This window comes from Myodes glareolus, chromosome 21, assembly GCF_982192425.1.
Source record: "Myodes glareolus chromosome 21, mMyoGla1.1, whole genome shotgun sequence".
Lineage (NCBI taxonomy): Eukaryota > Metazoa > Chordata > Mammalia > Rodentia > Cricetidae > Myodes > Myodes glareolus.
In genome coordinates, this window is record NC_142046.1 from 16,363,890 (window position 1) to 16,507,474 (window position 143,585).

The 143,585-nt window shown below is 46.5% G+C and overlaps 2 protein-coding genes and 1 pseudogene across 9 annotated transcripts; 2 read left to right on the forward strand and 1 right to left on the reverse strand.

The window, feature by feature from the left end:
* Positions 1-311: 311 nt before the first annotated feature.
* Positions 312-62,133, forward strand: Ntng2 (netrin G2). Of its 4 annotated transcripts, none has more exons than XM_085681444.2 (12): positions 312-849; positions 4,931-5,060; positions 5,299-5,993; positions 27,725-28,368; positions 48,798-48,970; positions 51,340-51,366; positions 52,228-52,365; positions 55,550-55,624; positions 57,320-57,421; positions 59,020-59,187; positions 60,469-60,603; positions 61,176-62,133. In XM_085681444.2, the coding sequence occupies exons 3-12, from the start codon at positions 5,781-5,783 to the stop codon at positions 61,406-61,408; spliced, it is 1,908 nt and encodes a 635-aa protein (XP_085537570.2). In that variant the 5' UTR covers positions 312-849; positions 4,931-5,060; positions 5,299-5,780; the 3' UTR covers positions 61,409-62,133. The 4 variants fall into 4 exon arrangements, with proteins under 4 accessions (XP_085537570.2, XP_085537572.1, XP_085537571.2 ...); XM_085681445.2 differs by lacking the exon at positions 312-849 and adding an exon at positions 856-1,333; XM_048431900.3 differs by lacking the exon at positions 312-849 and adding an exon at positions 2,262-2,456.
* A 4,888-nt stretch (positions 62,134-67,021) lies between these two features.
* On the forward strand, positions 67,022-67,703 carry LOC146890495 (large ribosomal subunit protein mL66 pseudogene; annotated as a pseudogene).
* A 3,007-nt stretch (positions 67,704-70,710) lies between these two features.
* Setx (senataxin) lies at positions 70,711-132,535 on the reverse strand. Of its 5 annotated transcripts, none has more exons than XM_048431893.3 (28): positions 132,382-132,535; positions 128,984-129,109; positions 128,305-128,453; positions 125,242-125,425; positions 121,079-121,289; positions 117,719-117,828; positions 115,444-115,663; positions 114,488-114,607; positions 109,849-110,020; positions 109,641-109,728; positions 105,242-109,288; positions 103,912-104,011; positions 100,634-100,807; positions 97,925-98,157; positions 96,681-96,848; positions 95,752-95,908; positions 92,941-93,042; positions 92,652-92,767; positions 91,454-91,525; positions 87,163-87,312; positions 85,571-85,678; positions 83,843-84,030; positions 82,961-83,053; positions 81,343-81,507; positions 80,721-80,885; positions 78,130-78,228; positions 76,171-76,258; positions 70,711-73,723 (listed from the first exon to the last, which is right to left on the reverse strand). In XM_048431893.3, exons 3-28 carry the CDS (start codon positions 128,430-128,432, stop codon positions 73,031-73,033), a joined length of 8,151 nt encoding a protein of 2,716 aa, XP_048287850.3. In that variant the 5' UTR covers positions 128,433-128,453; positions 128,984-129,109; positions 132,382-132,535; the 3' UTR covers positions 70,711-73,030. The 5 variants fall into 5 exon arrangements, with proteins under 5 accessions (XP_048287850.3, XP_087755922.1, XP_048287848.3 ...); XM_087899796.1 differs by lacking the exon at positions 132,382-132,535 and adding an exon at positions 130,754-130,873; XM_048431891.3 differs by lacking the exon at positions 132,382-132,535 and adding an exon at positions 129,682-129,877.
* Between the last annotated feature and the right edge of the window lie 11,050 nt (positions 132,536-143,585).

The following is a 143,585-nucleotide window of genomic DNA, read 5'->3' on the forward strand; positions in this document are numbered from 1 at the left end:
CTCCAGGGGGCTGAAGAGAGCACAGGGCTGCCCTAGCGCTGCCAACTGAGTGGCCTCTGCCTGGCCTCTGCAGGAGTCCTCCCACGTGGTCCTCCCAGGCCTGCCCCAGGGAGGCAGAGAGCTCCTGAACAAGGGCCCTCTTGCCCCCCTACTCTGCGCTCCCTGCAGAGCTGGCTTGGCTTCTCCGTCAAAAGCAGGGCCCATCAGGCTGGAGGCGGCGATGTGTCAGCTGGTATTCAGGCTTTGGTTGTGCGCTCAGAGCGCTCCCCCTCCCCAGCTCCCCAAATCCACCCACCCACCCCTTTACCCACTGCTCAGGGCCTTCTGGGTGGCAGCGCTTCACACAGAGAGAAAGAGACAGAGACCGAGGAGCCAGCAACCTAGAGCCCTGGCTGTGGGGGGTGGGGTGGGGGCTGACTCACTTGGCCCCCTCCCTGGTGCCGATGGGGCAGCCCCCACACCCCTGGGCGCTAGCACGGAATCAGGTCCCACAGTTGGAAAGAAGGGAAATGCGGTTCTACTGTGCCTGACCCGAGACCGCTGAAGATGCACCCCGAGCTCAGGGACCGCTTGGTCCCGGGGCCGCCAGGAGATGTGTAGGCAGCGACCCCCAACAGCAGGCTCACTCCGGCGGCCGCCTGCTAGGGCCACCTTGGCCACAGGCCCGCCGGGACGCCCCTGCAAGCCGCGCCCCTCCCCGGGCCGAGGCTCTTCCCCGGAGCATCGCAGTATTTCCTTCCTGCACCTTTAAGAAGACCGTTGCTCCGTGGTGGGATGGTGTGTTAAAGCCACACAGAGGAAGTTACGCAGCCCGGATCAGACCGGGAGATAAAAGCCCCGATGGTGACCGTGAGTGATGGCAAGAGGATTTAGCCTCAGCATTAACTTGGAGTGGAGTGCAGGGGGGCGGTGAGGCGCCCCGCCATCTGGCCGGCGCCGCGCCAGGGGGATGCTCGGGCGCCTGGACCAGCAGCGGCGAAGCCCACCCGGGCCGGGGGCTGAGTGGGGCGAGCGTGCGGGTCCTCCCCTGGCTACCCAGGGGCCCCCAAAAGTTTTCACTTGTTAGCAGCGATCTCCCGCTCGGCTCAGGGGGCGATGCGGGCGGCGCGCTTGACCCCCTCCCCTGGCCCGCGTCTCCCGGACGGCTGCGGGCAGGCCCCCTGGCGGCCCCGGGGCTCCCCAGCCCCGATCTGACGGCGGCCACCGCAGCGGCGGCGCGGGGCAGGAGTCCCCGGCTCTTAGCCCTGCGGCTCGGAAGGCCACCCAGCGCCCGCCAGAGGGTGGCGGTCTCCGACCTCTCGGGGCTCGCTCCGGGAAGCTGCTCCGAGCCGGGGTAAGGCGAGCGGGGAGTGCCGGGGCGGCGGGCGGGGACGGAGGCGCCGCAGCTTCAACCAGGGTACTTTCATTTTGAAAAGGCTTAGGTGACGGTGCTAGTTCTCCCTGGGCCGGGGAGTCACTCCAGGCTACCCTGCCGAGGCTAGGATGCAAAGTTATTTGGTGGCGGCTGCTACTAGCAGAAGGCTGGAGCCGCGGAAGAGGGGTGTGTGCGCGCGCCCAGTGCAGCATCTTTAAGAAGTAGTGTAGCTCGTCTTCCCTCTGGGCTCCCTGCCACCCAGTCCATCTTTTTCCATCCTGTGCACCTGTGTGGGGAAGGGATGGACCGTTACAAGAACGCTTGCTTACTTGTGTTAATGAAAAGTAAATTAACCCTTCTCCGCCGCCTTTCCCCCTCCCTAATTTAAGTCGCCTCGGGGCTCTAAAAGCGCACAGAGAACTCTTGGCCAGGCAGGCTAGAAACTTCCTTTGGTGCTGTGGAGGGGGCCGGCGGGTGGAGAGGGGGCTCCATCACGGTATGAAGTCACACTCTAGAGGGAGCAGAGGCAGCGGGAAGGCGGGAGCGGGAGTCCGCCCGCTTCGGAGTAAGTTGCGGGTACCGGCTGGGGGGTAGCGGCGTCAGGGTCCTCGCGGAGCAGCAGGCGCCGGGCAAAAGAGTGCAAATAATTCCAAGGAGCTTTGTTCGGTGTCTTTTAATTAAGGGAGACGATATCAAATGAGGGGCCAGCCTGGATGCTGGCCTGGCCTTTATTAAAGGCGTGATTATTAATTGTGCCTGCGGTTTGCACCGAACTTCGGAAAAGCAAAATGCAGCGGCGGTTTGTGCTTCGTGTGCAGTGCACGCCACTGTCTACGCGCCCCAAGCTCAGCGCGGTCTCAGCCAGGCTCCTGGGTGTCTGTGGGTCGCCAGCTAGCCCCGCCCGTCCTCGGGGACTTACCCGCGGCGGCCTCAGCCACGCGTCCTAGAGCCGGGTGCTCTGCCCCGCCCCCAAGATCCCAACTTTTCGGGGCTCCCTAGCCTCTGAGAGGGCGTCAGGGAGAAACCAGAGGTCTGGAGAAAGCTCCCTTCCCAGAGCTGGGACCACCGGGATATCTGAACCCGGACGTCCACCAAGGCAGCGGTGAGCGCGGGGCAGCCCAAGGCGGGGTACGCTGAGGGTGGAGGGGAAGGTAATCGCGGGCCGTGGGGCTCCCCTTTCCTTTCCGATCCCTTCTACGGCCTCCAAAGCAAGTTTCACACACCCTTTCTACCTTTTGTCCAGCCTGGGTGAAAGAATAAACCTCCCCCAGGTCCCCAGCCCACCCCGGATCCCCAGGGACCCTGCGTCCCGCAGAGACAAGTTTCCGACAAGGAGAGCGCGCAGCCGAGACTCCGGCAGGAGCCTGTTGGCAGCCCGGGCAGCTCCGAAAGGCGCTAATTCAATAAGACAGAGAAATCTGAGTTCAGAAATCCTGATAAAATCTAATTTTCGGGTTTTAATACCCAGGCTATCAGCCCCCCTCGGTTCCTGAGGACTCTTAAAAGAAAATAAAGCGCATTGATTCCATTTGTTTCAGAGAGCTGCAGTTTCTTAATAATATCAGGTGAAGATTTATTTTCCAAGGAGAAAACGATCCGCGAGGATGCAACCTCTTACTCTCAATTTCTTCCCTGCTGGCTCCTCGCTCCTTGCTATCTACCTCGTTTTTCCGCGAACTCTTGCCTAGGTCCCCCGCCCCTTATTTTCTTTTTGGCAAAAATCTAGTGTAATTTTCGAGTGCTGGGCTCACAGTGCCCCCTCGATGCCAGCAACGCCCAAATGATTGACGGGCTGTAAACACATTTTCCCCTGGCAGATTTTGTTGTTGTTTTCCCCACCCCCATTTTCTAGGGAATGTGTGATGCTTAAGCCAACAAAACTACAAAGCAATTAATAGATTTGCGAGTTGCGCCGCTTGCTGCTCGCTGGGACTCCGGCCTCAGGGCCTCGTTGCCTCCCCACCCGGGCCCCAATCCAGCGCTGTCCCAGTCAGGAGCAGCCGCTGGCCCTGCAGATGAAGCCGGCAGCTGGGCCCGCCTTGAGAGCCGCAGCCAGGCTCCCTGGCCGTTCCTAGCCGTCAGGAGCGCCCTACCTGTTAGTGAACAGTCGGGAGCCGGCTGCTGGAAGAATTAATTAGGGGCATGCTGTTTTCTGGGCAGCTCAGAGCTTGGCTGGAAACATCCAAACCATTGCCGGGCCTGTGCTATTTTATTTTTACTACATTTTTCTCAGGATGAAAAAAAAAAAATAGACGCTTGGTCACGTTCTCCCAGAGAGTTTTCTAGCAAGAAGAGAGCCCGGGCGGGGTCTAGAGCAGGTTTCTATTTAAACGGTCGGTTGGAGGAGGTGTGAAGTGTGGTCTGGCTGGGTTCTCATTCATCTGGATTAGGAGTCCTTCATCCCAAGAGGGGGCAGGGGCGGTCTTAACCTAGATGGATGAGGCCCATTGTAGCCTGAAGCTACGGTAGTGACGGAAGGGGCTTCCCCTGAGCAAGGAGCTCTCAGCAGTCAGGCTGGACCAAAATAAATGCACCTCCTTGACATTTGGGGGCAGGAATGTGCTTGTGTCTGGGTAACAGTGTTTCGTGCTTTGAGAGCCAGCAGCCTGACTGGTCGTCCTGTCCCCAGCCGTCAGGACAGTTAACTCCTCTGGGACTTTCAGTATACAATGGCTGACAAGGGCTTCAGGTGAGGAGAGTCAGGCCACCATATGTGAGGTTTGGAGGTTTAAATGCAGCCACTCTGAGCACTATAAACAGAATAATTAATAACATAGACGTTATTTATTTATTTGCTACATCCATTGCAATAACCTTTGCCCTATTGGCAAAGATTATTTTTGGCGGGGATCTCATGCTGGCGGACTCAGACTCATCCATGATGCAGCAAACACCTGGGAATACACTAGAGTCTGAGAGTCATATGTTTCTAGATGCAGTACTCCTATTAGCTATATTTATTTTAGCTTTTAAATGATTACTGCGGGCTTAAAATAGCTGTTGCCCTCCTAAAGTGATTGCAAACTGTTGGCCTTGGTCAGAAAACTTAACACAACAAAACACTTTGATTCCCCGGGGAAACTCTAAGCATCCCAGTTTCTGGCTGTCCATTCATTTAATTCATGGTCTCACATTGTGCTGGTGCCTGGGTAGCGGACTGCTGGTGGCCCACACAGAGACCTCCCTATTGGGCTGCAGCAGTAGGGGCAATTTCCTCTGTTGGATGCTCATGGCCTGCATTAACAACCTGGACATTTTGATGGGTCCAACCTAGTGTGTTACAGCAACCATTAAACCTTGGTTGGCCCTTGAGAATGGTTTAGAAAGCTCCTGATGCTCAAGAAGGGGCACTGAACAAACACCCTCACAAATGATGAGGAGGAGCATTACCTTTTCCATAGCATGTCCGTCTTTAAACCTGTAACTCCGATATTAATTAAAAGCAAAACAGCCCAGCTTTCTCTGGAGACCTCGCTAATGCAACCTATTTTTTTTGTGTGTGTGCACGCGCGCATTTTGCTAGAGAGCTTTTGTTCTTATGTCTCTAACCCACCCTCCCCTTTTAATTTGTTGCAGGTGTTGCTGCTAATGAACCCAGTCTCTCTCTTCTCCCTTTACAATGAAAGCCTAAGCCAGAGCCCAGGTACCTGGATGGAGCTGAAGTCTCAGGAATTTCCCAATAAGTGGCCAATGGCTACTAGCCAAGGTCAGCCGCCGCCCCCGTTCGTGCCTGTCCCCACCAAAGCAGAGGCAAATGGCCTCTCCTGTTAACACCTCAGTGCCTTTTTTATTTTCTAGTCTAGTCACACAATCATTGTCACTTGCAGCCCATATGAAAAGAAATCTCTTTTATTGGTCTGAGATGCCAAGTCCAGTCCCAAAGAGGGGCCCCGTTCCCAGCTACCATGTACACCTCCTGATTTTACTTTATCTTCACCGTGCAGGCTGGAGGGCTGCTATGCAGTCGTGTTGAGCGCATCACATATTAAGGGCCCTTTAAAGACCTGGATTGATTGGAAGGACAAAAATTAAAAGCAATCTGATCCAGCCCCGTGCCAGATCCCTTCGGATTGCCTCCTTATCCCATTTCCACCCACTGTTACAATTTGAGAGTCTGCCTGATTTGATCAGCTTCACCTCCAGGGGAGGTGTAATGCCAAGGTTAAGAGGACGCCAAGTTCCAGGCAACTTTTTGATCTGCCCATCAGCAGCCTGAGAAACGCTGGCTCTGGATTTTCCGTATCGGCCATTTGGAAAACACAAGCTCCCACCGTTGGCAAACCTGCAGTGCTCAAGTCTATGATACATCCCCGCCGCTGTTGCCTGGTAGATATGGCATTTCCATGCTGAAGCCCCAAGTCCCCCCTGACCCCACCATCATCTCTCCAGTGCCCCTCTGGGCCCCACCCAGTCTGACTGCCCAGCCATGCTGCACCTGCTGGCCCTCTTCCTGCACTGCCTTCCGATGGCCTCTGGGGACTATGACATCTGCAAATCCTGGGTGACCACCGATGAGGGCCCCTCCTGGGAGTTCTATGCCTGCCAGCCCAAAGTGATGCGCCTGAAGGATTATGTCAAGGTGAAAGTGGAGCCCTCGGGCATCACGTGCGGAGACCCCCCTGAAAGGTTCTGCTCCCACGTAAGTCAGTCCTCTGATTCTCTGTTACTGAATTGAGGGGTGGGGGAATGTATGCTGAGAAAGGCCCTGGGGTAGCTGAACAGAACCAGAGGGCCTTGATTCAAGACTAGCTCTAAGTCCCACCATGGAAAGGTGCCAAAGCCAAGTTGCCCTGAGGACCCTGGGGGTTGAGTGACATTTTGTGGGTGGAAGCAGTCTTGGCCAGCTGACCCTGGCATGTTTTCCTGCCAGGGATTGCATAGTTGTCATAGTTCCCTGTCTCAAAGCCAGCCCCTCCTCCTTTGCAGGAAGTCAGCATTCAGACCAGTGATCTGGGTACTATTTGCAAGATTACACATCCCCTGCCTGGGATCCCCCTCCAGTGGTGCACCCTCCCAGCTTACACACCCCCTGCCTGGGATCCCCCTCCAGTGGTGCACCCTCCCAGCTTACACACCACCCTGCCTGGGATCCCCCTCCAGTGGTGCACCCTCCCAGCTTACACACCCTCTGCATGGGTTCCCCCCTCCAGTGGTGCACCCTCCCAGCTTACACCCCATCCTGCATGGGATCCCCCTCCAGTGGTGCACCCTCCCAGCTTACACACCCTCTGCATGGGTTCCCCCCTCCAGTGGTGCACCCTCCCAGCTTGCCCAGTCTAGTCAAGTGGAGGGCATCATGATGCCAGTTCATGCCAAGAACCGACTAAGCATTCCACAGAGGACAGTTTCTAGGAGGCCTGAAAGGAATTCTTAAAGCAAGGGTGGGGGATCAGGTTGGATAGATGCAACAAGCACCCCAGCCAGTGCTGTCCCCTGGTCAAGAGGCAGGTCACCCGAGCCCCTAGTTAGAGAAGTCTCAGTGTTGAGGCAGTGGTAGCAGGGGTGATGGTAATAGCAGAGTCTGACAAGAGCTCCAGGAACGTGGGGTTGAGAGCCAAAGCCTGCTCTTCTATAGGGTTCCCCCTGGGCTCCACCAGGCTGATTCTACCTTGGACAAAGTCAGAACATTTGAATGGCAGTGTCACTAGTGTCCCTCTGGGTTTCTGCTCTGTCAGCTGTAGAATGGGTGCATTAATAGAGTATGCTGGGGGTGGTTTTAAGGGGTCAATAGCGCAAAGGCTACGTGTCATTCAAAATCAGACTGAACACAGAGAAAGTGTCCCCGATGTCTGGTCTTTCTGGTCATACAGATAGGGAAACTGAGACAGCGGGGTTGAAGGCCCTTGGCCAAGGTCACACGGCAGAAAGCGGTGAAGCTGATGAATTAAGCTGAACCTCCAGCACAGCACACAGCAGGTCTGTCCCTGGTGGAGGCTGGGCAGAGCTGGCAGGAGGGGTTCAGTGTCCCCCCTGAAGGCGGCTGGTGCCTCTGAGTGTCCTTGGGGAAAGCTGGGTTTATTGCGCAGTCAACCTGCTGTCCCCAGCCCAGGCTCCTGAAAATGCCTAAGTCCCTTGGGGCTGCTTCAGTCACAGTGCAGAGCAGCTAGCCCAAGAAGGTAGATTCCCACTTGTCAATGGTGATAAGGCTGTCACTGTGGGTGGTGGCTGGGCCTGGGCCAGCTTGGAGAAGGGGAGGGAGGGAGGAAGGGAGGGAAGGAGGAAGAGAGAAGACAGCTCAGGGCTGGGAGCCAAGACTGGCTTGTGTGTGGACATTGTTGAGTACCAAAAGACCAAGCTGGCTTAAGATAGGCAAAGGGCCCAGGGCCCTGAAAGTCAAGGCTGAGGCCATAGTGAAGCGCATTCTGAGTCCACATCGCAGCTCCCGTGGGAACCGCTCCAACCACACATTTGCTAGGCAGAGTCTCAACATGATTTTGTCTTTTAAATATTAATCATTGCCAGGGTTGGGGGCAGTTCACAGAACAGGCTTCTACTCAAGGGCGTAAGGGCTACAGATGCCTACCAGAGGCAAGTCCGGGACTCTGTCCTGGCTGGTGATCCCTTCAGGTCTTGATGTTGGTTAAGCTCTGGGGTCTGGATGGGGAGAGGAACCAGTGTGGCTGAGAACTCGACATCTTAGTACTTGTCTGAATGACGTCACTGTCCCATGACAGGCAGATACAACTTTGACTTTGATTACAAATGTGAGACCAAGGCAAACGGAATGCCATAGGGGTAGGCAGAGAAGAGCCCTCTGAAGGTGCTGGCTTCTGCAGGGAGGTGGCCATCGTACCCAGTCTGTATGAGAAACCCATGACTGTGTTTTACTGAGGCCCTTCCTGCGCGTATCCGGGGCAGGCCACAGGCCTGTCGTTGAACCATTTTGAGGGCACCCCGAGGTAAACCCCAGTCTAATCCCTTTTTAAGGATTAGAAAGATTGCCTAAATCCTGCCAAGGTCAAGAAGCTCAGCAGGCAAGGCAGAAACTCATCTGTGGCCAGAGCACACGCTCACCCACCAGGGTGCCTGACTTCCCTCTCTGAGCCTGCTGACCTCGCAGAGCCTGGGTTTCCTTCCTGTTTCGGTAAAAAAGGATCACGTAGGTGTGTCACTGTGCTGGCAGGGAGACAGCTGGGCCAGGCGTGAGCGAGCGAGCATGTGGGAGTGCCGGAGTGTGCGATGGCCGTAATTACCTTACGTCAACCATTGTTATTACTCCCGCGGCGGCTTCCCTAGAGCTCATTGTTCCGCTCCAGCCTTGACCGCATCACAGTCTGCATTTCTCCCTCGTCTACGGGCGGGCCGCAGGTAGTAGATGGACGCATGGGGACCGTAAATGCCCTCAGCCAGAGCAGGTGTGGCTAACTAGCCACCAGAGGGCACCCCTGGTGGCAGCCAGACCACCCAGTGCCCTCTTGGTCTTCTAAGTCATGCTCTCTGGCAATCCTGCTGCTAACAGGTGCAGGCCTGCCTGAGCCAGCACCCAGACAACCAGAGCATGAACCCCGGAACACCTCGAGAGAACAAGAAGGGACAAAGGAACAGTTGCCCTTTTCAGTCCCAGGGTGTTGCCCCTGCTCTCCCAGGCTCCTGTCCTTCAGCAAGGCCACTGGAGAACTGAATTGTAAATTCCAGCCTGGTGAGGAAGGGGAGGGGAATAAAAGACAAGATAAATGAATAAATAAAAACCTATTGGCTCTAAATGCATGAGGAAAATGAATAGGGATGAGCTTTCCGCAGAGGGCAAAATTTCAATGAGAGCTGCAGGTCAGAGGCAGCCCCTGGAGGGGAGAGGAGAGGAGGGGGCCGGCAGCAAAGGGCTCTTCAGCTTTTCACAGGGTGGGCAGCCATGGCTTCTTGGACCCCTCTGCCATGAGGTAAGCACACTGGAGCCCAGATGGGCCAGTGTCAAGCGCCTCCTGCCTGCAGCCTGCACCCCTCTCTCTGCCAAAGGGACAGAACCTTAGGCCAGTGAGGAGTGAAGGAGGGGAGGCTGAGTGTGCCCAGCCTTCCTTCAGCCTCTTTACTGCAGTGAGAGCCCTGGACCCCAGCCTCAGCCTCCCTGAAGTGCAGATTCCCAGGCCCTGCCCCAGACCTGCTAACTGTAGGGCATGAAGACACGGGCAGGGTTTGACCCGTAGGGGAAGGGTTACTGTGAAGACTCTGGAGTCTTGCAATTTCCTTGAAGTCTCTACAGCTTTGAGTGTTGGTCACTGCCCAGGGAAGAAAAAGAGCAAAAGGGACCCTGGGGTCCCGAGAGAAAGGTCAGGCACTGATGTCACGCAAGTTGAACCCTTGAAAAGCAGGGTGGATTTTGCCAAGGCTGGAGTCTGTGCTTCACTCTGTGTGACTGACTTTCAGTGGCTGCTTCCAGAAAGTGGCAGAGACCTGTGTTGCTGAGACTTCCATCTTGGCGTTACTCCTCTGGACTCCATGATCTGGAATAAGCCATTCAAATTCTCTACACTAGGCAGTGGGTGTGGCTCTCCACACGGGGCTGTGGGTGTGGCTCTCTACACTGGGCTGCTGGAGGGCATAGCAGGCACAAAGCCCAAGGTCCAGTCACTAACCCTCTACAAACCAGACATGGTGGCACTTGGTAGCCGGAGACAGGAGGATCAGAAGTTCAAGGTCATTATTAACTGCATAGAAAGTTCAAGGCTAGCCTGAGCTACCTGAGAACCTCAATAACTGGGACTGGGGTGAGGGTGGGGCTGGAGGGATGGCCTGGCAGTTAAGAACACTGATTACATTTGCAGTACGCCTACATGGTGGCTCACAATCACCTGTAACTCTAGTTCCAGGGGTCTGATGCCCCTTTCTAGCCTCCACGGGCATTGCACACAGGTGGTATCCAGACATACATGCTGGCAAAATACCCATACACATAAAATACAATAACTTTTAACTAAAAAACAAACAGATGGGTTTAGTGGCACATGTTTTTAATCCCAGCACTAAGAACGCAGAGTAAACCTGTGAGTTCCAGGTCAGGCTTGTCTCTATAGTGAATTCCAGATTAGCCAGTATTAGAAAGTGAGACCCTGTCTCAAAAAAGAGGGGAGGGGGAGGCATTCTCTCTCAGTTTCTCCATAAGAGTTCGCCTTGTCCACTCCATTACCTGAAGAAGGAAGCAAGAGCTTAGTCAGAATGAGATCTGACCATTAGCCTGTAGTTAGTCTCCGACACCTGGAATTCTCCCTGTCGACATGTGTGAACATCAAATGTGTCTAACAAGTCTCCGGGAAGATGACAGTTTGCAGTCCCATGCCGTGTGACCTTCAACATGGGATGTAACCTTGTGTCCTCAGGATGGGACTAGTAGGAGAGCACAGTCAGGACATTGTCACCAGAGCAGCTCTGACTCGGGTGCTCCGCTTGTAGGGCTCTAAGCAGAGTGCCTCCCTCTCGTCTAAGGCTCATCTGATGGACAACTGGATGGATGGGTGGAGGGATGCCAGGGTCCAGGAAGGCTTCTCAAAGGAGAAGGGATGAATGCCAAGCTTTGAGAAGACCTGGGGCTCTGATCAGGACCCAGGGCAGCTGGAAGCCCTCACTTCTCCATACTCCCTATGGCTGTGGGATCAACCTCGAGTTGAAGCCAAGGGTTTGCCCAGCTCTCTGCTTAACTCAGTCATAATGTCTTGGAGTTGCCAGGACTCGTCTTTAACTATGGCCACGAGCTCTCTAGGACAAGAATAGAGTCGGGAGGGGGGGGGCGGGGGGAGATCGTCTTGTCGCACAGAGAGGTCTCCTGCTGGAGACAGAGAGGAGAGGATGGAACTGTGCTGCCACCGAATGCCAGACCCTTGGAGGTCACTGGTGCCTCTGACGTTTCTGGTAGGAAGCAGTTAGGTTCAGACACCCTGAGGAGAGCAACAGCAGCTGCAAAATAATGCAAACACAAAGGACCCGGAAGAGACATCTCCCCGGAGTCCCAGCGACTTAGAAACCCCGGGTCTACCACTTTTAGCTCGGCTTCCTTTCTGTCCATGTTCCAATTTTATTTTTATCTACTTCGTTTTGGAGACAGGGTCCCTTGAACTTGCTATGTAACTGAGGATGAACATGAATGTCTGATCCTCCCGCCTCCACCTCACAGGCGTGAGCCATCACATCCAGTTTACGCCACGCTGGGAATCAAACTCAGAGCTTTGTGCCTGCTAAGTGAGCACTCTACAAACTTAGCCAAGTCCCCAACCCCTACCCTGATTTTTAGGAATTTCCTTTTGGGTTGGGCGGTAGCGGTGTGCACTTTTGATCCCAGTACTTGGGAGGCAGAAACAGGCAGGTCTCTGTGAGTTTGAGGCCAGACTAGTCTACAAAGCAAGTTCCAGGACTAGCTCCATAGCTACTGGGAATCCCTGTTTCAAAAAAATATTTTTTCCTTTGTGGTATTATGGATTTAGGTGAGGCACGCAGTTGGTGGACAGACAGACAGATACTCAGGTACTCCTATGCTGGATTTGAGACTGACCATCTTCTAGACTCTGGAAATTGGGATAAGTCCTTGTGACTCCAAGCTCTTGCCTTCTCATCTGGAAATGGGGGTGATGCTTTCAGGCTTCCAAGGACATTTCTAGGAATGAGGTGAAGCAAGGTGTGAGAAGCAGTATCAAAGGCATGCCCAGCAAAGGGATGTTTCCATTCTAGAGCTAGTCAGAAAAGCAAACAGAACACACACAGACAGTGGGGGAAAGATGACCCAGTAGTCAACATGCATAACAAGTCTAAAGGGGCAGGAATCAGAGATGGAAAGCCTGGAAGGTTCCAGAGATTCACAGAGGGCAGGAGAGAGTGGGCAGTGGAGAGGGGCACACACTTTGCTGCTGTTCCTCGGCGAGGCCTAGGAACAGCGAGCCAGACCACGTGCTTACCTCTATACCACATGCTCGCCTCTGCACCATGTGCTCGCCTCTACGCCATGTACTCACATCTGTACCACAAGCTCACCTCTATGCCACGTGCTCACCTCTACACCATGTGCTTACTTCTGCACCATGTTCTCACATCTGCACCACGTGCTCACCTCTATACCACGTGCTCACTCTGCACCACGTGCTCACCTCTGCACCACGTGCTCACTCTATACCACGTGCTCGCCTCTGCACCACGTGTTCACCTCTATGCCACGTGCTCACCTCTACACCATGTGCTTTCTTCTGCACCATGTTCTCATATCTGCACCACATGTTCACCTCTATACCACGTGCTCACTCTGCACCACGCGCTCACTCTGCACCATGTGCTCACCTCTGCACCACGTGCTCACTCTATACCACGTGCTCACTCTGCACCACGTGCTCACTCTGTACCACATGTTCACTCTGCACCACATGCTTACCCCTGTGCCATGTGCTCACGTCTGTGTGCTCTGGTTAGTTTCTCCTAATGTGTCTTTTGGACAGGATGTTGGTTTACTCATGAGGGAGGGTCAGTGGGTGAGTGGGTAGGTATGCCATGTTTCTCTCCAGTCCGTCTGAGCTCTCCAGGCTCCCCTCTGCTCCTCTTCTCCAATCAGCCAGGACTGTTCCCACCCAGGTGCTGTTGTACAGTCAACCACTCAGGGCAAAGTGGCTGTCTGGCTGCTGCCGTCCCTCTAGCCCTGTTCACAAGTCCCTGAGACTCACCTCATCCCTAGCTAAGTTCCTGGTGGAGTCCACGCCCTGAGGGCACCGGGCACTACCCCCTAGTCCTCCATCTACCCATTCACACCCTGGATTTGCTCTCACACGGTGACACATGATAGGAGACACAGGACACACCTGGAGGCCACCTGTGCCAACTGAGGGCTGGAGCTGCTCCTAAATGGTTGCCAGGGTTAATGAGCTCACTTCCTGGCTCGCCTAGATGAGCTCTCACGAACTGCCACCTCTGTCACCAGAGGTGATCTCTCAGAGCTGGAGACAGAGCTCTCATGATAATCCCTGTGAGCGATGGTTCTTCTGCGGCAGTATCATGAGGGTGTAAGGTCGTGCTGAGGCAGGACAGGCTGGTGTGGGAACATCTACGATTGCTGAAGTCAGCACCTTTGATGATCCTTGAAGTAGGATTCTGGGAATGCACCCTTCCTTTGCAATATACTGGCCCATCTCCGCAGGAACCATACATATTGTGGCTACTACCACACTTGATGTATGTAACCTTGTCATCCTCCCCATAATATTGTCACACAGATGAGGACAGGAATGGTTAGAGAGGTGAAGACACTGACCCCAAGTTACACAGCCAAAGCCAGGACCCCCCTCAGAGCCTTACCCACTGTTTCCCCTAAGCCTTCTTCTATAGCCCTGGTCTGAATGGCAGTGTGACAGTGGGCAGCTGTAAAGAAACCTAGCTGGTAGGAAGGGGCTGAAATTGAACTCCCACTTGGAAAACCAGATCTAACCCCTGGCAGGGTTGTGTGTGTGTGTGCATGTGTGTATGTGCATGGGTGTGTGCGTGCATGCGTGTGTGTGTGCATGCGCTTGTGTGCGTGAGTGTGTGTGGAATGGTGGGGTGTGTGAGTGTGTGTGTGCGTGTGTGTGCATGAGTATGTGTGTATGTGTGTAGAATAGTGTGTGGGGGTGTGTGCGTGTGTGTGTGTGCTTGTGTGTGTGTGTGTGTGTGTGTGTGTAGAATGGCCCTTCCTGTGGAGAAGATCCAGTGTCGTTTGTCTTCTGTCTCAGGGGACCCTTCAGACCTCTCAGTACCCATTCCATCTCCCTCCTGCTGCCAAGTCATTTGTCCCCTTGACTGGAAGCACCGCCCTGGGAAATAAGTGGAAATGAACCAAGACCCTGTCCATGCCCCTACCAGGCGCACTGTCGGTTTCTAGACAAAGGTGAAGAGGAGGCTGGGAGAGGGATCCACTGGAGAGGCTGAAGTTTCTTAGAGAGGGCCCTTCCTCTGGGGGACCAAGAGGTGGTTGGCAACAGGAGGGGGAGTCAGTGGTGCTGGAGGGACAAAGTGGACCCCAATCCAGAACCTTTACCAACAACTGTGTGGCAGACACTATGTTGGGCCAGCTCCTCTGGGATAGATGGGCAACCTTTGCACCTTTCCCAAAGGAGAAAGGTAAATGGGGGGGTTCGAATGTGGACCTCTGAGTTCCCTACCCTCCTGACTTTCTGCACCCTGCTTACTGGTGGAGAACGAGGAGCAGCACCCACCCAGACACCTGGAACGACCTGAGGGATCCCAAAGGCAGAAACCAATCCGATCTCAGCAGCAAAGTCCCAGGACAGGGGCTCCTGACTTGCAGGGGCCACAAAGCCCTGTGAGAGTCTGTAGTGCTTTTCGGAACAGGATCTGGGCTTGCGTGCAAACGTTCGTGTGTACACATACAAACACAAGGTTGCAAACCCTATGGGTACTTCCCAGACAGCCCAAGTTCACCTGGCCCCTGGTGGCCAATGGGACAACCCAAGAGTCCTGTTTACAGGAGCCTTTAACCTCAGAGAAGTCAGGATGTTTCTTCTTGCCATGTTACACCCTCCATCAACAGCCACATTTACTGAATGCCTAGTGTTTACATAAGCAAGTTCAACTGAATCCATCCAGAAAACATGGCAGAATTTATATTAATACCCTATTTTAAATATAAGCAATCTCGGAATCAGAGAGCTTAAGCCTCTTGCCCAAGATCACACAGCTTCCAGTGCGCTGGGCTGCCCAGACCTTGGTGTCTACCCAGGCTACAGGGCTGTTGGGAGTCTCTGAGTATCTCAGGAGAGCGAGATGGAGGAAGCTATCATCTGTGTGTGTTCATGCATGCATGATGGCTGAGCAGAGCCCCCATCAGCCCTGGAGGAAGGAGGCTGAGGAGGAGAGATGCTATGTTTTCCCGCCCACTGCTCTTTGAGCTGAGATGGAGCCTGCTAATCCACTTATTTGATAACTCACTTGCTCCGCGTCTATTTGGAAGCATGCAATCTCCTACGCACCAGCTCCATCGAAGACGGGGTGGCTTTGCTTATTCCTCTAAACCTGGAATCTGATCTGTCTTTCTGGGGATGGAGTGGTAAAACTATACCCGCCAGTGGACAGTAATGGACCTAAAAATAGAGGGTGCAGGGAGTGGCGGGCAAGAAAGGGTGCTCCAGGCCCGACTGTCTGGCACTGGGCAATCCTGCCTGCCTACACCTGCTCACCCAGTGCTTGGGATCCTCTCAGCCTAGGGAGAGGTATGAGAATGAGAAAGGTAAGGAGACAGATTATCCCCATGATGCCACTGCCCACATCCAGATGCCCTTGCCCTTGGCACTCTGGGACTTCCTGAAGAGTCATAAGCTGTCCACTGCCCTGGGAAGTTCCAGAAGTCTGTGAAGTGGGTGTGGGTATCCTCGGGTCCTAATGGGAGAAGCATCCCCATTGTGGGGTGGGTGAGAGTGTCTGTGTTCTCCTCCTTTGGTCCCTCATCTCCTTACCCTAATGATTTGTGGGTAGCAGTGACCGGAACATGATCAGGCAAGGACCAGGAGGCAGCCCTCCTCACAGCCCCAGATGCTCTGCTCCCTGGGACTTCTCACTGCACTATGTGGGGACCCCTGGAGAGCTTGTCACAACCCCCATGCCCATGTATACCCAACCATACAACACTGGGAGAGCCCCCATCCAGGTTTGTAAAAATCTACAAATGAGCTCTACGCAGGCAAGTCTGAGAACCACTGATAGATGGAAGTTGTCCCCGAGGCTGGCCTGTATCCTTCCAGCTTTGGGCATCTGGCTTTCTTTAATTCAGAGACCAGAGCAGCGAAGAACCCCATGTCTGCTGTGGCTCTCAAAGGCCTTCCTCCTGTCTGAGTTGTAGACACTCCTGCCAGTTTTGGGGGCTGGATTCTGACTCCCAGTCTTAGAGAGTGCTTCCCAGTCTCTCATTTTTCACACTCTGGTTCCTCCTGACTCTTCCTAGGAGGCTTGCCTTCCAGGAGCTGTCCTCTGACTTCTGGTTCTTGCCTTCCCTTTGGCCTTATCTCCTATAAGCCCCAGCTAGCCCCAAGACTGGCATATATGGCACTCACCATTCCCTGTAGCACTGTGCACACCATCGTGTCTCTGTCCTTTGTCTACCCCTCCCCCTCAGGCACCCTCTGTCCCAGACATATCTCCTGCAGGACTTGGTGCTAGTAACATACATGAGATCAACCCATAGGCAATTTCCCTGGTGCCTCTACTAGGGATCCGCATGCCTGAGTTAGCAAAAGTGTGATGTTGAGCAAGTCCCTGGTCCCTGTAAAATGAGAGTGACAGCCGATGGCCTCATAGTCAGCTCAGGTCTGACCAACCGTGCCAGTCTCCCAAACCCAGCCGCTTGCCTGAGCCAGCACTGTAAAGCCTTCTTTGATTGGTGATTGGTGTATTAATTGCTTTTTTTTTTCCTGTGACAAAATAACTGACAAAAGAAGCTTATTTGGGACCACAGCTTGTGGGAACGATCCATCATGGCTGGGCCATGGCAGCAAAAGTGTGAAACGATTGCTCGGAGTCAGGACAAAGAGAGATGAATGGAGATGCTCGGTCCACTTGCTCACTCAACAGCTGGGACCAAAGTTCATGGCGTGGTGAGTGAGGAGCATGGAGCTTCCTTCTTCAGCTGAACCTCTCTGGAAGCACAGGCATGCTCAGAGGTGTGTCTCCTAGGTGATCTCAAATTCTCACAAGGCGACGATGGAAATTAACTCTCACAGCTGGTTAGTTGGATGACTAATTGGTTTGTTGATTAGCCGATGGGTCAGTTGGCTAATTGGTTGACTAGTTGGCTTATTGGTTTGTTGGTTAGCTGGTTAGTTGATTAATTGATTTGCTGGATATTTGGTTGGTTGGTTGGTTGGTTAGCTGGTTGTCTGGTTAATTAATTGGCTAGTTGGTTAGTTAGTTAGTTGTTTTGTTGCTTGGTTTGCTTCAGTTCTAGAGTAGATCTCTAAACTTAAGACCCATATCTTATCCCTTCCTTTTGTTGTAATGGACAAAGTCTGAAACTGCTTCTCCGGAGTCACGTCATTCAAATAACTGACAAGTTGCGGACAAATGACTAAAAGAATAAATCTTCACCTTCTGGCCCAGTCTCACCACTCCCACCCCCACTTGAGGCTTCACTTACAGAGCTAGGAGCTGTCCAGGTACACCTCACCTTGTGGCTTCCTACCTGTTCCTCTGCCACACCTCCGAACTCCCCCAAAGAACAGCAGAAATCCACCCGTGGCTCTTTGCAGGGACCACCCTATCTGTGTGGGGCTTGTGTCACCCCTAAGACTGTTCTGGCTGCTGAGGACCCAGAGAGGGGACCCACTGAAGAGGCGCTCGCTCTGCAAACCCAAGCACATGCATGTGCCACTCCTGTCTTCCGAGGGCACCCTGAGGAGATCACACAAGCTCGTTGTTAATCAAAGATGTCACTCTGTGTACACAAATAGGCAGCTGGGACGGAGCCAGGGAGGTGTCCTCGGGGAGGGGTGCTCATTCAGACACCTGCCACTGGGTGGAGCCTTCGGATAGAGGCACCTGCTAAGAGAGGTAGCTGAGGAGATGGTGAGCATGTGGACTTGAGTTTGATCCCCAGAACTGCCTCACGAAGATGTGCACTTATCATCCAAGTGCCTGTGATCCTGGCCATGGGAAGAAGAGCTAGGCTCACTGGCCAGACAGCTATCCTATACTATTTGACAAACTCAAGACCAATGAGAGTCTGTCTCAAACAAAATGTGGAAGGTGCCTGAAGAACGGCACTCAAAGTTGACCTCTAACCTACATATGCAAGTGTGTATGAGCGCGCGCACACACACACACACACACACACACAAACTACCACCACCACCACCACATGTACATACCCATAAACACACACAAGACATACTCACCTCCCCGCCCCCAGAGGAAGCAGAGACTGGCTAGAGGGGGCTGGAGAATAGAGAGGGAGTAGCTGTGTTGGGGAAAATGGACAGGACTAGGGGTCCAAGACTTGGGCTTGAGGGACTCCAGGCACTAAAGCTCAGGAGACTATAGCATCCACCTCATCAATTTATACAGGTACCTGGAGTCAGGTTGAGGATGGGTTGAAGAGAGGAGACCGAGGGGCTGGTGGTGTCTCCTGTGGGGACAGGACGGGGTCTGGGACAGAGTTACCAGTTAGTGGTGATAAAGGTATATTACCCCTCTGGGCACCTTGCCTTTGGGCTGGGTCTGTCCCAGGCCGCAGCTAAGGCCTGGTTGCCTCACTCTTCAGCAAGCAAGCCCGGGGCAGCTGCCAGCAGCAGATGGAATGATCAGGACTCTAAGGGCCCCGGGGATATGTGGAGGGGCCATGCTGCGCTGTCCTTGCCCCACCCAGCGCTGGATTCCTCGCAGCCTGCCTTTTCCCCTCGTGATGAAATATTCATGTCAGCAGAGTAGGACCTCTCTGGGAAGACTGCCTGTGTCTAGCTTACGCCTTGCACAGGCTTTTAAAGAACAGGACGCTTTTCCTACCCTCTAAGCATTTTCTAAGTTTCCGATCAATAATGCACTTTACCAGTGGCTTCCTATTCTCCAAGCCCGACCTCCACCCCATCCCTTCCTCTCTCTTCCTTTCTTCCTTTCCGCCTCCCAACCCTCCTCCTTTCCTTTCATTTACTTGTTAAAACAATTAAGTAAAAATATTGAACCATTCGGGTGGTAGGTGCAGCCCCTAATAGGGAGCGAGGTGGGTGGAGAAGGCAGGCCACCCAGAGTGTGAGCTCAGAGATGGGGTGCGCAGATGCCACAGGTGGGGGACAACTGGACAAAAGCACCGAAGAGCTGGAGGGAAGCCACTGATCCTGCTATGCTCCTGGTGAGGAAGGAGGCAGTCTTGGACCTGGGTTTGTATCAGTTGGTAGAGAGATAGCCTAAGATGCACAAGACCCCCAGATTCAATGCCTTTCATCACGTGCACTGGGTGCACTGGCACACACCTGTCACCCAGCACTCAGAGGTAGAGAACAGAGGATCAGGAATCAGAGGCCAGCCTCAGCCATATAGGGTATCTGAGGCCAGCTGCGGTAGGCAAAACCCATCTAAGGAAAAGTCGGAAGGGGCAGACTTGGTTTCATGAGGCCTCTCTCACCTTCCCCTAATGAACCGGAAGATGTTGGTGGCCTAATGAGATAAAATCGGACCGTGTGAAGGGTCCTGGAACAGGCATTGTGGAGCATGTGCCAAAATAGACAGCCGAAGTCTCTAAAAATAGAGCAATTCCATTTGGGACGCCTGCCTTTTTGTGGTAGTGAGCACCCCGTATCTAGATGAATGCAAATGTAGAGGAATTGTCCTCTTCCAAGGCAGGGCCCACACGTGTCTGCTTGGTAGGTGGTACCCAGGGCCTGGAGCGCAGTCACTGCATGTGGGGGCCATAAGGCTGGGTGCCAGGCACGCTTCAGAACTGGGAAAGAGTTTCCCACCCCAAACATTCCTGGAAGTCTGGCTGTGGGAAGAATTCACATATGCCCAGGGCAAAGCAGAATGGAGCCTTTTTTTTTTTTTTAAAAGACAATTTTGAGTTCTTGGAGAGATTAACCCTCATGTAGTCATGCCTTGGCAAAGCCCTCACCCCGACTCCCTGTGGTTGCTCTGTTGATGGATGAAACCAGTCATACTGGGGCTGTGTTCCTGGAGGCAGTGTGTGTCTGAGCAGGGTCTGGCTTGCCACCTTGAGCCATCTCCTGGATATCTTGGCCACATACACAAGCTGGTGTGCTGAGGTCCTCTGAGGGGATGAAAAAGATGTTAAAACCAGTATCACCAAACAGACCAAAGGTCTTGGGGTTGGCATTTCCTCAGTTGTTGCTTGGGCCCACAGCCCTACCCTGATACAACTCTCATGACACAGGTGTTGACAGACCCAGCTTGTCTGCTCAATGTGGCTGTGTAAAACAACTGCTGGGGGGTGTCATATAATGTGGGGCATTCTGGTCCCTGCTCTTCCGGACTAAATGCTCTTGCCTATAGGAGGTTCTGGAAGTAAGGCAATGGTGGGCAGGTTTGAAATGAAAGGCCTTCAGGTGTCTTCCTCCAAAGTTGCTCTAACATGGTAAAGGACCAAGAAATGTCTTTGCTGACTTGGACTAAAGCCACGACAGACTTGAGAGGTGGCGTAAGATTCAGCGTCCAAAGTAGACCTCTGCCTAGGACATGGTCGCCGAGTCTGGGTATAGGAGAGGAGGACGATTACTGGGGCTCTGGATGACGCTCTGCTGGGATGAAGTTTGGAGGATCAGGCCAAGCTTGGGCAGCCTGTCCTCCCCTGCCTGCAGTAATTGTTAGCGCATGGGAGAATTGTCCCCACAGAACAAGCCTCCCTGGGCGGCTGCCGCTCTGAGTGGGTTTCTGCTGATTTGTGAGAGTGAGGCAAGTGACCTTGCTGTTGGCTGGGGCAGAGGAAGAAGAGGGGAGTAATCAATGAACCCACAGAACGATACAGAGAGCTAGCTGGAGAGAGGTGCTCAGGGAAGGAGGAGGGAGTTAGGGACGCAGGGCAGCCCGAATTAGGACCAGCAGCGAACACAATCTCCGTTTCCGCCTTGTTAATAATTCATTCTACTGCAACTTTTCTTACCAAGAAATAGGAAATAATTTGTTAGGGCGAATTCCCCCAGCACTTGGCTTTCTCCCGGCCACTGAGGGGGAGGGGGTGGCGTGGCTCTGTTCCCTTCATCCCTAGCTGCTAGATGAAGGAGGATTACGAGGAATTTGAGACTTTAGGATAGTGATGGCACAGCTGGTCTGTCGACTCCTGCTCTGTCGTTCCCCGAATAGGGAAGCTGAGATATAGACAGATCCAGGCACGACCCAAGATTATATGTCACTGGTGTTAGGGTCAGTGCACCCAAGAAGTCAACGCACTGATTGACTTTCAGCCTGTCCAGACTAGGACCAGTTCTCCTCAGGTCTAAGGAGAAGGGAAAGGCTGCCTTGATTGTCTTCCGGATTCTCCACCTTCACTTCACCCCTACGTCCCAAGACTGTAAGAATGGAAGGTGGTGTTGTATCCCCCCTCATCTCAGCACACTATACCCTGGGCTACTCCTTAGGAGTCTCCTGCCTCCCACCTCGGACACAGAAGCCATCTCCAGCCCCACCCCCACCCCCGTCCAGTGAGGCTGACAGCTCAGCAGCCAAGTTCAAAAAGAATCTGTCAGCTGCTGAACTGCTCAGGGCCTGCCCACACACCCGGGTGGCAAAGACACCCTGGGAGGGGGTGTGAGGCATGGGCTGGGGGTGGTTATGTCCTTTTCCTCTTGGATAAATGGCAGTTTCCTGCCTTGTCTTAGAGTTGGGTGTTAGGCATTGGAGATTCTGTCCCCTAGCACGCAGAAGGGAAATCATGCTCCTAGGTTGGGGCAGGTGTGTACAAAATTGCCCAGCAATTGTTTTCCTTTCTGCATCCAGCATTCCTGAGCGCATATTACACAAGCACTCATCTTGTGGTACCCAGACAGGGTCTCACTGTGTCGTCCTGACTGGCCTGGAATTGCCTATGTAGACCAGGCTGGCCTCAAACTCACAGAGATCCACCTGCCTCTGCCTCCTGGTGCTGGAATTAAAGGCCTTCACCACTACTGCCTGACTTGACTCTGTATATTCTTAAAAATAGTTTAAATTCTGGCTGGTGGGTGGTGATGGTGTACACCTTTAATCCCAGCACTCAGGAGGCAGAGGTAGGTGGATCTCTGTAAGTCTGAGGCCAGCCAGGTTTATAGAGTGAGTTCCAGCACAGCCAAGGCTACACAGTGAAACCTTGTCTCAAAAAAAACCAAAAGTAATCATAATAATAATTTAAAGTTTTATTTATTTTATTATTATTATTATTATGCATGTGGGCATGGTATGGGACATATGTTCCATGGTGAGGTCAGAGGATAACTGTGGGGTCACTTCCGTCTTTCTGCCTTTGAGGGGGTTGTCTGTCAGGCTTACAAGGCAAGTGCCTTCGCCTGCTGAGCCCTTTGAGTTCTTACGCTTGGTGTGAGGGAGATGACAATGAAAAAAAAACTGGATAAGAGGCCTGATGGGGTTCATAAACCAGGGGGTTTCCGTAAGGCCTGGGTGCTCAGACTCTCTGCTTGATACCCTGTGGCCTTGGAATTAAGGGGCCCCTTCCTTTCTCCCAACATAGGCTCCTCCTCGGTCAGGGCCTCACAGCCTTCTGAACTGAAGGGCCAAGAGTGACCTTAACTGCATAGAATGTTCTCAATCTTTCCATTTGAAACAGCTCAAGGGGGCTGGAGAGAATGCTCTTAGTGGTCAAGTGCGTTCACTTGCAGCTCTCACAGAGTACCGGGGTTCGGTTCCCAGAATCCAGTACAACCTCCTGTAACTCCAGCTCCAGGGAATCTAATGCCCTCTTCTGGCCTCCATGGGTGCTTGAACACATATGTGAGCATGCAGGCATGTACACACACACACACACACACACACACACACACACACCAGCACACATACAAACATAAATAAAAATAAAATCTTTAATAATGCATAGTTTGAGGGCTGGAGAGATGGCTCAGTGGTTAAGAGCACTGCCTGCTCTTCCAAAGGTCCTGAGTTCAATTCTCAGCAACCACATGGTGACTCACAACCATCAGTAATGAGATCTGTTGCCCTCTTCTGGTCTGCAAGCATATATGAAGGCAGAACACTGAATAAATAAATAAATAAATAAATCTTAAAAAAAATACATAGTTTGAGGTAGCATGTTTTGAACCCCAGTAGGTCTAAAAAAGTTGAAAACTCACCCAGGCTCACCCAGACTTGGAGCTTGCATGCGACTGAGAGATCATCTGCTTCTCCTCAGCCAACCACGGACTTACCCATCAAGGCCCTTTGTGAAGCGCCAAGTCGGCCCATGTCGTGGGCAGTGGCTGAGAGTTTGTCCCCACATAGGTTTAGGTTTCATGCCTTGGTGCTATGAAGCCATCCATTTCTCTAGCGGAAACTGTTCTGGTGACCTTGAGGAAGCCACTTGACTTTTCTGAGCCTCTGCTTTCTTGTCCTGTGTTCTGTATGAAACCCAGGTGATGTCACCACATGGTAGTAACAGTTTTTACACAGCCCATTCCTGCATCATGTCAGCTGGAGAGAGAGAGAGAGAGAAAGAGAGAGAGAGAGAGAGAGAGAGAGAGAGAGAGAGAGAGAGAGAGAAAGAAAGAGGGAGGTGGATGCTGGGAGATGCCAGGAACCTGGGGACTCCATGACACTGACCACCTGAACACAGGCTGCTTAAGACCCAAGAGGCCTGTGAGGACTTCTGGGTTAGGGGTTTGGAGACTCACATGGCTGGACTTTCCCAGATGAGGATTGCTCTGCTTGACAGCAGCTCACTTCCCGTTTCTACTTTTCACCAGGAGCTTGCCCAGCATGTTTGCCACCTGGACTTTGACTCTTGTCCTGAAAATAACAGGAAACTAAAATCATTAAAGAGACAGAAGTGCCCGAGCCTGGCACAAAAACGGTTTTGCCAGTCTGTCTCCTGCTTAGAGACTTTGCAAGAGGGTTGTCATTCCTCCCTACCCCACCCTGGTGCCCTGCGCCGCTGGTCTAGGGTCGCTGCACTGCCTACCTTCCAGGTGACTTGCTTGGGGTGTGTGGAAACAGAAAAGCTGCAGAGAGGCTGCGCTCCGGTTCCCCAGTATCCCCCAAGGTCAGTTCCATCGTATTTAGGAGAAGTGACATTGACTGGTAAGTGCTTAGTGACCATAACAACATCTGTCCCTGGTCCCGCCATCACGTGCCCCTGGACTAACTGTCACTGAAGCAGTCTACGTTCAGGATGGTCTGTGTCACAGAGTCCCCAGGTTCCCAGAATATTCCAGCATCCACCTCCATCTCCTTCCCTTGTAAGGTAGCTGACGTGCAGAAGTCGGCTATGGAAAACTGCCGCCACCGTACGGTGATGTCACCTGGGTTTCTCATATACTCTATCGCACAGAACACAGGATGAGGAAAAGTCAGATGGCTTTCTCAAGGTCACAAGGCCTCCAGAGGGGGGAGCTCAGGACTTAGAGCCAGTTTCCTTCATGGCCCCAAACTCTTAAACAGGGGGTTCCAACCCAGACTTAGCGCTCCAGGGGGCCCCTAGAAACTGCATGGGAAATGTATGTGATGGGTGACTGCATTGGGGGAGGGGGAAACTGCAAGGCTTTTTGTAAATGTGTGTGCACATATCAGTAGAGGCCAGAGGTCAACCTTAGGTGGCATTCTTTAGGCACCATATGCCTTGGTTCTGAGACAAGGTGTCTCATTGGCCTGGAACTTGCCAATTACTGCAGGCTAGCTGGCCAGTGTGCCCTGTGGTCATTTCTGCCTCTGCCTCCACAGTTAGAGCAATAAGTACACCACCTCACCTGTCTTCTGAACATGACTTTTGAGGCTCAAACTTAAATCCCTGCAGCAAGCACTTTACTGAACCATATCCTAAGTCCCTAAGGCTCCCCCCCCCCCCCGCCCCGCTAAGGCTTTTAAAATCAGGGGTGTGTGCACTTGTTTGTTTTGGGGTGCTAATCCTTAAGTGGCCATGGAAGCAAGTGTTGGTTTTAATAACATCTGCACTGAGCCTGGGTTTCTTCCTACAAGGTAAAAGGGTGCCCGAAACCCCCTAACATTTGCTGTCCTTGTCAGACCACTTCATTTGGCTGTTTTCACTAACACTTAATCTGTTCCGTAGTCATGGAAGCTGGAGACCCAGGAGGCTGGCAAAGTCACTACTGCCTCCCGCTGTCCTCAGCTGTCCCACTTGGGTGGGGGTGGGGCTGGCTGGAACTCCTCTGGAGCTCTCCCTAGTGTGGCAAGGAAAGTGAGCCAGGGCCTGAGCCAAGGCGTGTTCAGAAAGGGGTTGGCTCGTTGTGGCCACAGTTCACGCCGCCTTCTCTGTGATACAGGGTGCTGAGATCTTGTGGTGGCTGTGAGGTGAGAGGCAGAGGGAAGGAGCTGAGAGGACTGTGCTGGCCACGGTTTGGGATTATTTGCTGTGCTTGAGGCTGGCAAAGCCCGCTCTGCAGTCCGCATGAGCCTGGTAAATACACAGGCTGATTCATTAGTGTCTCACCATCTGCTTCCCAGGGGCTGGGGTAGGGGGCTGGCAGGCCCGGCAGGTTAGGCAGCATGTACCCTTAATCAAGCTCTGGTCCCCAGCCCCTGGCAGCCCCTGTATCCATCTCTCAATGATCGGAGGCCAGGAACTGATGGCTTTGAAGAACACTCTGTCCCCACCCCACCCAAGGACTTGCAGCAGGCTGGGGGTAGGGAAAGCAGGGGGCTGGAAAAGGATCCAGGGAAAAGGTGAGGTATGGCGACTCACAGCAACTGGGGAGGAGTGTGGGAGGGATATCGATAGTCAATATGAGATGGGCAGACATTAATAAAATTAATAAAATTACTCGTGGACCAGGTGGCCTGGCAAAGGACATGGTCTTCAGAGAAGCGGGGAGAAAAGGCTTACAGAAGAGGTCCAGAGAAAACCCTGGAAAACCCAGGGTCAGCAACACCCCTTCTGAGGGAAGAGGTCCAGAGAGTCCCTGAGAAAACCCTGGAAAACCCAGGGTCAGCAACACCCCTTCTGAGGGAAGAGGTCCAGAGAGTCCCTAAGAACACCCTGGAAAACCCAGGGTCAGTAACACCCCTTCTGAATGGCCACCCTTCTGCTTTGCTCACTAGGATGAGCTTGCCAGGAGCTGACATCTTCAGCAAAGACATTCACTGTCTCTCAGTTTGAAGATCAAGGTGCTGGAGGTGTAGGTTCCTGTAGCTCACTCCTTATGGTGTCTGTAGCCACCTCTGTCTGTGTCCCATGCCTTTCCTCCAGGTGTGTGTGCCCCTGGTGTTTCTGTGTGAGCCCCTTTTCTCTACTTACAAGGGAGCCTTTCTCAGAAGAAGGACTACCAGAGGGGTTCCTTCAAGTCTTTCACCTTTTTTCCCTTTTTTTCTGAGACAGGGTTTCTCTGGAACTTGCTCTGTAGACCAGGCTGGCCTTGAACTCAGAAATCCACCTGCATCTGCCTCCCGAATGCTGGGATTAAAGGTGTGCGCCATCACCGCCTGGCCAACTCCTTCATCTTAAAGACTGTCTCAAAATACAGCTAGCTGCCTTTTGAGGTTGTTGAGGGTTAGACATTAACATGTAAATTTGAGGGGACACAAATGAGCCCCAGATAAGGCATAGGGCAGCAGGAGAAAGGGAGCTGGAAGCACCCAACCCGAGTCACGCTGTCCTCCAACCCCCTGTTCATGTATAAAAGTGTGTGCCTGCCATTCTACTTCCCAGTGCACAAGCAGGCTCACTCTGCCCTGGGCTCAGAGTGTAGGAGTGACCTCATGGTCAGCCAGCCTCCTTTTCCTGGTCACCGGGCTTGACCTCTGCTTGTCATTGAGCCTATGGCAGACACTCAGACCCATTCAGGCCAACAGAGTGAGACCCCATGGAAGTAACGAAAAGCTCCTCCTTTGCCGTTACACGTGTAAACTTGCCCCATGTGAAAGGGGGGTATTGCTGAGGCAGTGCAGGATAAGAGGAGGGAAGGAGCGGGTGGGTAAGGAGGAAAATGGAAGGGAGGGGAAGAGGAAGAGGCGGAGGATGGGAAAGAGGGAGAGGGAGGACTGATAGTTTGGTTTCTCCTGAGTTCTTCTAATCCCTCTGAAAGGGCCTGGGGTTGTCTTGCCTTTCCTGGGCCTCAGTTTCCTACTCTACCCAGGAAGGTGCCAGACTGGTGGGAAATTCCTCGAACTCCAAGGTTTCTGGTTCCACCCATCAGCAGGGCCAGGCAGGTAGGGTGGACGCTGACACCACAGGATGCTAAGGACAGAGCTATTTTGGTCGGTCAGGGCTTTGTGGGTCCCATCTTAGTGAACCCCTGGGCTAGCTGTGCCCACTGAGCAGCACTAGGCAGCCTGGCACCGGCCCTGTACTATAGAGGATCAAAGCCTGTGGCCAGTGGATGACTGCGGTGTTGCTGGCTGGGGTGGCCGGGGATGGTGGCAATGTGTCCACCCCCCAGGGGCCTCATGGCTCATTAGAGAGTGAGAGGTTTTTAACTCAGATCCAAGCTACTTTGTCTCTGCACAGACACCTGAAATATTCATCAAAGTGGCTGTGTGGGACTGGGGCACTGTGTGGCTGGCAGCAGTAGGGTTTGTTGTTTGTTAATTAATTGGCCTACCATCTAGAGCAGTTACAGCCTTATAGAACAGGGTAGAAAGTACCGACTACCAAGAACCCCAACTTTCTGACCACCCTCACCCCATTATCTTATTACCAGGCACTTGCTATCTGTGTGGGACAAGCACTTCCCACTGTCTGCATTCGGAACTTAGTGATGGCTAGGCACCAAGCAAGCACACCCTTCCCAGTGACCAACACCCCTACTTCCTGTCTCCCTTCCTCTGCAGGAAAATCCCTACCTGTGCAGTAATGAGTGTGATGCCTCCAACCCAGACCTGGCCCACCCACCCCGGCTTATGTTTGACAGGGAAGATGAGGGACTGGCCACCTACTGGCAAAGTGTCACCTGGAGTCGCTACCCCAGTCCCCTGGAGGCCAACATCACCCTCTCCTGGAACAAGAGCGTGGAGCTGACAGATGACGTGGTGATGACTTTCGAGTATGGCCGGCCCACGGTCATGGTCCTCGAGAAGTCCCTGGACAATGGCCGCACCTGGCAGCCTTACCAGTTCTATGCAGAGGACTGCATGGAGGCCTTTGGCATGTCCGCCCGCCGGGCCCGAGACATGTCACCCTCTAGCGCCCACCGTGTGCTCTGCACGGAGGAGTACTCACGCTGGGCAGGCTCCAAAAAGGAGAAGCATGTGCGCTTCGAAGTAAGGGACCGCTTCGCCATCTTTGCCGGCCCTGACCTGCGCAACATGGACAACCTGTACACGAGGCTGGAGAGTGCCAAGGGCCTCAAGGAGTTCTTCACCTTCACCGACCTGCGCATGCGGCTGCTCCGCCCCGCGCTGGGCGGCACCTATGTGCAACGGGAGAACCTCTACAAGTACTTCTACGCCATTTCCAACATAGAAGTCATCGGCAGGTAAGGCCTAGGGCCACGAGCTTGTCACTCAGGATTCAACTGTTTCCCGGAATGTTGGATGACACCTGTTTCTAAGGATACCTGATTTTCAGGGATGGTATATGATATTTGAAATGTCACCTGGTTCTAGAGATGTTACTGAATTCTAGGAAAGTTACCTGGTTCCCGGGGATGTTATCTGATATCTGGGATGTCTCCTGGTACCTAGGATGTCACCTGGGTACCTAGAGATCACCTCTTTCTTGGGGTGTTAGCTGGTACCTGAATGCTCCTAACATCTGAATTGTCACCTGATTCCTGGAATGTTTCTGTCAACCTGGTACTAGATACAACCTTGTTCTCAGGATGCCACCTGGTTTCAAGGAACTCACCTGCCTCAGGTGTCACCTGGGGCTATATCAAAGGACTGTCTGTGCAGTCAAGATAACCAAGCTTCCCCTGGGTGGTGGTGGCCACCTTTAATCCCAGCACTCAGGAAGCAGAGGCAGGTGGATCTCTGTGAGTTTGAGGCCAGCCTGGTCTACAAGAGCTAGTTCCAGGACAGGCTCCAAACTACAGAGAAACCTGCCTCGAAAACCAAAAAGAAGAAAAAGATCCCCAAGCTTTGCTACAACCTGGGTGTTAACTGCCTGGAGGCTCTGCACTGTCCAGGAGGTTGTTCACTTAGGTAACTGTGCCCCTTTATGAGAAGTCCCCATCCCCAAGCCCCCCGTGGAATGGGGAAGCTTCCCGCTGGACCTTGGGGTGCTTAGATGAGTCAGACGTGGTGAAGGGCTCACGGTGGTGCCCAGCATTCAGTACATGCTTTAAAAAAGTATTAAATGAAAGGAATGCTGGCCAAAGGATTCAGAGGGCGGGAACAGGCTGACAGAGGGCAGTGTGAGGTCTGACAGAAACAAGGCATAATGGGGGCAAAGGCAGCACCTGGGGGCCCTGTTGGGGCCCCACATCTTGTAAGTCTCCTCATAGCAGCCTCTGTGCTGCCTAGGGTATAGCTCCTGACATGAGGAAAAGACATTAACTGGCTCTTGTGTCGAACATTGCCCTGCTTTTGGTGGCTTTTCTTTTTTTCCTTTTTTCTTTTTGCTATTACTTTACGTGTGTGTGTGTGTGTGTGTGTGTGTGTGTGTCTATGCATTTGTGTATGAGACATTTCTACACTAGGACTGTATTTGTGTGTGTGTACGTGTGTGTGTGTGTGTATGAGGCATTTCTACACTAGGACTGTATTTGTGTGTGTGTACGTGTGTGTGTGTATGAGGCATTTCTACACTGGGACTGGATTTATGTGTGTGTACGTGTGTGTGTGTATGAGGCATTTCTACACTGGGACTGTATTTGTGTGTGTGTACATATGTGTGTGTGTGTGTGTGTGTGTGTGTGTGTGTGTGAGGCATTTCTACACTGGGACTGGATTTGCATCATTTCTCCCTCTCACCCACTCCCTCGTTCTGCTTTTATAAGACACACAGCATGCCCGTGTGTATTTCCATATTCTGACCAAGATTGGGAAGAAGGGTGTGGAGGCATGGAGTGGGGAAGCCTGGAGCCAGTTCCCTCCTTCGCCTGGAGTGGGTGGGGTGGGTGGAGTGGGCGGCACTCTTGATTGCAGCGTGTATCTACAATTCTTTCATGTTGATGCTGTGTGTGGACTCCGGGGCATGAGACAGAGGTGACTGGTCAGGAAGTAGAGTCAGGTTCCAAGCAGGCGGAGAGACAGAGCAGGTGGACACTTGCAGTCTGTGCTGTGGATGCCTGTGATTTTTAATTCTTACCCACTTGGGATAGGACATTTCAAATCTGGAACATGCTGGAAGCCATCTGAAAGTTGGCCACTATCTTCATTTCTTTCTCTATTGCTGTGATAAAATGCCCTGAAAAGGGACAGGAGAAGTGGCTCGGCAGTTCCAAACACTCGTTGCTCTTTCAGAGGACCCAGGTTTGGTTCCCGGCATCCACACAGTGACTCACAACCATTGACAGCTTCAATTCCAGGGGATCCGACGCTCTCCTCTGACCCACATGAACACGTCCACGCAGGCAAAGCATTTGTACACATAAAAACAAGTAAATCTAAGGATTTTAAAATACCCCGACAAAAGCAACTTAGGGGAGAAACACTTTATTCTGGTTCAAAGAAGAGTCAAGCATGGCAGTAGGTCACGACTGCAGCGGGTGCTCAGCCTTCCCAACGCTGCCGCCCTGTGATGCAGGTCCTCGTGCTGTGGGGACCCCAACCACAAGATGATTTTCATTGCCACTTCATAGCTGTAATTTTGCTACTGTTATGAATCACAGTGCAAACGCCTGAGCTCTCTGATGGTCTGACGCGCCCCCTGGGAAGGGTAGGAACCACCACTGTGTATCACGTCCCCAGTCAGGAAGTAGGAAGTGACAAACGCAGGTGTGCCTTGTGACTCCCTTTCTCCACAGTCCAGGAGCCCTGGCAAGGAATGGCTGTCACTCACAGCCGCGCTCACAGCCACGTATCTTCCAGCTCAGCTGACACAATCAAGATAATCCTCACAGGTGGGCGTGGTGGCACACACCTTCAACCCAGCACTCAAGAGGCAGAGGCAGGGGGATCTCTGTGAGTTTGAGACCAGCCTGGTCTATAGAGGGAATTCCAGGACAGACAGGGATACATAGAGAGACCTTGTCTTAAAAAAACAAAACAAAAAGATAATTCTCATAGGTATGCCCAGAGGCCTGTCACACGGGTGATTCTAGGTGTGCCCAGAGGCCTGTCACACGGGTGATTCTAGGTGTGCCCAGAGGCCTGTCACACAGGTGATTCTAGGTGTGCCCAGAGGCCTGTCACATAGGTGATTCCAGACACTGTCAAGCTGTCAGATAACATCAAAGGTAGTACCATAGGAATCATGGGCCCACACATTTTAGACCTTGAGGTAGCATCGAGGTGCCCAGGCCCTGAGGTCCATGCCCCACCCCTCCACCTTCTTCTCTAGCCCTCTCTTTTCCATCTGAGACAAGACTGGGGCCACTGGGAACCACTGTCTCCACAGCAGGGTGGCAGGGGAGTCCCAGCATTCCTTTGGCACCCAGCCTTTGTGGGCACAGGGATTCACTGTCGTGGTGGAGAGAGCGTGGCAATCAATTCACAGATAGAATGAGTACTCTTCAGGTGGCTGGTTGGCAGGAAAGCAACAGCTTGGCTATTGATTAATTAGGTCTGGTTAGATGGCACGAGGCAAGTGTAGGAGCCAGAAAAGGAAGCCTCTGAAGTTCCCAAGTGATCTCAGGTTCTAGGGCTTCCCCATTCCATGGCCCCTGCCTCCTTCTGTGACCAGCTGACAAAGTGACAGCAAATCACCTCCCAAGGGGGTATTGAGGGCATGAGGTCCCCCAAGCCCAGGCTGAAGCACTGAGCAAGCTGGACATGATCCTGGCCCGTGGAGCTCACGCTGCAGGGTCAGTGCTGCTATCAGCGGAGGGAACACAGCGGAACTAAATGTCAAGCAACCGGGATCCGAGTCCAGATTCGTGTAAAGTCAACATGCCTCACACAGATTTCTCTGGTGAGGCACTGGCCTCACGGACTCCTGCGTTCTCACCCTAGCTCTGATATCATCCCTCAAATGCTGAAGGATTATGCATCACAAGGCAATGTTCTGCCTCGTCTTCAGGCCGCCAGTTCTTTGTTTCACTGGTGGCTCCTCGCTCAGAAGTTACAACTCCAAGGAGGGCCCAGATGGCTGGGAGGGCAGATTCAGAGGCACCTGGCAGGGTCCCAGGGAATAAAATGTTAATACAAAGGAGCACAAGAGGTGTGCAGGGCTATGACAGAAAGATCTCACAGGTGTCAAAGAGTGAAATCCAGCCACCAGCACCCTGGGGTTCTGCCTCCCTGCAGCCCCGTCCCCAGGGCCCCATTCCTGGAAGGCTGGAAGGAGACAGGAGCTATTTTCTCCTGCGTGTGGGGGAGCTCAGGTGCACAGTCTGGGCAGGAGAGGCTGACTTTAAACTACAGGGAATCTGGGCCAAAAGCTGCATTGGAGGAGGAATGAGATCATCCAGGCTCCTGTGGAGCAGGGACACACAGCCTGTCCCAGCAGCCTGAGCCTCACCCTGAATTTCCAGGGGAGTTTTATAAGATAAGACCCACCACGAACCTGGGTAGTGGTGGTGCATGCATTGAATCCCAGCACTCAGGAGGCAGAAGCAGAGGCAGGTGGATCTCTATGAGCTCGAGGCCAGCCTGATCTACAGAGAATATTCCAGGACAGTCAAGGATTCATAGGGAAACCCTGTCTCAGGGGGGAAAAAAAGGAAGGAAGGAAGGAAGGAAGGAAGGAAGGAAGGAAGGAAGGAAGGAAGGAAGGAAGAAAAAAGAAAGAAAGAGGAAGAAAAGAAGAAAGAACCACTTGGTAGGTGTCAAAGAGATCTAGAAAGCAGAGTCCTTGCAAAACCCCTCCAGGGAGCCGGGGAGGGGAGGATTTCCCAGAAACAAGTTGCCAAATAAAAACCTGTCTGAGCCTCAGCTTCATCTGCAACATGGAACCATAGAACCAATTTCCCCAGTGTGTGAGCTGTTGAGGCAATGATGGCTTTATAGTGCATCCCCTTCCTTCACTCAAGTGGCAGCCGAGAAGGGAGTCAGGGGCAGTAAGATGTCCTAGCCACACCCAGTCCAGATCCTGGCACCTAGGAAAGGCATAAGGAAGTGTGCCTTTGGGCTAGCAGGGTGTGAAAGCCCAAACAGCCCCCAGGGCTGGGAATCGCTGGGAGAGCGGGGTGGCCTGTCATCAGAAGCAACAGGAAAGCAGGTAGCCTGTGGAGACATACAGCCAGCCAGCCCCTTGCAACACAGCAGCATGGGAGAGAAGACACACAGCAGGCATCTGTGTGAACCTCTTGCTCTTTAAGATACCAGCATCACCCTCCAAAGTCTTCGGAAGCCCTGTCCATGTGAAACAAAATACCCCTGCAGTCCAGCACTGACAGCCCCCGGGTCCCCTTGCAACTGTGACAACAGCCACACAGGTCCTTGGCAGGGCTGGCACTTTGGGGGCTACCCACCAGGTCTGGGAGTGGAGGGGACACCCAATTCCCACAACCAGGCCTTACTCTAGAGCTAAATTTTCCTACCCAGAAAACTCTTATAGGCTCCAAGGAACCTGCCGTGCTGGCCTTTTATAAGCCAGAAACAGAAAAGGAGTGAGCTCCCTACCCAGCATGGTTAATGCCAGGTTTGGGCACTTGGGCTGTGTTCTGTCCTCTTTTGCCCTGGAAGGGGCCAAACCCCTTGAGAAGAAGGGGACTGCTTGATTCCAGGGTCCTCACAGAGCCTGGTGAGGACCTGTCACTGTGGACTCTGGGCCACACCCACCCTGGTCTTCTCCTCCCTTGACCCTGCCCCCTCTCTTGCCTCCCTGTCTTTTTCATAAACCTCCTGTCCCTATTGATCGCCAGTAACAGGAGATGCAGTCACAGGACAAGAATAGAAATGACAGAGAGAAGAGAACCTCTGCCGAGGGCAGGCCGGGAGCAGGGGGAAGGTGCCTTTCTACCTGGACCTCTGTCTCTCTTGAGTCCCTGCTGCAAACCTGAGTGGGAAGAGAATCCTGGGAGACTGGGGAAGATGGAGCCGTCCCTCAGTAATTGTGACCGTCTCTTACAGAGCAAGTCTCGCAGGCTACTGCCCCCTGACACGTTTCTGTGGTTTTTTTCATCAAGTCCTACCCCAGGAGGATTCTTGTCCCCATTACAAAATGAGAAACTGAAGCTTGGAGGTTAAGAAATGGATGGGGCTGGGTGTGGTGGCGCACGCCTTTAGTCCCAGCACTCAGGCAGAGTAGGTGGATCTTTGTGAGTTTGAAGCCAGCCTGGTCTACATAGTGAGGCACTGTCTCAAAGAAAAGAGGTGAAGGGCTGGGTATGGTGGCACACACTTTTAAACGCAATCCTCAGGAGGCAGAGGCAGGTAAATCTCTGTGGGTTCCAGCTAGTGTGGGCTACATAGTGAGTTCCAGGACAGGGAGGGTTATGTAGAGAGACCTTTCTTTAAAACAAACAAAGCAAAAAACAGGAAGAGGAAGAAAAGAAAAAGAATTGCTGTGTACACCCATTAGAGGGCTAAGACTCAGAAAACAGAAAATCAAAAGTGTCGGTGAAAACATGGGACAGTCTGCACTGCTGATAGAAATGCGAAGTGGTCCAGCAGTGTGGGGATAGTATGATGATTCCTAAAAATTCTGACTGTGGAATTAACGTGACCCAGTAATTCTCCTCTGATCCACCCAAAAGTATTTAAAGCAAGGAAGGACCTAAGAGATACCTATACAACCATGTCATGTCAGCAGGCTCACCATAGTCAGTGATGCAAACAGTGTCTTCTGACCGGTGATAAATGCGATGTAGTCTATACGTGGGATGAAATTATTCGCCCTTACAAAAGAAAAGAGCAGGGTGTGATGGTGCCGCTCGATCACCCTAGCATTAGGAGACAGAGGAAGAAGGATTCTGAGTTTAAGGCCAACCTGGGCTCTGTAGTGGGACCTTGTCTAAAAAAAGAAGCAGAGAGAGCGCGGGGAGGTTGGCGTCACAGCTTAGTGGTGGGGCACTTGCCTAGAGCAAGGACTTGAACTCTATCCTCAGAACCATATGAAAATGGAAATGGATGGATGGATGGATGAATAAATGATAGATGGTGGATAGATGGGTAGATGGATAGGTAGATAGATGGATGTGTGGGCAGGTGAGTGGGTGGGTAGATGGTGAATAAATGGACAAATGGGTGGAAGGATGGATGGGTGGGTGGATGATGGATAGATCGGTAGATGGATGAGTGAGTGGATGGGTGGTGAATGGATGGTAGATGGACAGATGGATGGAGAGATGGATGAGTGGATGGTGGATAGATGGGTAGATGGATGGGTGGGTGGCTGGCTGGGTGGATAGATGGGTAGATGGATGGGTGCATGGGTGGGTGGATGGATTGGATGGGTGGGTGGATGGTGAGTGGATAGATGGGTGTATGGATGGATGGGTATATGGATGGATGGGCGGATGGATGGCAGATGTATGATAGATGGGTCGATAGACAGACAGGTGAATGGATTGATGGATGAGTAGGTGGGTAGAGAGATGGACGGGTGATGTCCCACATCAGATGGGTGTAAAGAAAGATAAGTAGGTGGCTGGATGGATAGGTATCTTCCCATATTGTACTGTCCAGGTACAAATCTGGTGTCAGTTGCTATCAGTTAGAACAGGAGACCTAACCTGCCTGTAGAATGGAGACAGTGGCCATGAGGTGTAAATGAGCTTGTCCCTGAAGAGTGTAGACATGCTCAGGCCCTGGGGAACAGGGGTCAGCACCACTGTCACCGGCTTGGAGGAGGAGCCCTGGGTTGTAGGGAGCCAGAGTGTCTCCTACCTGGATCTGAGGGCTCTTAGGGGTTCCAAGAAATGTGTTCTAAGTGTTTGCACATAAGGTCTGCTCAGGAAAGAGCCCACATGGAACTCATCCTCAAAAGGACCCTTGGCCCCTTATGTGTTTATTTAGTGCATGTGGTTGGTGTGTGTGCGTGTGTGTGTGTGTTTTTGTTCATGCACATGTGCGTGTGTGTATGTGTGTTCGTGTGTGTACATGCATGTGCATGTGTGCACGCACACACGTGTGTGTGTGTGTGTGTGTGTGCGTGCGTGCATGTGTGTGTGATATAAAATACCCTGGTAAAAACAATCTAAAAGAGAAAAGACTTATTTTAGCTCACAAGTCAAGGCTACAGCCCATAGTAGGGGGATGAGGTAGCAGGAACTTGGTCATATGACCTATAGTCAGGAAGCAGAGAGATGAATACATGTTGCTTATGTAGTCCAGGATTCCCGCCCACAGAATGGTCCTGCCCACAATCAAGATGGGTCTTTTGTTGTTGTTGTCGTTGTTTTGTTTTGTTTTTCGAGACAGGCTTTCTCTGTAGCTTTGGAACCAGTCCTAGACCTAGCTCTTGTAGACCAGGCTGACCTCGAACTCACAGAGACCCGCCTGCCTCTGCCTCCGAATGCTGGGATTAAAGGCATGCACCACCACTGATCAGTTAAGGACAATTCCTCTCAGGAATCCTCCAAGCTATTGTTAATCTTGGTAATTGTCCCCAGGTGCAGTCTTGTTTTATGGGTGACTCTAGACTCTGTTGAGCTGACCACACTCACCATCATAGACAAAATCGTTTATCTTTAACTGCTTCTCACCCACCCTCCTGCTCTGAACCTTCTTCTTCCACGGAGGACGCGTATACTCTTTTCCAGCCACTGCGAGCTGGGTTAAAGAGCCAGGCTGAATGGTGTGTACAGGGACCGTAGGCTCCCAAGGCTCCTCTGGTTGGTGAGTTCTGTTCATGTGCTGGGTGGGGCGGACTCACCCTCTGCAGAGAGGAGCTAGGAGCCTGGGGTTTGGCTGGGATACCAGGACACTGGGAGTCTCACAGTTGCTGCAGGGATGCAAGGATAGTGTCTCCTGCCAGCATACATGCCTGGCTCTCTGGTCCCTTATTTCTGGAGTTCCCCTCTGACCTTTCTCACCCCTTGTTAATTCACCAGCAGTTTCTCAGCCACCGCAATGACAAAGTGCCACACCCCAGGGCCTTGATGCCTCAGGGGTTTTCCATCTTTTCTGACTGGGCAGCTGAGGCAGCCATGGCAGACATAGTGTCCTTGCATCTTTGCAGCCTCCTTTTCCTCCCAGCTGCCTCTCCATGAGTCTTGCCTGGCTTTTCCCTCTGTCCTGGCTTTTTTGTTTTGGGAATTTTTTGTCTGTTTATTTGGTTGGTTGGTTGGTTGGTTTTGTTTTTTGGGTTTTGGTCTTTTGGGTTTTTTGGGACAGGGTTTCTCTGTGTAGCCTTGGCTGTCCTGGAACTCACCTATGTAGACCAGACCTTGAACTCACAGAAATCCTCCTGCCTCTCCCTCCCAAGTGCTGGGATTAAAGGTGTTGCTACCATGCCCAGCCTCTGTCCTGTCTTTATAAAGATTCTAAGCATAGAATTTCAGGCTTGGGCTCACCCTCTCCAAGCTGGCATCATCTTAATAAGATGATCATGCTCCCATAGAGGCCACGTATCTGTGGGGCGATAGTGGCAGACACTGACCCATGCTGTACCCTACACCTGCTGGGTGTGAGCGGGTGCTGCAGGTCAAAAGCACTGAGGCGTTGGCGCTCTGAAAGGAAGAGTGTGGGGCAAACCAAAGCCATATATGAAAACTGAACCAATGAAAATGGTAATTCCAGGAAAAACTGAGAGCTGGACCCACGTAGTTAGAAGGTTGCCTCTGAGGAGAAATTAAAGGGTGAATGGGGGAGGAGAACCATTCCCAGCCAGGGGCAGCAGGTGCAGAGGCCTTGTCTAAGATAGGTGTAAGAGGGTCTAAGGACTCAGCATGACTGGGTGACAGTGATTGAGATGTGGTGGGTGGGCACAAGAGGGAAGCCCTACAGGCAGAGCTGGGTGGTAGTGGTCCCCGCAGCGGGGGAGGCATTGATTTTGGTGGCAGTCTGGGGAGATAGGAGGTGAGCCTGTGGGCTGTGAGCTAGCGCGGCCTGGCCTGTGATCACGGTGACAAAAGCAGGGAGAGCATGTGAGACCACGCCCCACAACAGCCTGACTGGTCTGATGGTGGAAGGTGATCCTGGAGGGAGCAAGTGAGCAGCCACCTCAGGATGGCTTCTGGCCATAGAGTTGACAGAGTGAGCAGGTATACGCTGAAAAGGGGGTTCCCAGGAGACTCTTGAGTTTCTGATTTGAGGTGCTGTGTGGATGAGGATTTTACCAAGTCGAACAGTTGAAGAAAGAAATTTCTGGAGGAAATTTTAAAAACTTCTATTTATGTACAAGCACGTGCATGTATGTGCATGCATGTGTGTGCCTGCATGTGTGCTGTGTGTGTGCTGCGTGCGTGCATGTGTGCTGTGTATGTGCATGTGTGTGCTGTGTGTGTGCATGTGTGCTGTGTATGTGCATGTGTGCATATGTGTGTGTGCGTGTGTGTGCCCATGTGTGTGCCTGCATGTGTGCTGTGTATGTGCATGTGTGTGCTGCGTGTGTGCTGTGTGTGTGCATGTGTGCTGTGTATGTGCATGTGTGTGCTGGGTGTGCATGTGTGCTGTGTATGTGCATGTGTGTACTGCGTGTGTGCATGTGTGCTGTGTATGTGCATGTGTGCATATGTGTGTGTGCGTGTGTGTGCCCATGTGTGTGCCTGCATGTGTGCTGTGTATGTGCATGTGTGTGCTGCATGTGTGCTGTGTGTGTGCATGTGTGCTGTGTATGTGCATGTGTGTGCTGGGTGTGCATGTGTGCTGTGTATGTGCATGTGTGTGCTGGGTGTGCATGTGTGCTGTGTATGTGCATGTGTGTACTGCGTGTCTGCATGTGTGCTGTGTATGTGTGTGTGTGCAGCGTGTGTGCATGTGTGCTGTGTATGTGCATGCGTGCATATGTGTGTGCGTGCCCATGTGTGTGCCTACATGTGTGCATATATGTGTGTGCATGTGTGTGCCCATGTGTGTGCCTGCATGTGTGCTGTGTATGTGCATGTATGTGCTGTGTGTGCTGTGTGTGTGCATGTGTGCATATGTGTGTGTGCGTGCCCATGTGTGTGCCTGCATGTGTGCTGTGTGTGTGCGTGTATGTGCTGCGTGTGTGCTGTGTGTGTGCATGTGTGCATATGTGTGTGTGCGTGCCCATGTGTGTGCCTGCATGTGTGCTGTGTGCTGTGTGTGCGCGCGCGCAAGAGAGAGAGAGAGAGAGAGAGAGAGAGTGAGAGTGTGTGCGTGCATGTGTACTGTATGAACATGGTCCTGTGTTAGAGGAAACAAGCTTACGGAAGGAAACCTTGAGATCTTGGAGGGGAAGGCAGAACACAGAGGTGTGGAGGCATTAGGAGGTCCCAGAGGAAGTGGCCCAAGGTGGGTTCATTATGTGAGAACCCACAGGTGAGCTCATGTTGGCACAGTCTGTGCTCGGTGCTCGAGGTAAGGAGTTGGTGGCAGCTGCAGGGAATCGGTATTTTGTCATCTGTGCATGGGAGGCTTCGTCTGGCGTCGTAATGGGTAACAGGATTTATCAGTGGGCCTGCAGAGGTGATGTATATCAGGGCACTTAATAGAAAAGGGCTTGCACAGAGCCCAAATTTGATTTAGCCAATGAACTCAATTGCCGGCCATCAGCTCCAGGAGGAGCTGCAGCCGGCATCTGTCCACATTACCTTGGCATCATCCAACCGCTCCACCGTTCACAGTGGCCCCTCAGCCTACAGCTTAATGTCATCTCCTCCTTCCTGGGGGCTCAGGTCTTGATTGGCAGCGTCCTTTGGACCCTGCCAGTCTCAGGTTCGCCAGCCTTGGGACCTCTGTCTGTCTAGTTAGCTGGAATGCAGTTCCTTCCAGATCACTGTGGCTGTGGTCACAGAAGTGCTCTGCCCTCTGGGCACTCAGCTCCTTCAGCTTCTCTCCTGACTTTTTCTCTTGCTTTAAGTTCGGATGACCTGTCCCCAGGATCACACAGCCTACCAAAGATTCAGTCCCCCCACCCACCAAGGGGCCAAGGCCACAGGTCATGAGTTTCATTATCCTGGGTTCCAACTGGAGGAGAGAATTAGCACCCCACCTTGAGGCCCACCCCACCCTCCACCCAGCCATACCCTTGCTCCTTTAGACTCCATGAGTCCCTCAAGAAGGAAGTGTCTTGGTGACCTGGAGGTGGAGGCTGCTTGTTCGTTTCCCGGGCAGTCTTCGACTACAGTGACCTCTTTCCCCTGCCAGCCAATGTTGAATTGGAGTCTACTTTGTCATAACCAAAAGCCCGGTGAGATTTTCCCCAGATAGAAGAGCAATGCTCTCCCTGGTGAGAGAAAGAAAGGTGCTGTTGGCTGCTCCCAAAGGGTTGGAAGCCATCACTCTGGCTTTAGCTGGCCTCCTGGGTGACAACCCGTGTGCCAACAGGTGGGCAGCGGGGAAAGAAGAGGCTTTGAGGACCAGTTAGACAGAACCCTTTCTGCAGTGAGTTGCTTCACAAGGAGACGCGATGGGCTCTCCCCTGCTTCCCACATGGGCACCCATGGGTATGCAGCTGTGCACGATCCCCTTGGGGCTCAGCCCTTGAGGGGAGACATCCCTGGAGCCCCCTTCTGCCCATCTCCAGCACCCCTTGTTCCATGCTCACCCAAACTCCCTGCAGCCTCCTCTTTGCCCCAAGGAGCAGGTGACGTCACTCACTGGCTTGGGAGCTGACCTACATTCTGCAGCCCTCCCGTCTGGGAGTCGCTCCAACACCCGCTCTTCTTGCCCAGAGGAGGAAAGGGCCAGCTCACGATTTTTGTGGCACACTGGTGCCAGGCTGGGGCCCAGATGGTGCCCCCTACTGGTAGCTCCTGGGCATTGCCTGCCCCTCCCTGCTGGGCAGGGCACGCTCTGGCCTGGCACAGGCCAGAGTTCCTGCAGTCCTCCATGTGGCTGTCAGGCATCCAGCTGGGCCTGCCACGTGTCCTGAGAGCTAGGCTTGTCTGGTGTGTGCCTTCCCAGGGAGATGAGCCTGGCCCTGTCTTGGAACTGTTTTGTTCTCCAGGGGCTGATTCAGGACTTGCCAACTCCAGACAAAAATGACAAGACAGGGTAGACCACCGAGACCCCATGTCTATGAGAGGCATTAGGGTTAGAGTCCAGCAGGTGAGTGGGTGCACAGGAAGCTAAGAGTGTGCACAAACCAGGGCAGAGGTCATGTCTCAGCTATGCAGTGAGCAAGGGTGGCAGGTGAAATACTGGGTGTCTTCTCAGGTTCAAGTTTTAGATGAACAGGGAAAGGTTCTTAGTCTCATGGGACATAATAATGCGAGCAAAACCATTCCTTATTTACGTGAAATTCAAACACCACCTCCCATCCTGTATTGCTGTTGTTAACGTGGAACCCTCCTATGTTGCCCAGAATGGCCTCAAGCCTTTGACTCAAGCCATCCTCCTGCCTCTGGTATAGCAAGGGGAGCAGGCATGCTTCCCAGCCCCCAGGGTTGTTGTTTGCTATGTGTCGTCCACAGAGGCTCAGGGCTCCATAGACATGATTTCAAGAGGTTAGAAGCTATGTCCTCCACCCGTAGGGGATCCTAGAGGCCCCAAGCCAGCCACATCTGCTCTGGTGTCTGCTGGCCACCGAGACATGGGGGCTGTCCTTGGGGCCACCGTGAAAGACTAGAAATTCCAGCTTTCTCACCCCACTGGCCTCTGGGCTTGTTGGCCCAGTCTGATCCCAGCCCTCTACATAGACCAGCCTATCTACTTCTGTAGGAAGAGTCACCTCCCAAGTCCACAGGCCACTGGCTACCCAGACACTGGCCATCGTGTTTGCAAAGCACTGGGTGCTAGGATCTCAACTTCCCCTCCTCTCTCCTCCCACCTCCCGCTCCACTCCTTCCTCTTTCCTTCCCTCGTTTCTCCTCCCTCCATCTTCCCTCCATTCCCTCCTCCACCCTCCACCCTCCCCACAGAAGTGAGGAGCTTGCGCCGTAGTCAGGCAATGTGTTAGGCACTTAGGAAATTTTAATGACAAGACTGAGAATCTGAGGTCTGATTCAACCGCTCCTTTCATAACTGAGACCCAGAGAAGTAACTCTTCAAGGTCACCCAGCGAATCAACCACAAGGACTGAGCCAGAAGGTTGCTGCTGAGTCAGCATTGAGAGAGTGAGCCCCCAACCCCCACCATCCTAACAGTGAGATGGGAATGGAGTATTCACCTGCCCCCCCAGATCCTGCAGACTGCCGCACCCCCCCCCGACACACACACACACTGTCCTTTTCTTCAGGGTTTAATAATTTATTCTGATGGCTAAACTGAGAAGAACTTAGCAGTAGGGAAAGGCGGCCCAGCTACGGTTTTCTGATGAACTGGTTCTCAAGGTCAAAAGCAGTGAAGGGACCCTTGGGAGAAATGATCCTGGAGGAAGGGGCAGTGCCTGACTGGGGGCAGCCAGAGGCCTGGGCCACCCACCGGCTCTGGATGGAGACTGGAGTCAGCTTAGAGCTGCCAGGGGGTGCCGCTGCAGTAATGCGTGCTCACAAAGTCCAGGTTGCTCCACGGCCCACTGCTGCCCCCCAGAGACCTGGCAATGGCCTTGACCTGTGGGGCTCCTGCCTTCTCACCCAGGAAAGGGGAGGGGTGGGGCCTCGTGGGGATTCACCGGCTTCGGTTAACAATGCAGGCGCTGGTGGGTAGCAGGGCTCGGAGACACTCACACGTGTGCTTATTTATTTTCTTCTCCCAAGGGTCTTCTAGATTAGAGAAGGAAAATCACAGGACAAGCCTGAGCTGGGGGAGGGGCGTCTGTGCTTGGGGTGGGGTGGGCCAGTTGCACTTCTGGGAGCTCACGTCTGTCTGAGAGCCAGGCAATTAGACCTCAGGCACTGCCCCGCTGCCAGAAATGGAATCAGCACTTAGTGAACATGTGTTTTTTAATTACTGCCTCCCCCGCCTCCACTTTTGAGACAGGATCTTGTGTAGCCCAGGCTAATCGATTCTGTATGTAGCTAAGGATGGCCTTGAACTTCTGGCCCTCCTGCCTCCACCTCCTCAGTGCATGTAATGGGATTACTTTTGTGCACCCCCTTCTGCAGCGCCTTGCAGATTAAGAAACTGAGGCAGGGGAAAGGTCTTTCCTCTGGCCACAACAGCAAGTGGTCAGTGGGGCCCAGGGAGCATGGCCTCCACCTCCCAGACTCTGGGAAAGAAAGAGGAAGGAGTTAGCCTCAGTGGGTGGGCACCTACTGCATGCAGAGAGCTTTGTGTCATGCCAGCCTTGCCCACATGTGCCCACACAATAGGACATGCACCAGCTTTCCAAAGTCCATCATTCCTTCACTCATTTCTTCACCCACGAGCGACAGTGTTACTGGTCTCCCTGACAGCCCAGACATAGAGAGGAGTTTTGCTCCCATTCTACGGATGAGCAAATGGAAACCCAGATTGGCTGATAACATGTGTACCTGTGCTGGGCAGAAGCCTCACCCACTGCTGAGCTTCCAATGGCTTCCTTGACTCTAGGGTCAGCTATGGAGAGCAGCTGTGGGTCTGGTTACTTTTGAACTCCCAGCCTGGTACCACATTTAGCCCACTGTGGGCTTCCAAAACTTCCATAGCTTTCCCAGGTCTGTATATTTGGGGGAGGACTGCAAAAAAGCTCGCAGGGGTTCTCACTCAAAGTGGGAACTTCAGGGCCAGAACCTTTGAAAGCCAGAGCACGGGAGCCTCTCTTGACTGATGGAGAGATGTTGCTATTGAGCCAATTCTGGGGCTGCTGCCACTCACCTGACTCACCCAAACGATTCCTTCACTCTTCTCAGTTCTGCTGAGACAGAATTCACACACCATGTGTGCACTCACTTAAAGCGTGATTCATAGAGGGCTGGTGACATGGCACTGGCCACCAAGTCTAGCAGCACAAGTTCGACCCCTGGGTGCACATGGGGAAAGGAGAGCCCTGGCGTTTGGAAGCTGGTGACCTGCGCAGGGCTCAGTGGACTGGACACACAAAATAAACACATGTAAGTTAAGATTTTCAACCTCAGCTACTTATGGAGTTTGAGGCTAGTCTGGGTTATATGAAACCATCAAAAAGAAGCACCCACCTTGAGAGAGGGTCTCTCTATGTAGCCCTGACTGACTTGGAACACTCTACGTTGGCCAGGCTGGTCTGGCAGTCACTGAGATTCTCCTGCCTCTGCCTCCAGAGAGCCAGGATTAAAGGCGTGCGCTAGCATGTGTAGCAATTTCAGGACATTTCACCCCCTAGCAGGAAATCCTGCTGCCCACAGTCCCACTCTCCCCATCAGCCCAGCCCTCTCCCACTAGTCTTCTCTCTGTCTGTGCAGACTGGCCTCTAGGGACAGTTAGCGAGAACTGACTTATACAACGTGCCTGGCTAATTTTGCTTAGCGTCGCATTTTCAAGGTTCATCCAGGTGCGGTATGAAGCAGCAGTTCCTTCCTTTTATGACCGAATAACATTCTATTTTCTGGATATCCTACATTTTGTGCATTTGTAAGTAGGTGTTGGGGTGGTCTCCAGTTTCCAGGAACTGGAAAACAGGTTCTATTCTTTTGCACATGCATCCTAGAGTAGGTAGGGCTACAGCTATCATTGAAACTCTCACACATGATCTCCCCGAATTGCCTCAAGCACCCCCCTAGAGGATGCAGCTGTGGATGTGGGGTTTGGGGGATGACATTGAGGCACAGCAGGGCTGATAGGAAATGGCGCTGACATATGCCCCCTCGAAGAGGTGACACTGTTGTTCACCTTGCAACCTCTGCCTCAAAGTGTTAGCCCTGAAAAGGGGAAAGAGCCTTGCAGCAGGGGCCAGGCAGAGGGAACAGCACATGCAAAGGCCCAGAGGACAGCAAGGTCAGAACTCAGGCTAGGTAGAGGTAGGGAGAGAGGGAAGGAGAAGGAGAGCCCGTGAAGCACACCCCCCCGCCACTCCCAGTACAGGCAAAACCATTCACACTTGTGATGTCAGGAGAAAGAGGAGCCCCTGCCCTTGGCTGGGATGGTATAGACCAATAGTCCTTGGGCAACCTCCCTTGTGCCAACCAAGGCAGCTCTCCTGCTCCTCCCGGCACAGCCAAGACCAAGGTACCTTTTGCATTTTAGTAGAAGACAGAGCAGAGTTAGGACTGGCAGGGTGGGACTTGAGCATGGCCCTGGGCAAGCCAGTCCCCTCCTGAGCCACTCTGGCCACTGGGCTCTATGGCCAGCCTTCCTGTTAGCCTGGATACAATCGGCTTCTCAGACCCAACTGATCTTTTATGCATTTTTAATAAGCCAAGGTCAATGTTATCACCCAAAGTTGACGGCAATCTTTTCTCTACGTAGCTGGTGTCTAAAAATATCCCCTCCTCAGGCCAGAGGTGTGGAATACACTCCTGGTTTTCTACAACTGGGTGTTCCTCTCCAGCTAGCTCAGCAGGGTGTTAAAAAAATTCAGAAGAAAAAGGAAACCTTTGGAGGTCATATACATTTTGCAAACAAGTTTCTGTCAAAGTCAAACAGGTTTCTTTCCCGAAGTACTTGTCAGGGACTTTGGTACCAATGTGCACTGTGAATTGGGTTGTTGGGGGTGTCGGGGCACTACTGCTTGTTTGACCAAAGAGGCTCAACCTTCTTTTACATGAATTTCTGACACCATAGATTCCTGGGGCCCAGTGTTCCCAAGAGGAAGAACCTACCATGCTAGCTAGTGCCTGCCGTCCACCTCTGTGCCTTTGGAGGAATGAGCAGGCTCCACCCCTTAGGTCAGCACAGGGCAGAGCCAGCCGCGTGAGGTCAGGGTGTGTAAATGACCCGGGCTAGACATCTGTCTTTGTTCCTTTGCGGCTGTGATAAAACACACTGACAAAAGTGACTTAGGAAAGAAGAGGTTTGCCAGGCGGTGGTGGCGCCATTTAATCCCAGCACTCAGGAGGCAGAGAACGGAGGATCTCTGTGAGATCAAGGCCAGTTTGGTCTACAGAGCGAGTTCCAGGACAGCCAGAGAGATACACAGAGAAACCGTCTCGAAAAACAAAAAACAAAAAACAAAAAAACAAACAGAAAGAAAGAAGGAAGAAAGGAAGGAAGGAGAAAGAAGGAAAGAAAGAAAGAAAGGAAGGAAGGAAGGAAGGAAGGAAGGAAGAAAGGAAGGAAGGTTTATTTTGACCCACAGTTCAAGAGGACAGTCCATGACGACCACAAAGGCAAGGCTGCCCCTAAAGCAGCTGGGCATGTCACATCCACAGTCAGGAGCAGAGAAAGATGGAGATGAATGCACACTAAGCTCAGGTCCCCTTTCTCCAGGATGCAATTGAGATTAACCCCCTACACACACACACACATACACACACACACACACACACACACACACACCACACAGGCATGCCCAGAGGTCCTGGGGGATTCTAGACCCAGTCAGGCTGACAGCTGACATTACCATCACATATTTGTCCTGGTTGCCTTTCTGTTGCTATGATAAAGCACTCATATCTAAAGCCACCTGGGGAGGAAAAGATTTGTTTGGCGTCCACTTCCAGGCCACAGTTCTTCATTCTGAGAAGTCCGAGCATGAAGTGGGGCTTTTTTTCTTATTTCACACAATGTTACCTCCAACCAGAATTCACTCAGAGCCACAGGAGTCCAGCAGGAACCATGGAGGATGCTGCTTGCTGGCTCACACAGGCTCATGTTTAGCTAGCTTCCTTATACAACCTACCTGCACAGCGAAGGGTGCTGCCCACCGTATGGATCCCTCCTGCATCAATTAACACTCAAGACAATCCCCACAGCTATGTACAGCTCAGTGTAATGCAGACCTTCCAAGGATTTGGACCAATGCATCATACGTGATTCATGTTGTAAGATCATTTGGAAAGTGTTGCCAGATCCTCTGCTCTGCCAAAGAGTGTGGCAGTGTGAACCCAGAAAGCCTAAAAAGCTGGGATGTGGCTCAGTTGGTAGAGTGCTCACCAGTGTGCAGCAGCATCGTGACAACTAATACACAGTATTATCAGTATCAGTTCGTGACAGTAATATCACGAACACCTTAGTATCGATGGCCATGTGCCTTCTAGGCACACTTGGCATTTCTCCGAGCATGTCTCCACCAAGGCGCAGTCAAGTGCGCACACTTGGCCCTGGATTGACGAGCCTTTGAAGTCCCTCCAGGGTTCGCTGGGGCCCCCTCCCTCCGTAGCAGTCTTCACCCTCTGTTGCCCATCTATTGATCAGCCAGATACACGTATGCGCTGTGCGGGCTGCATCCACGGCCCACACATTCAGTGGCATTCATCGTGTGGCTCTGTCCTCGGCGTTTCTGGTCCAGATTTGGTCTGATTCAAGTTCCGCTCCAGCGGTGAACGATCTAGAAAGTTTCCTTCCTGTCTGTGTCATCTGTGTTGTTCTGGGCAGGCATGGCTCAGTTGCTGAAGCCCTCCATTCTTAGGGACCCCCACTTCTGCCATGAGCTGCTGCTATGAACAGGACTATGCCCTCTTTGATGTCAGATTACCCTGAGGTATAGCTTAAGGAAGACAGGCAGAATCCATGCTATTGCTTTCCCTTTATTTACCAGTTTGCACAATGATGAGCTGCCTATGAATATTTGAATAAACGGTGAATAATACATGTGTGGGTGAACTGGCAGGACTGAGGAGCTGGGGTTCTTTCTGTCACCCTCAAGTGCCTGGGTCTGTAGCCTTCAGCCAGGACTCTGAACAGCAGCAGCTGTGGTGTGGCTCGCTATTTGTCACCTGTCTGCCCACCTCAGTTAAGCGTTAATGTGGGTGTGGACATGGGGCTTAGTGGGTCTAGGGTTTATCTAGTCGGCACAAAGCCTTAGGTTTAAACTCCAGAACACTAAAACAAACTAACAAACAAAAACCCAATGATTGTGGAGCCAGAGAGATGGCTCAGCTTGTCCCCAAACTTGATGACTCAAGTGTCATCCCAAGTCTTCCACACCCATGCTGTGGCACACATGCACGAGTGCGCACACACACAAGTTGAATTAATTTAACTTTTAAAAAATGGGTGTGCTAGCCAATACCTATATTCCTAGCTCTTGTTGGGGTGGTGGGGTGGCTTTGGGAAGTTCAAGGTCTTCTTGGCCACGTAGCTAATTCAAGGCCATTTTGAGCTATATGAAATGCTCTCTCAAAAATTTTTTAAAGGGGCTGGAAAGATGGCTCCGTGGTTAAGAGCACTGACTGCTCTTCCAGAGGACCCGGGTTCAATTCCCAGCACCCACATGGCAGCTCACAACTGTCTGATGGTCCAGTTCCAGGGGATCTGACACCTTCACACCAGTGCACATAAAATAAAAGTTAAATAAATCATAAAAAATATTTTTAAAAAGTTTTAAAAAGCCAGGTGGTGGTGGCACACTCTTTTAATCCCAGCACTCAGGAGGAAAAGGCAGGTGGATCTCTGAGTTCAAGGCCAGCCTGGTCTACAGAGAGAGTTCCAGGACATCCAGGCCTACACAGAGAAACCCTGTCTCAAAATAATATAATAAATATAAATAATAAATAAAATAATATATTAATTAATTAATATGAAAAGGAGTTCAGGTGGTCAAATTGCTGAACCATCTGACATAATGGAGTCTTTCTCCACCTAAGAACAGAAGTCCAGGAATCCACAAAGGGCAGCCAGAACCAACCTCAGGAGGTCCAGGGCGTCCCTGGCTGGACAACCCATGGGAATGGACATCTGCCCTCTTTGTCCCGAAGGAGTGTCTGAGTGTGCAATGAACAGTTGATCTCCTGAGTCCCTTCAGGGCAGCCCAGCACAGCCCTGGCCACTCCTGCTCCTGAGTTCTTGCCTTCACCAGAGGCCAAGTGGCCTGCCCTGGAGCTTGCTGACCTCCCCCATCCTCTGGTCTCCTCAGGTGCAAATGTAACCTGCACGCCAACCTGTGCACAGTGCGCGAGGGCAGTCTGCAGTGCGAGTGTGAACACAACACCACGGGCCCCGACTGTGGCAAGTGCAAGAAGAACTTCCGTACACGAGCCTGGCGAGCTGGCTCCTACCTGCCGCTGCCCCATGGCTCTCCCAATGCCTGTACGTATGTAACCAACCCAGTGGCGATCCTCATCCTGTGCCCCAGAACTGTGGCTCACATGTGCACTTGCATGCATACACACATACACATACACATACACACACACACACACACACACACACACACACACACACACACAAAGTAGGGGGCAGCTGACGTGGACACACACACGTGTTGACCCTCCAGCTGCCCCCCTCCATGTCTTTTATGCTGTACTTAGGCAGGCCAACCCCATTGGCTTCTCAGCATCTTGCCACCCTTCTTCACTCTGAGAGCAGGGTGGGAGACCTGTGGAGATTCAGGACAGCAGGTACAGTGAATGCCCCCTAACAATCAGTGGTTATGGGGTGCATGCAGCATGTCACATGCTTCTGGCACTGAACCCCCAGCCCTGCTGCTGGCGGTCAAGTACTAACCTTCACATTTGGGAGAAGTGTCCTTGGAGACGCTTGTCTGAGCCCCTGCTCTCAGCCCGGTCTTGCCCCTACCTCACTCAGCTATCAAGGGGAGCCATGTGAGAGTTTCCTCACACATGTCTGTACCATGAGCACTCTTTGAGGGATCCTCATGTTGGGGGGACCCCAAGAACAGGCTTCATGAAATCATAGCTCCCACAAGTCTCTGGGCTGCAAGCAGGAGAGCCTGAGCTGGCTTCTCAGACCCCTGAAACGCACCAAATGACCTGTTCCACACTGAGGCTGCACCAGGATCAGTGGCTACACGTGGCTTCCCTGAGCCCTTACAATACCATGGGAAAGCCGTGACTACCTGCCACCCCCAGGTGAACACTCAAAGGCCCAGCCAGCCCAGTGCTCTCCTGGTTCCACAGCCAGTCCCGCCCAACACAGGACCCAGTGACAAAGACAGGGTCCACGTGGTTCCCAAACCACATGTCCCATCTGGCACCCTCCCTCACCCCTAAAAGATTCATGTGGCTTTATACTGATCAAAGCCGAAGGCTGCGGCAAGGCAGACGGTGACAGGCATGGCGCGCGTGGGCTACAGCCAGCGCTGTGACAAGCCTTTGAAGGGATGACTTGCCAAGCACCGCAAGGCACTCAAGGGTCTTCAAAGCACAGAGGGGGCTTGGCGGGCTGCTGGCCTGCCCCATCTAGCTCCCTCCTCCTGGGTGCCTCTCCACATCTCTTCGTCTCCCGCACCTTCCTCTAGTCCTTGCTGCTACCTCTTACGGGTGGGCTTGTCTCCCCTCCATCTGTCCTACAGCCATACCCACCCCACCACTTCTGTTTGGTTCCTTCCACAGCCTCCCACCTATCACCTCCACCATCATGGACCAAAACTCCTACCTGCAGACTACCCCATGTCCTGCCAATCACACAGTCAGACCCCAGGGTCACTTTTATGTCTTATCTCCTTCCTGCATTGGGAACCTTCCCCCACTTCACCCCCACTTCCCTCTATCTACCTCCTCTCTGGGACCTCCTCTTTATAATCACAGGGACACCCCTCCTAGGTGCCCACCTACTTCAAAGCCTTGGGAGTGAACCCCTAAGTTGTTGGTCCCCCCAAATACAAGGCCCCTGTGAAATCACCCTACCTTTCCCTCCTTCATTCCCTATTCCCAAAACCAAAGTCCTCCACACCCAGTCTCTTAAGACTGGATCATTCCACTGTATCCCTGTGCCTTCCTCACCCTCAGGACCAAATTCTGAGGTCCCCTGGCCTCTGCACCCCACTCTTAGCACCTATGAGTCCTAGCTCTCAGCTCCCACACTCCCAAGCTCGTCTAGACCTCAGGCATATGATGTCTGCTGGGTGTGTAGGTAAAGATTGGAGGAGGGATCAGGAGAACCACCCAGTGCCCCACCCAGCCCACTCTCCCCACAAGTCCTCAGAACCACCAAGGAAAAGCCGTGGCTGACTCCTTCCTTTTGTGACTGTGACAGTTCTACTCAGGGATGGTGACATCACTAGTTAATCCAGTCTCAGGTTTCCTTCCCCACAGAGGCACAGAACACCAGGAGATGGGATCCAGCCTCTCACAATGCCATTCTCCCAGCAGGCCATACCTCCTATTCCCTGGTGATATCTCTGTCCATGAGGACATTGTCCTGCCTTAGGGATCCTGAAAGTTGTGGCTAAACAGGAGGGAATGCTTGTCACAGTGTCCCTTCTGGAAAATGGACTAAGCGCAGCCTCCAGGCAGTCAGGGGTGAGAATTGTGAGAACGGTTGTGGGCCCATAGGCTGCCCGTGACCCAGCAGATTCTCGGGCCCTTCAGATCTCCTTCCCTTTAGTAGGACTGGAAGACACCTCCGTGGGCTCCCCTGCCTTGTACAATGTCCTGTGCCAGGTTGGGGTGGCCAGGTCTCGTGTCTAACACTGTTACCCTCTTGTGCCCCTACAGGTGCCGCTGCAGGCTCCGCCTTTGGCAGTAAGTATGCCGCACTTAGTACAAGACTCTGGGGCTGGGCCTTCAGAGTGGACAGGAACGGGCTTCTGTCTCTCCAGGCCTGGCCTGTGTTCCCCCTGCATCTAATCACACCCAACTGCTTCTCCACCTCACTCCAGGTCTCCTAGGAGCTTTCTCATGCTGCTTTGGAAGAAGGACAGGGCCTTTGTGCATTTGTGGTCCCCTGACCCCTGGGTAGACAGACTTCCATTCTGCCCTTTGTACACAGCCAGGATAGGGTTCTTCTCTATTCGTGGCAGTGTCTGTCCCGAGTTTGGCCATTTGGTACCTCCTCCAGGCCTGCTGGAGGGGACAAGCTCTGATCCCAGTGCTCTGGATGTCAGGGAATGTCACGCTGGGAAGGGGCATCTGCAAGAGTGCAGGTGTCTTAGAAGCCCCAAGAATGGTGTGTGTGGGGGGTCTGATGTGGGTACCTGCTAACTCCCATCCTCATGGTGTTCCAAAGCGTTTAGTGGAGGCAGGCGGCTGTGCAAAGCAGGGCACTGTGGCATCTCATTTAAACATTGCAAACTCACCCTGCCCCAAAAGATGTCCTTACTCCAGAGTCAATAGGGAAGGGCTTGTCAGTGTTAAACTGTGGCAGATCCCGAGCTTTGTGGATGTCTCCAAGGGCTTCACCACCCTTCACCGTGTTTCTATGGGGACACGCCCTGCCTGCCTATCCTGCCTCAGCCAGGTTGGCCCCTGTCTGAGATGCTGGTGGGCAGAGAGAAACTGGACTCTTAAACATCACTAGTATTTGCCTCCAACATCAGAGTTAAGTGAGGACTTCTCTGGGAGGTCCCTACTCCACCGTTTCCTGCTTTCTCCGTGTCTTGCCAGGTACCAGCAGGTCTATCAAAGATTCTGCGCCCAAAGCCCCTATGGCCACTGAGGCCACAAAGAGGGGTCCTATCACTTCTGTCCCCTCCACATCTACCATCCAAGCCCCTGCAGTCCCCAGCACCCCACAGCCCACAGGTAGGTATGAGAACACACCCGAGGGTGCTTGCTCCCTCCCTTTTTGCCTCCCTCACCCAGGGAAGAGCAGATGCTTGCTTCTTAGAGTAGAAACTATTAGCAATCTAGCTCCTTCAAAGCACTGGCTGAGGGGGTCCCCAGGCCATCTCAGTAAACCATCCCAGCCAGGAGTCCTAGCTAAGGCAACCACTGAGGCTCCTGGAATCTTCTTGTTCCTTCAAATGTTGTAAAGAGGAGCCCAGAGGTCAGTGTAGCCAAGGGGACAGGGGACCTTGTGGGAGGGTGCCCATGACAACAAATCCACTCAGATATTCAGTAAGAGATAACAAGATGGTGCCTTGTTACCCAGACATGCTCTGTGATCCATCCATGGAGCTGGCTCAGGCTTTGTCCCTCCCTGGCCACCTCCTGGGTTCTCCGTCCAGCTGCTGGCCAATGGGAAGGACAGAGCCGGATTAGTGGAGATCAGGGCAGGAGGAGCCTTGAGAGGAAGCCGATTCCTAAACACCTGTGAGCAGAGCTAGGCCCAGACCGACTTCCTGGCTGGCAGCGGTGACTACAGGAGCAGCTACACCTGGGCCTAAAGACTTGACTGCCTGTTTGCCCTCCCAAAGCAGGATTGGTGCATCCAAGTGGCGCGGGATCCCAGTGTGGCCCTCTGGACTCATCTGGGGAAGGAGTGCCAGGTCTAGCCCACTGCAGATGCTGGGAATCTAAAAAGATTCCTCCTCCCAGAGTGTACCAGCAAGATGGTGGCCAAGTAACTTCTTTTTAGCCCCAGTAACATATTCCTCCCTCCCCCCCTCTCAGGGGAGACATGGTGACAACTCCTTGTTCCTTGGACCTTTCTTCTCTCTCACCCATTGTCCCTACCTAGACACTTCTTACCCCTGGCAGGTGACATCTCAGGATGGAGATTCCCCCAGCAGCTGGGGAAGGGATCAGCCCTACACTCTGTCTCGCCTCTGTCTACTGCGCAGGGCGGCCTCTTCAGGTCCACTGGCATCCTTGAGAAAGTTACCTTCCCAGGACCACACCACAGCTCGCTCTGAATCCCTCCTCTTTATGGGGATGTGTGCAGAGGGCTGAACCCGGAGATCAAACCTTTCAGAGGAAACTTCTTGCTCCCAGGAACCCCTCTGAGGCAGAGGAATCTGGGCTTTGAGGCCTAGCTGCCTCTGGAGACCTTTGCACTTGGTTGAGAATGTGATGAACCGAGGGGACCAAAAATAACCAGGAAGGGACCGGGCGCTCTGTCTGCCACTGACCGGTGGTTCATGTAGGGTGGGGATAAGCACTGACTGCCAGATACTGAGGGACCTTGAACCAACTTGGAGGCTGGGTAGGGCAGACTGAAGTTGGAAGGTAAATCTGAGAAGACAGGGAGCCCAGAGGTCGCTCTAAAGGACGGGGTCTGAGTTAGGAGAGTCCCCTGGAGCCCAGGGCTGACTGACTCCAGGATTTTGCTAGTGAGCAGCAGGCATGCCCATCCTCCAGGCTGCAACAGCGAACTCCCAGTGAGTGTCAGATCTGCAATTCTGAGCCCTGTGCTGGATGGCTGAGCTTTAAGGGGAGGAAATGGCTTCAAGGTAACAGTCAGCAGCCTGCACCTTCTCATCTAGGACATCCTTAGCTCCTGTGTGACCATTGAAGCCTGTACCCAGAGTCCCCAGGACACTTGGCATACCTCTGGTCTGGATGCCAGTTGCATTCAGGTGTCTGGCTGGCTGCACAGCGTTCTCTCCCTAGTCTCCCTGGAGGAAGGCGTTGAGGCTTGGGAAGAAACCACTGCAGCTATGGTATGCAAATTATACCTCAATAAAGCTGGTTAAAAAAAAAAAATAGAGAAACAGCTTCCCAAGGTCTTAGGAAACACACATGCCAAGCTGTAACACAGGGCTGATTCCGTTCACTCCCTCCCCCCTCTGCCACTTGGGGCTACTGCCCCTGAAGTCCCAAGTGTTTGGAAATGGTCCAAGCTTTAAGACATAGCTAACGTGGGCTCTTGATCCCAAGGATCCTCTTCTAGTCTTGGCACACAACACAGGACCCCTGAGTGTGTCCCAGCAGAACCAGAGAGAAGCTTTCTCTTCCTGGACCCAGTACCTTCCACAAGGTTCTCAGACCTCTTTGGCTAAAGTCCAGCTGGGCCTTGATACCCCAGTCCCAGAAGTTTCTGTCTCCTGCCAATGTCAAGCTGTCTGGAAGCCCCTAATCCTTCCCAGCCTCCTCATGCGGGTAGGGGGAGCCAAGCTCAGAAGCAAGATGCCTTTGGGGTGGATTTACCAGGGCTCTTAATTAAGCCCTTGCCAATTTGGGTCCTGCGGCCTTGTCTCTTCACTGAATACCATATTAATGTCAATTTGATGTCCAAAGACTTCAAGCTCCCAGCTGGGAATCTCCTGCTGTTTTTAACTGGTAGAATTTCTTTTTCTTTCTCCATCAACCACCATGGTAATCTTTTTTTCAAAAGGGAAGACATCAGCTCCTCCCTGATGCCCCCCAACACACACACACACACACACACACACACACACACACACACACACACACACACAACCTTCTCCCAGTTCTGTCCTTTGAATTTGTCAGTGATTGTCGACTATGTTCCTTGCTTTGTGTGCAGCTTTGGGAACTGAAGGGTTGGGGCGGGGAGTTGGTGAGCCACGATGAGGTCCCTGATCCTCAGTCCAGGGATCAGAGGGTAGAAGGGTAGTGATCAGAAAGGCGAGTTAGACATCGGAGGACACTCTGGGGAACCTTCTAGAACCTTCCTCAATGTGTCTTGTCTCCTTGGCCAGGACATTGTCCACCAGCACTGCACTAGCCTAAGGTTTCACACATAGGATTTGTTCAGATTGGCCCTTCAGTCACAACAGAAACCACAGAAAGAGGGAAGAGTCCTTGCAGGCAGTGTCCCAGAGAAGGAAGGACTATCCACAGCCCACAGGGCCTCAGGCATGGGGGTCTCAGGCATGGGGGCCTCCTCTCATCAGGCTTCAAGTGTGTGCATGCATACCCTCCGCAGGCTGCAATAGCACAGACGCACCTCTGTAGCGGAAATGGAGCCCAGTCCTTTGGCCAATGTTGACGGAGCGTGGAGTGTCACTTCTTACAGGGGCCTCTGGGAGGGTGGGGACACCATCCCTCACGTGACTTGATTTCTTCTCTTCTTCCTCTCAAGGGCAGACCAAGCCACCTACTGTTGCCCCACTTGGTGATAGCTCCCTCTGGCCCCAGGTGTCCACCAGTGCAGAAGGTATGGGGGCAGGACCTATGCAGGGTCTGAGACTCTGGAAGCTCCCTCTTAGACCCTCGGGCCCCTTCCTCTGTAGAAGGGGTGGCAGACTTATATGGGAGGCCTGGGTAGGAGGGGGCACCGAGAACTGAAAGTAGTGGGAAAGAGAACTCAGTAGTTAAAGCAAAGAGGTAAAGGACCTGGCAGCCACTCTCACCTCTCCTCCCAGTCCTGCCCCTATTGGAAGCCAGTAGTGATATCGCTAAACCTTCTCCAAGGGCTTCAGAGTATGGAGAAGGAACCGCCCTCTCCCTCCTCACGATGTGGGTCCCAGGATACCTGGGCAGCTGACAGGGCTCAGAATAGGGGTGACTATGGATAAATAAAGGTGGCAGGAGAGGCCTGGTGCAAAGACAGCCCAACAGGGGACAATGGCAGCTACATGAGGTTGTGAGCTATGTAGAACCCCCCACCCCCACCCCCGGACCAGGTCAAGAGCACTATTCTCCCACTGCAAGGGAACACCCAAGAGAGGGGACTCATCTCTAGTCACATTGGATGTTCATGGGCTCGCTTGCCTCTTCAAGAAGGAAGGTTGTCCTCAGTTGTCCCCAGGTGACCTATTGTCAGCCCTATTGTCCTTGTCCTATCCAAACACCTCAAGCGCCCCTCCAGCCCGGGGATGAATGAGCCAGGCTTTGAGCGCCCTCTGCTGACAGTTTCTTTCACAACTCGGGATGATCGGAGCTTTAGCTTACAGCCTAGAGGTCGGTCCCTCAATCAACGATCCTCTCTGGCGATGAATACACTAGTCAGCTCCTGCTCTGGCCCCACTAAAGGACCAGAAAGTCCTAGAAGGAAGTACAGAGGCTAATGTCTCTGTGATAGTAGAATGCTCACCTCTAAGAATGGGGCTGAGCACTGGTGGGATTCCAGGCAGGGAAAAGCTGCCTGCATTCTTGTCTAAATGGCACTTGTGAGTCACACCCAATGACAGTAAAGGACCCACCGTAGCTGGAACAGAAAGAAGCCCTCAGAGGAAAGATGGTGCAGTCTTAAAACTATTTAAGAATAGTTGTGTGTGTATGCCTGCGTGCCTGGTGCCCATGGAGGTCAGAAGAGAGTGTGGACGCTCTCGAACTCTGGAACTGGAGGTCCAGAGCATTATGAGCTGACACATGAGTGCTGGGAACTGATCTATGTTCTCTACCAGAGCAACAAGTGCTCTTAACCACTGAGTTACCTCTCCAGCCCCAAGATGCAGTATTTAATGCCAGGTTTAGACTCAGAATTTGATGACCAGGGGAGTTCTGGGGACAGAGGGAGAGAGCAGAAGGGCGGTGATACTTGCTTTCTGTCATCCAAATATCTTTCAATGTCGGCAAATGCCTTAGAGTGGGGGGTTAGGAGAGGGAGAAAGTGTTTGGGGATTGGTACAGCAAATGGGTAGGTGTCTTCGGGGGACCAGAGGCTGTGGGGATGCACTCATTGCTACAAGGTGCTTCAACCTGGAACTCCACAACCTGGGACTCTCACTCCACACCCGAGGGCCATGTGGTCTCTCCCTGTCTCAAATGCGAACGGTTGACAGGGTTGCCTGGCACCAGCCTGAGACACTCAGAAGTCTTGGTCTAGCCTCTTCATGGTTCCACACAAGTGGCTTGCCCTGGCGGATGACCATGGCAGGTGTAAGCACTTGTTTCTCGTCTCTCTAAGCTGTGCCCATCTCGGCTGCCGTCCCCTCCCGAGTCAAGGGCTCCACACTTTTCCAGCTCAAGCCCAGATCTCCTCAAGTGATACCCATTGAAGAATTTCCAGGTAAGATGACCCGGGCTGTGCCTCTAGCCTCCTCCCCAGATCGCTGGACAAACACAAGGCAAGACAGAGAACCCTCCCAGAATAGCTGGGTCAAGGTTAAGCAGCGTCTCTCTGGCCCCAAGGGAGCTGAAAGCGGGGATGAGTCAGAAACCAACTCCCGCACAGTGGGCAGGCACAGGCAGGAGAAGCAGCTGCCACAAATAGCCTGACCTGGCTCCCCTGGGAGGTGTGGCCCAGGGGCTTGTCTTGGTTGGAGTGGAATCTGGGGCACTTGGGTCACTGGCAATGCTCTTTGGGGGCATCTGGAGGATGTTTTACCTCCTCGGTGTCTCTGGAGGGCCCAGGTCAGGAACAGGTCAGGCAGACCCATGGGTGGGCAGGCCCACCAGTTCCTCTAGATGTATCTCAAAGGCATTTCTCCAGGGTTTCCTGTGACTTTGATCCTATGGAGATGAGATCAACACCACCCTGAGCATCACAAGAGAGGGGGAGCTGCCGGGCAGTGGTGGCGCACGCCTTTAATCCCAGTACTAGGGAGGCAGAAGCAGACAGATCTTTGTGAGTTTGAGGGCCAGCCTAATCTACAGAGCTAGTTCCAGGATAGCCAGGACTATGGAGAAACCCTGTCTCAGGAAAAAGAAAAGAACGGCCTGCAGTATGGTAGGCTGGAGACGTGGCTTGGTTAGCAGAGCGCTTGCCTGGCACACGGGAATAGACCCTGGGCTGGAGCTGCAGCACAGCACTAACCGGGTGTGGAGCAACCCCAGGAGGTGGCGGTAGGAAGGTCAGAAGTTCAAGGTCATCCGTAGCAACAGCTGGAGTCAGCCTGAGCTACCTGAGACCCAGTATCAAAGCAACAAAACCAAAACCACGTGTGGAAGGGATTGTGCACAGTCCCACAATGGCTCAGAGGTAGCTCTCTTTGGTTTGAACTGTGCAGTGAGATTCAAAAGCTGGACTGGGGCCAGAGGAAGTCAGGTGATGATGCCCAGAGTCTTGCTGAAACTAGCAATACAGAACCGATCAAGTTTGTGGGGAGTTCTGGCTAGTAAGGAGTCCCAGCTAGTAAGGAGTCCCAGCTAGTAAGGAGTCCCGCAGGACTTGCAGGGACAGGGACATCAGTCAGTTTCTCTCTTCCAAAGCAGCATGGAAGGAAGGTTTTCTGTCCCGTTCCATCATGTCCACATTTGTGCATGACTCTATTCATCCACGGGCCCCTGAGGGGACCATGGCAAACACGGAACCCTGGCACTGCCCTCTGCAAATGCAGCCTGCAGCACGACCCCACCTACCTTGCATGAATCAACTGCTAATCAGCCCCAGCACATGGGCATCCTTCAGACAGCAGTCTGTTCTGACACTGGGCAGGTGTTAGCATGCCCTGGCCTCCCTGACTCCCTATCCACAGGCCTCCTGGGAACTCAAAACTAGCAGAGTTAGCTTCATCACATCCTGATCTGGGGCCTCTTTCCCATCCTTCTCCCAAAGATGCCTCCACCCACCTTCCCTGTATATTCTTGGCATGTCCTTCTCTGTCTGCCTCAGTTTCCCCCAAATGCTCACTGACCACTGGTGTTTCTCCCACTTGGCTGGTCCAGACTGTGAGTGCTACGGCCATTCCAACCGCTGCAGCTACATCGACTTCCTGAACGTGGTGACCTGTGTCAGCTGCAAACACAACACTCGAGGTCAGCACTGTCAGCATTGTCGCCTAGGCTACTACCGCAACGGCTCCGCCGAGCTGGATGACGAGAATGTCTGCATTGGTAAGTGGCGGTGGCAGGGGTGGGTCTCAGGACCCCTGGGGAGGAACCACCGGGGAGGTCCAGACCCTCCAGGGTGACGCCCTCCTCATCTGAGCATCTCTAGGGGACCAAAGCCCTTTGATCTGCTGCTGTGACTGTGGGCGCTGGAAAACACAGGCACTAGTTAGAATCAAAGGCTTGTGCACATTTGCCATCCCCTGTCCTCTCTGGACGCTCCAGAAAGTTGGGCGGGGGGTTAGCCAAATGGTTTCTATCTCTCCTGATGTTGAAACTGCCCTTCAGATTTTCAGAGCCAGCCTTGTAAAGCTGGGCCTGCCATCGTAGGTACCCACTCTTTCTTTGGTGTTCTGTCCCAGCACTGGCTTTTCTGTAGAGAAGTCCCAAGGTGTTCCTTGGGCCTGGACAGGGGACAGACCCTAAAAGGCAAACCTATAGCCCCCAAATGACACCCAGTAGCATAGAAGGGCAGTCAGGACGGCCTATCTCCAGGCCTGCTTCCAGCAGGGGTCAGGTCTCAGGCCTGTGAGCAGCAGGATCCTAACCAGAAGCCAGCAGGACCACAGCCCATCCCCCACCAGCAGCACCACCTGGCCTGCTCAGTTGCAAAGCTAGAGCTGTCACTCTGGATCATGGCTGAGGCCTTCAGATAATTCCATCAGCTCTAAAGTGATCAAACAGAATTGTGTTGCCAGTGTCACACAGGGCCAGCAGCAGGGACAGGGCAAGGCCTCTGATCTGATTAGAGGTGCCCCCTTTTTCTTGTCTGTCTGTGCCTCCATCTCAGGCCAAACACTGGGCTTCAAGAACTGGGGGTCAGGGACACACACACCCTACACGCAGTCATGCATGCACACACACACTCCCCTCCCCGCAAACCAGCTAGAGCAGGCAGTGAGCCGCTCTTCCTCCTCCAGCCTTGGGGAGGGGGAACAGCCTCCTGGATAGACACCGGTCACCTATCACACTGTTAGTTTTGGATGAATCAGCCCCCTTCAGCGTCCAGAGAGGGAAATGGGACTGACTGAGGCCTCACAGTGGGACTAGGAAAAGGGTGTTGGATACCAGGAGAGGGAAAACTATAGAGCCTTCTCTAGCCATGTGGATGCCCCAGCTGTCCCCACTGAGGCCCAGCCACGAGCTCTCTTGTGGGAGCGTGGCCAGGGAGCACAGAGACGAGCTAACAGAGATATAAACAAGAGCTATAAAGTTGGGCCTGGGGCAGAACCTATTTGAACGCTGCCCTTCCGACTGCACGTGCCCCATGCCCTTGCTCCTCCTCAGAATGTAACTGCAACCAAATCGGCTCCGTGCATGACCGGTGCAACGAGACAGGCTTCTGCGAGTGCCGGGAGGGCGCGGTGGGGCCCAAGTGCGATGATTGCCTTCCCACGCACTACTGGCGCCAAGGATGCTACCGTGAGTAGACCATTCCCTGATGGTGGAGCCTTCAGACTGGAGGAGTATCCAGAATGGTGGGAGGGGGTCTACATGGGTCTGCTGCGAATTAGGGTGGGCTTCTAGCAAGCAGTTGCAGCAAGAAGGGCGTGATGCAACCCATGAAGGGGTTCAAAGTGGGTGGGTGGGGCTCAAGTGGGTATTGTCAAGTCTTCAGTGGGTGGAGTCCATGGCAAGTGGGAGCCAGCAAGGAAAGGGAGCTGACTGGAGTTGGCTGAGTTGGTTGCTCTAAAGAAATGAAGGCTTGGGGGAGACCCAAGGGACATAGCCTGGGAGAGCGCTCCAGGTACCCGCAGCAGAGCAGGCAAAGCTCTGGAGGCAGACAGCAGGTGCTCCTGGGGAGCCGCACCGCTGCCGGGGAGGAACTGGGGACAGTAGGGCTAACAGGCGGTGGACAGGCATGGGCCGGATCCCAAGCAGGGTGTGCGTCCTAAGCATCGAGAGCTCGACCCGGGGGCGGGGGTTCCCAGAGCCCCATTGCAGAAGCTCAGTCCCTCCTCCTAGCTGCCTCAACTGTTCCCTCCGGCCCGCAGCCAACGTGTGCGACGACGACCAGCTGCTCTGCCAAAACGGCGGCACCTGCCTGCAGAACCAGCGCTGCACCTGCCCGCGTGGCTACACCGGCGTGCGCTGCGAGCAGCCCCGCTGCGACCTCGCTGACGACGGTGGCCCGGACTGTGATCGCGTGCCAGGCACCGCCCCGCGCCCCGACACCCTGCTCGGATGCCTGCTGCTGCTCGGGCTCGCCGCCCGCCTGGGCTGCTGAGTCCGCTCTAGGGGTCCGGGAGTCCCGGGCCCGACGGCGACACGGGTGCGGCCGAGCTGCTCCCAGGTGCTACTCGCAGAGTCCTCCCTGCTCCGCCCACGCTCACCGGCCCCTTCCGACACTGTCCTCACCGCCCACAGGGGGCGCTGTGGAGCCCTGGCCCGGCGGGCTGCAATTTTCAGATTTTTTTTTTAAATGTCCCAACGTCCCTATATTTTTCCTTTGTTTCTTTGCTTTCTTCTTCTCCTCATTCTTCCTCCCCCCTCTCCCTTTTGCTGGCGGTGAGACAGGGACTGGGGAGAAACGCTGCTCAACCCAACACCCGCAGGTCCTGCCCCACCCACCCACACACACAACTCTCGCGCACACCCCAGCGCCTGTTCCTGGCTGGCTCCACCAGCCAGCGGACCCGGAACTCCAGTTGCCTACAACTGTAGTCGCTGACTTGATTCTCTTTTGTATCTTTTTTCTTTCTTTCTTTTTTTTTCTCTCTCTCTCTCTTTCTTTTTTTTTGCACTCACCAGACCCCAGGCCCCCAAGGAGGCCTGGAGACAGAGGAACTCACTGTCTGAGGGATGGGTAGGACAAAGTGCGGAGCAGAAACCTTGTTTTCTAGAGAACTATTTTGTTTGTATCCACTGTCCTTGTGGAGGGACTCGGGTGGGAGCTGGTCACCGAGGGTGGCTGATGGTGAGCAAGCCCACAGTAAAAAGAGTTCACAGCTGCCTCTGCCCTCTTGCTTTTGGTAATGATAGACACTCCCAAAGATCTGGATAAAGAGAGGAACCCACAAAAAAGCCTTAAAGAAACAGTTCCGTAATGGGAGCGCTCTTTCCCAATCTGTCCTCTCCTGGTCCTCCCCCCACCCTCGTGTTTCACCTTTGGCCAGGCTGCTGGCCACCACCTGGTAGGTATTTTTCCAAACAGATGTGCCCCTTTTCCTACAGCTCCTTTCAAATTTGGAGCACCTGCTATGGAAGCCCCAGGATGATAACTCAGGGAGCATCCTCGAGGCTGAACCCCATGCTAATTTGTAACTCTCTTCTGTGACCCCCTGGGATAAACGTGTTATTTCGACCCTGCTGGCTTTGGAGTCTCAGGTCCAATGTGAGGTTACACAGAACTCCCAGGCTGCAGGCCTGGCCACTGAGTCCCAAGGTAGGCATGGCACCTCCTTGCTTGCTCAGGTGCTTGGTATGTGAGGACCCAAAAGGTCATGGCAGTCGGCCCACCTGGGCCCTTCTCTGCTTGCCCTGGAGGTCAGGTTCCCTTCCCATTTATCTCCGCACATCTCTTAGTCCCTCGTCCTGGTTCCTAATTGTCACACTGCTCCCACAAGTGTCCCCTCCTTGTTATCGGCCAGCTGTAGGCCGTCTGTAGGCCGTCCTGTCCCCAGGTCTTTTCTCAAGTCTGAAGCAAAGCTAAGACAGTGTGCCAAACATAGCTGGTATGATTTACCAGAGTCAAGACAGAGAATGGAACGTTGACTGACTGAGGCCAAATGCCGCCCCCTACTGGTCACTCTTTGCTTTGATCCCCTGCACCAGCAGAAGACCACTCCAAACTCTAAGGGGGGGGGGGGCTTCTGTCAGGTCCCTGGCTCCATCTACAGAACGCCAACATGCCCGGGCAAAACATCTCTGGTTCTCCTTGTAGATGAGAAAGGCCATATGACACAGCTCTATGAAATATGATATAAGCAAAAATGACAGACAGGACTTGCAGAAAGTTTCTAAAAGTCACTACCACCACCACCACCACCACCCCTGCCACATTGGGCCCCAGCCCCTCTTCTGCCTCTCTCCCCAGTGCTCAGTCTGCAGGATGGAGGCAGGAGTCATCTGACTGAGCATGAGTGTAAACCCCCTCCAAGATGGTGGAGCAAAAGCAGAAACTGCCTCTGTGAAGACCCAGCCAGGCTATGATGTCCCAAACTTCTAAAAGTGGGGGAAAGAAGAAACATCAATGGGAGGGAAGCTGTGGGGACTGCGGTCTCTGTCTCAGGCAGAATTGCCAGTTCCTAAGCCCCTGGCCTCCTGGCTTGACATCTAGGTGTCTAAAGTGCACTGAGTTCAGAGAAAAAAAAAAAAAACCAAAAAAAAAAAAAAAAAAAAAAAACCAAGACACCTAGTTCACCACACAAATCAGCATCCAAGGCCAGGACCATCTCTCCCCAGAGCACGGCCAGCCTCCACCTTCAGTAGGGAGCAGAGAGGGAGCTGCTGCAATCCCGCCTTCCTGCAAGGGGACTGGAATGCCTGAATGTGAAAGAGGATGCAGCAGCTTTTAGAACCACAAAGATCTAGGGTCCCGTCCTGGAAGCAGAGTGAGGAGGACACGTGCAGGCTGGCCTCGAATGCAGAGATCCTCCTACCTCTGCCTCCCGCGTGCTGGGACTAAAGGCGTGCGCCACCACCGCCCAACAACGCCTACCCCTTTCTTTATGCCACCCGGGAGTGTCCCAGGACACTGGAGGGGTCTGAGAGGAGAAGGGAACCCACTCTGTCCTTCCTGAGCTCTCGGCTCGCCTTGCTGTGTCAGCATCCCTGGGACCAGCCAGTCTTCTCCAGAGCCAAGGGCTGGTGCAGCGCATTGTAAATCAGAATGGCAGCCCCAATCCCTAAGGACCGCTCAGGCCCTGACCTCGGCTGGAGGATAGAAGGAATGTTGCCAGTAGCCATTTGGAGAACTCTGACATCTTCCAGATCACGGAACAAAGGAGAAAACAAGGTCACCCAGGCCAGAAGTCACAGCCCAGGATTTTGATGTCCGATTCCCAAGGCACAGGGGAGGAAAGCACCCTTTGGCCCAGCTAGGCCCATAGCAGCAGCCACCTGAGGCACCAGGCAGTGTTAGGATGTTAGCCCTGCCCTTAATCCCTCCGTTAGCCCAGGATAGGTTTCCATCTTGGCTCTGACAACCCTGCAGGCTGTGCAGCTCTTAGAGGCATCAGTGCTCTGGGGATGGAGCCAGCAGGGCCCCTACCCCAAGCAGTGACATCTACAGGTATCTCAGCGGTGCCCAAGTGGAGGCAGAATTGCCCTAGTTTGACAATCACTGTCAATTCAGTCAGCAGGAATGGATGGTTCATTTTAGAGAGGGGCAAGTAGAGGCTAAGAGGAAGAAAGTGACTGGCCTGAAATCAGGATTGCTAAGGGGTTGGTGAGATTGCTCCTAAGCACTGCCTGCCTCTGCAGGTCTCTGTACCCCCACTGGCTCCTCTGCCCCCTCCCTCTTCTACTCTGTATAGGGATCCCTGGGGAGCATGGCTTCATCCCACTGACTGCTGAGAGCCAGGGGAGTGCACCCCCTACACAAAGGCTGCCCTGGCCCTGCCCTCTAAATAAACAGAACCGCTGCCTTGGCAATCTTGCCTCCAACCATGCTTCACAGTTATGAGGCATTTATGGGCGCCTGGGGAGCAGCTCACATCTCTTGAAGGCCTGGGAGGAATTGGGGTGAATCTGGCTGGTCTCCCCCAGTGTGAGACGCCCAGCCTATTCTAGCTCATCTTAGGTGGGAACAGTTACAGGGATGGACCCTGAGAAGAAACACTGGTTTATTTTTCTTTTAGAAAGCACACATTGCAATTTATAGGCAAGCTAGAAACTATGAAAAAGCTAACAGAATATATGTACATTTTGAGACAGTCTTGCTTTGAGACTCCTGATCCTCCTGCCTCTTCAGCCTCCTCTGTGCCAGGACAATGAGCATATTAAGTTAAAATTACCCACAAGTTTCCATCCAGAGCTGTCAATGTTTTTGATACCTCTTTCTAGTATTTTCTATAACAAGCACCCCACGGAATTATTCTTGTTTTCCTTCTAATCCCACAGGATGCCGGGATTGCAAAGGAACCGTCCAACTTTTGTGTGTATGCTGGGGAATCCAAACTCAGGTCCACACTTTTGTGACGGTGCTGTCCTCACTGAGCCTGCACTCTTGAGATCTCTCACTGGACCTGTAGCTCACCAATCAGCTAGTCAGGCTGTCCAGCAAGCTCCAGCGACCTGTCCCCCCCCCCGCCCCGTCTTCCCAGTGCTATTTACGGGGGGGGGCACCACTGCACCCAGCTTCTTACATGGGTGCAGGGATCCAGGTCCTCCCGTTGACAAGCACTAACTGAACTGTCTCCCCGGCCCTCTGAAGGCCTGAGAAAGGGTAGCACAGCCTTTCATCTCGTCCCTGGCCCCTTTCCTCTTCCCTCTCAGCCTCAGCTGGTGGCAGAGGGACTCCAGCCCCCAACAGGGAGTTGCTGCTGTTTCTCTGTGAGAACAGGGTCTATAGCCAGATGTCCCGGCCCCACCGCTGGTTGTTTCTGGTGGCCATGGAGAATGGCCGTCCTGGAAGGGCAGATCCAAGGCAGAAGGCTGCAGGCTGCCAGCTGGTTTCCAACCTTAGCTGAACAAGCAGGTGGCCCTTGGGACACAGCCAGGAGCTGAGATGGGCACTTCCCATAGCTGACCAGTGAATACATGGCTGGCCAAGAACAGGGTGGTTACAAAGGTAGAGGAGATGGCAGCCCAGGCCAAGGGACTGGAGCTTGCCACCTGGATTTGAAGTTGGCCTTGACAGCTACACTTTGTGTGACTTTTGAGTGACACACTCTGGTGTCGTCTTCTCATCTGTGAAAAGGGACAGTGGCAATAGTCCTGGTCTCCAAGGGCTATCTAGGAGTCAGTAAGCGCACACTGGCGGGGCTGAGAGCATGCCTGGCATAAAGCCAGTGTACTGTTTTATGGTTACCCATCCTGTCACCCCCACACCTACCATGTGACACAGCCTCACTGCTGCTCTCCCCCCTCCCTTTTTTCCTCTTTTCTCTCATATACCAGTGTGCTAGGCTCCAGGCACAAAGCACAAGCATCCTTGGGGGCAGATATGGCCCAGCCCTTCCACTTGCCCTATTCCTTCCCATATGCAGGCATCTGCCCAGTCTTCATGCTAGCCAAGACCAGAAAGGCATTGCAGACCTCTGTGCCCAAGAGACTCCCCTGTCCTGGGCTGACCTGCATGTAGAAGCTCAGTCAGAATCCCTAGGCCACGAACCTCTCTGCTTACATCTTCATGGCTGGCCTGGGACTCATAGCAAGCTTCCTTCGCCAGTCTTGTGTGCAGGGATTACAGACGCGAGGCTTGTTCTTTCTAGTTGCTCTCCTGCACATGCTGTATAGATGGGCTTGGAACTAGACAGGGGAAACTGGCAGGACTTTAGAGAGGTGTGGATGGGATAGTGGGTGACCAGGAATTGGAGGTCCGAGGCTAAAAATTCCCAGTGGCCTTTGTGGAAGGCACTGATAGTCATGTGACTGTCCTGGGCTTCCAAGTCTCGCCCGGCTGACCTCCATTGCTCAGCAGCATTCCCTGCCCCTCATCCTTTCAAGGTCCTGCTTGATCCGAAATCCCCAAAGAGGTGTGGAGAGACTGTAGGGAAGGTCATGAGGGTCGGGCAGGGCTGGCTCGAGGAAGGTCCCGGGGCCTGACTGACACCTAGAACCAAGTAACATTGGACAGGGCTGGCCCAGGAACAGGTGGCAGGGCTTCAAAAGCAGGTCAGGTTGACATGCTGGAGATGCAGACTTGGGGGCATCGTTGTCGAGGAAGTAACTTGATTTCTAGAGGCACTATCAATGACTGGGAGACCAGCCTCCCAGGACCCCGTGCATCCAGCGCAGGAATAAGATCACAGATGGAGGCCCACATCCACACACCTATTTAAAATCCCCCATCATGGCATGCGAGGTCAGGTGTGTTCCCAAGATGGCAGCCCTCAGGGCTCTGGTATCGGGCTGCGGAAGGCAGCTCCAGATCGCAGGTTGAGAGAAGGGGTGGAGATCCAAGAAGGGAAGACGACTGGAATTGAAGAAACTCCCAAGGCAACTCCAAATCCCCTAACCCCTCAGGCCAGTGCCCCATCGGGTGCCGCTGGAACCGAAAGCACAAGCGTAACTCTGAGGATGTGCTGCTGCCCAGTCAATTCATCCGGCCACACACAGGCATGCTGCCCCGGAGTGTCACAGGCTTGTGCCTGGAAGAACACCGAAAGATCAAGAAGTGTGTAAAGATGGCTCACCAAGCAGGTCTATTCCCCGATCACAGACCCCGGCTTCCAGAAGTGTCCTTATCAAAGAATAAACCCAAGCTCAACCGCTACCTGACTCACTGGGCTCCCAGCTCAGTCAAGCCCATCTATGAAAAAGGCCACCGTTGGGATAAAGTGGGTATGGCTGTGGGGTCACCACTCCTGAAAGACAGTGTCTGCTATTCCAGAAGCCGCGCTGAATATCCCAACTAGAACCTTCCAGATGATGTACCTGCCCCTCCTACCAGAGCCACTGCCCTCCACACACAGCATGGGGACTTCAGAACTAACTTCTGTTCCCTGGATCTACCCAGCCGTGATGTTGGGAGCCAGGGCAGGCAGGAGCTGGCCTGTGGTCTTCTGACTAGCTTGGGCTGAGATCGGTGCAAGGGCAGGAGCCGTTTACAAAGAAAGGTAATAAAGCAGGCTCTTAGCAATAAATAAATAAATAAATAAATAAATAAATAAATAAATAAATAAATAAATAAATGGCCTCCCATCATGCCAGATATAGTGGTCTATATAATCCCAACTGGTCTACAGAGTGAGTTCCGGGACAGCCAGAGCTACATAGTGAGACTCTGTCTTGAGTAAATTTCCCCATCCTGTCATGAGTTCAGAGCAACCAATCCGTGCTGAGCAATGAGGACCAGGTTTTTATTAGTGTTTTGGGACTATTAAAGGAGTGGCCTGAACCCCTTCCACACTGACCTATAATCCTGAAGGGATGCAGGCTCTTCTGGGCATGTTCATATGGCAAGGAGATTGGAAGAAAGATGAGGGAAGGAGGGAATTAAATTCCTAGGGATTTTCCCACTGCACCCCCCCTTCTCCTCACACCTGACACGCAATTCTACTTGTTTCTCCCGAGCTCAGTTCTAGAAAGCTCCAGCAGGGAAGCTTAAAGTGCCCTTGGCTTGGAAACACTCTTCTCTAGGAAGAGGAGGACTCCCGTGAATAAAGGTAGATCCCACAGCTGGGTAAAGAAGCCAGGCTGGTTGGTGGGCCCCTGGGATAGCAGGGTCAGAGTGGGTCCAACAGAATGCTGACAGCACAAACTCTTACTTTTCCTAAGAGTGTACAATAATACTTTAAAAAGTATCATTAGGGCATGGGAAGGGTGATGGGAGGGTGGGCATTTGCATAAGTTGGGGGGGGGTAGAAAGAACAGTTTTCCATGATAAGCAACCAGCACTGGCAACTACCCACTGAATACTTCCAAACAGTTGGTAAAGTGCAGCTAGGGCTACCAACAGGCATCTTAAGGGATAAACATGCCTATCACCATGATCTGGTCACTGCACACCATGTACCTGGGCTGAAAGGTCATATAGATGTCATAAATGAGTCCAGTCACTGAAGTCACTAAGGGTCAGGAGACGGCTCAGTAGGTGAAGGCACCTGCTGCCGAGCCTGGCCACAGCTCAGCCTCGGGCCCCACACAGGAGAAGAGAACTGCTTCCCGCAAACTCTTCTCTGAGCTCCACAGGTCGTGAGTACTACGGTGTGTGCATCTACACACACTAAATAAAATGGAATTTTAAGGGCTGGAGAGATGGCTCAATAGTTAAGAGCACTTGTTGCTCTTGCAGAGAACCCAGGTTCAATTCCTACCACCCACAAGCACCTTTAAGTCCAGCTCAAGGGGATTCAAGGACTCTAGGAACACACACAGATGTACACATACCCACAGCCCCCACCCCCATACTCACATAAGACAACAGATTATTTAAATTTCCAGAGGAAAAGTCTTTCCACTTTTAGATGGCTATAGTAAATGATATTAAGAGGAAAACCTTTGCCTGGCAGTAGTGGCGCACACCTTTAATCCCAGCATTCAGAAGACAAAGACAGATGAATCTGAGTTTGAGGCCAGTCTCAAACTGGTCAGCCTGGTCTACAGGGCACCCAGAGCAACAGAGAAACCCTGTCTCAGAAAACCAAAAAAGAAACTTGTCTCCATGACTTCATACATACGTCCAAGCCGTGTCCAAAGCCAAGAGCAAAATCTCAAGAAAACCAAGGGTTTTGCACAATGATGTGGGCTCCTTGCAGGAAGAATTAGTTGGGTAATTTCCCTTTCTCCTTGGCCTTGCGGCACCACCCTTGGGAACTTCTCCTCTGGACAGAAACAGCAATATCCCATTTACTTTTCTTGGAGGGAGGCCACATCCAAGGAACGCAGAGATGATGTAACTCTGAAGCCCTTATTGCTGCTGACTCCACAGGAGCTAGACTCCAATGCTGGCGGTGCCATGGAAACATCCGAGAACTAAAACTTCAAGGCCAAGAGTTATCCAAATCCATTACATCAGAAGTTCCGGGGTGAGCCAAATTAATTCTCCCTTGCTAATTCCCACTGTAACTACTCTATCTGTAGTAGAAAAAGAAAGGCAGTGGTATTCCTGGTCACCATGGCTTTAGCTGCTATGAAGACTGCCACTGACAAACCTTCAAGTGGTGAGTGCCTTCTACACAGCAGAAGGGGGTGATAACTCTGGTCCCTTGTGAGCAGAAACTGACTCTGTGGTGCTCACAACACTAAATTTTCTTTAAGTTCAAGCTAAACTTTACATTGCTCCCTAAATTGTTTATTCCTCAATGAACAGTGAAACCAAGGATGTGGTGTGACTGCATGTAACTGTGTATTGGTCCAGAGAGGGAGGCCTGGTTACTTCAATACCTAATGTACTTAGTAACTAACGTACTAGTTATTTACTATGTTAGCTACCATGCTAACCAATTCCAGAGATGAAGTGACCATGGCCCAGCATCATTCTCTTTTCTTCCCCGTGATCTGAGTGCACCCTGAGTACAGGAAGGCGCAGAGAGCAGAACAAGTGCCTTTTAAGTGATAGCTTTCTGCAAGCCACGGTGTGTGTTCCAAGTGTCTGTAATCACTGGCAATTACCCAACTTGGACATGGATGCCCTATGCCTCCACGGGCATTTCCAGTAGTGCCTGTCCAGGTCACTGCTCATTGGCTACTGTCTCTACCTTCCTGGACCCCAGCCTAATGGTGAACCTGCTATAATTTGTAAGATGTCCAGGTGGCAGTGGGGAGGTTCTTAACCTTACCTAGATGATTCCAAAGGGAACTGGGGACAAAGACAGTGGAACTGGGCAGGCCAGGCAATTAAACAAGAAGCTGGCAGAGTAAAGGGTCACCTGGCAGCATCTTCTGCTTTAATTTAGCAACATACAATACTTCTAACCCACATCAGTTTTCTTTTGTTTTTAATTCTCCCATTTTCTATTAACAAAGATAACAGGTTTATATTTGTTAAAATCCAGTTATGAAACCAGAGAATACAAAACACAAAGCTACAGAAAGATTCCCAATGTGCGTAATTTTAGAAAATAGTTTAGTACACTCTTGTTATAAAACTCATTTACAGGAGGTTATTCACATGTTCTTGTTCAAATTTGCTCCTGATAATTCATGAAAGCATAACTGAACAAACTGTGGTAAATTAAAGAGAAGCAAAATAAGACAGGTATACATTCGCCTGGAATAACATTCTGAAAGTAGACAGGGAAAGTTCCTTTAACCACAGAAAGGACAATGTCAACTTTTCACCTTGTCAGCCTTAACTGCTCACAACAGCACCCGAAACAGCAAACACTTTCTGAAAATACCTTTGCCAACCGAAATAAATAAGGTTTCAAACTCTAATGCCACATAACTATATTCTGCTGAGAGTGTTCGAAGGCGAGGCCTGGTTGCTGGAAAGGAGGTTACAAGGACTCAAGGCCCTGGCCACAGTCTAGTCCCAGTAGCTCTTACACTCACAAAATAAACAGGGTTTCAAGACCCTCCTAATTCTCACATACTCTGATGAGGTTAGCAGCGAGTCTGCAGATGAACAAACATGCCATTCTATACAATACTCTGGGTGGCAGCCAACCACATGTTTTGGAAAATCGTCTTTTTAAAACATGTTCCTTCACCTATGCGGTAACGTGAGCAGAGGGAAATGCCCTGGTCACTGCTGTTTTGTCATGCACACCCCACTCAGAAGTCCACTTTTCCTAAAGTGGTCACATTCTCAAATCCCTGTTAACCTGAGTACTTCTTAAAAGACACCAGGAAAGAAAATTTCAAGTAACAGTGAGGTTTCCTGCCAATGTCACATGCAAGAGACTTATTAACCCTTGCCCTAGCCAGAGCGGATTTACTTCCCACCTAGCTGGGTCCAGCCAGGAGGCTGAAGCACTCTGAAGATTCCGACTCCCTAGTTTTACAAGTGTCCAGGAGACATTAAGGGTACATGTCTGCGCACCTGTGCAAAGAGAGAGCTCAGGAAACTTGGCGAAATGCACACTGTTTTTTCAAAAGCTCTTAACAAATAAAACCTGCTTCAGCAGAATTTCAAAAATCCTTTTGTTTAAGAACAGATGACAGAATTCCAAACAGCAAACATTAATTTTCAGAGATGCCTTCCTCCCCAAAGCAGCTAATGGGCTGTATGTACAGCAGTCACCAGACCCTCACATTCACATGCTCTGCTATATGGAGGTTTGGAAACCTGACTGGTTAGGCAGCCCGCCCTTGTCCTGACTCCAGTTCCTCTCACAGGCATACTAGGTGATGGAGGCCAGGCACCCAGTAGTACAACACTCCCACCTACTGCATGGTCCTGAAGCCCAGGTGGCAGCTTTCTCTTTCTCACATATCTTTCCTGCCTGAGATGCACTATCTGCTGTCCTGTGCAGCTCCCAAAGAAATTCCCCCAAAAGCATCCACTCTTTTTTTCTAGCAACCCTCAAGCCTTCCCAAGCAACCTGCACAGGCCAGGCCAGTACAAATCTTCCATTCAGTAAGTGTCTCCAACTCAGCAGTTACATCAACCTTATGAAACACTGGGAACATCTGACAGTTCAAGAATTGTTCTTCTGTTCTGAGAAGGGAAGGAAATTTAGCCAGAAAACTAAGTCATACACTAATATAGGTGAGTTACAGTAATGCCCTGTGCCAAGCTGCCTTGTCTCAAAGTGCACAACAGCTCCCGACATGCTGCCTTCTCAAGGCCCAAGAGACCCTAGCAGTTTTTTATTCAAGACACTGGTCGCTGGTACCAACTTGGCTAACTTCCAGTACCAAGGCTGGTAAAGAAACTTGTCTACCTCACAGGACCAAAAGGAGTTGTCCTCCTAACTAAGTTTGTTCTGTTGGAAAATGACTAATTTTTTCAGCAGAGGAAGGAAATGTCATCTACCTGCTTATATTTTTGAAGGATTTTAAATGTGCTACAAAGACTCACAGTTTAACCTTTACAACATTCATTTGACCTGACCTTTCCTATGGAACAAAAGATCCCACCATTTTGAATTTTTGGCCTCAGGGACATTAGAAATATACAAACACCCTCTCGAAATGTATATAACTGGCAAAAAATACTGAAGATGACCAACAGCCCAAGGGTCAGAGGTATTTCTATCCTTTAACACAGATTCTTCAAGGGAAACAAAATAAAACCCAGCTTATCTGTATGGTGCCACTAGCTACGCGGAAACGACAGTCTCATCACCAGGAGCTACTATGGAAACCGGCTCTTCTTGGCACTGCTGGGCTCCTGCTCCAGCCGCCTCCTGTCCCAGTCAGCACTCCTCAGCATGTGATGACTCACAGAGCCACGCCTTTCTTCTTCACCAAAGGCCCTAGGCTCTCTTCTGTGACTGAACCCAGAGTCTGGGGCACTGTACTTCCTCTTACTCGTGGTAGGAGCAGCAGGGTGAGCAGGCGGTGGCTCAGCCTGTAGAGGTGACCTGTGGCTACTCAGAGGAGCAACGACAGCAGTGGATGGTCCCACAACAAAATTCGGGTCCTGTAAAATCGAAGGAACGCAATGGGAGCCCAAAGACTGTGGATCTTTCAGGGATGCTCCCTTGGATTCAGTATCCAATCTTCTAAGTAGTCGGGGATCTCGAAGTCGGTCTTGAGGAGGTATCCTTTCAGGTTCCTTTGAAGTGACAGTGTCAGAGGGCGTGTGGTACAGAGAAGCAGCAGGAGGTGTCTTGGCATGTCCGCTGTCTAGCTTGTTGCTGGGCAAGCCACCCTGAGGTCTGGGTGCCTCTGGGGCAGTGGCTGGAGGATGAGTCAGACTCCTCTGCAGCACAGGCTTCAGTTTCAGAATCTTCATTGCATCATGTCTATAGTGTGGGTCACAGGTCTTAATAATGGCCCCACGCTTCTGAGCATCCTGAATCAGTTCATTCCAATGTTGGTTTTCCTGAATTGGAGGAGAGAAAAACAATCATACTCTACAGAAACACTCACTTTGCAGGGGAAATATGGGAGTCCAACTTTCATTTCTAAATAAACAAGTGTAGTCTGAGTAGATCCCCAAGTGACAAGAGTGACAGAAAAGCTCAAGCACCAGTACTGAGGAGGCATAACTAAACACCAGGGCTGGTGACAGCTGCAAGGACACTCTACTCTCATCTCTGCGGTCCACAGAGCACAGTGAGATGCTCTCCCACAGTGCATTAGCTGTTCCTAGCTCTGCCGAACTGTTTAAAATTACGTTAACTAAAATTGAAAACTACTGTACCTCTGATGCATCAACCCACTTCAAGTGCACAATGGCTACATTTCTCCAGCGGCTTCTGCAGCAAGCACATGACCTCCCCATCGCTGTACAAGGCTCCTCTGCACCCTGCTAATCTACACTACCACTTACTCCTGGGCATGGCTGACATTTGGCTGACATTCTAACAGTTAAAACTTGGTTTCAGAGTGAGGTAACCCAGATACAAAAAGACAATTATCACATGTACTCACTCAAAAGTGGTTTTTAAACATAAAGCAAAGAAAGTCAGCCTACAAACCACAATCCCAGAGAACCTAGACAACAATGCGGACACCAAGAGAGACATACATAGATCTAATCTACATGGGAAGTAGAAAAAGACCAGATCTCTTGAGTAAATTGGGAGCATGGGGACCTTGGGGGAGAGTTGAAGAGGGGAGGGGAGAGGAAGGGAGGGAAGCAGAGAAAAATGTAGAGCTCAATAAAAATCAATTAAAAAAACAAACAAACAAACTTGGTTTCAGAAGGCAAATTTCTGACCACATATGAAAAAAACCAAATTTATAAGGCCTACCAATCCCCTAAGGACTAAAACATCTTAATCTACTGAGGGAGGAATTCAAAGATATTCTCCTGTCATTTAAATTTAAAAAAAATGTGTATGGATATTTGCCCATATATGTACATGTACTACATATATGCATGGTGATCATGGAGACCAGAAGATGGCGCTGTATTCCCTGGAACTAAAGTTACAGGAGGTTGTGAACTGACACGAGGATTCTGGGAACCAAACCTGGGTCCTCTACAAGCGGAGCCAGTGCTCTTAACCCCTGAGCATCTCTCCAGCCCCCATGACTTTATTTTAAAATGTCAACATTTATAATATCTTAGAAACAATCTTCTAGCAATATTTATGATAAAATTTTGTTTTCCTTATTAACTTAAACAGATATAAAACAAGAGTATATACAGTTTTTTACAGCTTCTTTCAAAGGGTACGCACAAACCAGAGATCTGGGTAAGATGGGAAGATGCATCTGTATGCTCTTGGCTGCTATTAACAAAATAGGGAAGGAAAACAAGCTAAGTTCACATGCTCATTCAGACCCGGTCCAACTGGATTTGGTGAGCTCCCATTAGAACAGGCACACTGCCTCAGTTGGTTTAACAACCTCTCGCGGTCCTGACTTCCTTGCTCATCTTCTCCCTCCTTCTGCCTTTCAACTGGACCTTGGTAGCTCAGTGTGTTGTTCTGATGAGGGTCTCTGTCTCTATCTCCATCCGTCAGCAGATGAACTGACTGAGAAGCCATTGATAAAGGCACCGGGACTTGTTTTAAGGCATGTTCTGGCTTTTTGGGACCCTACTCTGTATGGATGCACAGCTCCCTGTGCTGGATGTAGGGGGGAGGGCCTTGGACTTCCCACAGGGCAGGATTCCCTGCCCTCTCTCAAGCAGGGAGAGAGAGAGGGAGGATGGGGTGTGGGGAAGCGGGAGGGGCTTGGGAGGAGGGAAGTGTAAATATTTGAATGGAAAAATAAAAAAAAAGAAAAGAAAAGAAAAAGAAAAAGAAAAGAAAACAAGCTAAGTTGGCTCCTTGCTTCATTCAGATGACCACTTTTTTTTTCCTCTGTGTAACAACTCTGGATGTCCTGGAACTTGCTCTGTAGACCAGGCTGACCTCAAACTCAGAGATCTGCCTCTGAGTCTGCCTTCTAAGTGGTGAAATTAAAGGCACACACTTATAGAAACAACAAGTTATTGGGCTGGCAAGAGAGTTTTGATGTTAAAAGATAAGACTTACAATCAAAAGTTCAAAAGCACCAATACATTGCAACCCTAGCTGAGCTAGCTGAGCAGCAAGCACACACTACCTAGCTGTCTGTCACTGGCTTCACTCGTACCATCTGCCCACTAAAAATGTAGAGAGCATTGCTCTTCATTCTAAGCAGAAAGCCCTAGTGTACACACCTGTACTTGAGCTAAGAAAGAACGGTTTCTATGGACACTCACAACCAAGCTGCTGAAGACTTAACCTTTATTTTGTAACTGAGAAATTATTTTCATTTTTAAGAAAAAAAATCCGTAATAGCTAACACTGGATATACTTGGAACTCCCTGTAGCCCCCAGAGAGTGTACCTACCATCAGAGTCCTCAAATGTCCAAGGATAAAAAGGCTGTATTTGGCTCGTGTAATGGTGACATTCAATCTCTGCAAACTCGCCAGGAATCTAAGCAACAATAAGAAAGTTACTTCTGTATGCAGAATGGAATCATATCCCTTCAGAGGGTGCAGGCAGTACTGGAAGCAGCGTCTCCAGAACCCCTTCCTTCCTAGTTGGAGTGCTTCCTCACTATCTGCCCCAACTCAGGGTACCTGGCACAGAAGCCAATGCCATTAAAATATTGAGCAAACCCTTGGTGCTTTACTTCCAAGTTAAATATTAAAAGCTCCTATTTTGACTTGGATAAAAAATACTGGAAAGTTAACAATGTAACTTAAAATTAAAAAACCTCCAAAAAGGGACTAGAAAGTCAGCTTAGCAGTTAAGAGCAGCTGCTTCTCTTTCAGAAGATTCAACTTCCATTCTAAGCAACCATCCTACGCAAGTGCACACACATAAAACTAAACTAAAAACTACAGTTAAGTTAAATTTAAAGTAATAAACTATTGTGGAACTAGTATAGAAATACATAAATATATCAATATAGAAGGACAATGGGTATGTGATAATGATGAAATTTTAAATTAAATCTCTAATTTGTTGGGGTTTGTGTGTGTGTTTCCCCCAAGGGTTCTTCTATATAGCCCTGGTTGTCCTAGAACTTGCTTTATAGACCAGGCTGGCCTTGAACTCAGAGAATCACCTATCCCTGACTCCCAAGTGCTAGGATTCAAGGCATGTGCCACCTACATCCATCTCAAATCTTTAACTTCTTTATCTCATGAAAAAAAATCATCTGGTGACTTAACAGCATACTTAACATCTTAAGTAAGTAAACTAAGAGTATTTAAGATTGCACCCTTAGATAAACTGTGTAGCATGTACCATGTGACAATGACAATTATAGATCCCTGCAAAAAATACAATTAGAACATCAGTTTTACTGAACAAAAGACACACCCTATGGAAAAGGATCAACATACAAAACACTAGGAAAAGCAGATCTTACAGATCATCTACTTCACAATTTAGACTTTCAAGATGTTGCCTAGGCTATGCGCATGCACACACACGCGAGCACATATAAAGCCAGGTGTCTTCCTCAATTGCTCTCCATTTGGTTTTTTGAGACAACACTGAACCTGGGACTCATCACTTAGGCTAAGCACTGTTAATAAAATAGTAACTCTGCTTTAAAAAAATAATGTTCTTTTCTGCTAAAAGAAGCACATTTTCCTTAAATTGTAATAAGCATTGTTAGTAGAATACTGTTTTCTCGAAAGAAACACATGATCTTTCCTATGAAAAGAAGCATATCTTCTTTAAACTGTACTAAGCACTGTTAGTAAAATGAGTTTTCTTTAAAACAACACTTGCTCTTTTTTGTGAAAAGAAGCACGTTTTCTTTAAACTGTACTAAGCATTGGTAGAAGAATAGTGAGTTTTCACTAGCCAGCAAGTTCCCAGATATGCCTATCTCTGGCCTGGGGATAGGGTTATAGATGTGCACCATCATGCATGGTTTTTTACACTGGTGCTGGACAGTCACAATCAAGTTCCTATGCTTGTACAGCAATCACTTTACCATCTCCTGGGACAAACTATTATATACAGTGGTTCTCAACCTTCCTGATTCTGCAATCCTTTAGTACAGTTCCTCATGTGACCCCGACCATACAATTTTTATTGCTACTTCGTAACTGCAATTTTGGCACTGTTATGATTTGCAATGTAAGTATCAGATATGATGGATATCTGATAGGCAACCTCTGTGAAAAGGTCATTTGACACCTCTCCCCACCCATAGATTGAGAACACTGTTTTAAACAAAAGAAAATTAACAAAGCAAACGATAGGGTTCTCTAAGAGCAGTCACTGGTGAGTCTAGATGACAGAACTGATTCTCAACAAGTGACAAAGCAATGTGAGCTACTTACCCAATTGAGCCTTGCTCAGAACTTGCCCTGACACATGTAACAATTATACAGTCTTTCTGCCGGCCCTGGAAGGCATCCACTGTATCCACTTCTGCAGGCCTGTTTACAAAAGGCACGTGTTTACCAAAAAATGTAAAATTGTCAAATACACATACACAGCAGTATTTAAAACTCTTCATTGTGATGGCAGTGGTGGTGACACAAGCCTTTAACCTCAGCACTCGGGGGCCAGAGACAGGCATATCTGAGTTCAAGGCCAGCTGGTCTACGAAGTAAGTTCCAGGACAGCCAGGGCTACACAGAGAAACCCTGTCTTGGAGAAAAGAGAAAATATATATATTGAGTTGTAAGGTTTGTCGTATATTTGAGATTAGGATAGTCCTTCAGACACACAGCTTCTGAAGTCAGTACGTCATCCTTACTTCATTCTTCTCATAGCATCTTTGGAAACATAATTCTTAAGTGTTTATGAAGTCCACAAGAAACCACATATACAGGCTGAGAATCACTGTATATAATAGTTTGTCCCAGGAGATGATTCATTTTAGTAAACTAAGGCTATACATATTTATGTGATGCTTTCTTAAGTCTTTTGAGTCTTCTATGGTTTTATCAGCTTGATGACTTCTGGAAAGAGACAGCTGGTATCCTGGCAGAGAAAGTACCGTTCTTCTTTGGGGAACTGCCGCCAGAACAGTACCGAGTCTTCTTATCTATAAACATCTCTCCGTGTTCTGGGTGTTTCAATTATTTCTTGTAACATACTTTGTAGTTTCCAGTGGATACATCTTATACTGTTTCGGTTTTATTTACTCCTAATTATTTTATTACTTTTGGTGCCATTTTAAGTGGGATGTTTTTACTTCCTGTGCAGACTACTCACTGAAGAACAGACTGTTATATATTGATCTTGTTTTCTACAAGTCTCTTAAACTTGTTTGCTTAACCCCCCAAGGGTTTCTTTGTGCAGCTTCATTAATGAATCTATAAATATAACCACACTGAATTATTTATAGTCGTACAGAAGATAAACACTTGCTCTGGCTAAAACCTCTACTACAATGGACAACAGAATAAGAACAAGTATCTTTCATGGTCTATAGAAAGGACTGCTGAGCCATCAAGGGACAATGTTACCTATGTGTTTTTTTATAGATGCTTTTAATCAAGTTAAGAAATTTTCTCTGTAGCCCTAATAACCTTTTCGGTTATCAAAGATGATGGGTTCTGTTAAGAGCCTTTTCTGTTATCTATTGGTATGACATATGGGTCACCTTCTCAATCTAATTGCTTGTCTGTTTTCTGAGACAGTCTCCATTCTGGCCTCAAGCTCATTATGATCATCCTGCCTTGACCTCCCTAGATGGAGGCTCCAAGAATGAGATGCCATATCCTGCTTCCTTCTCTTATTCCATTAATATGCTGAGCTAACACTGTACTTTGGGATAATAAACTTCACTCGGTCATGATGTACAGTCCCTTTAACATACGCTGAATTCAGTCTGCTGCTTTTTGTTTAGCTTTCTTACATCTGCAATTATGACTGCTTATCAGCCCTGTGGTTCTTAAACACCTTCCTGAGTTTGGGGGTCATAAAATGAATTACAAAGTGTTCGTGGAGCTGGCAACATGGCTTATCACATAAGGCAGCTTGCCATCAAGCCTGATGACCTTAGTTTCATCCCAGAAGCAATTAATAAAGGTTGTCCCCTAACCATATGCACACCATTGCATGCCAGCCCCCAACATAAACAGACTTTAAAAGAAATTGAAAGTGTTTTGTGCTAAGTATTACTGGGCTTTCTGTTGTTGTTTTCAGATAGGGTATTTCCTATATAGCCCAGGCTGGTGTAAAACTAGATCCTCCAGCTTCAGATTCCCGAGCGCAAGGATTACAAGCATACAACTGTGTTATTGCTAACTCTGGATAGCCAGCTGGTGGAACTCAGCAAACAGGTCTAATTCGTTTCTCATCACTGGGAAGTTTTGATTACTAGCGCTACTTGCTATATATAGTCTCTTCAGATTTTTTTTTCTCTAAAGTCAGGTTTTTTTTGTGTTTCTAGATTAAAGACTTAACATGCTGTTTTGGTAGTTTCAAAGATTTGTGTGTCAAAAGAGTCATGGTGCACATGTGCATGTGAGTAAAGGCCACAAGAGAGTCCTAGGTGTCCTCCTCTATCATTGCCTATTCTTTGAAAGGGTTTTTCCCTAAACCTGAAGCTCATTCATGCTTTCTCAGATAGACTAGAAGCCAGGAAACTCCAAATGATTCTCCTGTCTGCCTGCTTATGAGCTTGGGTTACAGAGAAGCATACAGGACACTCAGCTTGTTGCCTAAATGCTGGGGTCCGAACTCTGTTCATGATTGTATATAAAGTGCAATCTTAGCCACTGAGCCATTGCTTCAGATTGTTTGGTGAGATAGGTTTTATGTAACCCATGTTATCCTTGAACTCACTGTGTAGCAGAATGTGATGATCAGTGTTAACAGTCAACTTGGTAAAAGTTACAACAGCCTAAGCTATGGGTCGCGGCAACTCTCTAGGGGATTATCTATGGATGGTATTAGTTGAGCTGGGAAGACCCACCCAGTGTGGGTGACACCATTCTCTACGCAGGAGATCCCAGACTGTGTAAAAGTGGAGAAATCGAGCTCATCACTAGCATGCATGCATTCACTGCTCTTCTTCTTCTGACTGGATGCTTCAGGGTCCTGCTGCCTTGACTCCCCCATCATGATGGGCTGTAATAAACTGTGAGGTGAAATAAACCCTTTAATGCTTTTGCCAGAGAATTTTGTTACAGCAATGGGGAAAAGACTATGGCACCAAGAGTACCTTGACTGATCATTCTGCCTCTACCTTCCATATACTGGAATTACATGTTTCTTACCACACACCTGACACTGACTTCCAGATTTTAATCTTTAACTTTACTGTAGAGGTAAAGAGACAAAAGCACAATCATAGCAGGTCCTGGAGGCTCTGTAATTCCAAGTACACAGGGGACTGAGGCAGGAGGATAGCAAGTTCAATGACAACCACGGAAACTTACTGACACAGTCACAAAATAAAGAGGACTGGGTAATATAGCTCAGAGATGCTTAGAGTATTTGTCTAATATACAAGGCCACAACTTAACCCCAGTACTGTTGAGAAAAAAAAAATTCAACTTTTATAAACACCAGAAAAACATGTAAAAATACGTCACCCTTTCTTGTCAAATTCTTTCTCCAAATCCTTCTGGATCATAGTCTTCTGAGCCTTGTAATGGGTTATTATGCCAATATTTCGGAAGGAAATATCTTTTCTTTTGTCTTTAATAAGCTTAATTATTTCCATCACCAACTTTATTTCTTGAACATTTATATATGAGCTAAGATAGAAAAACAAGATAATGTATCAAATCTCATAGCAGTCTAACTGCTCACTAGTTGTATTTAGCTTGATTCTCATTACCATACATAGACAGGTCTTTTCTGTCAGGCGGCAGTGTCATTAGGATGTAATAGTAACTACTCATATTTATATGAATAACTGTCCAATCCAGGAAGTGATTGTAAAAAAGGAATTTGTAATCAACTGAAGTTTGAACCAATAACCACACAACTGAAAACATGCCACCTAGAGAGCTAAACATGAACAACATGGCCCCAGGATCAAATAGCATGAAAAGCCTTCTCATCCTACCATTATCATCTTTGCTGGCTCTATAACCTGTACTCCTGGTCCAGACCTCAAGCATGTGTGTCCTTTTATTACTAAACTAGATCCAACCAACACCAGCATGGGCCATGTTATCCTGAGCCTTAAAGCGTAATAACTACTGACATGCTATCTGCTATACTAAAGACGTCCCAAAGGGGACGGCTCCCTCTCCTAGTCCTTGGTTTCTCCTCCGGTTACAATCCTATCCAGGTTCCTTGCGGTCTTCTGGTTCTATAACCTGCATGGTGCTCAGCTGTTCATCTGCAGCTCTACTTCTGAAAGTGCCACATAAACCTTTCAGTTGCAATCCCTGTAGCATTGCAATCCTACAGGAAAACACCTCTGTATTTTTCACTTCTTCAAAGAACGCAACGTCCCATTTTCTATTCTGATCTTAGAAGCTGCATTTTCATATCTCCCCACAGCAGGCAGTATTTATGCACGTGTTAACAATACCTCTAGACTATTAATTCCTCTAGTCAAAGCAATCCTTGTCTCCTGTGATAGATTTGCTACCTAGAAACAAATCACTCACTCCACTTTGCAGTCATAGGTACCCAACCCAACCCATTCCCTCACAACTCAAAATCCTTAAAACACAGTCCCACCAAGTCACTTTCTACTCTCTTAATATTAGCCCATTCACACAACTGCGTCTTTTTTTTGTTTGTTTGTTTGTTTTTTCGAGACAAGGTTTTCCTGTGTAACACTCCTAGCTGTCCTGGAACTAGCTCTTATAGACCAGGCTGGCCTTGAACTCACAGGGATTCGCCTGCCTCTGCCTCCCAAGTGCTGGGATTAAAGACGTGCGCCACCACGGCCTGGCCACATAGCTGCATCTTTTCATTGTAGTTAACCCACCTGGAAAAGTTGCTCAACTCATTGATTAGTTAATGCCTGTCTTCCCAGGAGACCATAATCACCTTACAATGTCACTGCTATGACCTTTCAAGGACTTACTGGTCACCTGAGAGTATTGCCCAATTAAACAGAAAAGGGGAAGTTATCAAAACTGATAGTGAAAATGACCGTGCCCTGGTACTAGAGAGACATGTATGGGAAAGGCTTATAACCTAATAATTCTGAGGCCATTACTGAGAACGAAGAAGAGAAAAACATACTCATTATCCCGTCGTTCTGAACCATCTTCAACATCAAACACAAGGTAGGGCTGAAATGGCCACTCTGATGAACATCGAGCAGATTCAGTGCCTCTACAGAAAAGCAACCATAGTCAGAAAATAAGCTCTAAAGGACACTTTATCAATATTTTTTCCTGTGTAAGACAGAAACAGGAAAAAGTTAAGGGTAACAGTCTTTCACTGATGCACAGCAGTGAAGAGTCTAAACTTGATTTTATTTCCATTCTGGTACCAAGGAAGGTGAGATTCACAGTTATGACTAGAGGAAAGCTCACAGTACACGAGATAAACAACCAGGGCTAGGGAAACGTAGTGGAGCCTCCAAGCAAACACAAAAACACAACTAACAGCTAGGCTTCAACCCCAGCAGCACCACATAAATCAGGCCATGAGGTTACTACTGACTGTATCTGGTTATATTTAATATGGTGACTTCTGTCTCCTCTTTTTGTCTTTTTCAAGACAGGGTATGTAGCCCAGGCTGGCCTCAAACTCAAGAGATCAACCGACCTCTGCCTCCTGACTGCTGGGATTAAAAGTGTGAACCACCACAGCCCTGCCCCCTCTTTTTTCAATCTATATTTGATATAATCAATATAGCTTTTATAATTAGAGAAAAATCACTTCAAACTGATTTAAGCAGATCAGTGCTCCCCACCCACCCAACAGGGTTTTATTCTGTAGTCTAGGCTGGCCTCTTAACTCTCAGCAATCTTCCTGCCTCAGTTTTCCAAGTAACAGGATCACCCATATCAGCTAACACAGCTAGGTAGCCTGATTTATAATTTTTATGCCAAGATTTCTACACAAGCAGCTAAATCTTCAAATAGGACAAGTTTATAAGTAATACAGGACACCCACCTATTTGTTTTCAAGTTTTTGTTATAAACATAATTAGAAGGGAAGAGACAAATGTCTGGATGCATCCTATACTGAATGGTAAGCTGTAAAACCGGCAGTCTGCCAATCATGTTCTGTTCCACATTCTCTTCAAGCAGCTTGCAGAATCGTGCCATCATTGACTGATCGTACCCATACTCCTGTGCTTTCTGAGAGGAAGAAAAGTATTTAAAAGTTTGTAACAAAAAAACAAAAAACAAAAAACAAACAAACAAACAAAACTGCCCAGGGCAGTCGGCGCATACCTTTAATCCTAGCACTTGGGAGGTAGAGGCAGGTGGATCTCTGTGAGTTCAGGGCCAGCCTGGTCTACAGAGTGAGTTCCAGGACAGCCAGGGATACAGAGAAATCCTGACTCAAAAACAGACACAAACAAACAAACAAAATCTGTCTTGATATTTCCCACAAAAAGAAATGTAATAAAGAAAATAGTACCTAAATCATGCTGGCACTCAAAATATAATACTGAAAAAATGAATAAATGTACACACAAATGCTTGGCAGAATCTTCTAAATTACTAAATTCTCGATGGTAATTATCTCCACAAAATAGTGGGTTTTAAAAAACCTACGTGAGCCAGGAGTGGTGGTACATCACCTTTAATCCCAGCACTTGGGAGGCAGGCAGATCTCTGTGAGTTCCAGATCAGCCTGGTCTATAAAGCGAATTCCAGAACAGCTCTGGCTAGTACACAGAGAAGCCCTGGGGGGGACGGGACAAGTGCATGAACAAGTTGGCTCAGTGGTTAAGAGCACTTCTTATTCTTGCAAAAGGCCCAGTTTGATTCCCAGCATTCACATGGAAATTCATGCACAAAAAAAAAAATAGTACTTTTTAAAAAGACATGTAAAAAAAATCAACTTTGCAATCATTTTTAAGTTTTTCTTCAGTAAGTTTATTTGTATAATAACTTTGAAAAGCACAAATAGTTGGATCTTTTCATTCTTGATGTTTTTACCAAGTATCAAAACAAATATGTTGAGGCCATCAGTTACCCTTTCAGGAGCCTGTTAAAGCCCAGTATACCCGAGAGCGGCAGCCGCTCTGCCCCACAGAGGCTGTGCACTCATGCGCACACCTCATCAGGAAATCACAGTCAAAACTGACTGGCAACAACAAAACAGGTACAGCCCCTCCAGCAGGGAAGCCTGGAGCACTGCAATGTGACCTTTAGGGTTTCCTGTCTTTGAAACTCTAGCCCATACACTCAGAAGAACAGCTGTGAACAAAGAGGACATTTGCAGATATTCATTCTCTTTGGAGACAAGGTCTCCCTGTGTATCCCTAGCAGGCCTCAGCTGAGAATCTGCTTAGCCTGCTGAGTGCTAGAACTGCAGCCATGCACAATCATGCCACAATTTTCTTTTCTTTTCATATTTATTTATTTATTTATTTAGTATGTATACAATATTCTTTCTGCGTGTATGCTTAAAGGCCAGAAGAGGGCGCCAGACCTCATTACAGATGGTTGTGAGCCACCATGTGGTTGCTGGGAATTGAACTCAGGACCTTTGGAAGAGCAGGCAATGCTCTTAACCGCTGAGCCATCTCTCCAGCTCCACAATTTTCTTATGAAACTTCAAATAACACTTCTCTTTTCTGTCATCTCCTAATTTTCCTTTCAATTTGAAACAGAACCATTCCCTCAAAACAAAAGCATGACCTCTACCATCAACAGAAACACTCACCATAGAAATGACGGTGGGAGGAAGCTGTTTGGGGTCTCCTACTAGGATAAGTTTGTTGCAGCGGTGGATAAGTGGAGTAAGTGTTTCAACTTCACAAGACTGCCCAGCCTTGGCAAGAGAGTACAAAAGGAGAAACAGTCTTAATTAAGTTCTAATACCCATAAAAGTACAAACTCCTCCATTAGTACAGCTAAACCTTTTTTAAAATTATGTAGGATCTCATACATATTGGGCAAGTGCTTTACTATTGAGTTATATCCAATCTCCTCTACACCCTCTACACCAGGTATAAAAAATAAGCATTTTAAAAAAAAACTTTTCGGGGCTGGAGAGATGGCTCAGCAGTTAAAAGCATTGCCTGCTCTTCCAAAGGTCCTGAGTTCAATTCCCAGCAACCACATGGTGGCTTACAGCCATCTGTAATGAGATCTGGTGCCCTCTTCTGGCCTGCAGACATACATGGAGGCAGACTGTTGTACACATAATAAAAAAAAACTTTTCAAGGTATATTATACTTCATATATCTTTATGTAAGACATCTTACCATATACAATGAGGATATAGAAATGAAAACATATACATATAAAAGGTATCATTATAAGCCGGGCGGTGGTGGCACACACCTTTAATCCCAGCACTCGGGAGTCAGAGGCAGGTGGATCTTTGTGAGTTCGAGGCCAGTCTGGTCTACAAGAGCTAGTTCCAGGACAGGCTCCAAAGCTACAGAGAAACCCTGTCTTGAAAAACCAAAAAAAAAAAAAAACCCCAAAAAACAAAAAAAGGTATCATTATAAAACAAAAATTATCTAATCCCAGTTTTGAAACAATCTAACAAGTATTTTGAACTCAACTATCATGGATACCTTAACTGTGGAGCTAGCTACCAGCAAGAATGCTGTGTACATCCCAAGTTCATGCTGCATTCCCGCTGAGCTAGAGTCTAGGAAGAGCTGTTTTACGTTATCTCTGAAATTCAGATATTACTTAACACATGACTATCTTTTTCCATCTTTCTAATTCAATAAATTTGCCTTCGATTATTTCATCATTTTCATTTTTTCTTTTTCATTTTCTCACACATAATTAACATATCTATAGCAAGGTATGGGAACTCCTAGACTGATTCTCTGTATCTAATGATCTAGTTCTTCTGTCTTCTGACTTTTCAATCTTGCCTATAACAGTAAGTACCCAATCAAAGCCCAACAAATGGACAAGAAATAAAATATATCAGCTGAAATTTGCGGCAGCCAAAGCTGTACAAAATCATAAATATTTCAAAGTTAGCAGAGAAACTGCAGCAGTTCAACAGGATAGTGCTGGAGACAATCCCTCCCAGAAGATGTGACTCCTCCCTTTGGAGCAGACTGTCAGCACCATGTTTCACTGTATAAGAACATGTGCACATCAGCTAAGAGTTGGGGGAGTAGAGTCTTCTAACTTGCAATGCTGATGGTTCACTCTCTAGCACAGTGGCAGAGTAGTGACCACTTGATAAAAACCTGCTCTTTGTCCACACTTCAGCACTCACAATTCACCCAGAATGTTTCTTCACAGTAGTAGTCACACTCACATGCTTGAGAGCCACTGACCTCATCAACAATGACACAACTAAAGGGGACACCCCCTTGCCCTCGAAAAGCAGACTCAAGCAGCAAACCACCACTTGTGCTCAATGTGCAGCAGATGACATGAGACTCCAAGATGATCGTATTCTGTGTTTTCTGTGGACGTCCCTGAACCTAGGACAATAAAGGATAATCATATTTAGTTACATACAAATCCTGCAGGTCCTACTTTTACTATTAAATATCTACCTTTTTCTTCATGTGACATAAAAATATTCAATAAAAAGGGAAGCCTCGGCTCTAAAAAACAGGAGCAATCCCTCTGCACAAATTCACTGTAGACTTCAAGGCAATGGATGTTGAATTTTAGGAGAGGTGGCAATCTGGATTCAGTGCTAAAGCATTTGCCAGATTCTCTTCTCTTAGCCATCACATAGTCAGTCTTCCCCCAAACATACTTAAATCTAATGGTCTAAAGAAGACATGTGATAAGAAAATTAAAGCTTACGATACCCATGAACAAGGCACTTTACCCGTAAGTGTGAAATACTAATTTAGAGCTCATTTACACTGTTAAGGAAAATTCAACTGTTTATCTGGTCAAAAAGAAAAAAACATACCCTTAAGATGTGGAATGTCCTTCTGTATATGTGGTACATTTATTGGTAGATGAATAAAGTTGTTTTGGCCAATGGCTAAGCAGAGCAAAGACAGGTGAGAAAGCTGAACAGAGATATATAAGAGAGAGAGAGTAGGCAGAGTTGAAGAGTCGCCACGTAGCCACCAAATGAGAAAGGTGCCAGAAAATTACTGGTAAACCGCAGCCTCGTGGTAATACAGAGATTAACAGAAATGAGTTAATTTAAGATGTAAGAGCTAGCTAGGAATACATCTGAGTCACTGGCCAGTGTTGAAGCTAATAGTTTCTGTGTGACTATTTGGGTCTGAGCAGCCAGGAAACAAAAGAACAGTCTCTGTCTACAAATGGCGTACAAATGTTTGGCAAGGATTTCCACATAAAGCCTAAGAAAAATTCAAAATTAAAAGGATTCTAAACAGACAAGAACAGAGTTAAGCACAGCTTTCTGGTAACCATCTTTTACAGGGTAGGCTCTGTTTGTTGTCTTTGAGCAGAGGTGCAGTTCCTTTAAATAAGGCTTCCTAACTCAGCATTAGCAGAAAAAAACCTCATAGCTCTTTTAAGAGGCTCTGCCACCAAACACTTAAATGGTGTTTATAAGCAGCCAAAATCGGGCTTCTTTGTGGTAGAATGAACATAGAAACTCCATAGAGTAGTGAAAATAAATATGGTTCCCACCAGTACCTCTGCCATGAAGCTAGACTCTCAAAAACCTAAGGAATAGGGTGGAGCCAGTTGCCAAAACTGCAGCTTTAATCTTAGCCATACTGCTTAACAGATAAAAGATTTGTATGGTCAGAAAAAGAAATATGCAGTAAAGACAGATTCAGATCAAAAAAAAAAAAAACCTCTATAAACGTTTACAGCATGTTTAAAAATATATGTAAGTGTGGGAGAGAAAAGAAAAGAAAAGTCCTTAAAAGGAAATAATGGCCAGGAAGCAGTGGCAAACTACAGTCCCAGCATTCAGGAGGCAGAGGTAGGTGATCTCTGTTGAGTTCAAGGCCAGCCTGGACTACAAGAGCTAGTTCCAGGACAGCTAGGACTGTTATACAGAGAAATCCTGTCTTCAAAAACCAAAAACCAAAAAAAAAAAAAACAAAAAAACCAAAAACCAAAAAACAGAAAGAGAGAGAGACAGAGAAGAAATATAATAAGTCACATAAATATGGAAAATACACAGAGAATCTGAATTATTTATATTGTGTTATCATTCGATTTTTTTTTGACTGTTAATGAGCAAATAGCTGCTGAGAACGTCTGATTAGGAAAGCAGTTAGATTATACTTTCCTATATATTTTTAAAATATCTTGACTTTAAAATTTAAGACAAAAAAATATGTTACTTTGAGAAAGAGATTCTGCTTTTTCTCCACATGAAATGAGAGGCTATGGATTAATTCTGGGTTAAGAAAAATAAGGTTTGATTAAGGAAGACCCCCCTGAAAAATCTCCAATATAAGCAGATGTCCCTGATGATTCACCGTCTCTGTTGCAGTTTTCTCTGAGTTCTACATCCAGAACAGCTAGAAGGCAAACTGGTCAAGGTGATCTGTCCATACAGAATACTCCAGTCAGGACCTGACCATAATCCTAAATTTTTTCAGGGTCCCCCAAAGATTACCAGTGCCCCCAATCAGCATGAAGTAGCCTAGAAAACTATACCCACATTCCCCCAAAAATGGATTATGATATTTATCATTGTTTAAGGAGTTTCGGCACAAATTGTTATTGGTCATTAAAAAAAAAAAGGCTAAACAAAAGCTGGGCAGTAGTGGCATGTCTTTAATCCCATCACTTGGGAGGCAAAGGCAAGCTGATCTCAGAGTTCGAGGCCAACCTGGTCTACAAGAGCTAGTTCCAGGACAGGCTCCAGAGCCACAAAGAAACCCTGTCTCAAAATAAATAAACAAAGGAATAAATGAATAAATAAATAAATGGAAAAAAGGGGGGACAGGATATAGAAATGATAAGATAAAAAGATTACTAAATCTACTTTAATAAAAAAAACCTATTAATCTCAGGATACTTTACATTAGTATGGATTTTAGTTTATTAATATAAATTTAAGGTACATATTGTTATGCTGTATGTATATTTCTACTTTTGTTTAGGGTATTATGTTTATGCAGTTCATTTTAAAATGCAATATATAATTAAGAAATACACATTAATAGTCATCTATAATAACAAAATTAGCCATGTTAGGTATGTTTTCAAAGTCATACAGAGATACATTTCTGATAGATGAGAAATGTTCAAACACTTCAAAAACCTAGAGAATAAAGCATTTAAAATGTTTTAAGAACTTAGACTTTTCTTGACAGTGAGACATGTCTGCTCCTGGCAGCAATTACTTCAAAGAGGATGATGGACATCAAAGAAACTTCATATGGAGTTTGCTTTCTTTATGGCAAAAACTAGCTATGTGAGCAAAGAAACGGCCCTTGCCTCAATTGCTGACAGTTACTGTCCAAACTGGACCAGCAGGAAATACGAAAGGCAACTGATGAACTTTCCAAAGACAAGGTAGGGCAGTCGTTCAAATTTCTTGCTTCAGTGAAAAGTCTGCCAGATACTATGCACCTATAGGCTGAAGATGGATGCCCCAATGTTACAAAAGAATTTGGGTGACTGTTAGGCAGTAAGATGACTCTGCCACTTCTAGAACTTTGGAAGTTGCTTACAATACACTTATTGTTTACTTGGGTAATATTATAACCTTCCGGGGTCTTTGATGGAGTTGAAGACTAGATGGCTATAATTACAGTTTTCCTTAGTTATGATAAAAGATAAATTAGAGATAAAACTTAAGACTCACAAAAATAGGACAGATAAGAATATTTTCCTCAATTTGCCAAATGTAAATGGACTAAAGATTGTAACTATAATTCTTGCTTGATAACAGTTTTGTATTTGTAATTTTAATATGTTAAAGTTAAAACCTTCCCTTTTAATTAGACAGAAAAGAGAAGATGATGTGGAATGTCCTTCTATACATGTGTTGCTTTTATTGGTAGATGAATAAAGCTGTTTCAGCCAATGGCTAAGCAGAGTAAAGCCAGGCAGAAATCCCGAGAGATATAGAAAGAATAGAAGAAGGAGTCAAAGAGATACCATGTAGCCACCAAAGGAGAAAGGTGCCAGAATATTACCAGTAAGCCACAGCCTCACGGCGATTAATAGAAACATAGATTAAAAGAAACAGGCTAATTTAAGATGTAAGAGCTAGCTAGGAATACACCCGAGCCATTAGCCAGTTTCTGTGTGATTATTTGGGTCTGGGTGGCCAGGAAACAAAAGTGCAGTCTCTGTCTACACCCTTAAAGTGTCCTATTGAAACTGATTTCTTTAGAGCTGCATTCTGATTGTCCAGACACAAATCTGACTCAGCCTACCTTCAATTAGTCTAATAAGAATCTGACAGTCAGCAGTGGTAGTTTTTATAGTCCCAGTACTTGGGAGGCAGAGGCAGGTGGATCTCTATGTGAGTTTGAAGTCAGCCTGCCTGGTCTACAAAACAAGTTACAGGACAATCAGGGCTACACCGAGAAAATCTGTCTCAAAAAACAACAACAAACAAACAAAAAAACCAAATACAAACCCAAACAAACCTCAGCCCTTGTATCCTCTAAACTGTTTCATTAAAAAAATAAAACACTGCAGGTAAATTACCTCTTTAATTTTTGAAGCAAGTTCCTGCCTTTCTTTTGAAACTTTGACAATGTGTCCATCTAATTCTTGCCTCTGAAAACAAATTAGAACGTTACCATGAAAACCAGGCACTTAAGCAGACAACAATTCACAACGCATGAATTCACTAAAACAGAGTGCTCTCTTCTCTACCAGTCAACTCTTAACACTTTTCTGTACAGTTAAGAGACAGAGTTATGTCTCTCGTGCTCCATGATTGCTGTCTGCCTAGTATCTCCAACTCTGGAGCATCATTCATGTCTAAGGCACTTCACACACTCAACAATCCTACCACAGTGATGAATACATAATACAGGCATGGGAAATCATAGCACCCTTCCTTTAAATAAAAGCAGGGATTAGATTTGCTTGGCAATCAGAGACTAATCAAAGTATATTCTTAAACAGACACATGACATTTTAAGTTGGTGTGGTGGTACCCAGAAATTCTGGCATTTGTCCTCTTGTGGAAAAGAAATGGCTGACATACAGAGAAAAGAAAATCAAAAAGTGGAAAAAAATGTTAACAGGTAAAGTTCTTGATCCAACCATACTGAAAGCTAAGCAACCCTTGACTTCAAGTATATGCGCCATCAAATTCTTTTTTCTCAACCTAATTAGAAATGTTGGTTATTTTTATTTATGTGCACAGTTATTTTGCCTGCATGTATGTTTGTAACACGAGCATGCCAATAGTCTGAGGAAACAAAGAAGGCATCAGGTCATCTGGAACTGGAATTACAGTTGATTTTGAGTTGCCATGTGGGTGCTGGGAATCAAACCTGGGTCCCCTGGAAAAGCAATCAGTGCTCTTAATCATTGAGCCATCTCTCCGGTCCCTAGGTTTAACTCACCAACTGAAGAGTGCCTAGTAACTACAATAAATCATCGACTTTTGTAAATAAATCTTCACTGTGAAACAAATTGCATCTGGTTGTTTACACTGATCTGATGAGGTTTTAGAGCCACAATCAAGCTGAGAAGCTGTCAGACACTTTGTTGTCTATAAGACACACAGTATTTACTTCACAAAAGAGCTTGCTAACCTTGACATTAGGCATACTACTTCAGTACAGTTCTTGGACTCACGCCATATTTCAGTAAGAACACCATCACACACCCATTGTCTAGCTCAAGTCTAAGCCACTTCTGCAAGGCCCAAGTGAGGAAATATCCATACCTGCATCTCCCGCCCACCTCGACACAGAGCTCGCTGACGAGAAAGTTCATCGAGTCGACCATCTAGAAACTCTTTTCTTCTCAGCATTTCTTGAATATGAGAAGGCAGGTCTTTTTCTAAATTTTAAAATCACATGTTAATTTTAACAAATTCACAAATACAATAAGAAGGAAAACTCCTTCTCAAAGTTAGATTAGTTCTGGGATCTCCAAAATACCACTATTGCCCCCTAACCTTTCCTTTGCCGTACAAAAGGAAGTGGAACACCAATGAACAAGACAGTACTTACTCATTCTGTGGTTGACTTGGCTGTCCAAACTAAATTTTAGGACCTCCGTATTAATAGACTTTTCTGGACCCAGTCGTACTAAATTTATATCTCCACAATTTCCTGTTGATAAAAACAAAATTTAACCAGGTCGTGATGACACACACCTTTAATCCCAGCACTTGGGAGGCAGAGGCAGGCAGATCTCTGAGTTCAAAGTCAGATTGTTCTACAGAGAGTTCCAGGACAACAAGAGTGTGGGGAGGGCGGAGCAAAATTATTCTTAAGGACACTGCTAATAAATCCCATCTCCATATTAATCAGAGAAGGGGAGCACAAACTATAACTGCATGTCAGGAGCTATACTAAAGACCTGTCACACATTCTTTCAGATATTCTGGATAATAATGCTATACGGTACTTACCACTTCAGTCAATACAAGCTAGGAAGGTCACATGGATATTACATGCAGAATTCACACTGTTATGCTGATGTTTCTCAAATTACTCTCTATAAGTGTTCCATGAAGAACACTTGAGGAATGAAAAATTCAGATACTGGGATTAAAGGTACCACCACACTTAGCTCAAAGTTTTCTTAACCATTTATATTACTATGTATTTTAATTCAAATAAGAACCTTACTTGGTAATATCTCCACCCACCACCTGCCCCAAACACTCAGAATCAAGGTGTTTGTTGTTGAGACAAAGTCTTGTATATAGTCCCAGAAGGCCTGGAACTATGTAGACCAAACTGGCCTTGAACTTCTAGCAATCCTCCTGCCTGTACATCCCAAGTCTGGGTTATAGGCATGAGAACTACACTTGGCCCAAATTTTCAAACTACAAATATATGGTGAAGAAATGGCACTTTTTATACAGCTACCTATAATACAAGTTTTTAAAGAATCATATAGTTCAGTTCTCTCACCTAAATGTGAGAGTACATCTTCTCTAACCAACATCTACTCGAAGGTTTCAAAATAGCCAGATTCACTGTGTATCGACCAGAAAAATGCAAGAGATTTGGAATTCATAATAAATATCCAGAAATGTTCTACACATTAAAATGGACATCATTTACACCGTGGAATGAACTTGTAAAAATTAGAGAAATTCCTAAAAACCAAAAGCAGAGCTGAAAACCAACCTAGGAAGCAGTAGCTTCCCTGGGTGCTAAAGAGGGTTGACTTTGCTCTTTATCACCATTAAAGTATAATTTACATTTAGTAAAATATAAGATTAAAAATCCTTATTTCGCCGGGTGGTGGTGGAGCACGCCTTTAATACCAGCACTCGGGAGGCAGAAGCAGGTGTATCTCTGAGTTTGAGGTCATCCTGGTCTACAAGAGCTAGTTCCAGGACAGGTTCCAAAGCTACAGAGAAACCCTGTCTAGAAAAACAAAAAAACAAACAAGCAAGCAAACAAAAACAAAACAAAAACCCTTACTTCTAGCTGGACAGTAGTGGTACACGCCTTTAATCCCAGCACTTGGGAAGCAAAGGCAGGTGAATCTCTGAATTCGAGGTCAGTTTGGTCTATAAAGCAAGTTCAGGACAGGCTCTTCCCTTGGAAAATATGAATTAGCAAAGCTCACTTAAAACTGAGAAACTGAGTGAACCAGACCCTTGAAAACATTTAACAATTTATGAAAACTTTATTATCAACAAACAAAATGAATATATAACAAAATGAATCAACACCAAAAATAAACCAAGATAATTAACAAACTGTATAAAATAATCTGCCTTATGACAAAAAAAGGAATTATGGGTTGGTTGTTCTCATTTATGAGCACAAACTTCAAAGTTCTAAAAACAATACATCAACAATCAAGCATTGTATCACAGAATAATGACATTTACAAGCTGATACCATTATAATTTACCAAAGGCACAGGGAGAAAAAAAAAAGGCTCTATCATATCAACAAGATATAAAAGCAGAAATTGATAGTTTACTATTCGCTGATAAAACTTTAGGCTGTTAATTTCTAACTTTCCCACAGCGACTAACCTGTACTTGAACAGACGTCAGCGCAGGCATCTACTGTGGGCAAACAGTCTTCCCACGTGCTACTCCACCGATTAAAAAGCACACCAAGCACAGCATTGGCAGCCATGCCTCTTGGCTACACATGCAGCTCTCTTGGACAGTGCTATTCAACTATAGCTTGAGAGCCAGTCAGTGGATGACAGGGTCAGCTAGAGTACCAGAATTGATGTTACTTCAGTTAGAACAGAAGGACAGAAGGATGGTGTCTACCCTCACAACCATTAACAAATACATGGCAAAAATGAAAGAATTTGGCTTTAAACAGACAATGTATTAACTTCTAAAAGAAATAAACCCTGTATTAGGTACACATATGCAAAGAAAGGACAAACGTCATCTCGCAGAATACAGACATGCCCATGTAATTTGCAGTGAAAGGGAGTACACAGAGATGGATATTATAGCATCTAGGAACACTCCTGAACAGACAGCTCATTTGTTTCCTTTGTCATTTCACATTTCCTCATTCTTGGGGATTGTAGGTGCAGCAGCTATCCCTCACCAAGAGGTACACTAACAAATGGAGGTCACAACACAGTAAGGCACCAGGACAGAGGAATATGGTTCACTGCAGACTCTGCATAGCAGGAACTAGTGCCCATACTAATCAGTCCCCTAAGCTTTTTGAACTGGAACCAAGTGTCTATCATGCTTAAGCTAGCCCATGTGCAATTTCTGTTACTTGCAACTGACTTGAACGTAACTGATAAAAGGCAATGTCAGATATTAAGGAAAATAAAGATGAAAAGAAAAAACAAAAGCAAGAGTATCATACCCAAAGGATTCTTCTTGTCTTTACATTTTTCTTTGAATTCAAGGATAATTTTTTTCATAAGTTCATCAACAGCTGCATTGGATGGTGCACACACGAGGACCCGGTTTTGCTTGATTTTGGCATTGAAGTTTTCATCTGAATGGCCCTTTCTCTGGTTCTACAATTTGTCACACAGCAGACAAACAACAATGAGCTCTAGTCTTGGGAATCAAATCTTTGCTTGCAAATTCTCCCAATGGTTAAAATAAAGCATCTATTCCTCCCACAGTATGGAAGGTGCTGTGGTATGGGATGCAGGGGCACACTGCACAGCACTTATGAGGACATCCAAGACCCTGGACTTCAATCCCAGTACCAGAGAAACAAACAAAAGCAAGCTGAAGCCAGGCAGTGGTGGCGCACGCCTTTAATCCAGCACTCAGGAGGCAGAGGCAGGAGGATCTCTGTGAGTTTGAGGCCAGCCTGGCCTACAAGAGGTAGTTCCAAAAGAGTCAGAGATGTTGGACAGAGAAACCATGTCAAGAAGAAACAAAAAACAAGACTTCTCTGGCATAAAATTTATCAAAACTGTTTGGATGCTCTATGCTTTACTTTTCTTTTTTCACCATTATATAATAGTCAGTCCAACCAACATTTAGCTCAGCAGTAAAAGAGCACCGACTGCTCTTCCAGAGGTTTCAGGTTCAATTCCCAGCACCCAAATCATGGCCCACAAGTTCCAGAAGAATCAGCTATCTTCTGATCTCTGTAAGCACTGCATACATGCTATATAGACACACATATGGGCAAAACACACATACACACAAAGTTAAAAACAGTAATAATAATAAAGCTTTTCAAATACACAAATAAAAGAGAAGGGTACTTTAATACTCACATGCCTCTTAATTCAGGTCAAGCCAAGTACAGGCTAACAGTGTCACACCTACCTCTGTCAATAAGCGGTACAAGAGACCAACAATGGTTTTTGATTTTCCTGTTCCAGGTGGTCCATGAATCAAACAGATTTTGGCAACAGATGGTGAGTGTTTCACCATTGCATATGCAGTTTCTATGGCTTTCTTTTGATCTTCATTGAAGTCTTTTAGGTAGGTAATCTATAGAGAAGATGTGTAGTGAGTTCTTTCTGTGATGACACATGGGAGAAGTAATGAACAGCATTCATTCAACTTTCTTCCTCTATGGCAAACAAAACAAGCGTCTAACTGACCTAAGAACCACTTTCACAACTAGAGGAAATCTAATCAGTTATTAATTACTAATTAACATCTACAGGCTTCAGCCCACTTATACAAATATGACAATAAATTTATTTACATAAGCTTTTCTTTTGGAATTACTCTGATTGCTTCCCTTTAATTTTCTGCTTAGACGGTGAAGGATTCTAGGACTATTTCTTTCCTAATACAATGTCACATACTGAAAAAACAGTTTTCATAGCCAAACAACGTTGAAGCTTCAGTTTTACTTTCAATTTGGATAGCCATACTCCTGACCTCTTTGACTCATTAAACTAAGACTTCTAAGGTGCAAAATGATTGGATAATGATCACAAAAGCCTAAGTATGCAACATATACAAGTAGCATATAAAATATGAGGGTTTAGAAATACTTGTTTCCCTTTATATGTCCTTTCTCATTTTCTAAACTATATATATAATTTTTACAGTGAAAACTTCAGGTTCATCCCTTCATTTACAACAACCCCATGGTTCTCCACCAATATTCAAATGCAAAATTCCCGCCACAAAACCTGTGAACAATTGCTGAACGGTGCACACCCAGTAAACAGTGAAGCAGATGCTAAAGAACAGTTGAATGGTGTTTTTTTTTCTTTTCTTGGTTTTTTGGAGACGGGTTTCTCTGTGTAGCCCTGTCTTGAAACTTGCTCTGTTGGCCAGGCTGTCCTCGAACTCAGAGATCTACCTGCTTCTGTCTCCTGTGTGCTGAGATTAAAGGCATTTGCCACCACCAACTGGCAGAATGGTGCTCTTTCGACACACCCTCTTTACTGTCTTATACTTAGCCAGACATAAGCTAACCCACTTGTACACCTTGCAAAACTGAAGGGAACTAAACACCACTGTGCACAAGCATACAGGACCATTCAACAGCTAAAAGTATCCTGTTAAGTCTCCTCCCTTCCCCTAGCGCCATTCAAATAAGCACTCACAATTCTTTCAGATGTTGTAGTTAATAGGTCTTTGGTACAGAAGTCCATGGGGTTTGGATTTAGAACAGCTCTGGCCAACTGGTTCCGACCGCTCAACAAAGACATGGCTTTCAATTTCCTCTGTGTAGTTACTAGAGAACTGATTACAAGACATTTTGTAAGTTCATGTAGTTTGGCTGCCAAGTTATTTTGTGTCTGGATGCACAAGGAACACTCAGTTTTTCCACTGCTCACTATAATCAAAGAGGAGAAAAGCCAGTGAGAAAAGGTTAGTCACATGTGTTTAAAACTTATATTTTATATGATGTACTTAAATAAGCCACTTATACTTGTTAAACGTAAAATTATTCTCATTTATTTTATGTAGGAGTTGGTCTTGGGTTTTGGGAGTGAGTTTTACATTTGAACAGTTGATAGAGAACTGTATGGGATTGTTGCAAATGAAATGAACTTGTAGTTTTTTACTTTAAAAAAAAACACAAATAAAACAATATTCCTGTCCTTCAAAGAAAAATGTCAAATAAACATGTCAGACAGTAGTGAGTGCTTATGGAGAAGCAGAGACGGGATGAGGAAGAAATGGGGTAGAGAGGTGACAAGCTGGCCAGTGTCTTCCTAACAAAATGATGCTGAGCAGAGACGTGAAATAAGGATTTTGGAAGCTTTATTCCTTTGAGGAAAAGAGAGCTACAAGCAAAGACTCACCAAGCACAGAGAACAGGAGGTAGAACTGTGCTGGGAGTAACTCAGATATAGGGAGGCAGAGCCAGTACAGCTGGAAGGAAAAGTAGGAAGGCATGTATTACAAGATAAAGAGCAAAATGGAGTGTATTTTTATAGAGTTCTGGGTAACACAATAATGACTCAGAATGCTATTCACTTAGGTAGAAAGACATATATTGTCTCTGTATAGGTAACAGGCTCTGTCTCATCCATTAAAAAATATTAACGTTCCAACTGTGTGTGGTAGTACATGACTTTAATCCCAGCCCTTGAGTAAAGAGGATCTCTGTAAGTTTGAGCCTAGCCTGGTTGGCAAAGGTTTTTCCACAGAGAAATGCTATTTTGAGAAACTGAAATTAGGAAAAAAAAATTCACTTCTTACTGCAAACCAAGAATTAAGAGCTAGATACTGGGTGTAGTGATGCACACCTTTAATCCCAGCACTTGGGAGATAAGGCAGGCAGATCTGAGTTCCAGGACAGCCAGGGGCTACATTGAGAAACCCTGCCTCAAAAAAATCAAACCAAAACAAAAACAATAAAGTGCTATGGGGAAAGAGACAGATGTGATGATTGCTGGATGTAGGGTAAAATGGACATAATCAGTCAACCTGCAATGAACAAGTGGTTGTGAAAGACACAAAGGACCAGAAACGAACAAAGAGATTTAAACTATAGCTTTTCAAATACAGAGGTTCAACAGTTTTGAACTAAAAGGATTTCAGGAAAAGAAATAATTGTAAATTTGATGATTATAAATTTGGTAAATGTTAATCATTTTCAAGAGTTAAAAGCAAAAATTAAGTCACAAAACTCTGCTGAAAATCTTCCACACAAAGAATCAAGGAGGCAAGCAGAACTCTGAGCTCAAGGCCAATCTGATCTACAAAGTGCATTCCAAGACAGCCAGGATTACACAGAGAAACCCTGTCTTGAAAAAACAAAGAATCGAGCTAAACTTGGCATATCAGTTAGAATGCAGCATGGTGGGACAGTCTCAGGAGGATCAATGCAACTTTGAAAACATGATACAATGAGGCTCAAGAATCAGGAAAAAAATCTTTTCTTCATAAAAATAAAAGTGTTTCAGCTGTCAAAAGGGTAGACTGACAAAGATGTGGCCTTCGAAGTAAACCACAACTATGTTTTGAACCATGTTATACAACCTACAGCAGCAGTTTCTTATGAGGCTGAAGCAGGAGGATTACTTTAACCTAAGAGCTCAAAAACAGCTGGGACAATATAGAGAGGCATACTTTAAAAAAAAAAAGCTTCAATTCTGAATTGCAAATTAGTGTTAGGAAACAATTGTGGCTACATAATACTTCTGAACCATAGCTTCCATTAGTAACAAGGAATAATTCTGACCACCTTTGAAGAACACTACAAATGTGAAGAAAAATAAAACACTCTGCTTGGAAGATGTTTTAAAATAAAGCTATGAGGGAAAAATCCCTACAAAGCAATGAAAGTGATGGACAGTAAATTTCCAAGCTCAAGCTACCTTGTAATAAATTGTTTGTTCTAAATAGCAATTACTCAGAAAACTAAGGTTGGAATGTGACTTATTAAACAGATGACTTGATATGTAAAAATGATAGATGGAAGAATGCATCAGAAGAGAACAAAGCTTGAGGCTGCAGAGATGGCTCAATGGTTAAGAGCATATACTGCTCTTCCAGAGAACCTGAGTTGGTTTTTTAAGCACCCATGCTGGGCAGCTCATAACTGCCTATAACTCCAGCTCCAAGGGAAGCCAGCATGTCTAGCCTCAGCAGTCACCTCCACTCATGTGCACATACCTACATACACATAATTCAAGTTTTTAAATAGTAAGCAGTAAACAAGGATCTTAAGTAAAAAAAAAAAAAAATCTAAATGGCAAGTGATCAACCTGGAATATAACAAATATAACAAAATACAGGGCTAAGGAAGCACAGTGTACAGAAAATGAGACAATCTCCTTGTTGACACCTCATTTACTTACTGACTGAAGTACGACGAAACTTATGAACATAACCACAGTAATAGGCATTTCGATCTTGCATGTCATTCTCGTCCATATCTTTCTCCTCTCTATTTAGACTCTCAGGAACCAAAAACACCAGATCATTTTCCTTTGGATGAAGCTGTTTAGCTAGTTCAGATTCCTCCAGGTAAACTATGAAACAAAAATTAGCATTTATGCAACTCTTAACAGATTTCAAGATCAACTTATATTAAATCTTTGTACTAAGTTCCAAAGTACAAGTGGATTAAAGTCCTGATGGATTCTGTTTATTAAAAGGGCGATATAAGCCAATAAAAATGTAAAAATACTGAGTGCAAATCATAACAGTAGCAGTTGTGGTAGCCTATACATGACCTGCAAAAGATCAAGCCAATTCAGAACTCCAGCAATGAAAGCAGACGGACTCCATAGGTCCCACCACAAGCTGAGCTGTTACTGGCAGATGATAGCTGCTAAGGGAGGAAAGGTCACTTTTCTTTAGAAGAATGAACACTGGTAAGATTCCAGAGACTCTAGTGGATGGCCCCACATCCAGGCACAGAAAGGTCACATCAACTGGGCTCAGAGGGCTTTAAAAAAACCAAACAAACAAACAAACAAAAAAACAGTTGTGTGGTGGTGGGGCATGTCTTTAAACTCCAGGCAGAAACAGGCAGAGCTAGTTCAAGGCTAGCTCATCTTTAGAGTTTCAGGTCAACCAGAACACAGAGAAACTCTGTCCAGAAAAAAGAAAGAGAGAGAGAGAGAGAGAGAAACATAGAAAGAGAGAAAGAAAGGAAGGTAATTAAAAATTATAAAAAGAGCCAGGTAGGTGTGGCGCACATCTTTAATCCCAGCACTTGGGAAGCAGAGGCAGGCAGATCTCTATGAGTTTTAGGCCAACCTGGTTCAAGAGTAGTACCTGCTTTTAACCACTGAGCCACCGCTCCTGTCCCAAACGGGAATCTTTAAAAAGATTGTTTTATTTATCTGTGTGTCAATGTACACACAATTGGAGGGTGGGATGAATGTCAGAGGAAAGCTTGGAGGGGTCCTTTCTCTCCTTCTCCCATGATCTCAAACTCAAACCATTCTTGGCAGCACGGGGCCTCATCCACTGAGCTATCCCACCAGCCTTGAACTTGCAATTTTATATATAAAAAATTCTCATGATCTCAAAAGTGAAAAGAAACCAAATCACTAAATACCTTTCTAGGTATTAGATAACATCAGAAATAGATCCAGCATGCTAACAAATGTTTCACTGAAAAACATTCACTTTCAGACACTTCAGAGGCAAAGCTAATTTAAATTAAAGACGACAGAGGAACTCCCCCATCTCATCCATCTAGATAGGGTTTCTCTTTGTAACCCTAGCTGTCCTGGAACTAGCCTAGTAGACCAGGCTGGCCTCAAATTCAACCTGCTTCTGCTTCCCAAGTGCTGGGATTAAAGGTGTCTGCCACTACACCTGGCCAAGACAGAAGAACTTAAAATCATTTATGGCATTTCAAACAAGGGAGAAATGATAGTTGTAAATGAGTGTGGAGGCAGAGGCAGGTGAACCCCTGAGTTTAAGGCCAACTTAGTCTACACATACACACACACACACACACACACACACACACACACACACACACACACACGGAAAATACTGAAATAAACCTAGCCATATTTGGGTTGTGAAAACTATCATGAACAAGAAATTTCAAATATGTGTTAGAAGTATAGCTCAGTGGTAGAAAGCAAAGGTCCTGGGTTCTAATCCCAGACCACAAAACAAAGAAAACTAAAAGCAAAAACAAAAACAGGAAAGAAAGAAAAGCTCACTAGAGAGGTTGTTGATTACAGATGGAAAACAGTGACTTCACAGGAGATACTCAGCAACCAAGGCATCAGAATCAATCTTCAGCAAGAAAAGTCATCCTCCTGCTCTTTTTTTAATCAAACCTCAAGTCTAAGGCAACATCTGAGAAACAAAGGGAGTGTTCTACAAACTAAGGGAACAATATTTTTTAGGCATCAAAGACACACAGTAAGACAGGCTAAGGAATTAGCTATTCTAGAACACTGAACACTCAGAAGACAGTAGATGTTTGAACTCTAAATCCCAGGACAGAAAACAGACATTAGTGGAACTAAGCTATGGTATGAATGAGGTCTCATACTCAGTATTATAGCAATACTAATCCCTGGTTTCATATCCATATATGCAAGATGTTAACATGTAAAAAGGTTTGCTGAGCCGGGCGATGGTGGTGTACTCATCAATCCTAGCACTCGGGAGGCAGAGGCAGGCAGATCTCTGTGAGTTTAATGCCAGCCTAGACTACAAAAGTTCCAGGACAGGATCCAAAGCTACAGAGAAACCCAGTCTCGAAAACAAACAAACAAACAAACAAACAGGTTTGCTGAAAATTGTATGTGGACTCTTAAGTTTTACATCTCTTTGAACTCTAAAGTTGTATAAAAAAGTCAGTTCTTCTAATTCAAATGCCAAGGTTTATCACCTTACACCACTCTATTAATCCTCCTCTCATGAAAGCCATTTCCTAACAATATCAACATACTCCTATGTTTGCTCTACTCACAACACACAAGAGTTCAAGAACTACTAAGCCAGTTTTACCATAAATGTAGTAGGATCTTGGTAAATTATATTGTGTATTTGGTGCAGAAGAAATGTCACATATTTCTATTGTTATTTTACTTTTATTATTCCTCTTTGTTGATTTAATAGTACAAAAAGTGCTACGTGTAGGGACATGCACCTTAAATCTCAGCACTCAGGAGGCAGAGGCAAGCAGATCTTTGTGAATTTGAGGTGAGCCTGGTTGACTAATGAGTTCTAGGCCAGTCAGGGTGATAAAGCAAGACCCTGTCTCAAAAAAAAAAAAAAGAAAAAAGAAAAAGAAAAAAGAAAAGAAAAAAAAATCATTTGTTCATTTGTCTATGAAATGTTCGCTTTTTAGCTATTCATAGTCTACGTATCATGTACATATGCACTAAAATAAAATGCCTGTTTGACTGAACTGAGCACTTCTTTTTATCTCAAATAATGCTTTCTGTCTTACTGTCTCATCGTAATCAAGCTAAATGAGATAATTTACATGGTTATCTTCATCTGATCACTGGCTGCTGCCAGTCTGTCTACAGTACTGCTGGGGGCTGTAAGAGCTTGTCCCACTGGGTTACCTTACCAGTCCCTGACAGCTCTTCTCAAGCAGAAATTTCCAATGACCATATCATACATTTCAAGTTGCATATGAACTTACTCATAAACTCCCAGTATTTTTTATAGTCGGCTGGAAATTTTCGTAAATGCAAATGATAGAAATTCTCTTTATTTGGAGAGTTGAACCATTCCTGTGCCACCTACATAAAGCAATAAAAGCAAACTAAGAAATAAAGAACATACACCAAAATTTCCCAAACTGACCTACAGGGAAAGTAGAACAGAATCCCAAGTGAAAGTCTAAAAATCAGATTGTGTGGTTTAACGAAATTGTTCAAAACTGTGACCTGTTCAATTTAGTAGCCATTAGCCACATTTGCTTACATTCGCTAACTGCACTTCTAAAGGCTAAAGCTACTATTCCTCTGTTGAAATAGACTACTTTTCATGGCCAGCAGGCACCGGGGGCCCTGATCCAGTTCACTGTGGAAGTATCTGCTGCTCCTACATCTTGCTGGTAGCACCCATTTCACAATGAGACCTGTATTTGACCTATATTTTCCTCAGTCTCTGGGAATTTGCTCAAGCATTCTTCCTGTCAATTTCTCAATGTCATACCTACCAGTCTTCCAAAGACTCAAATCAAACTCAGAAGTATCTTTGGCGATCGTTAAGTCCAAATTTACAAATGAAAATGCTAGTGTAGAAAGGCTATTTTATACTTTTTTTTTTTTTAAAAAATAACCTTTGGGACCCTAAGGATTTTGTTTTTATAGTAACATTTTGACTCAGGTGGCAAAATCTGCAACTGGCCTTTAATTCCTCTTATGTAACTGCTCATCAATGACTCCTGGTGCTGAACTGCTCCTGCTCAAAGTTAACCAGTCATTCCTCAGGAGTGACAGCCCTATCTTCATACTATCCCTTCTTTTGACTAAAAATATGCAACAGAAGCTTTCCTGCCATTTCCTGCCATTTCAAGGGGAGGAGTGTACTCAAGAGGCTCTTCCCCGCTCCTGGGAGAGTAAACATTACAACCTAACCAGGTTAAGGCTCAAATCAAAGCCATTTTATCAGCCTCAAGTTATGTCATATATTCTAAAGTGTACCTGTAGCCTTTCCATCTCCACAGTTACTACTGAAACAAAGCCACCATCATTGTCTCCCCAAGATGCTGTAACCAACCTGTAAGTGGTTTGCTAGATCTGTTGTTAGCCTTTCTACCGTTTATTCTCTACCAACAACCAAGGATGTATAAGGAATAAGCTAAATGTGTATTACTCCCTGGTCTAAATACTGACTGACTCAAAGCCCTCCAATACCTTCTCACTGAAATGAGCACATACTCAAACATAAGATGGACTATACGCTCATGAGCATTTCTTTGATTTTTATCTACAGAAGGGGAAGAAGAATTAAAGCATACTTACTGTTTCAAAAGTATTCAATATAATCAAAGGGAGAAAAACATTAAAATACTCTGCACAATCTTGAAATCGGACAGGCACAGGTCTTGAGATAGATTGACAGAGACTTGTTGGGGCGCCACATTTATCAAAGTTCAAAAACATTTGGTATTTCCATTTTAAGACCTCCTTAATGAAGGTGTCAAAGATAGGCTGTGATGGTAAGGAAATATTCACTCGAGAGGAAGCTGACATAGGCTTGTTCTCACTAAGTATAGGCTTGTAACAATGTCTGCTGGAACTGCCTGGAGTCCGAAAATGAGAAATACTGCATAAACTTTTCACCTCAGCCACTGGCTTCTGAGACACCAGGTAAGAGGGTGGTGTCACCTTCAAATTAGGCTGTGCCACACTCGGCTTTTTTAGTGCTGACTGAAGAATGGTACTTTCTAAAGACTTGGAAAAATTGGCAGTTCGTGAAGCACTGCTAAATATCTTGGTAGTAGTAGGTCTCATGAGCCTGGGCCTGGCTACAGAAAGAGGTTTACGAAAAACGTCGTCATCTGCTGGTTTAGCTTCAGAATGTCTTGGGCAGTATTCACTCTGGTTTATCGTGGATTCAACACAGTCTTTGTACTTACACTTTGTGACACTCAAAGACTCCAACTGAGGCTGACTTACAGAATCTTGTTTCTGAACTGTATCTTTATGAGCAACTATAATTGGTTTATTTTCCATCTGTGAGCACAGATCCATATCTAGAGGATCATGTTGTGTTAGGAATAAATTGTCATCATCTGTATCACTACCAGATTCTGGCTCTGTAGCCTTCACAGCTGCCACTTCCTCATCTTGCACTGTGAGAGCATCTTCACCCACAGGGTCCTCCGAAGTAGGGACCACCACATCTGTCGGCACTGCTTCACTTAACACTCTAGACTCACACTGGTTCACAAGACCAGCTATATCAATCACCTGAGGATAGGAAATGGCTTTTGCCACTTCTGGTTTAGAAGGCATGCATTTTGCTAATTGTTTTTCATTACTGTTGGCAGGTGGCTCACTTCCTCTATGATTATCTGGCCCATCAGAGTCTGGGACAAGTACGTCGGAGCCCAGAACCGTGCACAGTCCTGTTCTCACAGTATCGGTATTTTTATAATCAAGGTCTCGTTTTTTATGAAAACTGTGAAATTGAAATTCCTGGCTTGTCAGAAACTTCTTACTTTTGAAGGACTGAATTAATTTAGCCTTTCTGGGAATGTTAACTACTCCAACAGTCTTACCATGGTCACGTAATTGGGATGTATACTCCAAAGACCTCTGAGACAACTCAAATGCCTTCCGGGGAGCTTTTCTTAGACCAAGTTTTTCAGGCGCTGAAGATGGCTGGGGATACTGGCGAACTTTCTTTGGCGGCACAACAGCAAGAGATGTTCTACAGCTGATGTAACATGAACTCTTACTCCGACCTCTTTTGGTGTCTAAATATGTTTTCTTAATCGCCTTAGAAGCTGGAACTTTCCTAACAGGTTTAGAGTGAGTACTAAGTTTTGTAGAAATCAATGAAACTGTAGAATCTCTCTCAACACTTGAACTGAGAGCTGATGTCCCTACGTCTGTGCTTTTTAAATCACTTCCAGCAAAATCTCGGTCATCAGTCGATTGCTCAGTTATGAAGGAAAATGAAGGTTTCTGAGCATCTTCAGTTGTAACTCTCTCACACTGTTTTCTCTTATGTTTTCCTCTAGTTTTACAAAATCCCTCAACAGAAACACTACTGTGTGGTTCTGTATGCTCTTCAATATCCTCTGCTTCATTCCTAACAACCTCTTCAGACACAGAGTCTACACCACAACCCAAATTATCGTTTGTACTATCAGCTACATCAGTTATATAGCTTCTTCCTTCCTCTTGAAGGGAGTTCTTGCTGTCTACTTTATGATCTTGCCAAACTGAGAACACTTCAGAAGAACTTTCAAACTCAAAAACTTGAGATTCAGAGTCCTCAAATTCAACAGGGTATTTTGTTTCTTCTTCCTTTATAAGCTTCTTTTCCACAATGGTATTAACTACTGACCCATGCTGCCCTGGACATTCTTTCTCCATGTATACTTTGTCCTGTTTGATGTGTTTCTCAATGCCATGACTTCTCTCATCATCATCTTCATCAGAATCTGAAATAACAATAATTTGCCCATGGCGGGTATCAGCACTGTTTGGGTTAGCTGTCAAACATCTTATATCATCTTTTCTTTGTAGCTGAGATGGACTTTTACTTGAACCTGATGGAAATTGAATAACAGTGGTTTGAGCTATTAAAGCTATGTTACAAAGGTCTATCTGAGGACCTGTTACCAAAGACTTGCTATTGTCATGAGGTACCTGTCCTTTTGCCATGTTAGAAGTCAGCACTGTATTCTTTCTCATTTTCTTATCTCTTGATTCAACTTCAACCTTTGCAGGACCCTCATATGAAGTATTCTTCACCAGTCTATCAGTAACTGGTAACAAATCAGCAACAGCATGGCATTCCTGGATTTGACACTTTTTCCCATCAGAATTACCTAACTCCTCGCACTTTAACTGTTTCTTTTTTAACAATGAACTCTTTTGAGAATATTGCTCTCCATGTTCATTATCTGAAACAGGGTCTAAAGACACATCACGTGTGATAGTATCTTCCTTTAGAAACCCTCTATCTTTTCCTGAACAGGAGTTCTCAAGGTCAGACAAAGCTGTATTTTCCTCTAGACTAATAGTGTTATTGATCAAAGTACTTTTCCTGTGTTGTTTCTTTATGACATGTGACAACTTTGCACAAATCTCATCCTTCTGTGCTTTAGACTTTGGTTTTGAGTTTTTGCCAACAATTTCATTCTTTAATGAGACATCTTCATTTGATGTAGACATCTTTTCCAAAGAATCCATGCTAGAATCAGTCAATGAATGCGTTGATATTATTACTCCTCTGTCACATTCCCATTCTAGGCCATTTCTTAAAGTATTATTCTGTGGTGTATATGAAGAGTTTTCTTTTACAGACTTCTCTGTGCTTACTTTAACTTGCTCTTGAGCACATTCAGAAAAAAGGGCCTCATTCTTCTCCTTCAAGCACCATCCAGCTGGAAGAGGCTTGTCTTCATTCAAATCAATGTAATGCTGCTTGATGCCCCCCTCTTCTGTATTATTTGCTTTAATCAATACTTTATTGCTGTCAGCTTTCTCTGATTCTTTAGAAGATGTGGGGCTGCAATATTCCAGGCAATAAATGTCTTTTTTAGGCTTCCTGTCTGTCTGTTCACTTTCTTCTTTAAAAGATGGAGAAGTTTTACATATAGAAGTCAGATCCCCAAAAGTGCTATACTGGGGCATTTTGAATTTTATGTTTTTAATTATTTGTTTCAAACACATTTGTAAGTCATGGGTTTCTTGAGTAGACAACTGCCAACCCAGAGATAAATTTCCTCGAAGGAATAAGTTAAGTTTATCCCAGAAGCGCTTACAAAGTGTTTGCTGACCAAGCTGATAACCTTCTTTGAGGAGTCCCCTAATCAACTGCACACAAGCAAGCTGGACAGAGTTGGAGGGCACTGAATGTAATGTCAATGGTGATATTATTGCTGCTCCCTTGGGGATATTTCCAGGTAACTTCTCAGAACTTCGTGCAAATGCAGTGGTAGGAAGCTTGGCACACTTTACAACAGCTTCTACCCACTGCTGAGAACTCACCCACAGCAGATGCAAACATTTCTTATTTCTATGCAGTTCAATCACAGATACTAAAATCAGAATAAAAAATTCAGTGACTTTGTCACACACTGCATCTGTCTGGTTGAGAACATCTTTGACTTCAGAGTATAGATGATGAATAACTTCTACAATGTAAGCTACACCCAAATCCTTAAGATCCATGAGTGACTGAACAAAAGGTATGAACCACAGAAAGGTACTGTTATGAACACGCATGTCTTGACCGATATCTGACTGAAGGACACTGGCTAACGTTTCCATTTCTTCATACATGTTAGGACAATAATCTGGACAAATGGCTGATCTCCACCCTGAATCCTAAAATGAAAAAATAATAAACATTCAGATAAGCAAGTATCATGGTAAATATCAACACCCAAACTGTAGAAAAGGAATACACTGCAGCTTTACTCTTCTGGTCTACTATATATGCAACTTGAATTATAAAACTATTTCAAGAAAACACCATATACTCTAACCTTCCCGTCAGTGGACTGATTATTATTACTACTTCTACCAAAATCTCCTACTGTGGCTAGAGTTCATGTTCCCCATTAAAAGGTCTTTAGGGAATAGTGGATTCACACTACCACATAACAGAGTCAGCACCCAATCACTACACAAAACACTGTCTCTGCAGTGTCACTTCAACTTTTAAAATATTATATACCTTTTTGGTCTTTTCAGGATTATAGTTATAGACAATCTGGCTGCACGTCACCATATCATCAAAATGTGGCTCCGGTTCTGGCTTGGTCCTTAAATATTAGGAATAAATAGAAATTATTGAAAGGAAGGGACTGAAGGAGAGAGAGGAAAAAAGTCTCCTTGGTAAATCAGTTACAATGCATTATTTTAAATTCTGACATTTAACCAACCTTATGGAGTTTTTCCGTATATTTTGGATCTCTCTGTTGTAGCTCACATTGTTAATAATGGTTTGAAATGCCTCAATGGGGTCAATAAGTTGACCCCACACTTTTGATCCAAGGCGATCCAGAATCACCATGAAACAGTGTAATGCTGGCCAGAAAGGATCCATGTTGTCATCTAAAATGAATACAGCAATTTCTAAATTACAAAACAATAAGAAAAACATTCTAAAATATATTGAGAATTAAATATTCTTGGTCAGTCAAAACTGAAAGCATAAATAGCAATTACTATTATTTATTTAATTAATTTTGGGGGAGGGGTTTCGAAACAGGATTTCTCTGTGTAACAGCCCTAGCTGTCCTGGAACTAGCTCTATAGGCCAGGTTGGCTTTGAACTCAGAGGCCTCTCTGTCTCTCAAGTGCTGGGATTAAAGGCGTGGCCACCACTGCCAGGTGTAATAGCAATTAATTTAAAGTGATATCTGCCAATTTCTCTCTCTCTCTCTCTCTTTTAAGTTTTTTGAGACAGGGCTTCTCTGTGGCTGTTCTGAAACATCCTCTGTAGACCAGGCTGGCCTGTAACTCACAAGAGGTCCATCTACTTCTTCCTCCTGAGTGCTGGGATCAAAGGCATGTGCCACCATGCCCAGCTTGCAACTTTTCAAATGTTATAAAATTATAATCTCTTTTCAAAAATAAATAACAATAATTAATGGAAACAAACTGATAAGTAACAAAACAGTCTAAGCAAAGGCAACCTCATCACCATTTTACCATGTCTAAAACAGTCTTTCCTAATTAACCTAAGACCTCCCACAAGCTGATGCCCCAACTCTAAATGGTAAGCAACAGGGGGAAAAAGAAGAGAGGGCTAGTACAATGGCCCAGTGAGTAAAGGTACTTGCTGCCAAGCATGGGGACCTGATTCTGACCCCCAGATGCTACATGTTAAAGAAAGCAGACTTTTATTTTTTTTTAAGATTTATTTATTATGTATATAATGTTCTGTCAGCATGCATGCCTGAAGAGGGCGCCAGATCTCTTTACAGATGGTTGTGAGCCACCATGTGATTGCTGGGAATTGAATTCAGGACCTCTGGAAGAGCACTGAGCCATCTCTCCAGTCCGAGAGCAGACTTTTAAAAGTGTCCTCTAATGTTCTCTCGTTCTCTTTCTCTCTCTCTCTCTCTCTCTTTTCTCTAAATATTGTTTAGGAGTAAAAGAATGTGAAATAATATTTATGGATCTAAATAAAACCCAGGATCTAAGAAATTCTGCTTCAGTAAGTTCCTTAATTTTGTGTGCCATAGGTAATAATTATGCTAAGAATTAAAACTCCTAGTCAACAGTAAGCATTCTTCATACACATTCTATTACCTTTGCTGTCCACTTTTCATGGATATGCAGGAATTCCTGCTATTCATTAAGTGTCCGCTTATGCCTTTTCCCTCACTCAGATACACAGTGGAAAGATATCGGTCCTGGCTAAAGACCTTCAGTGATTCTAACATCACAGTTCTTAGTCAATTCCCAGATGTATTTTTAATATGCCCATAATCACTGTCTGTAACCAAAACAAATCAATACCTTTTTGCAAACGCCAGAATGCCTTCCCCATCAGCACTGCCTATCAAATTTCTAAGCATCCTTACTAGATTCCCTCCTACGCTACTGTTCCCAGCTGTGTGATTTCCAGAGGTGGAGGCAGTGCTATAGTTTACTCTATTACTCAGTGTTTAGTTGCCTTGACCCTTCTGCTTTACTTCTTAGAACTTTCAAACTCTGGTTGGTAAATGTTCAGTGCTTAGGTTGGAACCCAGAGCCTTGGGCATACTAGGTAAATACTCTGTCATCCCCAACCAAAACTGCTTATCTTATACTTATATATTGTGTATCCTTTACAACTTCTGATGGCACCTTATGCTTACTAAGATCTCACTCATATAAGGAAAAAAATAGTCATGTGAAGACAATTATGAAAAGTTAAAGAATTTTAAACTTAAAGAGTACATACAGACATGGGAAAAAATTAGTAATTTATGCAGTAAATGCTGGCAAATCCATTATTAATAGCATAATCTAGCAAGAAAACATGTCATCAAAAAAAAGGTGCTATTTCTTCTAGAATCTTGATATAAATTAAGTTCCTGACTTCATTTCTCAGTCAGCTAGAGCAGACCCTGTGATGATCGAAGTGTTGTGAGTCTGTACTGTCTAGCATGCACTGAGCCTTGAAAATATGGTTAATGGGAATGAAAATCAGTATTTTTTACATTTCAATTAAACTTCAATAACTAACTCTGGTGGTTAGATCTGGTGGTTATTATGTTGGACAGTGTCACCCTACAGAACCAGAGAACAATGAAACAGCAGAGATTGGAACAGTAGCCAGGCAGCGGTTGGCATACACCTTTTAATTCCAGCACTTGGGAGGCAGAGGCAGGTGGATCTCTGTGAGTTCAAGGCCAGCCTGGTCTACAAGAGCTATTTCCAGGACAGCTAGGACTATCTCTAAAAACAAAAAACAAAAAGAGATTGGGATGGCCTTCCAATTGTTAAGTGACATACTTTTGTAAATGGAGTTCCCAGAGACTCTGGTTTGCATAATGCAAAAGTAAGCTAACTTTGGAGAGGATGTGGGGTACAGGGAACTGATATAGATATGAATAATTTGCACTGGTATGGATCTTACTTTATTGATACAAATTTAAGGTCAATTTTGTTATACTGTGAATAGATAGAGATAGAGAGAGAGTTCTGTTCTTATTAAGGTATTGTGTTTGTGCAGTTCATTTAAAAATGTAATGTATAATTAAGAAATATAAGTTAACAGATACTCATCTGTAATAGTCAAGCTTATAGCCATGATAGTTAGATTTTATATATATATATATATATATATATATATATCTCCTGGAGTCTTTGATGGAGCTGAAGAATTTATAGTTATAGTTTTCCTTAGTTATGATAAAAGATAAAGTAGATATAAACATTGTACTTAGGTAATATTATATCCTTCTGGAGTCTTTGATGAACTTGAAAATATTATAGTTATAGCTTTCCTTAGTTATGATAAAAGTAAATATAAACATTGTAACGGTAATTCTTGTTTGATACCTGTTTTGTTATATGTAATTTTTCTATGTTAAGGATAAAACTTTCCTTTTTTATATAAACAGAAAAAGGGAGGTGATGTGGATTTCCTTCTGCACACTGTGATTACCACTATTAAATAAAGAAACTGCTTTGGGACTATAGCAGAGCTATAGGGGAACAGAGCTAGGCGGGGAAAACTAAACAGAATGCTGGAAGAAAAGATGGCAGAGTCAGAGAGGAGCCATGGAGCTGCGGTCAGAGTCAGACATGCCAAAACTCTGCTGGTAAGCCACTGCCACGTGGCGATTCACAGATTAATAGAAATGGGTTAAATTAACATGTAAGAATTAGCCAATAAGATGCTAGAGCTAATGGGCCAAGCAGTTCTTTAATTAATACAGTTTCTGTGTGATTATTTGGGGGTCTAAGCTAACCAGGCAGCCAGGAAGAACAAGCAGCCCCTCCTCCAAAAGGGAACATTCTTTCATTGCTAGTGAAAGTACAAACTGATACAGCAGCTTTGGAAATCAGTATGACAATTTCTCAGAAAATTAGGAAACAACCTACCTACCTCAAGACCCAGCAATACCACTTTTGGGTATATACCCAAACGATGCTGAATCATATCACAAGGACATGTGCTCAACTTCGTTCATAGCAGCATTATTTGTCATAACCAGAACTTGGAAACAACCTAACTGCCCCTCGACCAAAGAATGGATAAGAAGATGTACATTTACACAATAGAGTACAACACAGCAAAGAAAAAATAATAACATCTTGAAATTTCTGGGCAAATAGATGGATTAAGAAAACACCATATTGAGTGAGGTAACACAGATCCAGAAGGATGTACTCACTCATAAGTGGCTTTTAGACACAAAGCAAAGAAAATCAGCCTACAAATCACAATCCCAGAGAACCAAGACAACAATAAGGACCCTAAGAGAGACATAAACGAATCTAATCTACATGGGAAGTAGAGAAAGACAGGCTCTCCTGAGTAAACTGGGAGTATAGGGATCACAGTAGAGGGTAGACAAGAAGAAGGAAGGAAGGTAGGGGAGCAGAGAAAAATATATAACTCAATAAAAAAAAAAAAGAGTAAGCTAACTTCCCCGGCTTCAATCACTCCCTCTAGCAAAGAAGGGTGCTAAATTAAAGTCTAAAAGGGTCCTTTGCAATTTAAATCTGAATCTGTTACCTAACTAAGTTAATTCCTGGGCCATACTTCCTCAACATGCCTGAGGCCAAGATTTTTTTCTTCACACTCTTACAACCCTAACTTACAGTGACACCAACTTCCCACCTCCCTACCCCCTACCCCCCCACACACATCCCCAACTTGAGAAAGGGTTTCTCTGTGTAGCCCTGGCTGTTCTGGAACTCACTATGTAGACCAGTCTGGCCTCCAACTCAAAGATCCATCTGCCTCCTAAGTGCTGGAATTAAAAGGTTTATGCCACTACCACCAAGCAGACATCAACACTTTTAAAAGTACACCATCACAGTATTCAAAAGCACTTAGCAAGTAAAGTATATTACCATCCGATTGCTTCTCCATGGTGTGAAGGATTGACTGCATAAAATCATTTTGTTTGTCTGACCCCAACAACAGTGAATCCATAGCTTGCTCTTCAAGAATGGTCAGCAACATGCAAATACCTGCAAGATTATTCCAGTTTACCAAACTGATGAAATAACACTATGCTAAATGTTTTCTAAGCTAGCAGGTAGAAAGTAAAAGCAGAGGGGTTGGAGAGATGGCTCAGAGGTTAAGAGCACTGACTCTCTTCTAGAGGTCCTGAGTTCAATTCCCAGCAACCACATGGTGGCTCACAGCCATCTGTAATGAGATCTGGTGCCCTCTTCTGGTGTGTAGGCATACATGCAGACAGAACACTGTATACATAATAAATAAATAAATAAATCTTTTAAAAAAAAAAAGTCAAAGCAGAACAGAATCCAGCTCCCCTGTCTGCCATACTTCATATCCCAACAATAGACCTTGACATTTTTTCTAGTGTTAAATAGGTAAACACTGCTAGTCACGGTATAAGGTGATTTCTAAATACACAACTTGTACTTCATAAAACCTAAGATACCACAAACATTCACGTGTGCATTATACAGTTCATATACCACTAAAAAAATTGCTAACTATGATATGTAACTTTAAAGAATTAATAAAATAGTGACTTACAAACAATGCTAACTTTTCTCACCACCTAGAAATATTTACATGATAAAAAAGAGATAACAATCACCATCATACTGACACATCTACTTCAAACAAAGATTCACTTGCCAGTATTTGAAAACATACCTGTTTGGAAGGCATTTAGAATAAACAATGTTTAATACGATATAAAATAGTTAAGCTAATTTAGCAAGGGAACAAGAATTAGGAACCATAAAATCTTTTAATAAGGAAATTGCTCAGAAATTGCTCTGTGCTCAGAACACGAGGAAAGACATGGTCGTGGAGGAATGATACTCACCTAGCCAATAGTTTTTGTAGTTGGTAGTATCATACATGTGCGCAGGCAGAAGGATCAGTTTGCCTTTCTCAAGCACAGAAGATGTGTAAATGTCTGGACTTTCCAAAAGCCCCAACTCAATGACTTTAAAAAGGCAAGTTAAAACTTCCTGCAAGTCGTAATAGTCATCTCTGTCCACTTTCCCCAGGTTTCTTGCAGTCAGAATAGCCCATCGCCGAACCTAAATAATTGTATTATAAATGACATTGTATGTTCATTCATTAATTCATTCAATAAACAATGAACTACACTAAACAACATGATATAATACAGATTTCAAAAGACATGAAAAGATTACTGCAATGTATGAACCTTCTTTGATCCTGATTCGAACAAACTAAATCATTTATGAAACAATCATTTTCATTCATTTAAAAACTAGCGGAAATCTGGTCCTGTGTTAATATTTTATTTAATATATTTATATTTTAAGTATTTGGTAATTCTTTTTCCATCTATCCCACCAATTTTTTAAAAGATTTATTTATTTTGTATATGGTATTCTGCCTGGGGTCAGAAGCGGGCAGGCACCAGATCTCATTATAGATGGTTGCTGGGAATTGAACTCAGAACCTTTGGAAAAGCAGTCAGTGCTCTTAACCAATGAGCCATCGCTCTAGCTCCCATTCCATCAATCTTTTATGCTCCCTTACGTTTTAAGTACGTGTATTAGAAGCAATCTACTTAGACTTCTGCAAACCAATTTTATTGGGGGTGGGGGTTCAAGACAGGGTCTCTCTATAGCCCTGGCTATACTGAAACTCACTCTGTAGACCACGCTAGCCTTTAATTCGCAGAGATCCTCCTGCCTCTGCCTCCTGAGTGCTGAGATAAAAGGTGTGTGTTACCGCCACCTGGCATCAACTTTCCCAGGGGTTCTGGTTTTTTTCTGAAGTGTATTTCTAATTTCTACTACCATACATAATTCCTCATGGGCTACAGGACTCTATCACTTACTACTCTGTGCTTCTCTTCCATTGCTGGCCCACAGAAACACCCAGTCCGACCACTTCACATCCTCTCTGAGGACTTTCCTATTGTTTGTTTAGAACAGAGGAAACCACTTCACCATTTTGACAGAAAGTCTATTACTACAGTTCTGCTTTGGTTTTTCAAGACAAGGTTTCTCTGGTTGTCTTGGAACTTCTGTAGACCAGGCTGGCCTTGAACTCACAGAGATCTACCTGCCTCTACCTCCTGAGTGCTGGAATTAGAGGTATGCACCACTATGCCCAGCAGTATGCTCTTTCTTTGCTGAAGGTTTTTAAAAAAAAATCTTTTCTTGCCATATTCTTGCAGAGCAGTCTTTCTCAGCAATTGCCTTAAAAGAGTGACTCCATTCTAACTGCTAGTGCACATGGAGCTGTGTATATGTGTATGCTGCCTCACCTCATGGTAGGCTATGTCCCATTTCCATGCCTACAGGTAATCTACATCTGTTCTTGTCTACTCTCTGAATTTTATATTAACTTCTTCATCTCTAGTACCTAGTAACTTTTCTTGTTCCTGCCTATCCCCTTCAATCTCACTTATTAGCAAAATTAGTATTTTTAATGATTTTCCATGTGCTTCAGCAAACAAGTGAGAAAAGCAAGAATCTTTCATTAGTTCAGTTTTACAATATGCTGGTTAATTTTGTCAACTTGACACAAACCTGGAAAGAGGGAATCTTAATTTTAAAAAAGCCAGCATAAGGTTGGCCTGTAGGTAAGTCTATAGGGAGGGTACTGTCTTAGTGATTGACATGGGATGACCCAGCCCGCTATGGATTGTGTCTCTTCTCCCCTGGGCAGATGGTCCTGGGTTGTATAACAAAACAGGTTGAGCAAGCCAGTAAGCAATACTCCTTCATGGTATCTGCTTCAGTTTCTGCCTCTAGGATTCTGTCTTGAGTTCCTGCTATGATTTCCTTTGATGAACTGTGATATGACAGTGTATGATAAAATAAACCCTTTCCTTCCAAAGTTGTTTTGGTCAGTGTTTGCTCACAGCACGTAAAACTGACTATGACAGAAACGCTGAAAGAAAATCAAACTGCTTTTCCTCCTCGTCTTTTACTCAAGCAGCACTCATCAGCCAGTGCTCCCGTCCTCTTAAATTCATAACACTCAACCACGTAACATTCTACTTAAATGTAGGAATTTAAAAAGAGTAAAGATTTTCAACCTATATTTAAACAGAATAGACACTATACTACATACAAGGTAACACCATTACTAGCACTACCCATACTCACCATTTCATTGGGATGAACCAAAAACAAATAGATCCCTGGATATTTGTCAAACACCTGAAAGGAGCAATTGGTTTGTTCCATTCGACAAAGTGCTTCCACACACAGTTCATCTAAAGGGGGAAAAAGCAGTAAAGGGTTTAAATTGAGGCCCTAAAAACTGGCTCCTTGGGTATTTTTAAAATAAAAGTTACTCATTTTTTGAAACTAAGAAATTAAAAATGCTGATAGTGGAATTGTTGAAACAGTATTTACCTACTGATAGACTTTTTTTTTTTTTGAGATACTAGAAATCAAATCCAGTTCCTGAGGTATACTAGGTAAACATACTGAGTTACATTCCAATTCTGATAGACTGTTCATTGTGATCATTCACGGAATAGTCCTCTTATTTTAAATTTGCTAAAACATGGGGCTGAAGAAATGATTCAGAGGCTACGAGCACTGACAGTTTTACCAGAGGACCCAGGCTCAATTCCCGGCACCCACATATCACCTCACAACTCTAGCTCCATTGGCAGGTGATCTGACACTCTCACGGAGACATATATTCAGACAAAACACCTATGCATATAAAATAAAATTTTAACATATATTTATATTTTGTATAATTATCTCTAAAGACTATCTTAGAAGCATGGCTATAGGTCCAGTGTCTTGCATTTGATATTTGATCCACCTAAACTGGAGTAAGAACAAAAGAGCTTCTCCTCCTAATAGCTAGTCATCTCAATTTCACATAGATCAACTAACTTCCTCTATGAGACTTTAAAGTCAATTTTATTTGTCAAGCTTCAAAAAACAGTATACTAGTAATAGTAGTTAGCTTTAAAGGGGGAATTATGACTGGATCAGTTTATAGGAAACTCCTGCAATACTGGAAATACACAAAAAGTATAAATAATCTTCAAGTTTACATACTTTTAAAGATTTTTAATTTTTTTTTAAAAAAAATACTTATGTGTGGGACTAGAGAGATAGCTCAGCAGTTAAAAGCACTGGCTGCTCTTTCAGAGGACCCAGATTCAATTCCCAGCAGCCACATGGCAGTTCACACCTGTCTATAACTCCAGTGCCAGGGGATCCAACTCCCTCACACATACAGGCAAAATACCAATATACATAAAATATAAATTATAAAGAAAATATTTTGTGTATGAATATTTTACCTCTATGCATGTTTATGTACCACATACCTGCCTTGTGCCCATAGATCAGAAGGGGGTGGGGGTCAGATCCCCAAGATCTGGAGTTACTGACAGTTGTGAACTGCCATGTGGGTGTTGGAAACTGAACCTAGGTCCTCTGCAAGAGCAGCAAGTGCATTCAATTAAGCTGCTGAGCCATCTCTCCAGCCCTGGTATTATGAGTACACTATTCTTTAATAAATATTTAAGCGGCTGGAATGTTGACTCAGCTGATTACTCTTCCAGAGGACCTGGGATCAGATTCCAAGCACCCACAACGGTGGCTCACAACCATCTTAACTCCAGTTCCAAACATCCTCTTCTGGCTTCCTTGGGTACTTCCACATATGTGATATATAGATATAAATGCAGTCAAAACACTCAAAAATATTAAATGAAAATGATTAAAAGGCTTTCAGTTTATAATCTAGTTACTTGTAAATTAGCAATTTATCTAATCAAAAGCAGAGCTTGGTGGCACAGGCCTATAATCCCAGCCCTCCAAAGGTAGGTAAATCTCTCTAAGTTCAAGGCCAGAATGTTCTATATGGTGAGTACCAGGACAGCCAAGACTACAAAAGAGATAATCTGTCTCAAAAAGACAGTTGTTTTCTAATCAAATATTTGTATTTACTTTATACAGGACAAAGAAAATTAAATTGCATAAACTGTTTTATATTTCTAAAAAGTAACCATATGGTCTCAAGTAACACAGCAAAAAAAAAAACCAACAAAAACAAAACAAAACAAAACAAAACAAAAAAACAACCAAAAAAAGTTACAGAGGGGCCTGGTGGCATAAGCTTGTAATCCCAGCTACTGGGGAGGCTGAGGTGAAAGAACCAAAAATTCAAAGCCTGCCTAGGCTATAGAGTGAATTCAGGTCAGCCTGGGCAATTTAATAAGATCCTGTTAAGCAGGTTAGGGAAAAGGAGTAATTGCCTAGATATGCATGATCCTGGGTTCAGTCCCCATAATAGCACTACCACCACCTAAAAAAGTCAACTATTTTTGATTAAGGGAATAAATACAACCAAATTCAATATGCTGTCTTCTAGTCACTCTAAAACAAACTGGCCCCAATCCACATATATACTTATTGAGAATATATGAGCTAGATACTGGATTCCTAAAATGTTCTTTATACCTGGTAAATATGTTGGCCCACACCTCTAATCACAACTCAGGAGCCTAAGCTAGAGCTTTGATTTCAAGGTCATCCTAGCAAGAAAGGCAAATATATAAGACCCAAACTGGAACCACTACCACATGCCATGCCAACTAACTGATAAAAAGAAAAAAAACAACTGTGTCTTCTCTGTACTTTGGGAGGATCTCATACAACCAAGGCTGGCCTGGAAGTCTTTATGTGACCAAAGAAGACTTTCCTGTAGCCACCTTCCTAATAGTGGCATTACAAATACATACCTCAGCTGATTAGAGCAATGGTTCTCAACCTGTGGGTCTTAACCCCTTTGGGGGGTCACATATCAGATATCCTGCATATCAGATACTTAAATTAGGATTCATAATAGTAGCAAAAATACAGTTATGAAGTGACAACAAAATAATTTTATGGTTGGGAATCACTACAACATGAGGAACTGTATTAAAGAGTCAAAGCATCAGGAAAATTGAGAACCACTGGATTAGAAGCAACTGTTTTTCAGAGCTGTTGTGCCCCCTCCCCCTTAATAAGGAGCATTCAGCAACATCTGGAAATGCCTTTAATCCCAGCACTCGAGAGTCAGAAACAGGTGTATCTCTGTGAGTTTGAAGCCAGACTGGTCTACAGAGCGAGTTTCAGGAAGGCTCCAAAGCTACAAAGAAACCCTGTCTTAAAAAAAAAAAAAAAAAATGTCTGAAGACATTTTTTGGTTGTGACAATAACAAGGCAGGGGAGAAAAAGGCTCCTGGCATGTAGTCGACAGAGGTTAAAACTGCTACTAACAATCCCACAAGGAATAGAAGAGTCCTGTGGAGAAACGAGCTGGTCTAAAAATGCTGTGGTGGTGGTGGTCTATGCCTTTGATCCTATCAATCAAGAAGCAGAGGCAGGAGGATCTCTGAGTTTGAGGCCAGCTTAGTCTCCAGAGTGAGTTCCAAAGTTCCAAGAACAGCCAGAGCTACACAGAGAACCCTGTCTAGGGAAGAAAAAAAAAAAAAAGATACTCACTAACACGCTCATGCAGAAGCAAGTAAGGATACTTCAGTATTTCAAAAAGAGGAACTCGAAGCTTATTTTCAAAATCTTGGCCACTACAGTCAAATAGCTGTTCCTCTCCATTGTTGTCGACTATATATAGTTCATCATCATCTTCAACTTCTGCCTTCATAGACTTCTCAAAGTGATTTATGAGGCGTAAGGTTTCTAGTTCCCATAAAACCTACAAAAGATGAAAACAGTGGTTTTTTTTTTTAATGTAACAAAATATGCTGTGTAACAACCACTCCTATAAAAAGCCTTTTCCTCTGTGAACAAAAATTTAGAAGCAATGGTGGCACACGCCTTTATCCCAGCAGTAGGCAGAGGCAGGTCAATCTCTTGAGTTCTAGGCCAGCTTGGTCTACAGAACAAGTTCCAGGACAGCCAGGGTTACAGAGAGAAATCCTGTCTTGGGAAAAACCAAAATAAACAAACAAATAATTTATAAGTTTAAAGTAGCAGCTATCATATATCATACACACAGAGACATAACTTGGATCTAATGCTTCAATTTCTACCACTATAACATTGAGATACATGAGTCTCATCCAATAAGATGTAAAAGTTGCTTCCATGATTTTAGTCCAAAAATACTACACATGCAAACAAACCCCCGAAATTTATTTTAAAAAGCAACAACAGTTAAAGAGTCACGATGTGGCTCAGCTGTTAGGTGCTGGCCTGAGAGGCATGAGACTCTGTGTTCCATTCTCAGCATAGATAGACTAGAATGTGGCAGGACTGAAATCAAATACTGGAGAGGTGGCAGCAAGAGGACCAGAAGCTCAAGGTTATCATCAGCTGCATAGGGAGTTTGAGGAGTGTGAGCTAGACACCCTATTTCAGGAGTTTCTCCTTAGCATCCACAACTTAACTATACAAGTTGGTAATAAGGCTTAGCTTTTAGCATGTCTTGGCTTTCACCATGCCTTCCTCACTAAGCACATCTAGCTTCTACCTGAGACAATGTGCTATTTTTCCTTTTACTTAAACACTTCAGGCCACTATAAGTGGCCTAATTTCAAAACTGTTATCTCAGGAATTAAGGAAGCCTAAGGAGAGGGAAAAGAGACAGGACATGCCCAGTCAATAAAGCAAGTAGGATTCACACATTTACTGATTAGAGCACTCACTGCCTTACATGAGTATGATTCATGGCCCTCCAAAGCAGTTACAACAGCAACATCAGTAATTGGTGATCACAAATCACCACAACATATAACAATCACAGAAATCTGCCTGCCTCAATCTTACCAAAAGCAATCTACAGGTTCAATGCAATGCCCATCAAAATCCCCGCAAAATTCTTAAGACCTCAAAAGAACGGTACTTAACTTCATATGAAAAAGCAAAAACCTGCCAGGCGGTGGAGGCGCAAGCCTTTAATCCCAGCAGGAGGATTCTCTGTGAGTTCAAGGCCAGCCTGGTCTATAAGAGCTAGTTCAAGGACAGGCTCCAAAAGCTACAGAGAAACCTTTTCTCAAAAAATTCAAAAAAAAAAAAAAAAAAAAGCAAAAAACCCAAAACAATCCTGTACAATAAAAGATTTTCTAGAGGCGTCATAATCCCTGACTTCAAACTCTACTACAGAGCTACAGTACTGAAAACAGCCTGGTATTGGCATAAAAACAGACAGGAGGACCAATGGAACCGAATAGAAGACCCGGATATCAATCTACTCATCTTCAAACACCTGATTTTTGATAAAGAAGCAAAAAATATTAAATGGAAAAAAGAAAGCATATTTAACAAGTAGTGCTGGCATAACTGGATATCAACATGTAGAAGAATGAAAATAGACCCATATCTACCACCACGCACAAAACTCAAGTCCAAATAGATCAAAGACCTCAACATAAAGCCAGCCACACTGAACCTTTATAGAAGAGAAAGTGGGAAGTACACTTGAACACATTAGCACAGGAGACCACTTCCTAAATAGAATCCCAGCAGCACAGACACTGAGAGAAACAATTAATAAATGGAACCTCCTGAAACTGAAAAGCTTCTGTGAAGCAAAGGACACGGTCAACAAGGCAAAATGACAGCCTACATAATGGGAAAAGATCTTCACCAACTCCACATCAAACAGAGGTCTGATCTCCAAAACATACAAAGAACTCAAGAAATTGGTCATCAAAAGAACAAATAATCCAATAAAAAAATGGAGTATAGACCTAAACAGAAAACTCTCAACAGAGGAGTCTAAAATGGTTGAAAGACACTTAAGCAAATGTCCAACATCCTAAGTCATCAGAAAAATGCAAATCAAAACAGATTCCATCTTACACCTGTAAGAATGGCCACGATCAAAAACACTGATGACAACTTATGCTGGAGAGGTTGTGGGGAAAGGGAACACTTCTGCATTGCTGGTGGGAGTGCAAGCAGGTACAGCCCCTTTGGATATCAGTGTGGCAATTTCTCAGAAAATTAGGAAACAACCTTCCTCAAGACCCAATACTACTACTTTTGGGTATATATCCAAAGGATGCTCAACCGTGCCACAAGAACATGTGCTCAACTATGTTCATAGAAGCATTGTTTATCATAGCCAGAACCTGGAAAAAATCTAAATGTCCCTCGACCAAAAACTGGATAAGGAAAACACGGTACATTTACACAATGGAGTACTACACAGCAGATAAAAAATAATGACAGCTTGAAATTTGCAGGCAAATGGATGGAGTTAGAAAACATCATATTGAGTGAGGTAACCCAGACCCAGAAAGATAATTATCATATGTACTCAAAAGTGGTTTTTAAACATAAAGCAAAGAAAACCAGCCTACAAATCACAATCCCAGAGAACTTAAGACAACAATGAGGACCCTAAGAGAGACAGACAGATCTAATCTACATGGGAAGTAGAAAAAGACAAGATCTCCTGAGTAAATTGGAAGCATGGGGACCTTGGGAGAGGGCTGAAGGGGAGGGGAGAGGCAGGGAGGGGAACAGGGAAAAATGTAGAGTTCAATAAAAATCAATTTAAAAAAAATGAAATCTGCCTGCCTCTGCCTCCAGGATTAAAGGCATGCATCACCATGCCTAGCCCTATACAAATTTTTTTAAGTCCCTAAACATGGGCCCTTTATAGCATGAGTACTGAGAATGAGAGACTTAACACATCACCCTGCCATCGTGCTACACACATCTCAATATATCTACTAACTATAAGCTATTCCAAACTAAATGAGAAGAAACTGGTGCTTATTTGTCAAAGGCATAAAAGCAGGCCTTTCTCGTCTTATCCATGCCTGAAATAACAGTACTCAGGACACAAATGGATCAGAAGTTCAAGGTCATCCTTGGCTATGTAATAAGCACGAAGCCAGTCTTGGCTCAAGAGGTATGGGGGATACTTTTCCTTAAATATAAGTTTATACACAAAGACATCGAATAGTTTCAGCATAAAAATTAAGGATGGGGAGATGCTCAGTCAGTGAAGTGCTTTCCTTGCAAACTTGAGGACCTGAATTTAAATCTCCAGCACTCATATAAAAGCTGGGTGCACCCGCATGTGTCTGTAACCTGAGTGCCAGGATGAGACAGGTGAATCTCTGGAGCTTGCTGGCCAGCCAACCTACCAGTAAAGGGACCCTGTTTCAAAATATAAGATGGAGCTCAATCAAGGAAGACAGACAATACCAAACTCTGGCTTACACAGGCAAATATAGGAACAGAGGCAGGAATACATCACAGACATCAAAAACACTTTCCCATATATGGTACATCTACTATCTGTTCTTTATCAGATAAATGTAATAAACCTAACATACTTGCCTTTAGAGTTTATAAGTATCTCAATAAAAATGAAAACATTCTTTGCTTTTTGGAAACAGGGTCTAACCAGGTAGGCCTACAACTTGCAATTATCCTGCCCTACTTCCTGAGTGCAAGAAATGACTTTGTAAAACTGTTTTATGCCAAAATAACTACAACTGACATAAAACTGTACTTTTAAAGATTCGATTCAATGGCATCAGTAAGTATTTACAGCAACTGTTATATACTAGGAAGTTAGGTACTAGAACTGTACTAGATTTCAAAGTTTTAGTCATACAGCATCATTTTCCTGAATGTGTTTAACAACTACACTTACGATTTCCTGGTTAGAATTTACTGCAAATTACCTCGTGTAAGAATGGCACCTCATCTCTGGCTCTGTGGTACTCAGCCACACACTCTAAGCAGTAGCAGAGGTCTTCATCAGCTGTTTGAAATTCACTTGATCCAGTGCTAGATGCATAGCACTTTAGGACATCAACGGTGGAAGTACCACCTGGAGTACACCAACAGCATGTGCTCATTCTGTACCTGTAACAGGAAAATGAACACTCAAGACTTACTCTTTATGCAGAACAGACATACTTTCTACTTGTGATCCAAGTCACCTAAAAAACTGTTTCCAGAGCCAAATGTTCTAATGGCCATCTTTCCAAAACTGATTAACCCCAAATATGAAAGCAGGGTAGGGGTGAAGCATAGTGGCAAGAGTACTTGTCCCACATGGAATCCCTGGGTTTGATTCCCAACATTAGCAAAAATTCTGAATACATTCTGTTAGTCACAACACTCACTAAGGGGTATGCCATTATGTGCCAAAATAGGTTCAAACTACACAGTACTGATGTAAAATCAGATAAAGACACAAATTAATATTTTCAAGCTACAGATTTTAGAGTCTCCCAATAACTTAAAAAGCTAAAATTTTTCATATTCCTAAAAAGCAGTTCTAGAAACTTCCAGAAATACATATAAATCTATACCAATAGTAAGACACAATAGTAAGAAATAGTAAGATTATTTCCTGTTATTTGACAAGATATAAACAAATTGCTGCTCTATACTCACTGCTCTTCAACCAACTATGAACTCCTAATAGTTACAAAAGGTCACAACCTATTGCTACCAAGTTTTTTATATACTCTCAACCATCCTTCACCATCCAAACTCCAATTTAAAGGGTTTTAAGATGATCTTCCAACTCCTAGCAGTCTCCAAAAAAAAAGTACCAAGAGTAAAAAGATTACCAAGAGGCATCAAAGCCAGTTTGAAGGCTCTCTAGAAGAAATATAATTTGTATAACTATAACTAAGTGTATATAAAAACTAACAGAAAGTCCACTGTAGTAAATAGTGTACTGTGGTTGAATAAAAAGTATATCGTGTACCCTGATATGCAATAAATACATAGGTTAATGCAGGTAAAAATGAAGAATGAGCCTAGAGGATCCAGAACTGCCAGTCTATGAAAAAGCACATAGTTAAAGCTGAAAAAATTTGAACAGGATAAATAATATTGACTAGTAAGACAATAATAAATCAACACAATTCAATTATAGTAATACAAATAAGTGAAAAAATGAGAAAGAACATACCTAAGAACTTCAAGTACAATAGTTATTTTCTGTTGTAGGCAGTGGAGCTTAATCTTAGCCCCTCAGACTATGGGACTAGACTTTTTAGAAATTGCCTCCAAAAACCAGAATTTAGAAAGGGAAAACACACACACAAACTTTCTAATTTATGTAAACTATTAGCCAAATGAAGGAAAAATTTAAAAGCAAATTTCTTTAAATTCATCCCATAAACTCCATGACCGTAGTTCATGCATTCTGATCAGGTGGTAAAACTCTTAAGAGAAAAGCCAATCTGTGACAAAAGTTTACTCCTGTATAACAAAAATATATGCATGAGGGGGCTGGAGAGATGGCTCAGTGGTTAAGAGCATTGCCTGCTCTTCCAAAGCTCCTGAGTTCAATTCCCAGCAACCACATGGTGGCTCACAACCATCTGTAATGAGGTCTGGTGCCCTCTTCTGGCCTGCAGACATACAGACAGAATATTCTATCCATAATAAATAAATAAATGTTATATATATATATATATATATATATATGTATTATAGAAAGACTATATTTATTGGTGGGACTAAATTTTATGGAAAAAAGCAATTAGAAAAAAATGTTGGGCTGGTGAAATGGTTCAGTGGTTAAGAGCACTGGCTATTCTCCCAGAGGTCCTGAGTTCAATTCTCAGCAACCACATGGTGGCTCACAACCATCTGTAATGGGATCTGATGCCCTCCTCTGGCATAAAGTCACACATACAGATAGAGCACTCATATAGGTAAAATAAATCAAAGAAAGTTTTTGAGTCTCCTTTCACTGAGAAAGAGGAAATATCAAAGGATTGGAAAACTAATCAGAGTCACTGAATGTTTAGATATGGCCATCTGGCAGCAAGCGGGTTTTTAGTAAAGAACACTCTACAATGCATAGTCTATAATCTCTGCTATAAGAAATCATTAATAAGGCTTAGAGAGATGGCTCAGCAGTTAAGAGCACTGGCTGCTGCTCTTCCAAAAGTCCTGAGTTCAATTCCCAGCAGCCACTGGTGGCTCATAATCATTTATAGTGGGATCTGATCCTCACTTCTGGCATGCAGGCATACATGCAAATAGAGTACTCATACATATAAAATAAATTAAAAAACTAAAAACTGGTTATACCAGACTAACCCAGAAGGGGTAAAAAAAAAAAAAAATTAATCGCCAAGTGGTGGTGCCATTGGCCTTGAATCCCAGCACTCAGGAGGCAGAGGCAAGGGAATCTACAAATCAAGTTCCAGGACAGCCAGAGATGTTACACAGAGAAACCCTGTCTCAAACCAAACCAAACCAAACCATTAATATAGCCAGGCCTTTAATCCCAGCACTTCTGTGGCAGAAACAAGCAGATCTCTGTGACTTCAAGGGGAGCAGAGTCTCAAAGTTGAGTTCCAGGACAGCCAAGGCTATGTAGAGACCCTGTCTTAAACAAAACAAAAACACCCTCATGATTAGAGGACCAGAGTTCGATTCCCAGCACCCATGTCAGGCAGCTCATAACTGCCTGTGGACTCCAGCTCCAAAGGATCTGACACCTCTGGCCTTGGCAGGGACATTTACTCTCCCTACACACATACATATAAACATAAAAAATAGTTACTTTTACACCTACTACAGAATATACTTTAAGTATACTTTCTTCACACTTCTAAACAATTTAGAGTAGCTCTAAACATTAAAATACAGATAGAAAACTTAAAGATGAGATTTCAAAAAGAAAAAATCTTATAACAACATGTTCCCCTACATTGATATTACTGCCACCCATTCCATTCCCAAAGCATTAACCTTATCATTATCATCACCTTGTTTTTTCCCTCTTGTTTTGCTTCATCAGTCCTAACATTTCTCCTTTCTTCTCAGTATCACTCAGTCTTGGTTCACTGTCATCATTTGTCTGAATTACTGAAGAAATTTCATCTCTCTGCCTCATCTGTCCAACCTCCAATTCTTCCTACAAAATGTTGCCTAGAGGTTACTGAACAAAGTAAGACTTCCAAAGCCAGTTTGGGGATAACATTCGTATCACTGAGTTCCATCCACACACAAGCCCTTATAACCTTGCTTCATTCTCTTGCTATTCCCATCTCCTACTATGGTGTCTGGCATTCCTTTAACTGAGGCTCGCCATCTGCCTTCAACAATCACTCTTCATACCAATACACACTTCTTATTAGGGAACGTAAGCTACCAAGTTGGTAATATAATGCACTCTACTAGTGATTCTGAAAGAACACCTGCTGAGACCAGTGTACCACACAACCTTGAATGCCAGCGATCTGGGAGTCCTGTCTCTTTTCCAGGGTCTTTGAGAAACTCCTATATCCACCTTTTTATTGCCTTCTTTCCTGATCAAGGTGGTTTGGTTTACTTGTCTGCAATTCAGTGTCAGGGCATGGAATTAATTCTGTATTTTTGTAATTCCAGTACTTGATACTTATCAAAAAAATAAAAAAGAAGTGATTATTTTAAAAAGACAATTACCTTAGCAGAAAGTCCTACAGAAGAGATCCTCTTTGTTGAGGCTTATTTATCCTGGGTTTATTTGTGAATAGACGAGGCTCTCTGCATTCAGATATACTCACACTTTGACCCCAAAAAAGAACATTTCTGAAATTAAAAATAAAATAAAACTGATAAAGCGCCCCTTACATTAAGCATTTCACCTGGGCTTTGCGTCAACCTTGCATTGTCACCTGGTGAGTTACCTCCATCAGGTTAGACAACACATCCGCAGACACTACAGTGCACTAAGGGGAACACTGTAACACTGATGCCCTCACTTGTCCAGGGGCTGCCCCCCAACCGGGATCCAGGTAGGCCCTCCTTTGATAGCGTCTGCCATGGGTGAGCGGGAGGCCGTCAGCACTGCCAACACCTGGGGTCGCAGGACGCGCGACCCGGTGCCTGTGCGGAAGCGACGCCAGGACAGAGGGCTACATCCCGCCGGCCCCTTCCCTGGAGAAGACCTCCCTCCTCCCGAGGCCCTGTTTAGAGCCCTTGCAGTGCATCGCAGCCCAGAGCCGGCGGCGCTGAAGCCAGACCGGCAGGGCTCCCGAGGCAGGCCTGGAGTGCGGAAAGCACCAAGCACTGCCCGCCCGAGGCCGCGCAGCTCTCGTCGCGCGCTGCTCTACGAAAAGAAGGGTTGGAGTGGCGCCCTACCCCGCGGGTCGCGCGCTTACCATCGGCAATATGCCGCGCGCCCCGCCTCGCGCACGCCTGTTCGCCCGCTCGTGGCCTGCCCGCCGCGCTTCTCGCCCGGCTCGGCCCCGTTCGGTCTCGCCGCAGCCTGCTAGCCCTCCTCCATGCCTCGGCCCCGACAACTAGCCGCTGGCGGAAGTGCTAGGCAGAACCTTGCGCCCAACCCGCTACCGCCGCGCGAGTGGGTACCGCCCCCATGCCACCCCAGCCACAGCCTTTTTGTTTTGGAACGCCAAGAGGGCGGGCCACGGGGAAAGCAACGGCGGGGAGCCACAGGCCTAGCAAAGGCCAGTGAGCTGCCGTCACTTCCGGGCTGAAGGGGGAAGTACAACCAATCAAGAGTTCCTGTCCAAAGAAGCCGTGAGTTAGCTGCGGTGCCGCGCCCCGCCCCGGACATTGCCCCGCCCTGGACTTTGCTCCATCTTGGCCTTTGCTCCGCCCCGAGCTTTGCCCCGCCCCGGACTTTGCCCCGCCCCAGACTTTGCCCCATCTTGGCCTTTGCTCCGCCCCCGGTCGGGTCTGACGTTTACTTACGTAGCTGCGGTCTCCCTTTGCCTCTCTTGCTTCCTAACGTCTGAGCCGCTGAAGGCGGCTTCTCTGTTAGAGACCAGACCTAGACAGTAAAATGTCTTGACGCAGAGAACAGCACTACTGTGAGCCACCAAGTTCAGGGCAGCTACACGGTTTAGTCCTTGTGTTTCCGACCCGTTAGAACAGGTCCCACTAACAGAAGACACGCAGTCACTCCAGAGTCCCCAGAGATAGCTGGTCCACCCACACCTCTCCCCTAAAAACCAGGAATTTAGTAAAAAAAAATCACTTTCTTAAGCCCAGCATGATGGTGAAATCATTTTACAACCGCAACGCGCCTGTAATCACAGCACTTAGAGGCTTGATGCCAGAGGACCCGGACCTGAATGCCAGCATCCTACAAAATGCGAATTCGAATTCGAGGCCTACATTACAGTCACCAAAAAAAATACTTATAAATTAAAAAAATCTAAATAAAGGGAGGTCAGAGGGTGTAAGGAGGTAACACGGGAGAGCACTTACCTAGCCTACTGCAGCACTGGGCTCCATCACCAGTGCCACAAATAACAAGGCAATAGGTAGCAGGTGGGTCAAAGACCGTCCTACCCCTGAAGAACCTTAAGGCAGAATGAGAAATCCGCCTGAAAAGCATGGTGGTAGGACTCTAAGGAACGTTCCAGAAAGGGGGCGTGGTTTAAAGTCAGCAAATGACCGTTAGGGGCTTAGGCCAATCAGGAAGCAGCACGAGGCTGACTGTTATCTTCTTGCTTTAAGGGTTTTTTTTTTCGTTTTGTCAAAGATTTCTATCAAAATTAAATTTTAAAAAAAAGGTTTCAAATTAAAAGTATTATGTGTATGCATGGTTTTTAAAATACCATATTTATATGATACTTTTTTTTAAAAAAAGGCTCCGAATGAGGGGAATTTCCAGAAATGAGGGGAAATGAGATGATAGGAACTAGCCAACTATTCATGTACCCGATGATACAGATCCTTTCAGAATTCATTACACAGATTTTAGATTTCAGCTAAATACCATGTTGTTTTAATCATGAAAGTACATAAATGCTAAGTTACTCATTGAGCACGAGAAACATTAGTCTGTGCCTAGAGAGATGACTCAGTGATTAAGAGCACTGGCTGTTCTTCCAGAGGACTCAGGTTCAATTCCCAGCACCCACAAGGCCGCCCACAGCTGTCTATAACTCCATCTTCAGGATACCTGACACCCTCATGCAGGCAAAACACCAATGTACATAAATTAAAAAAGAAAAAAAGAAGAAGAAAATTGGTCTGGGCAGGCAGTGTTGGCACTTGGAGAAAAAAAAATCCTAGCACTTGGGAGGCAGGCAGAGCTCTGTGAGTTTGAGGCCAGCCTGGACAGCCAGTACTGTTTCATAGAGAAACCCTGTCTCAAAACACCAAAAAGGAAAAAAAAAAAACCTAAAAACGTAGTCTTTCAGAGGACCCAAGTTCATTTCCTGTTATCAGCTTTGCAGCTTACAGCTGTCTGCATCTCCAGTCCTAGGCAATCAGAACAGATGTCCTCTTCATGCCTCCTCAGACCCTGTTCCTTAAGTGGGACACATACACAGAAAGATAAAATGAAAAGAGAAAATACTCATAATTCTGAACACAGTAGCTTATGCTTAGGGACACCCCAGGCTAGTTACAAGGAGCACAAAATGTTTTGTCATATGGAATCAGGACCAGAAAGTTCTAGGCTGGTGAAGATGTCTTCCATGTACCAGTTTTTTTGTCTTTACACCGACAGTCATAAAACATGATTTTTACTGCTTTTTCTGTGGTTGAAAATGAAGTCAAATATTTCCTGCAGCCCACAAAAATGTCTCTGAAGCCCCTGTGACTCCTTACAATCTTTCAAACCTTTTATTTTTTTACAATTTATATTATGATCTTAAGTGCCTCGGTGTTTTGCCTGTAGGTATGTCCATGTGAGGGAGCCAGATCCCCTAGGATGGAGTTATAGACCGTTGTGAGCTGCCATATGGGTGCTGGGAATTGAACTCGGGTCCTCTGGAAGAGCAGCCAGTGCTCTTAACCTCTAAGCCAGCTCTCCAGTCCCCCACCCTTGTTTTTTCTATAAGCAATATAAGTCTAACAAACTTTTATGTATAATTGGATTTTACCCTTAATCGTAGCACTTGGGAGATGGAGGCAGATTACCAGGTGTTCCAAGCAAGCTGGGGCTATAGAGTGAATTCCAAGCCAGGTAGGATGCAGAGTGAGACCTTATCTCAAAGAGCCAAATAGGAGTTTGGAGTTGGCCAGATGCCCCAGTCCCACAGAGACGATTCATGCTGCTCTCTCTCTTTGGCCAGAGAAGCTTCTTCTTGCTGTGGGTAGCAGTTAATGCAGAGACTCAGAACTGGCCAATGTGCCCAGTATGAGTGAGTACTCAGATGTAGGGAGTCAGCTACATCGACCTCCCACTAGCCAAGGCTCAAAGAAGGCAGAAAGAGTGTAAGAACCAGCAGGTGGGCAGGAGAGCTGTGAACTGGACATGGCATGACTGGTGCATAAATGAGATCCCGGCATTTGTGGTTACCAGCACATCAAGCCAGTCAAAATTCCAGCACTGGTGGGGGAGGGGAGGGACCCCAAGGTCCCAACCCTATCAGATAAGCTATTGGCAGTTGATGGCAGTTGAAGGAGGGAAGAGTTACTCTCCTTTGGGGAAATGTGACAGCTAGGAGTGGCTGTCACACAACACACACACACACACACACACACACACACACACACACACATGGGCATGTGGGTAGCTCTAACTGAACTCAGGGGATGATTAATAACAACAAATAAAAATAAATAAGATATGAAGCTAGGGGAGTTGAAGGAAGAAATATCAATATGCATTATGTAAAGTTCTTGGAAAATAAAATAAATTATTTTGCAGCTAAATACAGTTAACCCTAAGGAGTAAAGAGCCCAAACCATGCTAATCCCAAAGATGCAAGGAGAATGACCACCAACCCAAACCACCATGGCCAAATTAATTAAAGCAAGCAATTAGTTAATGCAAGCATTTTTTGTTGTGTACACGAGCTGCCTCCCCTAAAGCAGTGCTCAAGAGGTCAGCGTTGGACATAGGCAAGGTGAGGTTTTTCCTAGACCAGGAATAAGGGGTTTCCAAATGGGATTTGGCAGACAAATAGATGGGGTTATAGAGGCAGAACATAAAAAGCTGATCGCAACAACAGTTGCTTAGAATAACCTTTGGAAGCAAACGTAGGGTTGCATGATGGTCACAAACAAAGATGGTTTTAAAACAAACCATCCTGGTTGCTGTTTCCTGGAACAGGCAATAGTTGAGGATATAGGTAGGACATAGCCCAGTCTTTGAAGACCAGGGATAATCATAAACAGGAGTGAACCTAGTTTGCTTTTATTATAAGATGGCGTTAAAGCCCAGGCTGGCTCATCACAACCAAAGATCTGTAAATGGAAAATTGTTTTGTTTGCTTGGGGACTGGCTTGAGCATTCACTAGAGAGCTTCCAATGGCTTTGAACTCTCAGCAGTCACCCTGCCCCCAGCTTGCTTGGACTAAGGTCTGGGACAGCCTGTTGCTACTTGCCACCATCGTCCATCAGCACTATCCTGCAAAGGGCTTGGAGAAGACCAGTGCACAGAGATACATGGGCAGCTGCTGATGGGTAGCTGCTGCCAGGGGGCTGGCATTGGCATCAAACGTCGTCCAGTCTAGCCCAGAACTTGCTGTGTATCAGAGGAAAACCTCCTGCCTCGACCTCCCAAGTGCTGGGATTATAAGTATGTATATCACCATGCCTGGTTTATTCAGTGTTGGGGATCAAGCCTAGGTCCTGACTCATTCTAGGAACAAACTCTACCAACTGAGCTACATGATCAGCCTAGAATTCTCATTCTTAGATGCATATTATGGGGTTTTGTTGTTATTGTTTGTTTTTATTTTATGTGTACCTGTGCAATGTCCAGCAGAGGACTTTGGATTCCCTGGACTAGAGTTACTAAACCAAAAGGGTTTTTGTGTTTTTTAAGACTTATGTTTTTATTATGAATACAGGTTTTATTATTTTATTATTATGTGTAGTGTTCTGCCTGCATGTATGCCTGCAGGCCAGAAGAAGGCATCAGATCTCATTACAGATGGTTGTGAGCCACCATGTGGTTGCTGGGATTTGAACTCAGGACCTTTGGAAGAGCAGTCAGTGATCTTAACCTCTGAGCCATCTCTCCAGGCCATGAATACAGTTTTATTATGAATACAGAATAGGGCACCAGTTCTCATTACAGATGGTTGTGAGCCATCATGGTTGTTGGGAATTGAACTCAAGACCTCTGGAAGAGCAGTCAGTGATCTTAACCTCTGAGTCATTTCTCCAGCCCAGCCAAGAGGTTTTTAATGGCAAAACCACATCCTGGTATCTCATTCTGCAGCTTGGGGGTGGGGTGGAAGAGGTGACATTTGCACAAGCAGGTAGATTAACAGAAGCTAAGGAAATCAGTTAGCCGGACAAGGTTCTGCTTGAGAAACTAGAATAAATTAGCTAGGGCATCTTGACCTTAAGCTCCTAGAATAGAAGTGAGTAATTTTCCACAGGATTCTCCATCAAGGAGATCAAATTCTAGTTAAGTCTGAAATGGCCTCAGCAAGAATACAAGAGTATTCTTGTATTCTGCACTGCTTTGCCCTGTCACATTGTGGGTGCTGGGAATCAAGTCAGGGTCTCTGGAAGAGCAGTCAGTGCTCTTAACTGTGGGGCATCTCTCTAGCTCCCACATTGTGAGTTTTATATGTCAGTATTTTCTTTGTGTGGGGAAGAAAAACATGAGACGGGGACAGGCAGACGTCTAATAAATTCTGAATTCAAGGCCGTCTTGGTCTGCAAAATAAATTCCAGGCCAGCCTGTCTCAAAACAACAAACAAAAATATCACACACACACCACAGAAAAAACAACAAAAACAACAAAGTCTGGTAATTTTAGATATTTGGTCAAGTGTGACTGAGCTCTACGTTCTTTGCATTATAATAGATAATATAAAAGCCACGGTTTCTATTTGAAATGGACCCCCTCCAAAAGAATTACTGTATGTCTTGCAACAATAATTACTATCAATTTTTTACCATTTTCCTTTTATTTTATAGTATAATCACTGTGGTGGACTTCTGATTTGACACATTTCAACTTCATACTTCTGTGTAACTGTCTCTAATCTTAAAACTTTCGAGACAGGGTTTCTCTGTAGCTTTGCTATCCTGTCCTGAAATTCACTCTTGTAGACCAGGTTGGCGTTGAACTCACAGAGATCCGCCTGTCTCTGCCTCCCGAGTACTGGGATTAAAGGCATACGCCACCACTGTGCAGCCAAGATCTTAAAACATTCTAAAGTCAGACGTTGGTGGTGCATAATTTTAATCCCAGCATTCAGGAGGCAGAGATAGGTGAACCTTTGAGTTCAAGGACAGCCTGGTCTACAGAGCAAGTTCCAAGACGGCCAGAGCTACACAGAGAAACGCTATCTCAAAAAAACCAAAAGAGAAAAAAAAAACTTTAGAATTCCCGAAGATGTCCTGGAGCCATCTTGTAGCCCCTCATTCTCCACACTTACCCGGCCTAACTGCTGCTCAGATGGCCTCCACTACTTCTCTCACCATAGAGTTGCCCAGTCTGTGCTAGAACTCCAAATCCTTGGGATTTATGGTGTGTCTCTTGTGTTCGTTATTATTCAACATAATGCGTAAGCATCATACATAGCAATTGATCAGTTATTCATTTCCATTGTCAATTTCAGTAAAGAATACACCACAACTTGAATTTTTTATTACTCTTGTTGCAGGGAGCCCACCAGACATGACCACATAGAGTTTATTATCAATTGAAATCTTTATTTCAGGGACTGGAGAGCTCACTCAGCAGTTGAGAGCACTGGCTACTCTTCCAGAGGATCAGGGTTCAGTTCCTAGCACCTGCATGGCAGCTCAAAACTGTCTGTAACTCCAGTTCCTGGGGACCCATGGCAAAACACCAATGCATACAAAATAAAGATAAATAATTTTTTTAAAAAAGTAAAAGAAAGCTGGGATGGTGGCACATGACTTTAATCTAGCACTTGGAAGGCAGAGGCAGGTGGATCTCTGTGAGTTTAAGGCCAGCCTGGTCTACAAGAGCTAGTTCCAGGACAGGCTCCAAAGCTACAGAGAAACCCTGTCTCAAAAGACAAAAAAAAAAAAAAAAAAAAAAAAAAAAAAAAAAAAAAAAAAAAAAAAAAAAAAAGTAGAGAGAGAGAGAGAAAGAGAGAAAAAAAGTCTTTATTCTAGCCAGCTGGGACTGCACTCGGGTGTTTAGGGACCCAAGGGTAGCCCTGAGCATTTAGAGCAAGATGACGTTTTTCTATTTTATTTTTTGTTCTTCGAGCCAGGGTTTCTCTGAATAGCTCTGGCTGTCCTGGAACTTAGTCTGTAGACCTGACTGGCCTCGAACTCACAGAGATCCTCCTGCCTCTGTCTCCCCTGGGACTACAGGCAAGTGCTGAGCAAGAGACTTTTAAAGGCAAAAACCCACATCCTGCTACCTAATTCTGAAGCTGCAGAGGAAGGGCTACACAAATGAGCTAATATAAGTGGTTTCCGAGAGGGGGTTCTACACAAACAGGCAGTGTAACAGGAGCTAAGAGAAGTTAGTTGGGGCATCTTGACCTCAGCTTCCTATGTTAGAGCTGGGTAATTTCCCAAGGGATTCTCCATCAAGGAAATCAAACTTTAGTTAAACCTGAAATGGCCTCAGCAAAAATACAAGATGGAGGAAACTCTGCACTGTCTTTCCCTGTCACATTTTAAAAAAATTATTTATTTTTATTTTATGTGCACTAATGTTTTGCCTGTATGTATGCCTGTGTGAGGGTGTCGGATCGTGGAGTTACAGGCAGTTATTAGTTGCCATGTAGTTTAGGTTCTCTGAAGAGCAGTCAATGCTCTTAACTGCTGAGCCAACTCTCCAGCTCCCTTTTATGATTTTGAGACAGGGTTTCTCTGTGTTGTAGCCATGGCGATCCTGGAACTAGTTTTGTAGATCAGGCTGGCCTAGAACTCATACAGATCTGTCTGCCTCTGCCTCCTGGGTGCTGGGATTAAAGGTATGCGCCACCACTACCCGGCTTGTCACAAGACCTGTCACAATCTATCAGTGACTATTTGGACTACTTCAAGTTGGAGGAGGCATTACAAATGAAACTATCGTGAGTTGGGGCCATGAGTTATTGACTCAGTGGTTATGTTAATCTCATAGATGCAGGAGAAAGACCACTACTCAAATCATGGCCAGATTAAAGCAAGATTTATTCATATTCACAGGCTGTCTCCTCTTAGGGTTTTTATTGCTGTGAAAAGACACCATGACCATGTCAACTCTTTTTCTTTTCTTTTCTTTTCTTTTCTTTCTTTCTTTCTTTCTTTCTTTCTTTCTTTCTTTCTTTCTTTCTTTCTTTCTTTCTTTCTTTTGTTTGTTTATCGGTACACAGTTTTTCTCTTTGTAACAGTCCTGGCTGTCCTGGAGCTCACTTTGTGGACCAGGTTGGCCTTGAGCTCACAGAGATCCACTTGCATCTGCCTCCTGAGTGCTGGGACTAAAGGTGCGCACCACCATTGCCTGGCTACTGTGACAACTCATATAAAGGAAAACATTTAATTGGGCCTGGCTTACAGTTCAGAAATTTAGTCCACTATCATGTCAGGTGGCAATGGCAGCATGCAAGCAGTCACAATGCTGAAGAAGGAGCCGAGAGTTTCATTATCTTGATCTTCAGACAGCAGAAGAAACTGTGTCACACTGAGCACAGCTTGAACAAAGACCTCAGTGCCCACCACAACAGTGACTTTTTTCAGCAAAGCCACATCTTCTAATAGTGCCATACCTATGGGAACCATTCTCTTTCAAACCTCTTTCTTTCGTGGTTTCTTTCCGTGTTGGCTCAATAGTTTACCCTGAGACAATGCCTGGCTGCAGTAGGCAACAAGGAAACCAAGAGTCCCACTTAGACATTCAAGTCTAAGATGGAGGCAGGCTGGTTCTCAGTTAAAAGCACCTGCTATTCTTGCAAAGGACATGAGTTCAGTTCCTAGACACATATGGGTGGTATAACTCCAGTTCCTGTGAATCTGAAGCCTTCAACCTCAGTGGGTACCTCATGTACATGGTGTATATACTTATATGTAGGACAAATACTCATACACATAAAAGAAAATTAAACCTTGTTTTAAAAAAGTAAAACTAGCCGGGCAGCAGTGGCGCATGCCTTTAATCCCAGCACTCGGGAGGCAGAGGCAGGTGGATCTCTGTGAGTTTGAGGCCAGCCTGGTCTATAAGAGATAGTTCCAGGACAGGCTCCAAAGCCACAAATAAATCCTGTCTCAAAAAACCAAAAATAAATAAATAAATAATAAAACTTATGATAACACTATTCAAAAACTAGTTGTTAAACAATAACTGACCATAAAAATTTATTAACCTGTTCTTAGAAATGTACCTTGGAAATTAGCCTTGGATGATTTTGTATTTGACTCTGCCAAATGACAATGATGTTATCAGTCCTATCTGTGATTGCTTCACTAAACACATCTTTTAAGAATTTTAATACTTGTTTCATTATGTATAAAAATTCTTGCTTAAAAGCTGTAAAATACATCCAGATTCAAACTGCCTCTGTGTTTTTTTCTGTTTGTCACCACCAAATCCTTACCCACCTAGCCTTCAAGGACCCTCGTCCCAGGGACCCGCATATCTGATTGGGGTGGTCCATGGCATTTGTTGACCTTCCCTGGATACTCTGTGCCTTTAAGAGACAAGCTCTGTCCACCCCTAACCTCCCCCTAACCCCTGCCTTGTACCTTCTCTCCTCCCCTCTTCCTCTCTGTCTCTCTCTGCCCACCTCTCTTCTGAAGAGGTAACTATTGCCTCCCCCTGCCCCCTTTTCTACTCTATCTATTGTTATGCCCAAATCCACAAGGTCCCCACAAGGAAACCAAGAGTCCCATATGAAAAAGCAAAGAGGGGAGGCTGGAGAGATGGCTCGGAGGTTAAGGGCACTGCCTGTTCTTCCAAAGGTCCTGAGTTCAATTCCCAGCAACCACATGGTGGCTCACAACCATCTGTAATGGGGTCTGGTGCCTTCTTCTGGCCTGCAGGCATACACACAGACAGAATAGTGTATATAAAATAAATAAATAATATATTTTTTAAAAAAAAAACAGCCTTTATCTTAATCAAGTTTGCAAACTTGGTCTCTCGGCATGTCCAATGTATTGAAATAATGGGAGAGCTCCGAGCTCAATTAGAATAGGGTTTTATAGTAGTAAAGGTGGGAGTGAGGGGTTTCTGAGGTTTTAAGACCCCCTGATTGGCTGACATTTGTCTAGGGTGTCCTGGTGAGTGTGCACTGGCAAGTGTTTCTATGTACAGCACTTGGAATGCCAAGCATTTTCTTTGAATGGTCTGTTCTTGGGTAGGGGTTTGGTGAGCTCAGCTTGTGGTTCCTCCTGCAGTCAGGCATTGTCTCAGGGTAAACTACTGAGACTCCAGCCTCCATTTAAATTCATTGATGGTCAGAGTCCAAGGTGATAATGGTTGGAAGTAAAGAGCTTCCTTTGGGTAACCTGCCCAGACTTAGCTTATGACTGGCCCCCACACTATCTTTCTATCTATCTATCTATCTATCTATCTATCTATCTATCTATCTATCTATCTATCTACCTACCTACCTACCTACCTACCTACCTATCTATCTATCTATCTATCTATCTATCTATCTATCTATCTATCTATCTGTAGTAGGAGGCCATTAGTTTTGTTCCCAGATGCCCAGACCTGAAATAACCACAAAGAAACTATATTAATTAAATCACTGCTTGGCCTATTAGCTCTAGCTTCTTATTGGCTAACTCTTATATCTTGATTTAACTCATTTCTATTGATCTGTGCATTGCCACATGACTGTAGCTTACCAGCAAGGTTCTGGCTGACAGCTTGCGCCTCTTCTCTCTGGCAGCTACATGGTGTCTCACTGTCATGAAAAGTCCTAAGTTCTTAAACATTTTAAATGCCATATTCTGTAGGTCTTTGAAAGATTTGAAGAATCCCTATCTAACTTGAAATCTCTCTGTCTCTCTCTCTGTCTCTTTGTCTCTCTCTCTATCATATATATATATAATATGACTTAACATGACTGCAAGCTTGACTATTATAGATGATTACCTATTAACCTATATTTTTAATTATTGCTGCGGGAGTACCTTCCGCAGCTTCAGCCAATAGTCACTGAAGCACAAGCCCACAGTGCTGCGGGAGCGCCTTCCGCTCCGTCAGCCAATAGCCACTGAAATACTAACCCATGGGGGCGTGGTGTATTTCTCTTTAAAAGAAGAGCAGCAAGCTCGGCTCGGCCTCTTGGTTCCGGCCCTTGGTTCCAGCTCCTGCTCCCGGCTCCTACTCCAGCTACTAGGCTCCCTTCCTGATGGTTTATGGTGTATGTAAGTTTTACCCCCCAAAATAAATACCCCCTTAAAACATAATTGGTGTGGGATTGATTCGCCATTATTTGGCGCCCGGACGTGGGCCCTTTTTTCCACCTCGTGGCGCGGGCCTAGCAGCCTGAGCACACACAGCACCTTGGCAGCCCCACGGCCTGTACAGTAAAACCTGCACTGGATCCAGCTCTGTTCAATAGAATCGGGCCAGGGACTTTCTGGCTTCTGCAAACACCGCAGAACTTGGGCAAGTGGCAACTCTACCCCCACTCAGGCAGTGTATTCCCTGCAGCCCTGGCTGAGTTTGGCTTACGCTGCTAGCCTGAAAGTAACCTCTGGATTTGAGTGTATATATATTTCAGAATCTTTCCGGGTCGGTGCCATTGCCACGTGGATTCAGGTGCGCCCCCGCCACTTACTGGCAGGCAAGGGTCATTACAGGTAAGATTTTTCTTTTCCGTTGAAAACAAATAAATAAATACAATTTCTTTTGATTGAACATGTCAGAAAATATTACTATTCAAAAATTCAATGGCCTTTTTAATTGCGTCATGGAGGATATCTTCCATGAGGTTTCTGATATTCCTCTTACTTGGTTATTTCTGGGACTTGTCGCTTTTCTGGTGTTTGGATATTTTATAAGGACGATGCAGTCCTTCAAGATTGAATCAGCAATGCTGAGGGCAGAGATTAAAACCTTAAGGACATTCAGACTGACACCAACCTCCTCAAAAAAAGAGTTTGGAGTTTTCAAGGAGGAGACAAGATCAGAGTTTGGAGTTTTCAAGGAGGAGACTAGATCTTTGTCTGATATGACTCAGTCGACTGACCAAAATATCAAGAAGGTACAGTCTGATATTGCTTCTTTAGAAGGGAGCTTCACTGCTCTGGAGGAGGAGACAACCAAAATGACTTGTAACCTCCAGTCCATGACTGTAAGTGCTGAAACATTAGCTGAGAGGATTATAACCATTGAATGTGAAAATCGGACTTTATCAAAAGGGTATGATAGATTAATTGACAGGATTTCCATACAAGAAGGCACAGTACATGCCATGAGGATTATGTCCCAGGAGGATATGGTATCTCTAACGGACAAGCTCCATGCCTTAGAATTATCAATGAAGGCGATTGTGTCCAAGGAGGAAATGGTGTCTCTGACGGACAAGCTCCATGCCTTAGAATCGTTAATGAAGGCTTTGGAGCATAATACTGGACAGGAGATTCAGGACTTACAGAAGGCAATGGTGAGCAGATTTAATAAGATTGAGGAAATCATAGACTCTGATGAACAGGAGCAAAAGGTAGAAAGGCAACATTCACCTCAAAAAACTCTCAGTCTACATAGAGTTATACCTGCCTTTCCAGTAATAACATCAGAAAAGATAACCGGCTCCAAAAACCCTATCATTAAAGAACATATCATTAAAGAACATGGGAGCCTATACTTATGAATGATCTGAAAGAATTTAAACAAGCAATTGTGAATTATGGACTACAATTATCCTTTGTTAGGGAGATGTTAAAATCCTGGGCTCTGAGCAGCAGGGCCACCCCTCAAGATTGGAATAATTAACGTCAGCTGTCCTCAAGAACAGACCTTTATGGCATTTCAAATGCCTATTCAAACAAGAGGCCAGACTTTTACAACAACAAGTATCAGCGAAGGAATTGAGGTTTCACTAGATCAAATCCTAGGGGAAGGATTTTACTCTGATCCTCAGGAACAAGCTCTTTATGATGAAAACATTTTATCCATATGTGCTACAGCAGCTCTAAGGGCCTGGGACAGGGTTCAAGACTCAGGTCAGAGAGTAGAATCGTATATCAGGGTCAAACAGGGTCAGAGAGAACCCTTTAGTGACTTTTTACAAAGACTAACTAAGGCTGTACAAATAGGGATACCTGATCCAGAAGCAAGAAATATAGTAATTGAGTCTTTGGCTTATGAGAATGCCAATGTAGAATGCAAAAGGATCCTGGGGCCTTTAAAGATCAGATCAGCACCTTTGGATGAATGGGTTTTACATACAATGAATGTTGATACATTTGATTATGGCAAGGAAACATGGGTGCAAGAAGCATTTTCCAAAGGTAAAAGGAGACATCAGATTACAAAATGCTTTCATTGTGGCAAAATGGGACACATGAAAAGGGACTGCAGACAATGGAATTCCAGGAATAATGCCTCTTCTAGGAATAACAGGAATAGGAGGACTCAGCCTTCAGGTTTATGTAGGAGATGTGGAAAGGGCAGTCATTGGATGAATGTGTGTAGGTCAACAAGAGATAAACAGGGCAACCCGTTGCCATCGGGAAACTCAATAGGGGGCCTCTCGAAGGCCCCCATGGCAAATGTGGTCCAGTCATTTCCGATCACTGCAGAGAACATGCCTCTTCAGGGAAATTAGAATGCCCCATGCCTGCTGTTAAAAGCAATAATGGCCTGAAGGATGAATTAAATGTGGTGAATGAATCAAGAACTCTAAGAGGACAAAGTAAACATATATTCTGGCAGACTTCTATAAATGAACAAAGACCGCAGCTAAGAGTGTGTGTAAATGGCAAATTTATTACTGGCTTACTGGACACAGGTGTGGATGTAGGTATCATTACTCCAGAATCTTGGCATCCGCATTGGCCTCTTCAGGAGGTAGATATTCAGTTCTTAGGAATTGGAACCCTATCTCGAGTAAGACAAAGCATGAGATGGGTCAATTGTATAGGTCCAGACGGACAAATAGGAAAACTAAGGCCATATGTAGCAAATATTGCAGTGAATTTATGGGGCCGTGACCTATTGCAGCAATGGAATACCCAAATTAACA

Coding starts and splice junctions, on each gene's coding strand:
- Setx (XM_048431893.3), bottom strand. CDS start 128,432: ATGAGGCAGAGAGATGAAATTTCTTCAGTAATTCAGACAAATGATGAC. Junction 121,290..125,241: donor AGGTGCCATTCTTACACGAG/GTAATTTGCAGT, acceptor CATCTTTTGTAG/GTTTTATGGGAACTAGAAAC. Junction 91,526..92,651: donor GAGGTGGGCGGGAGATGCAG/GTATGGATATTT, acceptor ATTTGTTTTCAG/AGGCAAGAATTAGATGGACA.
- Ntng2 (XM_085681444.2), top strand. CDS start 5,781: ATGCTGCACCTGCTGGCCCTCTTCCTGCACTGCCTTCCGATGGCCTCT. Junction 48,971..51,339: donor CCATGGCTCTCCCAATGCCT/GTACGTATGTAA, acceptor GTGCCCCTACAG/GTGCCGCTGCAGGCTCCGCC. Junction 60,604..61,175: donor CTGGCGCCAAGGATGCTACC/GTGAGTAGACCA, acceptor TCCGGCCCGCAG/CCAACGTGTGCGACGACGAC.